This window comes from Bubalus kerabau, chromosome 5 (assembly GCF_029407905.1).
Source record: "Bubalus kerabau isolate K-KA32 ecotype Philippines breed swamp buffalo chromosome 5, PCC_UOA_SB_1v2, whole genome shotgun sequence".
Classification (NCBI taxonomy): domain Eukaryota; kingdom Metazoa; phylum Chordata; class Mammalia; order Artiodactyla; family Bovidae; genus Bubalus; species Bubalus kerabau.
Window position 1 is genome coordinate 8,491,427 of NC_073628.1, and position 102,192 is coordinate 8,593,618.

At 56.3% G+C, this 102,192-nt stretch overlaps 11 protein-coding genes and 1 non-coding gene across 30 annotated transcripts; 3 read left to right on the plus strand and 9 right to left on the minus strand.

Moving 5' to 3' along the window:
* Window positions 1–2,800: 2,800 nt before the first annotated feature.
* GPR137 (G protein-coupled receptor 137) lies at window positions 2,801–7,265 on the minus strand. 2 transcript variants are annotated; one of them, XM_055580937.1, is made up of 8 exons: window positions 6,762–7,265; window positions 5,289–5,667; window positions 5,156–5,205; window positions 4,222–4,447; window positions 3,959–4,108; window positions 3,729–3,833; window positions 3,479–3,594; window positions 2,801–3,181 (listed from the first exon to the last, which is right to left on the minus strand). In XM_055580937.1, the coding sequence occupies exons 2-8, from the start codon at window positions 5,643–5,645 to the stop codon at window positions 3,022–3,024; spliced, it is 1,164 nt and encodes a 387-aa protein (XP_055436912.1). In that variant the 5' UTR covers window positions 5,646–5,667; window positions 6,762–7,265; the 3' UTR covers window positions 2,801–3,021. The 2 variants fall into 2 exon arrangements, with proteins under 2 accessions (XP_055436912.1, XP_055436911.1); XM_055580936.1 differs by having other exon boundaries at window positions 3,705–3,833; window positions 6,762–7,263.
* A 103-nt stretch (window positions 7,266–7,368) lies between these two features.
* BAD (BCL2 associated agonist of cell death) lies at window positions 7,369–19,231 on the plus strand. 2 transcript variants are annotated; one of them, XM_055580940.1, is made up of 4 exons: window positions 7,369–7,471; window positions 7,753–7,947; window positions 17,996–18,189; window positions 18,749–19,231. In XM_055580940.1, the coding sequence occupies exons 2-4, from the start codon at window positions 7,761–7,763 to the stop codon at window positions 18,872–18,874; spliced, it is 507 nt and encodes a 168-aa protein (XP_055436915.1). In that variant the 5' UTR covers window positions 7,369–7,471; window positions 7,753–7,760; the 3' UTR covers window positions 18,875–19,231. The 2 variants fall into 2 exon arrangements, with proteins under 2 accessions (XP_055436915.1, XP_055436916.1); XM_055580941.1 differs by lacking the exon at window positions 7,369–7,471 and adding an exon at window positions 7,497–7,655.
* A 2,093-nt stretch (window positions 19,232–21,324) lies between these two features.
* PLCB3 (phospholipase C beta 3) lies at window positions 21,325–37,598 on the minus strand. 2 transcript variants are annotated; one of them, XM_055580939.1, is made up of 31 exons: window positions 37,349–37,598; window positions 33,983–34,060; window positions 33,646–33,714; window positions 33,417–33,557; window positions 33,116–33,195; window positions 32,959–33,012; window positions 32,791–32,866; window positions 32,588–32,688; window positions 31,885–32,051; window positions 31,664–31,810; window positions 30,514–30,754; window positions 30,229–30,313; window positions 29,967–30,153; window positions 29,035–29,240; window positions 28,123–28,219; window positions 27,959–28,043; window positions 27,552–27,676; window positions 27,056–27,210; window positions 26,814–26,975; window positions 26,044–26,143; window positions 25,853–25,957; window positions 25,550–25,641; window positions 24,077–24,242; window positions 23,952–23,987; window positions 23,648–23,840; window positions 22,943–23,081; window positions 22,760–22,836; window positions 22,537–22,626; window positions 22,388–22,445; window positions 22,014–22,100; window positions 21,325–21,933 (listed from the first exon to the last, which is right to left on the minus strand). In XM_055580939.1, the coding sequence occupies exons 1-31, from the start codon at window positions 37,445–37,447 to the stop codon at window positions 21,730–21,732; spliced, it is 3,702 nt and encodes a 1,233-aa protein (XP_055436914.1). In that variant the 5' UTR covers window positions 37,448–37,598; the 3' UTR covers window positions 21,325–21,729. The 2 variants fall into 2 exon arrangements, with proteins under 2 accessions (XP_055436914.1, XP_055436913.1); XM_055580938.1 differs by having other exon boundaries at window positions 22,943–23,084.
* On the minus strand, window positions 24,378–24,450 carry TRNAA-UGC (transfer RNA alanine (anticodon UGC)). The gene has a single exon. It is a non-coding gene; the product is annotated as a tRNA-Ala (tRNA).
* A 5,022-nt stretch (window positions 37,599–42,620) lies between the features above and the next one.
* Window positions 42,621–44,916, plus strand: PPP1R14B (protein phosphatase 1 regulatory inhibitor subunit 14B). The gene is given in 6 exon segments (XM_055580945.1): window positions 42,621–42,654; window positions 42,657–42,763; window positions 42,765–43,046; window positions 44,078–44,161; window positions 44,462–44,494; window positions 44,583–44,916. Coding segments are annotated over 6 exon segments (609 nt in total). The 3' UTR covers window positions 44,652–44,916.
* Window positions 44,917–45,315: 399 nt separating this feature from the next.
* Window positions 45,316–48,335, minus strand: FKBP2 (FKBP prolyl isomerase 2). Of its 9 annotated transcripts, none has more exons than XM_055580946.1 (6): window positions 48,164–48,334; window positions 46,745–46,913; window positions 46,313–46,425; window positions 46,145–46,191; window positions 45,558–45,593; window positions 45,316–45,463 (listed from the first exon to the last, which is right to left on the minus strand). In XM_055580946.1, the coding sequence occupies exons 1-6, from the start codon at window positions 48,223–48,225 to the stop codon at window positions 45,402–45,404; spliced, it is 489 nt and encodes a 162-aa protein (XP_055436921.1). In that variant the 5' UTR covers window positions 48,226–48,334; the 3' UTR covers window positions 45,316–45,401. The 9 variants fall into 9 exon arrangements, with proteins under 9 accessions (XP_055436921.1, XP_055436925.1, XP_055436924.1 ...); XM_055580950.1 differs by lacking the exon at window positions 48,164–48,334 and adding an exon at window positions 47,759–47,779; XM_055580949.1 differs by lacking the exon at window positions 48,164–48,334 and adding an exon at window positions 47,632–47,652.
* A 1,997-nt stretch (window positions 48,336–50,332) lies between these two features.
* VEGFB (vascular endothelial growth factor B) lies at window positions 50,333–53,746 on the minus strand. Of its 4 annotated transcripts, none has more exons than XR_008714538.1 (8): window positions 53,422–53,746; window positions 52,852–52,894; window positions 52,313–52,509; window positions 52,074–52,147; window positions 51,843–51,878; window positions 51,360–51,494; window positions 50,672–50,765; window positions 50,333–50,572 (listed from the first exon to the last, which is right to left on the minus strand). XR_008714538.1 is itself a non-coding variant. In XM_055580944.1 (7 exons), exons 1-7 carry the CDS (start codon window positions 53,479–53,481, stop codon window positions 50,744–50,746), a joined length of 567 nt encoding a protein of 188 aa, XP_055436919.1. In that variant the 5' UTR covers window positions 53,482–53,746; the 3' UTR covers window positions 50,333–50,743. The 4 variants fall into 4 exon arrangements, 2 of the variants coding, with proteins under 2 accessions (XP_055436919.1, XP_055436918.1); XR_008714537.1 differs by having other exon boundaries at window positions 51,360–51,595; XM_055580944.1 differs by having other exon boundaries at window positions 50,333–50,765.
* A 351-nt stretch (window positions 53,747–54,097) lies between these two features.
* Window positions 54,098–57,544, minus strand: DNAJC4 (DnaJ heat shock protein family (Hsp40) member C4). Its single transcript, XM_055580964.1, has 7 exons — window positions 57,452–57,544; window positions 57,030–57,122; window positions 56,148–56,241; window positions 55,470–55,654; window positions 55,151–55,312; window positions 54,391–54,477; window positions 54,098–54,299 (listed from the first exon to the last, which is right to left on the minus strand). Exons 2-7 carry the CDS (start codon window positions 57,104–57,106, stop codon window positions 54,197–54,199), a joined length of 708 nt encoding a protein of 235 aa, XP_055436939.1. The 5' UTR covers window positions 57,107–57,122; window positions 57,452–57,544; the 3' UTR covers window positions 54,098–54,196.
* Window positions 57,545–58,157: 613 nt separating this feature from the next.
* On the minus strand, window positions 58,158–60,988 carry NUDT22 (nudix hydrolase 22). Of its 3 annotated transcripts, none has more exons than XM_055580957.1 (6): window positions 60,841–60,988; window positions 59,950–60,447; window positions 59,523–59,621; window positions 58,841–58,938; window positions 58,610–58,703; window positions 58,158–58,323 (listed from the first exon to the last, which is right to left on the minus strand). In XM_055580957.1, the coding sequence occupies exons 1-6, from the start codon at window positions 60,913–60,915 to the stop codon at window positions 58,222–58,224; spliced, it is 966 nt and encodes a 321-aa protein (XP_055436932.1). In that variant the 5' UTR covers window positions 60,916–60,988; the 3' UTR covers window positions 58,158–58,221. The 3 variants fall into 3 exon arrangements, with proteins under 3 accessions (XP_055436932.1, XP_055436934.1, XP_055436933.1); XM_055580959.1 differs by having other exon boundaries at window positions 60,734–60,841; XM_055580958.1 differs by lacking the exon at window positions 60,841–60,988 and adding an exon at window positions 60,781–60,800.
* TRPT1 (tRNA phosphotransferase 1) lies at window positions 60,902–63,582 on the plus strand. Of its 3 annotated transcripts, none has more exons than XM_055580961.1 (8): window positions 60,902–60,971; window positions 61,315–61,401; window positions 61,648–61,729; window positions 62,272–62,441; window positions 62,534–62,708; window positions 62,921–62,977; window positions 63,053–63,163; window positions 63,299–63,582. In XM_055580961.1, the coding sequence occupies exons 2-8, from the start codon at window positions 61,324–61,326 to the stop codon at window positions 63,388–63,390; spliced, it is 765 nt and encodes a 254-aa protein (XP_055436936.1). In that variant the 5' UTR covers window positions 60,902–60,971; window positions 61,315–61,323; the 3' UTR covers window positions 63,391–63,582. The 3 variants fall into 3 exon arrangements, with proteins under 3 accessions (XP_055436936.1, XP_055436937.1, XP_055436938.1); XM_055580962.1 differs by having other exon boundaries at window positions 60,927–61,092; XM_055580963.1 differs by lacking the exon at window positions 61,315–61,401 and having other exon boundaries at window positions 60,929–61,092; window positions 63,299–63,579.
* FERMT3 (FERM domain containing kindlin 3) lies at window positions 63,377–81,462 on the minus strand. Its single transcript, XM_055580956.1, has 15 exons — window positions 81,339–81,462; window positions 80,600–80,772; window positions 77,002–77,235; window positions 76,664–76,783; window positions 76,388–76,556; window positions 76,091–76,193; window positions 66,597–66,704; window positions 66,317–66,451; window positions 66,185–66,234; window positions 65,953–66,077; window positions 65,620–65,726; window positions 65,227–65,466; window positions 64,758–64,882; window positions 64,031–64,172; window positions 63,377–63,938 (listed from the first exon to the last, which is right to left on the minus strand). The coding sequence occupies exons 2-15, from the start codon at window positions 80,757–80,759 to the stop codon at window positions 63,759–63,761; spliced, it is 1,998 nt and encodes a 665-aa protein (XP_055436931.1). The 5' UTR covers window positions 80,760–80,772; window positions 81,339–81,462; the 3' UTR covers window positions 63,377–63,758.
* Window positions 81,463–83,640: 2,178 nt separating this feature from the next.
* Window positions 83,641–96,268, minus strand: STIP1 (stress induced phosphoprotein 1). The gene is made up of 13 exons (XM_055580965.1): window positions 96,113–96,268; window positions 92,454–92,663; window positions 91,861–92,002; window positions 91,566–91,707; window positions 90,624–90,792; window positions 89,498–89,624; window positions 89,306–89,408; window positions 88,965–89,085; window positions 87,632–87,853; window positions 85,187–85,223; window positions 84,880–84,983; window positions 84,548–84,720; window positions 83,641–84,109 (listed from the first exon to the last, which is right to left on the minus strand). The coding sequence occupies exons 1-13, from the start codon at window positions 96,119–96,121 to the stop codon at window positions 84,037–84,039; spliced, it is 1,632 nt and encodes a 543-aa protein (XP_055436940.1). The 5' UTR covers window positions 96,122–96,268; the 3' UTR covers window positions 83,641–84,036.
* Window positions 96,269–102,192: the final 5,924 nt, after the last annotated feature.

Consider the following 102,192-nt stretch of genomic DNA (forward strand, 5'->3'; position numbering starts at 1 on the left):
GAGAGGGACCCCGCCTTCCAGCTGGGGGCTGAGGGGGAGCAGAGGACCACGCCGGGCGGGGACGGGGATGGCGGTCCGGCTCGTCCGCCGAGGTTGCAGCAGCATCTTCGCGGCTTCTCCCTCCCCTCCTGCCTCTCCTTGCCCGGCTTCTAGAGGCGATAGGCCGGGCTGGGAGCCCCCAGGGTCCCCAGCGCCCCGCTGGGCTTTCGAGGAACCCAGGGGCGGGTCCCAGTCGCTGCGCAGAGGCGAGGCAGGGTGGAGGGGAAGGGAGGGTACCGGGTTCCGGGAAGGAGCGGGATGGGAGCGACCAGGGCCGGACCAGCGCGGCATCCCCCAGGACAGCTGCCGGCTCCCCCGGGACAGAGCGCGGCGACGCCCACGCGCACACACGCGGGCACAAAGACCCGCGCGCCCACGCTCCGCCCTGCGGCTCTAGGCGGCCTCGCTGCCCCGGTTGCATGCACACCGTCCACCTGCACACACCCCGGACTCCCGGGCACACCGGACCTTCAGGGCCGTGCGCGCCGGGCCAAGGCCCCCAGAGGCCCACACACATGTGTGCACAGACTCACGTCCACGCACACCCAGATCGCGGGGCCACCGCGCAGCGCCCGCCGCCCAGACACCGCACACCCGCCACTCGCTCCCACCGCCTCCCCGCGTCTTCACGCCGACGCCTCGGAGCGTGACGGGCGGCGGGCGGGACGCATGGCCGCAGGACTCCCGGAGGTGGGCCCCCTCCCGGCCGGTATCCCCCTGCGCGCCCCAGCCCGGGAGCTCGGCCTGAGGCCCCCGCCATCCCGCACGCCCTCCCAGCGCCCGCGCGCCCGCCCGCTCCGCCCCGCACTCACTGTTGGCCCCGCTGCGGCTGCGGCTGCGGCCCGGGCTCCCGTGCGGCCTCGCCGGTGCCGGCGGGGCCGCGGAGGCGGCGGCAGGGGCGGAGCGGGCGGGCGCTGGTGCTGAGACCCCCCTCCTGCCGCCAGAAGCCCCCCTCCTCCCGCGTTTAACCCCTCCGGCACCGCGCTTCCCTCCGTGCCTCGCCCTCGCCTCCGGCTCGGCTCTCCGCAGCCCCTTACCTGAGGTTGCCCAGCCCCCCAAACCCAGCCCTTCCCGGGAGGTGAGTGGCAGAGGAGCCCGAGAGGGGTCGCCGCTGGGTCAGGCCTGGAATCTCAGACTGGGGCCCTGGTACCGGCCCTGTGGGCTAGCCAGTGTGGCCAGCGGCACGGCCCCAACTTGGACATCAGCCGGCTCAGTTCTCCGGGCCGGCGCCACTCTAATTTCCCAGTATCTTCCAGGCCCACTACCAGTTCAGAAGGGCCCTCAACTCCCCTCCCCGAGGGACAGTCTGGCCCTTGGGGTCTGCACTCCTGAGGGAGAGACCCCAGGGGACAAAGGGGTGCGGGATCCACGGAGGAAACCTGGAATTGGCCGAGGTAGGGTTAGGACCAAGCTCTGAGAAATCAAGCTGGGCACCGCCTGCCTCTACTCCTGTATCCCCATCCCTCACTCCTTAGTTCCATGCCCATCCCAGCCTGGAAGGGGTAGCAGCACTCCCTCCCCCACTGTCTGAACAGCAGGGCTCTGAACTTATCTCCCCCCTTCTCTTGCTTGCTTCTTAGCAACTCTCATCTTGCCAAAGACCCTTCCCTCCTCTGGGGTCCTCAGCCTTCATTTGGGTGGTTTTAACTATGGGCTCTAGGGCTGACCACCTCATAACAGTAGGGGGCCTAGACTGGTGACCAGACTATCCAGGCCTCCCAGTCCCCACTTACAGAAAAGGGATGACTAATTATCACCTCAGGATGCTGTGCTGAGCATTAATGAGGTCGGTATTTGTAAATGCTCGAAACACAGCCTGGCACTCACAATTGAGTGCCCTACAAATGTCAGCAATTTCCCTTTCAACTGAAAGTGATTGTTCAGCTTTGAGCTGCTTCTCTTGAGTCTCAGAGGCCCATCTCTGGAGGTACTGAGGCCTGGGGCTCAGGACAGTCCCAGGTGAAGGGTTTCAAGGCAGGCTCAGTGCTAGGCCCCAGGAGCTCCAAGGAGCTGGACCAAATGGCCAGATACATGGGCGAGATAAATGACTCTCTGATAAATGACTCCCAGCCATAGGACAGAGGATATATCTGTAAGGCCTGTGATTACAGAGGGCAGAGACTGCACTATCAGGGACAGTCAGGGAAGGGGCTCCCCAGGCAGACTCTGTAGGGGCAGCCTGGCCAAATCCACACAGGCTAGGGCGATGGGGGCTGCTTTTCCTCCACCAGTCCTGGACTAACTCCTGGACCTGAAGGCCAGGTTGGGCATAATGACAGGGAAACAGGGTCCCTAGGAATCCCGATCCACTGAGGGTAAGATGCATGGCAGCCATGCAGTCACAGTGCCAAGGGACCTGGGGTGGGGTGGGGAGGGACATAGTTCCCTGACCTGGAAATGGCAGGGTTCATAGAGGTGACATTTGAAGCAGTTCCCGAAGAAAGAGTAGAAATTGTTCAAGCAGGGAAGGGACTGGAGTGGGGGCTGGATTCTTCTGGTCTCTCTTTTTTCTTTGGACTCCAGGCTCGTCCCTCTCCTTACCCACCAGCCTTGGGGGAGGTAAATGGCCCCAGCCCAGTCCAGTAGCCCCCTTCGAGGGCCAGTGTCCAATCAGCCTTAGACCGAACAGATGATGGTGTGAGAAACACAAGCGGACAACTGACGGACAGCGAATGGACTTGGGGCACAGACACTGTTTATTGAGTGGCAGACGCGGGAGAGGTAGCTGGCTCCGGAGTGGAAGAGGAGGCGGTGGGGTGGGTCATGCCAGGGCGCCGTGAGCATCTGGCAGCCAGGGCCATGCCCCCCCCATCCTAGGGGACAGCACAAGCTCACTGCATCAGGAGTAGCAAGGAGCCGGCCTGGGGAAGAGGCAGCCACAGCCCCCGGGATCCTGGGCAAGAAGCAGCAGATGAACTTGGCACAAGGGTCTGGGGTGGGAGGGGCTGGGGTCTGGGTGTTCTGCGGGGAGATGAAGGGGGATCACGTCTGTGGGGTGGAGTAGAGACTGTGGTGGTGGCCGCCTGGTCCCAGAACCTGGGAGAAGAGCAGGGGCGTGGTCCGAGTCTGGCTGCCTCCACACCAGCCTGGTTCCCGCCCGATGGTGCCATACCAGCTGCTGGAGCCTAGGCTGCCTGACATGCTGCAGGCAGAGAAACAGAGTCAGTCCCCAGCAGTCACTAGGACCACAGTCACCAGAGTTGGGGGAGGAGAGAGACTTACCGAGAACAGAGCTCAGTGACCCAGACTTCTCTGACTATGGCAAATTGCATCTTGGGGGGTGAGGTAGGGGCTTTAGCAAGAACAAACCAGAGGGGACCTCACCTAGTATAGACCATGGCATGGGCAGAGGTGGGTGGCAAGACCTGCTCTAGGACCCCATGGCTTGGTGGAGCAACCTGGGAGCCCAGGGGTCCTCGGGTGGGGCCGGGACTCCTACCTGGTGCTCTCACCCCGGCTATGCTCCCAAGAGCAGGCCTCATCCTCGCAGTGTGCCCGGTCGAAGAAGTAGGAACGGGAGCCAAAGACCTGCCCGTTGAGGATGCGGCTGGTGCTCTAGGGAAGGGAGCCACAATTGATGCTTCCTTCTGCCCCCCACTGGCCTCCCACACCCCCAGAACCCAGCCCAGGGACCGCCAGTGCCGCCCCTCTCCACTGGCCCTCACCAGGTCCTGTGGGGGCCGATGTACCCGGAAGAAGCCCACCAGCAGGGTGGTGGGCAGCAGCTCCCACACGAAGAGGATGAGGCCAAACACCAGGTAGCCTTTGTTCCCCAGGTCGTTCACCAGGTCCGCCTGTGAGGAGGCAGAGGCTGTGCCAATCTGCAGTCGTGCCAATGGGGCCCCCAGACAGGACCCAGGCCAGCTGGGGGCCAGAAGCCACAGCTACTGGGGAGGCGGCAGATGTGTTTAATGCCCACCTGATCAGAGACGTTGTACCAGTCGTAATCGAAGGCGTCCAGCCGGCTCCGGGGGGCCAAGGCGAGGGCCGCCAGGTTGTAGCAGGCCCGGCTGGCATAGAGCAGGACCATGGCACCACCCATTGCAGCTGCCTGGCACACACTGGTCCCCTGGCACAGATGACAACAGGGGACCCTTAGGGAGGGGAGGTTCCAGCTTTCTCTCTACTCTGAAGACCCCAAACGCCCCAAAGACACCCAGGCATCAGCGCTTGTGGCCCTACCTTGGCCTCCAGGTAGATGCTGGTGGAGGGGGCCCGCCGGGCCACAAGGCAGAGGCAGGCGGCAAGAGAGAGTGCGCAGATAACAAACAGGGAGTCGCTCACCAGGACACGCACCAGCAGGAGGGCCCAGGGCTGTGCCCTGCGCCGGCGGGACAGCATGGCGCACAGCACATTCACCAGCAGAAAGAGCAGCGAGGCCCCCACGAAGGCCCCTCGGACAGCCAGCCTGCGGCCCACAGCACAGTCAGCCCCAGGCGACCACCCTTGCCACTCCCCAACCACCCAACCCTTCCCAGGAGACCTGGGTGTCAGTCAGAACCTCAGGCCACACAGTCTGAACCCCAGTCCTCCAGTTTTACAGATGAGGAAACTGAGGCTAAAGAGGTCAGAATATGACTGACAGCTGTGGTACAGCAGAAAGAGCACTGGATTGGGAGTCAGAAATCTGGGTTTAAGCCCTGGCTCTACCTCCTGCCAGGTGTGCGACCTTGAACATGTTGCTTAGCCTTGCTGGGCCTCAGTGTCTTCATCTCTCAAATGGGGATACATTAGCTTCGAAGGTAATTTGTAAATATTAAAGATGTCTGTGAAAGCTCTTAATAAACTGTGAGATGTTGTACAAAGGACAGGAGTTACCACTGCCCAAGGTCACCCAGAAGTGCCCTTTGGAGCTTCCGAGGGCCGGAGCCTCCAGCTCTTCCTCCATCATGGATGACATTGGCACCCTCTCCCTTCACCATATTTCAGTGGTTTTTATTACAGTTGAGCTTCACATATGTAGCACTTCTGCAGACCATATGCACCAGGTGCCTAATGTTCCCAAGCCTTCCCCAAGCATCCTGGGCTGTACTCCCCTCAGCTCTACCAGGGGGAAGGAATGGACACTGGGCTTCTCCCTGCCCCTGATCTGGGGACTGAACCCACCAGTACTTACAAGCCTCGGCTCATCTCTGGCCGACGCTTTGCCTTGGCTTTGAACACCACCTGGGGGCAGAGAGGCCCATTATTCTTTGGGGCCCTGGGGCTTGCTACCCCACGGGCCTACCCCCACCCATCACCATGGTTACCTGAGCAAAGTAGAGGTTCATGAGCGTCAGTGTGAAGAACTGCAGGCAGACAGGACAGCAGTAGAGAAGCCAAAAGGGCAGGGGCCCCAGGTGGTTGGCTCGGGGTGTGTCTCGAAAGTAGAAAGAGAAGAGGGTGGTACGCAGGGCAGCCCAAAGCAGACAGAGCGCCAGGAACACCGTCTGATAGCTGAGACGCTTGTGCCCATACAGGAGCACCAGCCAGAGCTGGGCATAGACGGAGAAGAAGAGCAGGGCGTACAGGGTGGTGTAGGCCGCAGTCAGCCCCAGGGTCACGGCGGGCGGCAGCGCAGGTACCAGACCAGCAGCAGGCACCAAGCCAGACAGGTTACTCTCCATGTCAGGGAGGGAGGCCTGAACCCTGAAGACAGAGATGGAGGGGCCGGCAGGGGGCCAGGGAAATAAATACGGAGGGGTGGGAGCTGTAGGGTGCTCAGGCGGAAAGAAGTGGTGGTTGGCCGGGCCCTCCCGCCCTCGACAGAGGGCCCCTTGCCTTTGCGGGGCACAGGCAACCTGGGTCCCTCACTACGGGGTGTGGAAAGACAGCCCTTCCTCTCCAGGGCAGAGGCGGGTAGGGAAGTGGGGAGTACTCCTCTCCAGGCCAGGCTCAAAGCCGGGGATGGGGGGAAGGGGGTGCAGAAGCCGAAGGAAAGGGGGTCCCTGGCCTCGGTCGCTGGAGTCGTCCCGGCAGGAGGGGGACAGCCGGCCAACGCCAATCTGTTCAGAGCAGCGGCCGCTGCTGGGGACGCTCAACGTCTGGCTCTCCCCCTCCCCAAACTGGAGGGCTCTCTCCCCTCCAACAATCCGGATGGGGAGGGCCTCTGCCTTCCGTCCTCTGGATTCCGGACGCTGGCCCACCCCACCCCCCACTGCGTCCACTCTCCAGCCGCGGGGGGGCGGGAGGAGGCCGACGCCCGGTCCTCAGGCCGCGGCTGCGGGAGCCGGCTCCGGTCTCTGGGACCTGGGGCTCCAGCTCCCCGGCTCCCGCTGCTCCGCCCCCTCCTGCGCCTGCGCGGCCGCCGTTCGCTACGCAAATTGCTCAGGGTCTGGTCCTGGCTACGCAGGCCCGCGCCGCACCCGGCGCGGAGCTGTTCGAGAATTGGCGCAACTTGAGCCACCGCCGGGCGCCAGGGGTTACTAGAGGCGGCGAGCGGCCTTGACGTTCCGGCTGCGCTGCATCCGGCCTGCGCCCGGGTGGGCATTGCCCGGAGCTACCGGCCCTCGCTTCCATAGAAAGCTGGCGATTCCCATGCTTCTCTTCCCCATCCCCAAATCAAGATTGTGCCGCCCGATCCGGGGCGGTAACGACTGCCCTTCACTAGGTCTCAGAGGGAAACTTCCGCCCTCAGCCAAGATGGCCTCCGGGCCCCGCCCCCGGGCCTTAACCCGCGGGGCCCCCCACGTCCCGCGCGAGCCCGCCCGCCCATTCCCTGGGGGGCGGCGTTTCCCGCTCACCTGGCCTGCCGTCTGCCAGGCGCGAGGCCTCCGCAAGTCCTATTGTCACTCTCCCAGGGGCCCCTTTCCCTTCTGCGCCGGGACAGTCATCCTGCCCCGGGTGGAGGCTCCCTCGCTTATCTCTAGTGCCCCCGAGTTGGCGCGGGGAGTGGCGCCCCTGACGCGGGCAGTGCGAGGTTTCCACCGCGAGGAGAAGGGAGGGGCGCTTCCCGAGCCGGTCACCCGGTTCGGATGGAGCAGTGACAACAGCAACAACAGTTGCCTCCGACGGCTGAGCTTCGATTACTGCTTTGCAAAGTGCTTTCACCCACAGTAATCACCGCCCAGTTTACAAGGATCACTGACTCCTGAAAGAGGTGTCATTATCTCCATTTTACAGGAGTGGGAATTAAGTCCCAGAGGGCCTGAAGGACTTGTCAGCAGGAGCTGGCTTCCAAATGGGGACCCCGGAGAATCCCTCAGCGGCTCCCAGAACGCCCAAGGCATAAGGAAGTCGAGAGCTGAGCATCCGGAGACGTAGAAGAGAATCAGGAGGAAGGCAGTGGGCGGGGCCCCAAGGAGTGGCCCCGCCTGCTGGCCAGCTGACATTTCAAGAGCTGATTGGGCCGGGCCCGTGACAGTTTCCGTTACCCAGGCAACTAGGGCCGGGCTCTCTTTTTGCTAAAGGGACGCGGCGGGCCCGGGTCAGGGGCCTCATTATCGGGCTTGGGGTGAGATCTGTGTGCCGTTACCGCGGGCGGGTCTGGCTGAAGCCTGGGCAGGGGCCTGAGGCTTCTCTCCAGCCCTAGGGCTCTGAGAGTTTTAGATCCTGGGCGGATAAGTCGAGCTTCCTGCCGGCCCAGACTCAACGGACAGATCTGCGCTGGGGAAGCAGGGTGGACCTGGGGTGCTGAGGTGGGAGAGGGAGCCAGGGACACCTGCGCCCCCAACCCTGCCAGCCACCCTTAGCTCCCGCTGTTCTCTAATTACTTGTCATCTTGCCCCCCTGCAGCCCAGAGCATGTTCCAGATCCCAGAGTTTGAGCAGAGTGAGCAGGAAGACTCCAGCCCTGCAGATAGGGGCCTGGGCCCCAGCCCCACAGGGGACAGGCCCCCAGGTCTCAGCAAGCACTGGCTAACAGCCCCAGGCCTCCTGGGGGAAGCTGGTCACCAGCAGGGGCAGCCGGCCGGCAGCAGCCACCATGGAGGTAGGCAACCCCCGCCCCCCAACCAACAACCACCTGCCTGTCCAGCTTGCCTCCAGCCCAGTAGCTCTCTTCACCCCAGCCACATCCACACTCTGGAGGGCTCTGAGTAAGTCCCTCAGCACTCTGCACCTCAGTTTCCTCTTCTGTAAAACAGCAATTCATCACCACCCTGGTAATGCTGTGGGGAAGATTAACAGGCATACCTTAGAAGCACTTAATTATAGAGCTGGTGTTTAGTAAATGCTCTAAGTATGTAGTTCTTAGCACAGGACCAGGACAGAATCACGGAGAGGCCAGAAAGGGGAAATGACTTGCCTAAGGTCACACTCGGCATTTCCTTTGGGCTAGAAGACTCTGTGGTGCCTTGCCCCAGGCTAGTGCTTTCCTTGAGATCCTGGATCCAGTCCCCAGCTCTGTTCTTTCCCGCCCTGTGGCTCACATCCACACGGCGCTGTCCTTAACATTGCCAGGGCCAGGTAATCCCAAGAGGCAGATGGCCCTACCAGGCAGCGGGTCTGTGTGGGACTGGGAAAGCATCAGCTGTCCTCCATATCTACTGAGGGAGACCCAGCTGAGATGGAAGGATGGGCCCTGGAGGGCAGCAGCCATGTCTTAGTAGTCCCTACCACCCGGGTGCCCAGCCCAAGCCTTGGCACCTGGAACGACCACAGACATCTTCTGAAAACAAAACTCACGTCCCTTAACTGCTGCCCATGTGACACCCTTCCATTTTCAGGAGCAGGAAGGCTTATTAATGCCCCCACCTCAGGGAGTTCCCTGGTGGTCCAGTGGTTAACGCTCAGTGCTTTCACTGCCAAGGACCCCGGGGTTCAATGCCTGGTCAGGGAACTAGGATTACAGTCAAAAAAGAAAGCAAGAAAAAAGGTTGATATTCAGTTATTAGGGATACAATCTCTAAAAAAAAAAAAAATTAAAAGAAAAAAAAAAAGACCCCACCCCCACCAGCCAGCCTGCTGTATGTCACACTGAACTCCACAGGCTTTCTTTAACTTTGAGATTTTTGCACTTAAGAATTTCTCTGCTTGAAACTGCTTCCCATCCTGTATCTGGCTGTCTCCATCTTCTGTGTCAAGTGCTGAATGTGTGTACCAGTGCCAGGGGTTCATCAGGGACTAGAAGAGAAGCTCTTACGCTTGTGGTTGCCTACATTCTAGAAGATAGGGGGAGACAAGTCATAAACCAAGAAACAAACAAACCAGTCAGTGATATGGTGCCTTAGCAGGTGATGCCTTAGGTGGCATACACTTGACTTTCTCTTTGGAATCCGGAGTGCTGGGGGCTCAAGGGAGTGATTTAAACTGAGGTGGTCAGGGTGGGCCTTGGTGGTGGTGGTTTAGTTGCTAAGTCATGTCTGACTCTTGCGACGCCATGGACTGTAGCCCTCCAGGCTCCTCTGTCCATGGATTTTCCAGGCAAGAATGCTGGAGTGGGTTGCCATTTCCTTCTCCAGGGGATCTTCCTGACCCAGGGATCGAACTCAGGTCTCCTGCACTGCAGGTGATTCTTTACCAGCTGAGCTACTAGGGCCTTGGTAAGAAGCAACATTTGAGCCAAGGCTAGAATCTGATGAGGAGTGAGCCAGACAGAGATCTGTGGGAAGACAGATGCTGGCAGGGATGCCCGCAGACAGAGGGCAGTGTTAGTCACTCAGTCAAGTCCAGCTCTTTGTGACCCCATGGACTGTAGCCCACCAGGGTCCTCTGTCCATGGAATTTTCCAGGCAAGAATACTGGAGTGGGTTGCCATTTCCTTCACCTAGGCGGAGGGCAAGGCAAATGCAAAGACCCTGAGGGCAGTGAGAGGAGGGGCTTAGAGACTCCTCCAGAGATCAGGGAAGGGGAGGGGCTGAAGGGCAGGGCCTTGAAGGCCCAGGTCAGGGCTCTGGCTTTCAGGTTGAGTGAAAACCTGGAGGACTGTCATCTGATTTGGACCTCAAGAGAATCACCAGGGCCCCTGGGTGGAGACGGGTCTCCAATGGGCAAAGGTAGGGGTGGTGCCATGGGGGAGGATGGTAGCTGGTGCGAGCGTTGTGGTGGTGGAAGTGTAAGTATTAGAGCTGGGCTCTGGGTTTCTTTTGAAGGTCAAGCTGGTGGGATTTGCTGATAGACAGATGTGTGAGGCCCAAAGAGGATGGCTTGGGCGCCTGGAAGGATGGAGTTGCTCTTAACTGAGGTGGAACTGAGACTGTGTGGGGCGAGATCAGGAGCCCTGCTTGGGCCAGGTCAGGTTAGAGGTGCCTTTTGGGCATCCAGTTGGAGATTTCTAGTAGGGATAGATACATGTGGGAGTTGGCCATTGCTGATGAAGTGTTTGGTGGGCCCTGGGAGACAGTGTAGACAGGGTAGGGCTTGGGCTGAGTCTGGAGCTCCAGGCTGCAGAGGGCAGCAGAAGCGGAGGAGCCCACACTGGGGTCTGAGAAGGAGGGAGCCATGTGGTAGGGAGGGGAGTGTTGAACTGGGTGATGCTCCTTTGAGCGCTGCTGGAGGAGGGCTGGGAGTGGAGCGCTGGACTGGACTTAGGGTTGGGGAAGCTTGGGTGGAGAGTGGGGAGGGATGATGGGAAGAGAATTGGAGGTAGAAAGGAGAGCCCGCTCTTGGCAGCTGAGCTCTGGCAAAGAGGAACAGAGGAGCCAGCGGCACCTGAAGGCCCAAGGAGATTCAAGGAAGGATTGTTTTATTACTTAAGATAAAAAGAAAAAAGAGGTTCTTTTTTTTTGGCTGTACCATGTGGCTTGTGCAGTCTTAATTCCCTGACCAGGACTCAAACCCATGCTCCCTGCAATGGAAGTGTGGAGTCTTAACCACCAAGGAACTCCCAAAAGAGCATGTTTATAAGTTGATGGAGTAATCCAGTTAGGAAAATACTGGAGGATGCAGGGGAGAAAGGAAGCTTACTTGAGTAGGAGAGAGTGGTCTGGTGTTCAGGGGAGGGGCAGCTCAGCTGAGTGCAGTGGAGGGGTGGAGGAGGGCAAGGAGACACCTCACGGGAACTAGTAGATGTTTCTCTCGTGGATGCTTCCAATTTCTTGGTGAAAGGAAGCCAGGTCTTGAGCCAGGAGTGAAGATGGAGAGAGGGGTGGAGGTTGAGGTCGAGAGAGGGAAGAACAGGTTTGAAGTAGTTGTCTGGCCCAGAGTATGGAGTTGGAAGGTGTGCTGGGCAACTCGGGGGGCCACTGGGTCTTATGGCTGTGAATTTGAACAGAGGTGGCACGGCTGTGCTTTTCTCCAGCCATGCTGGCCGCCCAGGTGCCTGTGGGAACTGGCAGGGAGTTGGCCTTAACCAGAGCTGTGTTGGTATCAGCCCAGTGAGGGAGGCGGTGCGGGGCTTGGCTCGTATGCAGTGTAAGCTGGCCAAGTGTGAGGAGCCTGGCATCATCAGAGCTGGGGTGCCAAGGCAGGGAGCTGGAAAGGACCATTTCTGTGCTATGAATGAATGAAATAGGAGTGGCAAAACCTCCTGCACTCACTAGGGGCCCATCCCGCGGGTGGGGGCACCTGAGGCCCCAAGGGGGAAAGGTGGCCCAGCTCCAGGCCCAGCCATGACAAGGCTTGCAAGGGATGTAAGAGACCTGCCCTGGATTCCTTTTGACTTAGTTTCAAGTGGTTTTCCATGAAAGACCCGCAGGTGCCGATAACCTGCCAGAGCCACCGGGCCACTGCCCCCCTCCGCATGGGCAGGGTGCTGCCACTCTTCACATTCCCTGCCTCCAAGCCCCTGCCTGGTGAACTGTGCGTGTCTCCAGGGCGGGCCTGCGGCCACCTTGTGTGCTGTGACAGCTCCCGTGCGTAGCGGGTGCCTGGAGCGGCTGGTGCGTGAATGGTAGAGAGGGGAAGGGCGACACACGGTGAGTAAAGCAGCCCAGTGCCAGGCCCCGGGCCAGACTGCAGGCTTCAAACCCGGCTTTTTTTTTTAAATTGAAGTATAGCTGATTTATGTGCTCACTCGTGTCCAACTCTTTGTGGCCCCATGGACTATAGTCTGCCAGGCTCCTCTGCTCATGGAATTTTCCAGGCAGGAATACTGGAGCCAATTGCCATTCCCTTCTCCAGGGGATCTTCCCGACCCAGGGATCGAACCCAGGTCTCTTGCGTTGCAGGCAGATTCTTTACCACTAGTGCCCAGTGGTAACTATGGGAAGCCCATAGTTGATTCGTGAAAGTGAAAATGTTAGTCGCTCAGTCGTGTCTGACTCTTTGTGACCCTATGGACTGTAGCCTACCAGAATCCTCTGTCCATGGGATTCTCCAGGCAAGAATACTAGAGGGGGTTGCCATGACCTTCTCCAGGTTGATTTATAATGATATGTTAGTTTCAGGTGTACAGCAAAGTGAGTCAGTTATATATATATATATATATATATATATATATATATATATATATATATATTCCTTTTCAGATTCTTTTCCATAATAGGTTATTACAAGATATTCAATATAGTTCCCAGTGCTACACAGTAAATCCTTGTTGTTTATCTACTTTATATATAGTTCAGTTCAGTCGTTCAGTCATGTCCGACTCTGCAACCCCATGAACCACAGAACACCAGACCTCCCTGTCCAACACCATCTCCCGGAGTCCACCCAAACCCATGTCCATTGAGTTGGTGATGCCATCCAACCATCTCATGCTCTGTCATTCCCCTCTCCTCCTGCCCTCAATCTTTCCCAGCATCAGGGTCTTTTCCAGTGAGTCAGTCTTTGCATCAGGTGGCCAAAGTATTGGAGTTTCAGCTTCAACATCAGTCCTACCAGTGAACACCCAGGACTGATCTCCTTTAGGATGGACTGGTTGGATCTCGGACTGTCAAGAGTCTTCTCTAATACCACAGTTCAAAAGCATCATTTCTTTGGCACTCAGCCTTCTTTATAGTCCAACTCTCACATCCATACGTGACCACTGGAAAAACCATAGCCTTGACTAGACAGACCTTTGTTGACAAAGTAATGTCTCTGCTTTTCAATATGCTGTCTAGGTTGGTCATAACTTTCCTTCCAAGGAGTAAGCATCTTTTAATTTCATGGCTGCAGTCACCATTTTCAGTGATTTTGGAGCCCAGAAAAATAAAGTCAGCTAGTTTCCACTGTTTCCCCATCTATTTCCCATGAAGTGATGGGACCAGATGCTATGATCTTAGTTTTCTGAATATTGAGCTTTAAGCCAACTTTCTCACTCTCCTCTTTCACTTTCATCAAGAGGCTCTTTAGTTCTTCTTCACTTTCTGCCATAAGGGTGGTGTCATCTGCATGTACCTATGAATCCCAAAGTCCAGAATTCCCTGGTTGCCCAGTGGTTAGGACACAGCACTTTCACTGACATGGCCTAGGTTCGATTCCTGGTTGGGGAACTGAGATCTCGTAAGCCGTGCACAAAAAAAAAAAAAAGAAATCCCAAAGGCTTATTTAATCCTCCCCACCCCCACTCCCCTTTTTCCCCCTGTGGTAATCATAAATTTGTTTTCCATGTCTGTTTCTGTTTTGTAAGTAAACTCATTTGTATCATTTTTTGTTTGTCCTGTCTTGTTTTCAGCAGCACCAGGAGGCAGTTTGTTTTCTGTGTCTGTGAGTCTATTTCTATTTTGTAAATATGTTGATTTGTATCATTTTTTGTTTGTCTTGTTTTGTTTTTGGCCACCCAGGAGGCCTATGGGATCTTAGTTCCCCCACTAAGGATCAAACATATGCCCACTGCATTGAATGCATGGAATTTTAACCACTGGACCACCAGGGAAGTCCCCTGTATCATTTTTTATTTTCCCTGTATCATTTTTTAGATTCCGTATTTTTGTCTGACTTACTTCACTTAGTATGATAATCTCTAGGTCCATCCTTGTTGCTGCAAATGGCATTATTTCACTTTTTTTTTTTAATGGCGGAGTAGTATTTCATTGTTTATATATACATCTTCCTTGTCCATGGAATTCTCCAGACAAGAATACTGGAGTGGGTTGCCATTTCCTTCTCCAAGGAATCTTCCTGACCCAGAGATCGAACCCAGGTCTCCTGTGTTGCCAGGCAGATTCTTTACCAGCTGAGCCACCAAGGAAACTTTCTTTATCCATTCTTCTGTTGGACATTTAGGTTGCTTCCATATCTTGGCTATTGTAAATAGTGCTGCCACAAATGCTGAGTGCCTCAGTTTTTTTATCCCAGTAAAATGGGACTAGAAGTAGTCCCACCTCATTGCGTTGTCATGAGAATCTGATGCATTAATACAGGAAAAATGCTTAGAAACAGTGTCTAGCACAGAGGAGGGTCTGCTATTCTTGCTATTACTGCAGTTGCTGTTGCAGTGAGTTGGCCCAGGCCCTGAGCAGACCTGGGGCTTGCCATTCATTTAGAGGGAATAGAGAGACATGAATAAGCAATGCCCCCCTGATGGCAGACAAGGGAGTGCAAGCTGGAACGTAAGAATGTGAGGGCCCTGAAGGCCATGCCCAGGAGTTGGGAGTTTACCTCATAGGCAACGGGGAGCCACTGAAAGTTCTAGGCAGAGGACAGACATAGTTGGGTTTAGAGCAGAGGTTGGCAAACCACATCCAAAGGCTAAACCCCTCTTTGTTGCATAGCCCATGAGCTAAGAATGATTTTGACACTTTTTTTTTTTTGACACTTTTAAACAGTTGACAAAACGCCAAAGAACAGTATTTTATTTGTGTTCCAAATACAATTTTGGTGGAACGCAGCGGTGCACAAGCACTTGTGTATTGTTTACGGCTGCTTTCAAGCCATGGCCACAATGTTGAGTAGTTGTGACAGACTATGTGGCCTGCGATGCCCCAAATATTTCCTCTCTGACCCTTTACAGAAAACACTTGCCAGCCTCTTCTTTAGCGTGTTTTCTGATTTTCTCAGCTCTGAGCAAGGTGGAGGTATGTTCTCTACAGGACAGTAAGGGGCTTTCGTACTCCAAATGGCTTTAGGGGACCCAGGAAGCCTGGGCTGAGACAGGTCAGGCCGCATGCCTGCTCCCGGGGGGAGCGCCGAGCTGCTCTCCTGCTGAAGTGAGCAACATGTGAACCCCCCACGCGGTAGAGCAGGATCCAAACCGAACCCCACCTGATGGCACAGCCTCACTGCCTCCAGCTGTCTGGAACAGCGCTGTTCTAGTGAAGTGTGCAAGGATGCTCACAGGAGCGGGAATGTGGATGTGTTCAGCCCCACCCACTCTCCCATAAAGCCAGTGAGTAAAGAACTTGAAGCTTGGGGCTCCTGACACCTCCAGCCGTAGGTCCCTCCCACTTTCCCACCCAGCCCCAGGCCTGCACTCTGGCAGGATGGCGAGAGAGCATGCTCACGACCAGAAGCCACGCCTCCTCCCTCCTTTCCTTCCCAAGACTGGGAGAGGACGCCTCTGCAGTATCTAGGGGCATGAAGGAGTGACCGCTGATTGAAGGTTGGATGGATGGAGTGGGTAGGCATGTCTGCTCCCCCAGGGAGTTCACAGAAAAATACTCAGATTTTTTTCCTAGTAAATAGGACACTTAAATGTTCAGTTTACACATTTGAGTGTCATTTTGACAATGGCTGGCTTGGCACTGCTTAATTCATGGCTTCGGTAAAAATCCCCACTCCATGGGTAGGCTCCTGGCAGAGCTGGCAGTCACATTAGGCCTAGGGTTGCCTTTCCAGACCTGAGCCCCCATGGGGAGCCCATGGTGCTGCTGAAGGGAGCCTGGGGCATGAGAGTTAAATACAAAGACCCAGGAGCCAGACTGGTTGGGTTGGAATCTGTCACCTACTAGCTGTGTGACTTTGGGCAAGTTACTTACCTTCTCTGTGCCTTAGTTTTCTTCTCTGTAAAATGGGGACAGTGAGTAACTTTCCCTCCCAAGATGTAGTGAGGACATAAGGAATTAATAGGCATGAGGCACACTGCCAAGCTGACACAGGGAGTGCTGCTGTTCTGCTGGTTCTGATTCCCAGGCAGGAGGCGAGGCCCAGGCCAAGTGCCTGCCTACTAGTCACTTGCCTTCTGACCCCTGGGCCCTGCATCTGTCAAGTGTGGAGGCTGTAGGTTCTTAGTGCTAGTAAAGCAGAAAAACAGCTGAGAGTTCCTGAGCATTTAAGTGACCAAGCAGGGTGTGCCAGCTGTGTGACCCTGGGCAAGTTCCTAACCTCTCTGTGCTTCTATTTCCTCATGTGTAAAATAGGGAGAACTTGGCCTCTCACTGGGAAAATGCGAGGCTTCAGGACATGAAAAAGGCAAAACAGGGTTCTTTCTCTGTGTCGTTTGTCCTCATGGGGGTACTGGGGGCTGCCCCCATTTCACAGAGGACAACACCGAGGCCCCAAGGGATTAAAAAGAAAGGGCCCAAGGTCACAAAGCAGGAATGTGGTGGAGGTGGGGACTTCTGCCCTGATGCCCATGCCCCATGGAACCGGACAGTCCTCTGCAGACAGGCCTGTTCTCATCAGGGCTCTTGCTGCTCTCAGCTCCGTAGCCCCAGCCCCAATCTGGACTGTTGATTTAGCTGCCTGTTCCCCGCTGCCACCTCGTTCCTCAAAGGCTTTATGGTGTCCCTGCCTACCTGAGCCTAGGCTTTGGTGAAGTTTAGGAATTCCAGCCACCCTCTTAGCCTAGGCCTTTCTGGATCCAGCCCCCTCTTCTTTTCTTGGCTTTCCCAGCCCTGTGTTTGGAGCTGGGACCCTTGGAGGCCCCGGCCCTGGAGCTGGCCCACAGGCCTTTGGGAGAGGATGAGACAGTTACCCCTGGCTTCAAGACCTGGCCTAGATCATACTTTCTCCAGAATGCCTCCCTGACAGACATACCTTGCTGTGGATGCTGTTCCCCTGCACTTGTTCCATGCCTGTCATGCAATCCAGCTCTGGATTTATGCTCCTGGGAGTGTTCTAGGTCTTTGTTGGTCTGGGTATGGGGGTGGGGTTGACAGGAATTCGGGGGATGGAACACACGCAAAAGGCAGACAAACTCAGGACACACCTCTTTGAACAATGATCCGTCACACACTTTCAGCTTACAAAGGACTTTCATGCTGTTTATGTGAGGCAAGCCACTGGCATTAAGAATTAGGTTTATCCCCATAAAGAGGTGAAGACACAGGCTCAGGGAGTTGAAGGGTGGTTGGATAAAGGAAGACGTGTAGCTCAATGGATTATCACTGGACTCTGGATTCCAACAAACCTGTAGGGACTTCAAACCTCAGAACTTCCCAACTGTGTCACTGAGGGCAAGTCTAAACCTCTCCAAGCCTGTCTTTTCATGTATACCGTAGAAGCAATATTAGTACTTATCTCCTGGCATGCTTAGGATAATGAGGTAATGCCCAGGACCTAGTGCGTGCTCCTTAAGTGTTACCATAAAAAGTCAACAGAACTTTCTGGACAGTTTGTTCAAAGTGGGTGCTGTGGGAGGTACAGATATGCTGACAGGTTCTTGTTCTCAAAGGGCTTCTAGGTCTCCTGTAGGTCACACCAGTGAAACAAATGGGCCCCTGCAGGTCACCTGCGGAGGTGGGGTTCAACCCTGTCTGGCTTGGTTGGGGTACCTCCTCAACCAGGAGACTGATTTCCTCCGCAGGGGACTGGAGCTGATGAAAGAGTTAACCTCCCAGGGAGTTGCTGGGAAGCCCCTGGATCTTACACTCACAGCTGTAACCACTATTTGTGCCCTTATTCTGTACCAAGCACAGAGGTTAAGTCATTCTATAAACCGAAAGGTCTGGCCCGTTGAAAGTGTTACTCGTTCAATTGTGTCCGACTCTGCAACCCCACAGGACTGTAGCCCCCCAGGCTCCTCTGTCCGTCGGATTCTCCAGGCAAGAATACTGGAGTGGGTAGCCTTTCCCTTATCCAGTGGATCTTCCCCACCCACGGATCGAACCGAGATCTCCTGCATTGCAGGCAGATTCTTTACCATCTGAGCCAAAGGGTCTGGCCCATTGTTGGGGCTCAATTAAGATTTGTGGGACTAATGAGAAATTAGTTCGAAACTACAGTAACACTGCTGCAGGGCTGGGGACGCGAGAGGAGTTGAGATTCAAGTCATCCCCACCGTCTGATCTCTGCAGGCACTGGGGCTGTGGAGACCCGGAGTCGTCACAGCTCCTACCCCGCGGGGCCAGAGGATAATGAAGGGACGGAAGAGGAGGATCTCGGCCCCTTTAGGGGCCGCTCGCGTTCGGCGCCCCCCAACCTCTGGGCTGCACAGCGATATGGCCGCGAGCTCCGGAGGATGAGCGACGAGTTTCACGTCTCCTTCAAGGTGAGGGCCGGCTGAGGTGCCCCGCAGTCCCGGACCACACCGGGACCTGTGCTCCCGGATCTCCTCCCACTGGGCTGTCCCAGTGCACGTCGGGATTTGCAGTTTCGGGACTCCTCGCCTGCAGCCAGACCCTTCCCGAGTCCCAGGGTATTCGGGGACCTGACCCTGCTCCAGCAGGCCAAGGCTCCTGCCTGGGCTCCTCAAATCCCCGGAGCACGAGGCATTTGTGCTCCTGGCCGGCCCATTTCGGATAGCCGGGTTCTTGGCCTCAATTTCCGAACCACTTCTTTGATTTTCAAATTATGGTCCCATCTTCCAGATGCTAAGTCTCCGGCTCTGGCGCTTACAGGACCGTAGGCGTCCTTTCTTTCTGCTCGCAACATGGAGGGACCATGCTTAGTAGTCAGGAGACCTCTTCATACAAGGCCTGTTAGGATCTACGGTCTTTTATCTCCTCCGGGATCTCACTTGGTGGTGGGACTCCGTAAGCGGAGGGGCCTTGATTCGGGCTGCCAGGATAAGCTAATTCATTCTACCTTTTCTTCTTCCCACCCTGAAGGGGCTTCCTCGCCCGAAGAGCGCGGGCACGGCAACGCAAATGCGACAAAGCCCCAGCTGGACGCGCTTCCTCCAGTCCTGGTTGAGCCGGAACTTGGGGAGAGGAGGCTCCGCCCCCTCCCAGTGACCTTCCGCCCCGCAACTTAGGCTCCCAACCGCCGCTGGTGGCCATCTTGGGAGCGGGCGGAAGTCTTTTCTGCAGGCCTTATGCAAAAGGAGGCTCGTATTCGTTCCTTTCGGAAGACTGAGGTCTGACCCAAAGTCCGATCCCCTTCCGGTGTGTGCGAGGACCACGGAGGGGCTCGGCCCCCATCGGAAGTTGGAAGTTTTTCCGCCCTTACCTGCCGGAAGCGGCCCTGTGACCCACGCGCCTGCGCCTGTTGCGAGCCGAGATTAACCCTAACTTCGCCGGAACCCTTTCCTCCGCGGTAACGCTGCGGACCTACGCCCGATACTAAAATGCTAATAAAGCCCACGTCTGTGCCGCGGAGTCTCTTCTGTCTGTCGCCTGGGGCTTCCCGGGCGGAGAGAGCGCTAGCACTGACAAGAATTTCAAAAGATGTCCCCGCTTTACATATGAGGGAAACTGAGGCACTTGGGGCCGACATCAGGGAGGCGTTGAGGCGGCGAGCTGAGATACGGCCGCCTGGACTCCGGGAGACGGAGCGCGATCGGGCTTCGGGGACATCCAGGTCCTTATCTCTAAAATGGTAATTGCGAACTGCATGCCGGCTGGCCGCTGGAATTCCGCGCGCTGCAAACCGTGCCGCCGTCCCCCAGGGAGGGTCATTTGCTCCTATTTGGGTCAGTCCTTTTGAGCAGCTACTGTGTGGCCGGCCTGGGGCCAGCGCTCCTCAGGGAACTGGCAGGACACATTGAGCGGGGGAGGGGACGGAAGGCTCGGCCCAGGGCTGTGAGTAGAGGGATCGCTAGGGAACCAGAGAAGCTTCACTAGGCCCTGGGAGCCGAGCTGAGAGCTCAATTCCAGGAAGGTTTATTGGCGCCCCCTACAGACTAGCCTGCGCTTTATACTAGGTACACAGACCTGGATTGCGCCACAGCCCCTGTTATTCCTAGCTTCCGGGCGAAGGAGAGGCAGCCTCTCAGTGAGGAGTTAACGCCAGCCCAGTGCTCTAACAGGGGCCTGGAACCAGGGTGAAGGCGGCTCCCTCCAGCAGAGGAAAGTCAGAGAGGGCTTCAGGGAGGAGGTGAGCTAGACCTGGGACTTGGGAGACATGAGGGAGGGTGCTCTCATTTCCAGTAGAGGAAATAGCAGACCCATGGAAGGATGGCGGAGCTGCAGAGGCCAGGCTTTTCAAGAGTTAGAATGTCATACCCAGGAGTTTGGAGTTTAGCCTGGTCTTTGAGGACCTGGGGACTGACATGCAGTGTTTTACGTGTGAAGTCAGGAAGATGGGAGTTGCCTGCTGAAGGGCCTAGATGGGGCAGATGTGGAGCTAGGACAAGGCCTGACTGCAGAAACAGGGAAGACCTGGGCACTGGGAGTGGGGCCCAAGGCAGAAGTCCCCGGCTCTGGGAAGGCCTTGCTTTGGAAGCCCTGTTCTCTGGCCTCCCCACCCTATCTGTTTGCCTGAGGCTGCAGCAAAAACAAAGAAAGAAAACACTCAATTGGCAGGAGATAAGCCCAGATAAGAGGCTGCCTTCCTCCGGAGGAGGCAGGCAGTCAGCCCGGGAAGCGCCAGGAAGCTGGGAGAGGCCTTGAAGAAGTGCCAGCCTGACCCTGCTGTAGAACCCAGCCGCACCCTCACTGCAGGGTCTCTGCCACTCCACACTGTCCCAGGGCAGGAGGGGGAGGCGTGGAGCAGGTCCTCCAGGCTGGCCGAAGACAGTCTGCCCTAGAGGGTCCATGCCCCACCTGCCTCCAGGTCAGGATGTCTTAACTTAGATGTGACCTCAGTTTCCTCATCTGCAAAACAGGCATAACATCTCCCTCACAGGGAGGAGGGGGATGCCGCGTCTCCCCTGCACATGCTGTGACCGTCAGCGCCCCTTTTCCCAAGGGTCACTTCCAGGCCCATCTGCTTCCTGCCCATCACTGAGAACCCAGGTGCCCTGAGGTTGGGCAGGGTTTGAGCTGCCCACCTGCACCCCAGCAGGTCTATCCCCTGATAACGGAACCAACTGCCTGTGTGGCCAAGAGCAGCCTCGGCGGAAGATGCTGGGTGCCTGGGTCATATCAGGCTACAGGAAGAGGGGGCAGGGGAGGCTTCCTGAAGCAGAGGCCTGAGCCTCTATGAAGGGAAGACAAGAAGAGCCCAGGAGAGAGAAAAGTAACCAGAGTAAGGGGCGGGGGAAGCAGAGTGAGAACCCAGGGCAGAGGGCAGAGAGGAGGGAGAGCCTGGGGGAGGCCAGAGGGCCTCTGATGTCAGGTCACTGGCAAGACCTCCAGGCAGTTCCTGGGCAAGGAGGTCTCAAAACCCCTTTTTTGGGGGCCTGACCCACAATGCCCACAAGCCCATTTTATAGATGAGAAAACTGAGGCTCCAGAAAAAGCAGAACCAGATCTAGGGCCCAGAATCCTCTCCAGTACTGCCCCAAACCACGCTGCACACAGGGTCCCTGAAATCCACGTTTATTCACATAAAAAAAAAAATCCCCAAAGGAAAGAGAAAGAATGTGACTTCCCGGAGCTCAAAGGCTCCACCCACTGTTCCCTGGGGAAGTGAGGGAGACAACTCCCACTCTAGGGTGTGGGTGTCATGGGGGTGAGGCCCTTCTGGCCCAGTGTGACCCACCCAGCACCTTCCCTAGGACTGAGGGCAGGAAGGAGGGGCTGGGGACTAATGGGGCCCCAGGGGGGTAAAAGAGGGGAGTTAGTGGGGGTGCTTGCCCTGGTTTAAAAAAATAAAATTTCTAAAGATAAAAAGTTTAAAAAAAAAAAAAAGAGCATTTAGTGTCTTAGCCTCCTGCCCTCCTCCCAGCGCCCACCCTGGCCTGGTGGCCACCTCTTGCTCAGCCAGTTCAGAGCTTTGTAGTCTCCTCCTGGCTCTCTGAGTCAGCGCCGGGCAGGTGCCCACTGCTCCCAGGCGCGTGACCGTTGCTGGCACAGGCGACCAGATGCCCGTCCCCCAGTCCCTCCTGTGTCTCGCCCAGCAGGCTCCAGCGGATCTCCTGGGGCAGCCTCTCCCGCTGCTCCTGACACTCCTGGACCAGCTGGGCCAGCAGCTGCAGGAGGAGCAGCGTCAGAGAGGCCACCCAGTGCTCTGCCCACCTGCCACCTGCCTGCCCCTCACCCACGGCCCCACCTTGGGCTCCTCTTCCGCCAGCTGTTGGAGGATCTGCTGCTGTCCGGCCACAAGGCGTTCCTGCCGCTGCTTCTGGGCCTCCTCCAGCTGTGTGTGGGGGACAAGGGCTCACACAAGGGTCTCTAAGGGAGGGGCCTGGGTCCCGGGGCTCTGTGGTGGCTGAGAAGTCAGGCAGACCCTCTTTCTGAGCAAGAAGGTGAAGGTTCCCGGGGCTGTGTGACCAGGGTCCTGAGATGACTCTTACAGCAGACCCACAGAGAAAGGATCTAGAAGTCCCTCTAGGGTGACGGAACATCAAGTTGACACCCAAGATACCGGTTTGGGATGACTGAAGGAACAGGAGTGGGCTAGGGTGGCACCTGAGCTTCACTCACCCGACGGATGGAGTTGACTGACTCAGTGATGTGCCGACGGTTAATCTCTGTTAGTTCCCTGCACGGGAGGCAAGGAGGATGGGCTCAGCGCCCAGGTACCCACCCGGCCTGCCCACCACACAACTGGCTCCCAGCCCCGATGCCCTTACGCCTCCTTCTTATGTTTCTCCCTGGTCTTGGCCTCTGAGATACTGTTGTGGCGTTTCCTGTCCAGGATCTTCTGCAGTTCCTTCTTCTCCCTGGAGGAACCAGTGGGAGAACAGGCAGGGTCAATGGCAGGACAGGGGTGTGTGTGTGTGTGTGCATTTGCCCACCTCGTGGCACCAGGGAGTACCCCCTGACCCCGCTGCCCGCGAGATCCCCGGCCTTCACCTCTCGTTTATCTCCTTCAGTTTCTTCAACTGAGTCATGTGAGCATCCAGGACAACCTCCCTGAGCTTCAGCTGAGCCTACAGACACAGGTGGCCGACAGGTGACCTGGGCTGTGACAGGCCTGTCCCAGAGGTAGGCTCCCCCCGCCCCCCACCACATGCCACCCACCACCCCCCCCCCCACCTGCTGCAGGTGCTCCAGCCTCCGCTCCGCCTCTGTGTCCACCTGGGCCTCCCTCAGCTCCAGCAGACACTGCACCTGTTTCTTCTGGAACTCTTGATACCTGCTAACTTCTTCCTCTTCTGCCCTCTCGTCCTCCCTGCTTCTGTGGGGAGAACCCCTCTGGGTAATACTCAGGTTGTCACATGGACCTGGGCCAGGAAGGCAGGGGGACAGGGCAGATGCCCACAGGCAGTGACAGATACCAACCCGGAGAGGTGGGATTGGTTATGCCAAGGAGGAGGCCTGTCAGCTCTACACAAATGTTAGGAGCCTATCTGGGCAACAGTCCCTGGAAACACGCTTTTATGAGGACTTCAAAAAAGGTATCCCTCCTGGTGGAAAGGGACTTCCCTTGTGGCTCAGCTGGTAAAGAATCCGCCTGCAATGCGGGAGACCTGGGTTTGATCCCTGGGTTGGGAAGATCCCCTGAAGAAGGGAAAGGCTACCCACTCCAGTATTCTGGCCTGGAGAATTCTATGGACTGCATAGTCCACGGGGTCACAAAGAGGGTGAGACCCAGAGTCCTCTGTCTTCCTTGCAGCAAACCTCCTTCCTAGGGGTCAAAAGGGCAGCCCTGGGCCATCTGTCTATGTCCACCTGGTGCAGACACCCTCATATTCACATTCACATCCATGCACAAAGCATATGGGCAGGTGGGACACTCACAGGACACCAGGCCGCTGTCGGCACCTGCTCCCCGCACGGGCCTGGGCCAGGTTGTCGAGCAACCGGCGCGTGAGGGCAACGGCCTTCCGCTGATGTTTCTTGTACAGCTCCCGGAAGTCTCGCTCTTGCCGGCTCCGGAGCTTCACCAGGGCCTTGTGGCCTCGGAGCTCGTCCAGCGGGGCCGGGGCCACCTCTGTGGACAGCAAAGGCGGGCTGGGCTGGGCTGGGCTGGGGCAGACCACCCCTACCGGAGCACCGGTTCCCTCCAGAAGTAGCCCTGCCCCAGGACAGGCCCGCCCCCTACCTGAGAGGATGCTGGCGATGAGATCATCGCGCTGACCTGGAAAGCACAGGCAGGGCTGGCTGTGAGAAGCTGGAGAAGGGCAGAGCTATCCCCCTCTCTCCGCCTACCCCCAGGCCGCCCCTTACCTGGGCTGCTGATGGAGGAGCTGATGGAGGAGCTGGTCGGGGAGGTGGCGGGGCCTGGGGGCCGGCGCGGGGAGGCGTCCAGTGGGCTGGGCGTCGGGTGTGGGTTCAGCTGGTACCCCAGCTGCTGAGTCTGGGTCTCCTGGCTCGTCTCTGGGCCAGACTGAGCCTGCAAGGGTGAGGTGGAGAAAGTAGAATGTTCTATGCTCCTTCCAGAAATGCTACTCTCTCCAGACCCTTCTTTTATTTTTTTTAGATATTTGGGGGGGAGGGAGCCACACCGTGAGGCTTGTGGAGACCTTAGTTCCCCAACCAGGGATCGAACCCAGGCCCTTGGCAGTGCAAGTGCAGAGTCCTAACCACTGGACCACCAGGGAACTCCCCCTCTCTAGACCCTTCCGTCCTTCACAATCTCCTTCAGCCTGAGGCCCTGGACTCCTCTCGTCTGTCATGTGGGGGCTGTGAGAATAACTCCATGAGAACAAGACACGCATTTCTTTCTTTTCTTTTTTTTTTTTTTTTAGACACGCATTTCTAACCCCGTTTTGCACGTGGGGTCTGGGGAAGAGAACGTGAGGTCGTGTCTCTAGGATGTGAGGCCTCACTGCATATGGTTAGGAACTTCTAGATTGTTCTGGAAAGCCCTGGCCCAGTCCCAAGTTCCCTCCTGTCTCTGAGTCCCCTCTCCACCCTTGCCCACAGCTGCTCATCTTCCTCGATGCTTAGCTCCTGATTAAATCAACGAAGGAAGTGACCACAGAGGGGGCACTAGTCTCTCCCGCTAATAACTCCAGGCAGCCAGCTTTCTTCCCTGCTGCCGCAGGCCCCCAGGGGACCGGGCCTAGCTGTGCGGCCAGCCTCTGCTCCTGACCCCTCCCCGCAGAAGCCACGGCCCGTCTCATGGCTCCCAGGACCATGCTTGAAATGCTTTTAGGGCTTCCAACTGCCCTGGTGAAGCGGCTGAACTCTGCACCCTGGCTTTGAGCCTGCCGGCAGCCAGAATTCTAGCCCTGGACAGTCCTGAAGGCCTTTCTTATGCAGAAGGGATTTCCACCTCCTTAAAATGTGGCGAGTAACCCCAGGCAGCTGAGCCTCCTGAACGAGAGAGCCCAGAAGCCCCAGCCGTGCAGCGTGGTGGAAGGGCGCTAGAGGCAGAGCCCAGGGCTGGAGGGACAGTGTGGGTGAACCCATGAAGCTGGCATCAGCAGCAAGCAGGGAACAGGCTCCTCGGGGAAAAGAGTCCTACCTACCGCCAGCTGGGACTGGCATGGGCGGTATAGACAGAGGAGAGTGGAGAAGGCTGCAGGGTGCTTCTCCACCAGGGCTGGGCCCAGGGGTCAGCTCTGACCACTCCCCCACCCTGACCCCCAGGGTCCAGATGAGCCTGAGCCTTGCTGCCCTCCTGCCTGTCAAGAGCACAGGCAGACAGACCCCTCCATGCATCACTGTGCCTGCCCCTGACCTGCCCTGGCTCACCTCGCTCTCCCCAATGAGGGCAGCCAGCTGCTTGGCCCTCTGGTCCATCAGGCTGACATGCTTGATGGGGTTGATCAGGGCCTCTGCATAGTCTGGGGGTGGAGGGGCAGAGGGCAAGGGTCTCAGACAGAACCCCCGGGGCCCACACCCTCCCCAGCTCTGGTCTCACACAGGGACCGCAAAACCACCCTCAGATCTGTTTACCACCCACCTGGAGCCACCAGTCCCAGCCACTCCCAGGCCCTGGCGGTGTCCTTGTCCCCACCCTGCCTGGCCTGCCCTGCCCCAGCCCGTGCGGCTCACCCTGGTGGTCGTCGGGGATGTAGTCGGAGGCCTCGGTGTAGATGAGCAGGGCTGGCAGGCACAGCGGCTGGTTGGCCTCGTTCCGCAGGCAGATGTAATGGTACCCTGGGAGGATGGGAGGGCAAGGGGGCTGAGCACAGGTCCCCACACACTGTGCCCCCCCTAACTGCCCAGAGTCCAGATGGTCTCACCTGAGCGGATGGCAGAGACAGGCAGGATCCGGTGCCCCACGAACTTGCCCCCCTCCTCAAAGGCCGCGATGCGCAGCGAAGCCAGCGTGGGCAGCACCACCTGAGGGCCCAGTCTGGTCTAAGCCGCAGCTGACCACGGCCAGCAAGGCCACCACCCAGAGTGGGCCCCTGGACCACATGACCCAACCACAGACCATCAGTCACCATCGCCACTAAGCCAATGGTGGACCCGCACCTCCACAGCCTGGCCAGAGGTGGCCAGTGTTCCCAGAGCCCTGAGTCCAGAACACTGGCAAACAGACCCCTCCAGGCATTATTATGGCAGGACGGGTCTGGTCACTGCCGGCTTAGCACCTAGACTGAGCCATGCATCTGAGACTGAGGCCGCATCCTCAGCAGGCCCATCCATCTGGGAGGCAGGGAGAAGCTGGGGTGAGCTTGCAGCAAGTCCCTCCTGCCTGGGAGAGGGGATGGGCTATGCCCCCGGGGAGCTACGGGACCTCCTGCCGTTTCAGCTTCCTGTCCCCCAACCCTGACCCCACAGAGGGCAGGGAGCTCCAGCCTGACACGGGGACAGGCAGGACCTGGGGTGACAGGCCTAGCCTCGGCACTGAGGCCTCTGACCCCCGACCATGCAGCGCTCCTGTTCCCCCACCAAGAGAGCCCAGCAGGTCTGGGGTGACACCCCTAGCCTTGGCACCCCCATCTCTGACCCCCAACCACATGGTGCTCCTGTTCCCCCAAGGGAGTCCAGCAGGTCTGGGGCTCACCTTGGGGAAGTCGAATGGCTCCTCATCCCACACAGGGTTGAACGAGTTCCCCTGTGAGGTCCGCGTGCGGTACTTGCGCCGCGTGTCAACAGGAAGCCCGAACATGTCCACCTCCACGTAGATGCCCACCTTCCTGTCGGACAGGAACTGCCCCGAGATCACCTGGGGGGCCAGGAGGGTGAGGAGGCTGCTCAAAAGTCCCACCCCCGGGACACCCTGGCTTGCGCCCTTCCCGGCCCCACCTTGACCCGCACGGCATTGGCCACGATGCCGTCCACTATGACTTCGGTGAAGGGGTCAAAGGACTTGTCCGGCCGCCGCATGAACTCAGGCTTGAGTAGGTAGCCGCTGCGCCCGTTGTACTCAAACACGCCGGCGTTGAGCTGCATCGGCACATCTGGGGGGGCGGTGCGCAACATGGGGAGGGCGAGGGTCAGCAGGTGGAACAGGGTCAGGGGTCAGGAAGGACACTGCTGTGCAGTGCAGTGGGGAAACCAGGGGTCATTCAGGTCAGATCAGATGGCATCTAGGATCCAGACTCCAAGAATACTGGACAAGGGGCCAGGTCTAGCATCAGCCAAGATCAGGGGTTAATGTCAGCTGAGGTCTTGGTTGGATTTGGGGATCTGGTATTAGATACAGTCAGAGGTTCCTGAAGTCAAGATTCACAGGATCAGGGGGCAGAAGTTAGTGAGGCTGGGGGCCAGAGGTCAAAGGTCAAGGCAGGGCAGCGCTCACCTAGAGTCTGAAAGTTGAGTGCAACGAGCTGGCAGCCCACGTTCCAGAAGAGCTGGGGCATGTAGTTGGACGAGTCCACGCGGGTGCCCTTGGGGTAGATGCGGCTGAGCTGCTGCTTGTTGTATCTGAGATTGACAGTCAGGGACCACAGACAGGTACTGGCCCCGCGTACTGCCTCGAGCCCAGTGCTCCAGGCCCATCCTCGGCTCCTGTGAACCCACCTCCCGGCCTTGGCTCAAGCTGTCCCGCAGTCCCCCACTTCTCAGCCTAGGCCCTGGGCAGTCTCCCAGGCCCGCTCCCAACCTAGACAGGGGTGCTTGAGAGTCAGGAGTGGTAGAACCACCCGAGCCTGCCTCCCAGTGAGCAGCCCCACCCTGGCTCGCCAGACCGCCAGCGCGGAAGGATACTCCACAAACTCCATGGGGCTCTTGGTCAGTTGCTCCATGGCCTTGGTCTCCACGAAGGATGACATCTCGAAGCACTTGTTCCTCTCTGGGGGGTGGAGGTGGGAGGGAATCAGGCCTGGCAGAGCCCGACTGCCTCCCCTTCCCCCACCTCTCACCCCACTCACTTCGAGCAGCCTCGAAGGACTTGAACTTGACAGGTTCGATATAGTTGACGAGTGTGGACATTTCCTCGGTGGCGTTGACCTCACTGCTGGCAGTGCCCTGGGGCCCCCAATCGCAGGGTCAGCGGTTCCGTGCCCCCCAGCCGGGAGTTGGAAGCTCCCTCACCTGCCCCCGCACCACAGAGGAGGCGCTGACCCTCTTCCCAGCCCGGCCACAGCCTGTCCATCATGGTCCCATGCGCCCCACAACCTTCTCTCTGGGCCTTGCTGACCGGGCCCTGGACCCCACCTTCCCGGTCTGCCTCCTGCCCCCTGATCCTTGGAAGCTGGAACTCCTCAGCCAACCTCAGGGGTTCAATTATTCACATGAGGGTGAGCCCCCAAATTCCCACCCCCACTCTCATTTCCAGCCACCGCCTTGCCACCTCTTCCTGGGTACCTCACAAGATTCCCCAAGCCTTGTATCCTGAGCTCACTCACCTCTGCCCACACCCGTCCCCACTCTGGGCCCCTCCCAAACCCAGTTTCAGCACTGACCTTTCCTGTCACCTCCCTTCCCCAGAACTCAGTGCCCTCCCTCCTCCACACTCTCTGGCCCTGCCACAGGGCCTTTGCACAGCCCCCCTTCCTCAGTCTGCTCACCCAATATCCTCGCCGAGGTCCGACTCCCCACTCCTCACCCCGGTTCTACACCCTAACTCACCCCCCCCAGCCCATATCCCAAACACAATTTCACACTTGTTTCCACACCTGTTTACCTAAGACCCTCCCCAACTCCACACACACCCCCTCTGTGTGAACTCTGGGAGGGCAGGTGGACCCAGCGCTCAGGGCTGTGCCTGGCACAGTCAGGGCTCAGCCCACTTGGGAAGTGAAGGCATGCCACTGCCCCCTCATCCCACTTGCAGGCCTGACCTCATCCGTGGTCGGCTTTTTGGGGTCCGTTTGTTCCTCCTCTTCCTCGTCCTCTTCCTCATCCTCCCGGTAGGCAGGTCCAAGAGCATCAGGGCCCCGCTGCAAACCTTCCTCCCCCAGAGACTTCCGAGGCTCCAGGCTGGGCTTCTCGAGGCCCACCTCCTCCCCATTGCTCAGGCCTGGGCAGCTGTCAGAGCTGGGGGACCCTGCAGAGGACAAGGCCATGGGGTCAAGGGTCAGGGCACACAGTTGCTCAGGAGCCAGGAAGGGTTGGGCCCGAGGGGTGCAGAACTGCCTCATGGAGTCCAGGGGTACTCTCAGCGCAGTGTTGCTGAGGAGAGGGGGAGGTCAGGAGTTGAACGGGATCAAACCCAGTGGTAGTGTAGAGGAGTCAAAAGTCAAAGGTCAGGGTGCAGATATAACTCTGGGGAGATGTAACTCAGGAAGATAGGTAGGGTGGCTCAGAAGGCTGAGAACTGGGATACAACAGTCCTGACAGTTGGGGGGAAGGATGACAAGGAGGGGTTCCAAGTCAAGGGTCAGTTAGGGCCACACCCCGTGAAGGGGCTTAGGGAGGTAAGCAGTCATGGGTCAGATGGAAGAGGGGCCTCAATAAAGTGAGAGGTCAGGGTGAGCTGAAATAGGACCCGCTGGGAGAGTACACTTATAAGGGGTCTCAGGAGAGAGATGGTTCACTGAGGTCAGAGGTCTGAGTCACAACCTGGTCGAGGGGGAACACGTCTGTGAGGTGCTAGCTGGAGGCTGAGACTGAAGGGTCAGGAGGTGGATGGAACCACATCCCAGGCGGCGAGTGGCTTGGAGAGGGGGGAAGTCAAGTTGGGCGCAGAAGGCGCGTCTCCAGGGAGGGCTGGGCTCAGAGAAGTGGGGGCTTAGGGTCGGGACTGGGGTAGGAGGTCAGGCCAGGATCTCACCAAGCTGGGGCGAGGAGGGCTCGGTGGTGGCGGAGCTCTCGCTCAGGGCCGAGTTGCTCTGCTCGAGTGGCCGCTTGCGCACGGAGCTGTCAGGGACGCCGCTGCCGAGTCGGTGCCGCTTCTTGTTCTTCACCAGGATGCGGCCCATCAGGTCCTGGGGGCTGGGCAGGGGTATGCCTGGGGCCAGCTGGTGGGCACGGACAGGTCAGCGTCTGCTGGGCGCCCTAACCCCCACGCCCCGCCCCGGCTCTGAGCCCCATACCGGGTACTTGTCCAGGGGGTCAATGAGCAGAGCGTCCCCAAAGATGGAGCGGCAGTACTCAGCCATCTTGGCCTGCTGTTTCGCCCTGTGGGGCCAAGGTCAGAGGTCAGAGGTTCCTGGGGTGAAGCTGAAGTCCCCAGAGTGGATCAGAGGCTGGCAAGATTACCAAAAGGGTCACTCACTCCCAGGGTCAAAGGTCATAGGAGCAATCCAACAGTGTCATAGTGAGTGGCTGTCCCTGGGTCAACAGGGACTCCCCCCGGCTGGGATTGGGGTCCCACTCACGAGTCCACGTGGTTCTCAAAGGAGAGGATGACGGGGTAGGGTGAAGTCTTGAAGGCGGTCTCCGCGATGGCCTCGAGCACGTCTCTCAGCGGCACCTCCGTGGTCATGGTGAAGCCGTGCGTGATGAACGGCTCCTCCTCGGGCGGCCGCCCCTTCCACACGTCCAGCTCCACACAGCGGCAGCCCCACAACAGCGCCTGCCGGTACATCTCCACCGACGAGGTTCCGGCCAGCTGCCCCGCTGGGGGCCAGGCTCCATCACCACCAGTGCCCAGCCAGCCTGGCTCCTCACCCTCCTCCCCAGCCCTGTGCTGAGCTGGGTGGGGCCGTGCCGGGGACACAAAGCCCCGGTGGTGGCCTAGCCTGGGCTCGCTTTGTCTGGCCAGCTGCTGATCACTCCTTGATTCACTGTGGAACCAGCATCACCTCTCGCCCCAAAGCCCCAAAGCCAGGCAGAGTCAGCATCCATTGGCACTGGCTGACAGGTGGGGCCCTCCACCTCCAGGTCTCACCCTGTCTCAGATGAACTCCTATCACCCCCATCCCACCAGCCTGAACTGGGAGTTGTCCCCAGAACCTCCACGGCCCCCCGCTTCCCTTTCTTCCCTCCACGGTGGCTGCCCTGGAACAGCCTCTGTCACCTCCTCCTGGGGACAGCAGGCTCCTCCCCGCCTCCCATCCAATCTCTGTGGAGCACCGGGCGTCATCCTTCTAAAAACATACCAGGTCACATCACCTCCCCCTGCTCAACACCTTGCAAGAAACCTTCCCATTCACTCAGGATCAGTACAAATTCCTTCCATTCTTTCTGTGCCTCCAGGGTCCCTCTCGTGGATACCTGCCCCACCACGCCCCACCCCGCCCCACCCACCTCTTGGCCTCCTTTCAGCTTAAGAGCACCAGGTGGCCCCAGTTCCAGCCCCCCCCACCCCCTCAATATACACAGGCTGTCCTTCACAGGGCAGGTGCAGGCCTCAGCCCTTCCCCTGGGGAAGCCTCCTGGACCTCCGGGGAAACCCATGCAGAGAAGCCCGCTCCCTAGGACAGGCTTGCTATTTCTGGCTTGCTTCCCCAGCATGGGCCACCCCAAAGGGAGGGAGGCAGTCTAAGGACCAGAGGGCAGAGGTCACGCTAGGATGGGCACGCTCACCCGTGAGATAGGTGTTGTGTGAGGAATTGATGAAGTAGGCGCTGAGTGGCTGGGTCATGTCTGCGCTCAGATCCAAGGCCTCAAGCGGCAGAATGCCATTCTCCTCACCTCCCAGGTAGCGGCTGAAGCCCTCCATGGACATCTGGTCTGGGGGGCAGGGTAGGGTCAGCAGGGTCAGTGGGGGCCCTCCCACCTTGCCCCCAGCTCCCACGCTGGCTCACCTCGCTCCAGGAACTGCTTGTTGGGCTCGTACTTCTCGATGAGCAGCCGGGCCTGGGAGGGCCGCAGAGGTGGGTACAGCACTTCGTTGAGCCGCGGGTCCCGCTGCTTCTGGTTAATGAAATCCATGAGCTGCTCCAGTGTCAGGTAAGGTTTGCCCTTGGCGCCTCTGGAGGGGGTGAGATGGTGGGTTAGGCTGCAGCCTCACCAGCCCCTGCTTCAAACCCTCACCGGGGGAGGAGTCAGAAGGTCGGTGCCTAGTTCCAGAACCTTCTGATGGGGACGGGGGCCAGTCTCAGCCCCCCTGGGCCTCAGTTTCCCCATCCACTCTCCTGACTACTTGGTGCCAACGCTGGTGTCAGTAAGGGCTTTGGAAGCCACCAAGGGCTTGGCCCACCACACTGTGCCTGCCTGCAGCTCCTGAGTCCAACCTCAGGTCCAGAGTCACCCACAACACATCTGAGCCAATGCATTCTGGTCCCTAGCACGGGGGACCTCCTGCTGTCTCAGGAGCATCGCTGGCCAAGAAGGGTCAGCACAGAACTGTCCACAGCAGAGCCCCAGGCAGCCCTGAGCACAGCTACAGCCCAGCACACAGAGACCCCCAAGAGGTCCGCCTCCCCTCCCAGGACTGGAAGGAACGCCGCTGCCGGCAGAGGCCAGACACAGTACACGGGGGCCGGTGGGCAGGTCGGCCTTGCTCACATCTCCAGCAGGATCTTGTCAATGTCCGGCCGCAGACACAGCTTGTTCAGGAACCGCTCAAAGATTTCCAAGGAAAACTCGTCAGGCCGGATGGACTCGCTCTAGGGGCCAGGAGTGGAGAGTCAGAACCCAGGGTCAGCCGGCCCTGAAAGGGCAGGCACCCGTTGTGATACCCGCCCAACCCCTGTCCCCAGGCCCCTCACTCGGTTGAAATTGAGGCCACAGGATTCCAGTGCAGTTTCTACCCGCTTCTTGTCTGCTGAGAACATCTTCAGGATGCTGAGCAGATGGGAGGGGTTAGGGTCAGTGGGGCAAAGGTCACCAAGGTCAGAACAGCAGAGGAGATGCTGAGGAGGGAGAGGGGTGCTCACTTCTTGACTGGAATCCGTCCATCCTGGTTTACCTGCAGCTTCAGCTTCGTGTATCTGGGGAGACAGGTGGGAGGGTCACGCCCTGGGACAACAGCCTCCTGAACCCCCCACCACGCACTCCTGCCCCGCGCTTCCCCAGGGCAGGCCCAGGGCTCACGCTTTGCGCAAGAAGGTGTTCCGGGAGGCGTTCTGAGCCAGGATGTTCATAGCCAACTTGAAGAGCTCCTCGGACCAGACCTGAGGGGTCAGGATCCAGGGGCAGGGCGTGAGTGGGGGACAGAGGGGCTGGCTCAGCCACTGTCGGATACACAGGAAATGCTTAAAAACAGCTTTGTCAGAGGATGATTAGAAAAAGGGGCAGAGGACAGCCTAGTACACAGCAGGTGCCTACTAAGTGATGGCTGACTCAGCAAGTGAGGCAGTAGCTCCCCCAGGCCCAGCCATCGATCCTGGCCCACCTTGGCTGTATCATCCTGCACGGCCATGAAGTTCAAGAATGTTGTATTCACCGGGTCTGGCCCGGCCACAACTGTCATCAGCTTCTCCTCCAACCGGGCATCAGGGCCCCCAAAGCCCAACACCTCCCGGATCTTGGGGTCCTGAGTAGATGAGAGCCAAGGGTGAAGAGGGCTGTCCCCCTCCCCCATTACCTCACTCCCATCCATAACCTGGGCCCCCATCACTCACCTTGGGCAGGCGGGCATAACGGCCCGTCCTGGTGTCCCTGATGGAGCTGATGTCGAGTGTGTCCACCTCCTGGGGAAACCAGATGCCACGGTGGGTCTGAGAGGCTCCAGGGTGAGAACTGGAAGCCCCCAAGCTCCCCACCCGGGCCAGGGAGTGCTCACCCCCTGCTGTAGCCCCAGTCTTAGCCCCCACCTGTAGCACTTCCTGTCCAGGGAACTGTGGGAGAGGTCAGGCAGCAGCGGGGCCCCACCCCCAAGGGCAGGGGCAGGGAATGGTTTCGGGAGGTCTGGGGTGGGGGGCCCTAGACCCAAGCAAGCTGTGCCAGGGCCGCCCTCACCATGTTGGGTCCTGTCCAGTACAGGAAGAAGCCATTGGAGTCCACTCGCAGGGTTACCAGGTTCCGACTGGAGGCCTCCTGGGGACGAGACGGATGGCAGGGGTCAGGGAGTGAGGGTTGCTGCCCAGGTTTGGGCCCTGGAACCCAGGGCCCATCCACTCCAATCTTTCTGCTAGTGAGCGAAGATGACGGCTCAGCCAGGCCACAGGTCCTTAGTGGCTCCTTTCAGTCCTCAGGACAAAGCTGAGTTCCTAGGCCCCTCCCAGCCCCACCTCCTTCTTGCCCTAAGACTCTGTCACATGGACAACTAACTATCCATTCCCCATCCCCAGGTTTTGCATCATTGTTCCCATGCAGGGATATCTTCCTTTCTTTCTCTTCCCATGAAATCTAATCTGCCTCCTTGGAGAGGCCTCCCCAGACCCCAACCCTGGGCTGTTTCCTCATAAGGTCTGAGAGATCCCTGGTGGCTGAAGCCCCCACAGCCCCCTTGGGAATATTTATGAAATGAAAGAAGAGGGTTTGGAAGCCTGACCCTCATGGTCCTCTGTGTCCCTCAGGTCCCCAGGACAGCCAGCCACCCCTTACATTGGCCTCAAAGTCCATTACCCCCCACTCTGCATCCCACTGGAGTCCCACAGCTTCGAGGCTCACCCCACCCATCTTACAGCACAGACTAAGTCCCCTTGGACAGGTACTCATTCTGTCCTCAGGCCCAGACAGTGAATTCAGCCCTCACTCAAACAGCCTGGTGGAAGGGCAGCAAAAGGGTGCACTGGCTCCATTTCCGAGAAGAGCCACCCTGTGTGACTCAGGACCAGCAGCGGTGGGGACGGGGTGGTGTCATCAGCAGCTCAGACTCAGCCAGGGCCCAAGTGACCAAGTGGCCACAGATAGAACTCTCCTGTGGCTGTTTAGCTGATCAGTGGTGTCCGAGTCTTTGCAACCCCTTGGATTGTAGCCTGTCAGGCTCCTCTGTCCGTGGGATTTTCCAGCCCAGAATGCTGGAGTGGGTTGCCATTTCCTTCTCCAGGAGATCTTCCTGACCCAGGGATCAAACTCGCATCTCCTGCATTAGCAGGCACTGGCAAGCGGATTCTTTACCACTGAGCCGCGAGGGAAGCCCAGAACTCTCTTCCCCCAGGCCAACAGAAGACCCTGCCTCACCCTGGTGCCACTCCCAAGTTACTGCTCATTGGTGGTCAGTACAGTGCCTCACCCTCCCTTCTGCTTGCCAGGTACAGGTCTAAGCACTCGCTATCTAGGAGCTCACTTAGTTCTCTAAACATCCTATGAGGTTTGCGCTACTGTTCTTCCCATTTTACAGTTGAGAAGACTGAGCCACAGAAAGACTATGCAGCTTTCCTAAGGTCAAGAAAAGGAGCCAAGATGTGCACGCAGGCAGTATGGCTCCAGGGCTTCCCTGGTAGCTCAGACTGTAAAGAATCTGCCTTAAATGCAGGAGACCCAGGTGCGATCCCTGGGTCCGGAAGATCTCCTGGAGGAGGAAATAGCAACCCACGCCAGTATTCTTGCCTGGAGAATTCCATGGACAGACGAGCCTGGTGGGCTACAGTCCATGGGCTCACAAAGAGTCGGGCATGACTGAGCGACTAACACTACTAGCTTGGTTCCAGAGGCTTTTCTGGTGGCTTAGCGGTAAAAAATCCACCTGCTAGTGCAGGGAATGCAGGTTCAATCCCTGGATCGGGAATATGCCCTGGAGGAGGAAAGAGCAATGCACTGGAGTATTCCTGCCTCGGAAATCCCTTGCCTGGCAGGCTTCAGTCCATGGAGGGTTCTTGTTGAACTGAGCAATTGAACAACAATAACAAGTATGGCTCTCGAGTCCCAAGGTTTGGGAAGCAGGGAACCAGGACCTCTGCCAGACTCCCAGCTGCTGGCCTCAGCCGCCACCCCACCGTGGGGCCTGGGATCAGTCTGTTCTCCAGACTCAGTTTCCATCTGCAGGAGGACGGGGACTCCACTAGCCCCGCCCATCTCAGGCTTTGCTTAGGAAAGATGGGAGACTGAGCTGGAGGCAGAGGGGACGGCAGCTTGGGAACTTTTGGGGTGCTTGGGCCTCCCCACCTCACTGGGCTGACACCTACCCTCAGCCCTTTTCTGGGATTACCAACCCTGCCCTGGGGCTCAGGGGCCCCCAGTAGTGTGAAGAGGGGCTAGTTCTGTGGGCACTGCCTCCAGGGCCTCCCTCTAACCCTCCTCAGAGGCCCGGTCTTCAAAGGCAGCCGGAACCCCAGCCTCTCAGGCCCCAAGTCCTTGTCAGCAACCCCCACCCCACCCCCAGGGCCCTCTCCCTGTTCCCACTTCCTTATTTGGGTTTATCACACTGGAAGGAAAAGGAGAAACTTTTCCCTTCAAGCTGGCCTGGGGGGAGGGGTCTGCCCTAGTCCCAGGGGCGCCCGGAGACCCTCTAGGGCACACCTGTTACCTCAGGCCACGCCCCCAGCCCCTCCCCTAGCTCTCACGCCTACCCGCCCCACCCAGCCGGAAAGGAGCCGGGAGTCTTCCAGGCCTCCGGCCTGGCTGGGAAGGAGCAGCAAGGAAGCTCAGGCCGGCGAGGAGGGGCCCAGGGGGCAGGGGAAGGGGCGCTGTGGAAACGAGCGTGAGGGGCAGGACCCGTCGCCGAGCCGCAGGTGGGAGCGGGGCCTCGGGGATGCAGCAGGGGCAGGTCAGATAAAGGGGGGCCAGGATTTATTGGGGTTCAAAGTCCCAGTGCTAAGGAGTGGTGAGCAAAGTTCCCCCGAGGTGGAGGAACTTGGGGGGCAAAGTCTCCATGTGGGGTGACTTGGTACCCCCACCAGAGCGAGGAGCTGGGCTGGGATCTAGAAGCAGGGCAAAGGGGTGCCAGCCAGAACAGGGTGAAAAAGTGATGAATGGAGAAGAATGTTCAAAATAGGGTACGAGGAAGAGCAGGGTCCCAGAGGCACCCAGTCAGAATGGGGGTACGCTAAGCCAGAGTGGGGGCCATGGTTCTTGAGCCAGACCGTCCAGTGCTGGGCAGGGGTCTGGTGACCAGGCCAGGGTTGGAGGAACGAGAATTAGACGGGCAGGGAGAGGTGAGAAGGACGAGTAAAAAAGCGGGGGCTAGAATTTATTGGGGTTCGAAATCTCCGAGCCAAGGAATAAATGTCACATTTTCCGCAGATGAGGGGTTGGACTGGCGGGTGGGGGACAGTCTTCCTTACGGGTACGATTGGGGACTCAAGTTTCCGGAGCGCAGCCAGGCTGGGATGGGGGTGGCGCGGTGATCAGGCCAGTCTGGGCCGGGGGTCCCCGGCGTCTGGCGGAGCAGGAGTGACGGAGTCCCCGGATCTGGGCGGAGCAGGGAGCCCCTGCACTCACCTCGTCCCATTTGATGAACTTACTCCCGCGCCGCAGGGTCTCCACGACGGTGGGCGGCTCCAGCTGCAGCGCGTGGACGCCGGGCCTGGCGCCCGCCATAGCCGGGCCGGGGGCGGGTCGGGGACCCGCGGAGCCCCGACGGGGACCCGACGGCGCCGCTGTTCCCTCCGCGCGCTCCCGCACGGCCCGCTCCGGCCCGGCGGCGTCTGCGCCGGCCCGCCAGCCAGTCTGTCCCGGACAGACCAGAGAATCGGCGGGGCCCGGCCGGGGCGGGGCGGGGGCGGGGCCGCAGCGGGACCGCCCCCTCCCACAGCGTCCGGCCGGCCCGCCTCGCGTCGGCTCCCCCTGGCGGCCGGGGTAGCGACTGCAGCCAGAGGAGGGATGGGACCCTGGGCGCGCCTGGACTGAGGCGCTTCGCTGGGGTATCTCAGCTGAACAGGCTCCGGGTGGAGGGAGGGCGCTTAGGGATCGGGGTGCAGCTAGGGGGACTGGGTGTAGAGGGCGCTGCTGAAGACCGGCGCTGGGGTTAGCCCACTGTTTCTGAGGAGCAGGGGCGGGGGTATTACTAGAGAGCAATACTTGAGCCTGGGGGAGAAGAGACCTGCCTTCCACCCCACTCCTACAGCATTTAGCTGAGTGCTGGAAAAGCCACTCCCACCCCCGCCTCTGCCCTCACATCGCCTCACCCCCTCCAGCAGCAGCTCGGCCCCCCTCCCTGAGAGCAATTAGCAAGCTAATGGGCCTCCCGCCGCAGGCGCCCTCCCCCCGTCCCTAGCCCGGGGAGGCCCGGCGCCTGCCGCCTCCTTTGAGGACCCAAGCACCCTGGCTTTGTAGAGCGAGCCCTGGAACAGCGCCCTTCTTGTTCCACAGAACCCACTCCCCGCCCCCCGCCCCCTTCCCCAGCTCAGCCTGGAACCTGTCCCTGTGGGGCTCCCGACTGCAAACTGAGAAGGGGACAGCTGGTCGTTTTGCTTGGAGGGGTCAGAAGCCTCCTGGGTGTCCATGAACTAGGAGGGTTGAGGAGGGGCTCTGCCACGCCTGGCCCACAGCAGGTGCCCTGAAATCTGCAGCGTGCCAGGGACCTGAGCTGGAAGGCGCATGGGCACTGAGATGGGTGGGGGCTGCAGCCCCTCCCGCAGGGCTTGGCTGGGGGGGCTCCTGCCTGGGGGCCCCTGTGGGAGCCCCCCCAATACAGAGGCAGTAGCAGCAGCAGGTTTAAAGTAGAACTCATCCAGAGGGGCCAGCCAAGTCACCTAGAAACCCAGAAAGAGACGGAGCTGTTTCTGGGGGAGGAGGGGTCAGTCAAGGAGGAGGCAGCCCTACAGGCTGCCTTTGCCCCAGGCTCTCAGACCCCCAAGGGGAACCCTGCCTGGCACCTGCCATCCTCAAAATCCCCACCACGTTGGGCACCAACTCTAACCTAACAGATCTCCTAGCCTTTGGCCAAGGCCCTGTGGGTGTGATTATTATCTCTACTTGAGGCCCAGAAAGGGGAAAGGACTCGCCCAAGGTCACTGGTGGCTCAGAGGTTAAAGCATCTGCCTCCAATGCGGGAGACCTGGGTTCAATCCCTGGGTCGGGAAGATCCCCTGGAGAAGGAAATGGTAACCCACTCTGGTATTCTTGCCTGGAGAATCCCATGGACGGAGAAGCCTGATAGGCTACAGTCCACGGGGTCACAGAGTCGGACACGACTGAGCGACTTCACTTTCAAGGTCACACAGCTTGGTAGGAGGATTGCAGCCCTCTGTCTTGTTCTGTCCTGTCTTTACTCCTTGCCCTTGAAGAGACTGGACTTGAAGATCCTTGTCCTTGTCCTCTCTCATCAGAGACTCAGGGACTATGAGGTCTCACTGGGTAGCCATGCAGGGTAGAGATGGGCCTCTGCTCCCCCTAGCTTGGGTGCAGGTCCGTCACCTTGTCCAGAAGTTGGAGGTTGTCAGAGGATGAAATAGGCAAATGGGTATGAGATGACCCCTGGGTATTGGATATCTAAGACAGTTGGATATCTAAGGAAAGGACAGCAGGTTGTGGAGATGCCAGGGAGGAGGGTGGAAAGGACATGGGTCAGCTCTGGGCCAGGAGGCCTGCCAGCCAGTGCCAGGGCCAGCAGGGCCTGGCGCTGTGGCCTGAGTTTAGGGGTAGAAGCTCTAGGCGGCAGCTTCTTGAAAAACAAGATGAGAGCCTGTTTCCTGGGCCTGAGGCCCTCCCCACTCACCGTGTCTCCGGAGGCCAGGGCAACCCCCATTAGAGGGCTCCATCTTCCTTGCACACTTTCTTCCTGCCTTAGTAATGGTAATAGGGTTTCTCGGCAAGCTGTAATGGTAGAAGGAACGCAGTCTTTCCGGCCTCTACCCTTGATTAAGGGAGCGGTCTCAGGACCCTCCCTAGGGCCTCTGCTTTAGGAAGTGCTGAAAGCAGCCTCAGCTGCTCTCTGGGGGAGAGGGGCCAGGACCCCAGGAGAGGTGGGGCTGGGGAGGCTACAGCCTGGGGCTGGAAGGATGAAAAGCAGCACAGGGACAAGTTCAGACGGGAAGCTAAGGGCTGGGCTATGGTCTTGGAGCATGGACCTCAGCTGCAAATAACCAGAAGTCAGCGGAATCAGCCCCTTTGAAGAGGCTCAGGGTAGGTATGTGACTGGCCCAGGGCCTCTCAGCCTAGGGCAGAAGCAGGATTTGGACCCAGTTATTCCACTCCAAGATTTTGTGCTAGGCAGTCAAGCCTCCAAGGCAGCTGCAGGCCATCATGGCCGTCTACGCTAACATAGAGTAGGTGGCCATGGGGAGGGATTGGACAGACAGGGGAGTCAGCCTGAGGAATCTGGGAGTGTCCTGGGGGTGGCACAGAAGATAGAGGGATTCAGGAAGAGTGTCCCTGGCTCTGTCTTCCTGTTCAGCCTAGAGACCCCTCAGGGGACACCATGAAATTTGGAAATGACAGGAGGCCTTCCCACCAGCCTTGAGGGAAAGAGAGACAGGAAGATCACTGCTCAGGGTCATAGCATCTGGAGGGACAGAGCTGGGACTGGTCCCCAAGCCTTCATCACCTATAGGTTTCATTCTCACAGCGAACTATAATATAGCCTCCCTCTTTACTGCAAGCCTCCCCTGCCCCCACTATCCCCAGGCCTGAATCAGTGCTCCAGTTTAAAAAGAGCAAACCCACCCCTGTGGGGTGAGGTGGGGCATGGTGGGGAATTTGGATTTGGTAAATTGCTTCTCCCATCAGGCCAAGCTCAGAGTCAGAAGCCAGGCTGGGGATGGGACTCTCTTAGATAGGGTGGGTGCTGCCTAAACCACAGGAGAAGGGTCAGCCCTTCCCTGGCCCCTGAGGCTGGCCAAAGAGAGACTAAGGCCCGAGGGGGGCTGGGGAGGGAGAAGATATCAGCCCATCACTGAGCCACCTGAGTCATGTGCCCCCTGCTCAGGCCTTGCAGGGAGAAGCCCACCTGGCATGAATCCCACCACCACGATCACCACACACACCATTCTCAGCCACTGCCTCCCCCTTGTCTGTACTCTCCAACCTCAAGGTAAGCCTAAAGTCCTGGGTTTCAGTGTGTGTGCAGCATCACACCAGCTGTATGAACCTGGGCCAGTGTCAACCTCTGTCTGAACCCCATCTGCTGCAGAGGGTGTCTCTGGTATCCAGAGGGGCTGGGACTTAGTGTCTCTAGGACCTGGAGACTCTGCTTGAGACTGCAGAGGGTGAGCCTGTCCTCTGTGGTCTGTGGAAGCATCTGAAGCGGAGTTGCACAACCTTGTGTGCCAGTAGGAGCAGTGACTTTGTGTCAGGGGGCCTGCGTAGACAAGCTGAGCTCCATTGCTATCTGGGCGTGTGACTTAACCTCTGTGGTGCAATCACTGAAACTTCCACGTCCTTTCCTATTTAATCTTTGCCACAACCTTTGGAGGAAATGGAGGCACACAGGAAGCCTTTCATTCGGTCATTTGTTCAACCAATTAAACGCCGACTATGAGTCTGACCTAGGTGCTGAGAGTTCAGCAAGTCAGTTAATTTGCCAGATCCATGTGGTCTGAAGCTGAGCGGGTCCACTCAATCATGGGTATCAGCAGTAAACAAGGGCCAGACAGGTCTCAGCCTCACAGCACTCATAGTTGAGAAATGCGAGACGGAAAATGAACCAGTGACTGAGAGACACTATTTAAAAATATAAAAAATCAAACTGGCTGCGGGAACAAGGCACAGGGTCTGCTTAAGAGAGGTGGGCCCGGTAAGGCCGTTGTGAGATCTGAAGGACAGAGGAAGCCGTAGGGCTGGGAATCTACCGGAGAGCTTGAGGTTCCCTCACGCTGGAACCGACTATGTGGAACTCGTATTAGGGTCAGCAGTTATTATTATCTTTATTATTCTGAGTACTGGCTCCTCCACTTACAGGTTCTTTAAGCCTCAGTTTGCACACACACGAGATTGCGGGGTGCGGAGGACCGCGCCCTGTGGAGACCAGCCCTACGAGGGCGCTCCAGACAAGTTTTCCCCGCCCGGGCTCCGCTGCGGGGGAGGGGCAGCCATGCGGGGCAGGACTCTGTGAACTACATTTCCCACAATCCCATCCTCAACCGCCATCTTGGCCTGTGGGCGGTGGCTGCCTGGGGTCTGGCCCTTCAGGCCGCTCGGCCGTCTCAGCTCACCCCCAAGCTAGGCCTCCATCATGGGGTGCGCGGAACCCCAAGGAGGGGGGCGTCCAGTGACCTGGGCAGCGCCTGTCCGTCTTCTCCATCCCTCCACCCCCGGGAGCCCGGTCCACGTGTCTGTCAGCGCGAAGACGCCTCTTGTCCCCCGCTGGCCGAGGGCTGGAGGACCCAGAAGGGAGGCGGGTGGCGCTCCCAGGTCTCCTCCTCGGACCTCTGTCCTGTATACAGTACCCATTCCCCTCCATTCTCAGGCGGCCCCTATTTTTGCTCCAATGAGGACAGAATACTAGGTTCCCCATTGGAGAGTAAATCCTCGCACCGGACGCTTAGAACGCCTAGGTGTAGAGCAGGAAGGTTAAAAGGGAGAGGGGACAGCTAGGCCCAAACCTCTGGGGACTAGATCCTCCCCTAACCCCTGTCCGGGGGCGGGGTAGGGGTGAGGGGCAAGCTGCAGGACTGGCCCTTTAAGGGGGTGTGGTCGGGGGGCGGGGGAAGCGATCCAGACAGAGAAAGCGGCTTCGGCTGCGGCGGCTCGGGCGGCGGCCGCGGGGGACAAAGGGCGGGCGGATCAGTGGGGAGGGGGCGGGGCGCGGCCAGGCCAGGCCCGGGGGCTCCGCATGCTGCAGCTGCCCCCGGGCACCCCCGCCGCCGCCCTCGCCGCGGAGCCTCGCGGAGCCGAGCTCACGAGCTAACCCGATCCAGCGGCCCGGAGCCAGCCGGCGGGCGTCCGGGAGGCGGCGGCGCAGGGAGGGGCCCGACGCGCGCACGTGGCCCCGGCGGCCGCCATGGCGGACAGCGGCCCCGCGGGGGGCGCGGCGTTGGCGGCCCCGGCCCCCGGACCGGGGAGTGGCGGCCCAGGGCCCCGCGTCTACTTTCAGAGCCCCCCTGGGGCTGCAGGCGAGGGCCCGGGCGGCGCGGACGACGAGGGCCCAGTGAGGCGCCAAGGGAAGGTCACGGTCAAGTACGACCGCAAGGAGCTACGGAAGCGCCTCAACCTGGAGGAGTGGATCCTGGAGCAGCTCACTCGCCTCTACGACTGCCAGGTGTGTCCCCCCACCCTACGCCGACACCCTAAACCGGTTCCGATTCGGGCCTCCTGGAAACCCCACCTTGAGCCCGCCTGTCACCCGGCGTCAGTGGGCATCCCGCTTAAGCGCGCTCCCCTGCTCTCTGTATTCCCCACCCCCAATGTATGCTCTTTCTTGTCTGACCTAAGTCACTTCTTTCTTATTCGCTGCCTTGGACAAGAGACCTGGGGCTAGTCTAGGCTGGCTGGGGAAGGAGAGCTACCTATGGCTTGCTAGCCTATACCAGTTTAAGGCACTAGCCAACCCAGTTGTTGGGGTTTATGTGTCTTGCCTGTTTCTAATGGGCTAATCTGGAGTCCATCTTGGCATGGGGGGCGAGCTAGCCCACTCTCCGGGTTCTGGTTCTCCACCCTGTGACTCCTTCCTTGCTCAAGTGGTGACTCAGGCCCCGGGGGCCAGGGTGGAGGAGTGGGCTTGCCCTGTGCTGCCTACCCTAGCCCAGCCCTGGAATGCAGTTGGCTCCAGACAGGAGAGATGCTTCCTGGGGAAGGAGGGGTGGCAGGCACCCCCTCCCTCAGCAAAGCATGGGCTCTTTGTTTCCCCTTTACCAGGCCTGGGTCCTTCCCACTGACCCCTCACCCTTCACTTCCTCCCCACTCCTGGGAAGCTATGACAGGTGTTTGGGGGAGGGGAAGGGGGCCTGATGAGTTGGGGCAGCTGGCCCTATCTGTGCTCTGGTTGAGATGGGGGGCATGGAAGTTGGGGAGACACATCTGCAGGGTTCCCAGCCTAGGATCCCCAGCCCTGGCCGTCTGGCACCCAGGGTGCCCAACTGGCAGGGACAGGAAGCTCCCCCCCCACATTGGGCAGTTTGCCTTGGCACAGGCCTGATCTGTTTTCTTCCTCAGAGCAGCTGCCGCTGTCTGCTGGGCAAAGAGGGCTGGCTCCCGTCTGCAGTAGGGCAGGGGCCTCAGCCAGAGCCCCTCTCACACCCTCTCTCCCAACTCAGGCCCTTGTCTCTCCCTCCTCCCCCACCCCTACCCCAGGAAGAGGAGATCCCCGAGCTGGAAATCGACGTGGATGAACTCCTGGACATGGAAAGCGATGATACCCGGGCTGCCAGGGTCAAGGTAAGAGGGGCTGGAGGGCAGCAGGGCCAGGTCAGGGGAGCAGGGGCTAAAGGGCTGCAGGGAGGCGGTCTGCCCATTGTTGGGTCGGCAAGCCTCTGGAGGCAGGCCTTCCTTGATCTGCGGCAGTCAGCTCTGTGATCTTCTTGGACTCAGCTTCGGCCTCCACCAAATGGGGCCAGTGGTACTTGCCGAGCTGTTCAGTAGCCGTGGCATCTCCAGTGCCTTGGAAGAGGGTATGGGTGAACTCTAGGTCCGTGTTCTGGAGACTCACAGTTATCCTTTCTCCGCATGCCCCACTAGGAGCTGCTGGTTGACTGTTACAAACCCACTGAGGTAAGGAAGTGGCTTCCCCAGAGGGTGGAGGAGCTTGGGGTCCTGTCCTCCTGGGGTCTTGTCTCCTTAATGTCCTTCCTCCCTCCAGGCCTTCATCTCTGGCCTGCTGGACAAGATCCGGGGCATGCAGAAGCTGAGCACACCCCAGAAGAAGTAAGGGTCCTCGACCCAGCTGAGCGGTGGCTCCACAGGACAATCGCTGCCCCCCGACCTCATAGCAACAGCAATACCAGGGGGCCCTGCGGCCAGGCCTGGTGCCACGAGCAGGGCTCCCCGTGCCCCTGGCCCAGGGGCCTCTTCCCTGCCCCCTCAGTTTCCATTTTTGGGGTTTTTTATTATTATTAAACTGATGGGACTTTTTGTGTTTTTATATTGACTGCGGCGCGGGCCCTTTAATAAAGCTAGGATACGCCTTTGGTGCAGTTCACAGGCTCGTCTGGTCTCTTTTAGGGGGGACACACTGCTCTCCGACTGCTGCCGGCTCAGCTTCTCCCCAGGTGACCGCAGGCCTTCCTGAGGGCCACGTAGCCATGGCGATAGCCCAGTGCTGGCTCCCAGACTAGGAGCTGGAAGTGGCTGGGGAGCTGGGGAGGAGCCATGCTGCTGCCAGCAGGCAGGAATACTCTTCCCTTCTGGACAAGGGCCACCATACCACCCAGGGCTTGGCCATTGTGACCTCCATGCTACTGAGCCTACTAGACCCCAAGGTTCTACAGCCCAGAAAGGAGAGGAAGGGATGGGAGGGGGTCGAGGGAGAGAGGAGGCTGAAGCTGCGGTTTCTAAGTCTCTCAGGGCCCTCAAAGAAACACAGGCTCACTTCATGTGTTTTAAGTTTTTTTGTTTTTTTTTTTTTCTTTAAACAGTCTGGTCCCTGATGGGGCCTCTCCACCACCCCTCTCCAGTTTGGCTACAGTTCTGAACGTCTCTCGATTTTGAGCAGCTCCACCTCAAACACCAAGGTTGCACCACCTGCAGGGGAGAGGTGGGAGCAGAATGAGAACTAGGGCCACCTGGAGATGGTATGGATGCAGCAGATGGGGAGGGGGGCAGAAAGGTCTATTACCTGGAATCTTTGGGGGAGCTCCCCGCTCTCCATACCCTGCCAAGATAACACAAAGAAACAGAATGAGCTGTGGCCAGGCAGAGTGAGGTGTTCCGCAGACATCCAGGCTGAAGCTAAGCCTCTACCCATTCTAGCACTAGGCCAGAAATGGAGATGGGAAAAAAAAACAAGGGGAAGTTAGTCGCTCAGTCATGTCTGACTCTGAGATCCCATGAACCGTACCCTGCCAGGCTCCTCTGTCCATGAAATTCTCCAGGCAAGAATACTGGAGAGGGTTGCCAATTCCTTCTCCAGGGGATCTTCCCAACCCAGGGACTGAACCTGGATCTCCTGCATTGCAGGCATCTTCTTTACCATTTGAGCCACCAGGGAGATGGGAGGGGGCTTGCTAAAAGTCAGAGAGTTGGCACCAGAGCCAAGTGTCCCAATGGTCTTGCCCTGTCCTCATTGCTAGACAAGGCTAGACTTGGAAGTGGCATGGATTGAATGAATGGAGTGGAGATGGATGCAGAGACTAAATCAGCCTTCACCCTTACATGGATAATACACCCTGAACTCCCTATCCCCACTCCGAAAGAGCCTCTTACCCAGCTCTGATGGAATCACCAGCTTCCGCTTTTCCCCCTCACACATCCTGCAGGACAACACATGTTCAGCATGTGGCTACAACCAGGCTTCTTGCTCCCTCCCCCCATCCCTGGGGCTTGCCTCCCACAGTTTACCTCCTGGACCACAGCCATGGCCCCACGACTCACCCTAGCAGCCCCTGGTCCCAGCCCTTGATGACCTGGCCTGTGCCCAAGGAGAAGACAAAGGGCTGGTTCTGGGGCAGGCTGCTGTCAAACTCTGTTCCATCTTCTAGCTTCCCCTGTGAGACCATGGGAAGGCCAGTGAGGAGGGGGGTCTGCTCTGACACCCCCACCCCCAGTGCTCTTCCCATCAAGGTGGCACCCCACAGCATTGGTGGCCATAGTCCCAGCAGGAGACAGAACGTTGGGCAGCTCACAGTACACTGTCACTGCTTGCTGATGCCAACCTGGGAGTAGACAGTGAAGAGCAAGACAGAACCATGCAGAGTAGATGAGAAGACTTGCCCAAGAGATCCACCTTTTGGCAGAGAAACCTGGCTCCCGGTTCCTTTCATGTCCCCAAAAGCCCCGCCCCCAAAGCTCCACCCCTTCACCCACCGTATAGTGCATGTGCAGGACGTCCCCTTTCCGCGATTTGATGGGACAGTGGTCTACCCGTTTCTTGACTCCGATCTGCAGCTTCCGTTTGCCCTCGGTCCCTGTGGCCGTGACCAGGGCGCTCAGGCAGATGGACAGTACTGTCAAGACCCAGCTCAGCCTCATCTCTCTGTGGGAACAGACCCCGACCAACCAACCGGGGGAGAGGAACGGGAGGGCATGGAATACCGGCAGGTACCGGGAGGATTCCACCCCACCGTGGACCTTGCCTGCCCCTGGGGATCCCCTTGTTCGGGATCACCGCCCCCTCCCCCAGGCTCCACGGCCACACTTACCAGTCCAGTGAGAAGGGGGCTTGCCCGAGGACCCCAGCAGCGGGGAGAGGGGGTCAGGGGAGGCCACAGCAGCCAGGGTCCCGCCCCTTTGCTCACCCCCTGCCCTTCCGTCCCTCCCGGTCCCCAGCTCTCCTCTTCAATTCCCACCCGTCCCCTTCCGCAAAGTCCAGACCCTATCTGGCTGCAGAGCGGTTGCCCCGACCGGGCGACCCCATTCACGCCACACCCAGTTGCCTCCCGCCCAGCACACCCACACATCCGCGGCTGCCGCAGGGGGTCGGCCCCGAGGCACCCACACGTCGCCACTGGGTGGCTCCGAGGAGCCCTTGTCCTCCGGGGGTACCCCCCAGGCTGGCCCTGTGCCTCCGCCCGAGGCGCCGCCCCAACTCTGAGCCCTCGGGGGTCTGCGGGGCACCCAGACTGGTCCCGTGTCGGGTGGCCGCCGAGCCCGCTCCACCCACACCACCTCTCCCGGGGGAGTTCTAGGCCTACCGCGTCCCCAGGCACGGCCACCGCGGAGACCGCCCCCGCGTGGACGCCCCGGGCCATTACCTGGGCCTACCCCTTCGCTAGGCTCCTTAACCCCACCTTTTAGTGGGCGTGGTTCCGCCCCCGACCCTGTATCCCCGCCCCCGACAGAATTAGACCCCTTTTCCTGGACCGTAGCCGCGCCACTCACCGGCTGAAGCCCCGCCCCCAGCGCCTGGGTTCCTTCCTCCTCGGCCTCCAAACCCGAGGCTCCTCCTTCCGCCTCTTCTAGCTCCTCCTCCAAGGGCCAGTCTCCACCCCGCAACGGTCCTAGCCCCGCCTCCAGGCCTCGAGCTCCGCCTCCCACCGGCGCCAGTTGAGAAGTTCCACCCGTTGCCGTTCGACTTCCCGCCCCAACTCCCGGAGTCCCGCCCCTTGAGGCGTGAGAACCCTCCCCCTGCGGCATCCCAGGACAGCTCGGACCCCCCAACAGTCAATTTCCTCGTGACCTATCCCTCGTTGACACTCGGAGCCCCAGCCCGCTCCTGCCCCGCCTGATCCAGCCTTCCCTCTTGTACCCCGGCTCCCCCCAGCCCGGGCTGTGGCCCCCGCTCACCTCCTCGCCGCGCCCCCGGAGTCAACCCCAGTCGTGCCGCCGTCTCTGCGCAGGCGCGTCATCGTCGCCACCAGACCTGGCCACGCAGCCCGCCCTCATTGGACCGTGCAAAACCCGCGGCCAGACGCCCACTGGGGTGGTTTCTTCCCTAGCCACGCCCCCGCGGCACCATGTGACCTATACGTCACCTCCGGTGGCTTTGTAGTCCTTAAGGTGAGGTGAAAGTGACTTCCGAAAGGGCCGAAGGCACTTCCGTTTGAGGTGAAATTAAGGTCAGGCGGGCGCGGGTTCTCGGAGGGGGTCTTGAGACGCCATTTTATGTCGCCCCCAGCTTGACGCTCCTGATTGCCCTTGGGCCTCTCTTCTGACCCACAGTCCTCAGTTGCTGTGGAAAGAGCCTAGCTTCAGAGTGAGCCTTGGGTTTGAATCCTGGGTCTGCCACTCATTGACTGTGTGACCTTGAAGAAGTTTCTTGGCCTGGTGACTCTTGAGCTTGATAACATCGACCTCACAGGGTCCCTGTTGGAGTCCCCCAGTAATGTGCACAGCTAGGCCCACAGCAAATGCGCTTAGCTTTTTTCTCTTCCAGCATCCAGGCCTGCTTCTACCCGGGGCACAATAACCCTGAGTCATGACTGTAACGGTCTGGCTGGGTCCGTTCCCCATCCAGACTTATTTCCAGTCACTTCAGCACCCAGGAAGAAACGTGTGTGCTTAGTCGCTCAGTCGTGTCCGACTCTGTGACCCCATGGACTATAGCCCACCAGGCTCCTCTGTCCATGGGATTTCCCAGGCAAGAATAGTGGAGTGGGTTGCCATTTCCTACTTCAGGGGATCAAACCTGCATCTCCTGCATTGGCAGGTGGATTCTTTTTCACTGATACACCTGGAAGGTTCCACCAAAGTAATGAACCTGCAGTTGTGCTTAGTCGCTCAGTCGTGTCCAACTCTTTGACCTCATGGACTGCAGCCCGCCAGGCTCCTCTGTCCATGGGGATTCTCCAGGCAAGAACACTGGAGTGGGTTGCCATGCCCTCCTCCAGGGGATCTTACCAACCCAGGGATTGAACCCAGGTCTCTCACATTGCAGGCAGACTGAGCCTGCAATTGAGAGGCAGCAAAACCTAAGTTTAATGTTAGGGAGATGGATGATCTGAGGCCAAATCCTCAGGTCAATCAGCCTTTCCGAGCTTATCTCCTCAGCTGAAGAAAGAAGATAATCCCAACAATGACCTCAGAATTGAGGGCTAGGTGAGAAGGCGCATACAAAGCACATGCTCATTGGACAAGCTAAATGGGTTTGGGAGGTCTCACTCTAATTGAACTTTCACATTTTTGTCAACAGCATAGCTGAGAAAAGGATTTGAAAGTAGCAATCACTTGTCAGAAACCGTCTCTTCTGGTTTAACGCCACTCTTGGTTTGGGCCTAACAAGATCACTACCCCTTCCTCTATGACTTCAGAGAAGGCCTCCATTAGGTAGCTGCTTTGGGGTAAACCCTGCCCTGAATGTTCTGCCTTGGTGGGGCAAAGTACTTGGTGGCCAAGGTTGCCTTTCAGCTCACCCCCTCCCCTCACCACTGAGCCCCAGGGGCACTAGAGGGTGCAGGGGGAAAGCTGACCACTGAGTTTGGGCTGGGTCACATAAAGGTCAGGAGAGTACCAAGTAGAGCATGGGGAGGGGAGCCCAAGTTGCAAGGGAGGCGAGAGTGAAGACTGCAGTTGAAAAACTATGGAGTTAAGCTACATGAAGCAAAAAGTTGCAAACACAGAGTGTAGCCTGGCAGGGAAGATGAGTGTTCTTTTCTATTACATGACTCTTAGCTTTCTTGGCACCCAAGGGCCCAGACCACAGTGATCATCTGCTCCCTCTGTGTGCACATGTGAGGCTCAGGAAGAGGGGTAGTGACAGCCGAGGGCATTTGGCAGAGGTGAGTCCCGCCTCAAGCTCACTGGCCATCTCCTTCCAGAAAGGAACCCTTGTGATGGACACGGGCAGGACCCATTAGCGCAACATGAAAGTGAAGAATGCACGATTCTGGCACTGTGACTGGTTGTGGGAGGTCTTTGGACCTCATCTCCAAGCTCCGTGTCTAGGAGGCAGTACAACGCAGACGTTGATGTCCAAACCAGCCAGCCTGGACAGTGACAGACAGTGACACAGGCAGGGACAGTTCCTTCCATCTCTTTTATCAGGACTGGGGTTCACAGTTCCTGCGCTGAAGCCCAACTCCCACATTTTTGTAGAGGATCGGGGTCTTCTCAGTGAGGGGACAGAGGAGCCAGCTGTTAGATGCTCACTTGTACAAGGTGGTTAAAATCTGAGTCGGGACCCCATTCTCTTCCAGGTTGGTATGTGACCCCTCTTGGTCTCCTCATCCAACTCTCTCCACGTTGTTGGATGGCAGCCTTGGAGAGACAAGGGGCAGCTGGAAGGCCCTCCGAGAGGCCCAGGTCCCGGAGGAGCTTCTGCCCAGGCCGAGGTCTTGGGGACGGGACGGTTCTCACCAGGCTGCCCCCTGCCCTCTCTGGGGGAGGGCTGTGAGGCTAGGGGCTCCACTGAGTCTGAAAAGCAGTTAGTCACCTTCGCAGCTTCTGGCACCTGAGAAGGGAAGAAGGGGTCTGTTCACGCTGGCCCCGAGGCTCAGCCCCTGTTTCTCTAGACGCACCCACTTATTACCTTCTGTGAACCCCATTCTCCCCTAACACTCCTGGGAAGCCCCAGCTGGCCCGGCCCACACAATGCCACCCCATGACCCCGCTGTGGAAGGGAGGGGTGTTGAGAAGCGCCTTGGACGAGGGTGGACCAGGGTTCCACTACATCTCCTGGCCTGCAGGAGCCCGTAAGGTAGAACATCAACATCTACCATAGGCGTTTCTGAGACGGTTCAGAGCTGGAAGGCTGTCTTTCCATTGCCACTCCTGGTGATGTCACCTCTTCCAGGATGTCTCTAGCCTCTCAAAGATGATGTCAGGTACTGCTTACCGCAGCCCTTGACATCCTCTGTTGGCATCGTGTGTCTGACTCCCACATTAGAACAGGAGCCTTGTTTTTGCTGACCCCAGTGCCAACTAGGTGCTGGGTCAATATTTGTTCAACCCAGTCAAAGCTTCCCTTTCCCTGGCTCTTCTCCCACCGGCTGGCTCACCTGGACCTGCTCCAGGAAGGGCCTGGACACCACTCCCAACTCCTCACCTGCAGGTGTCTGGGTTGAGCTCTAAGCCCCGCCCTTGACAACGGAGGAAGCTGCGGCGTCGGCAGCGGCAGCGGCAGGTCCGGGGGTCAGGGCGCTGGCGGCGCTGGGGGCAGCGTGGGCAGAGGGGCCTGGGGCTGGAGTGGGATGGGTGATGTCAGCTGGGGAGGGTGCTCCAGGGGCAGGGTCCCAGCCCGGAACAGAGCGGGGCTGGGGACGGTGGTGGGGAGTGGAAGCCCTAGGAGGAGAAGCAACATGTCTCGGGTGGGAAGGAAGTCTTCCCAGGGGCTGGGGTCAGGGAAGAGCACAGAGTCTTGGGGAGCAGAGAAAAAGGGGAGGAAGGTGGGGACAGGCCGGGGAGGAGAAGGAGGGGAGGGGACCACAGCTCCCTGACACACCCTAACACCCCCTGCCCCAGCCACATGTGACTTTCTGGGCACTAAGCCTGGGCTCCAACCCCACCCCAGCAAGAGCCCAGGACTCACCTGTCTGGCTTCACAGCACTCGCTCGTTTTTTTGGTCTGAAAAGTAAGAGAGACGGACAGAGACAAGGACAGAGAGGATCAGGAAGCCAAGCATTCTCCACTCTCTTGCCCTCGATCCCAGGCCTGCCCCGCTCTACCCTTGGAAACCTTGTCCCCACTGCGGTGTACCGCCACACCCAGCACCCCCTAAGACTGATCTCTGCGAACTCCGAGGTGGGGCCTCACTGGCACCTGCATTCACACTGGCTGTGTTCTTCCAGGGACATCTCCCCCAGCTGACTGCTTGGGTACTGGATCATGAGGATCTGGGCTCAGGAGAACAGGGAGAGACACAGTGAGAGAGACGGGAAGGGGGTGCTCCAGGGCTGGAGGGATGAGAACACCTTGCCCACTGCCCAGGGCTCTGGCCGCCACCCCCTCAGTCCCCAGAATGCCAGCATCCATCCAGGCACACTCCACCTGCCCCCTACCTGCATTCGGACTTGGTGCTGCCCAGTGGGCACGCACTCCAGGCCATCGTCAGGGCAGCAGCCGCCACAGCGCTGCACTGTCACGCAGCTGGGCACCAGTTGCTTGGCCACAGTGCCCATGAGCTCCATGTTCAGGGGCACCACCACCTCCCGCGGCTGGCAGGTGGCACGAGCATACACGTCTATCCATGACACCACTAGGGGCAGATGCATAAGGGTTAAGTCCCCCCAGAGTTTCCTGCAGCTGCCCCCTGGCTCCTCTATCCCTGCATCCAGAAGCTGTTCTTAGTTCCCCCGTCACAGCCACCCTCCACTAGCCCCCGCTTCTGCCCACCCAATCTGTCTTCCTTGCCCTGTTCATCCAGATGCCAGGCATCCCACTGCCTCAATCTGCTCTTCTGTGAAATGGGCAGAATTAAAGAGTTTGCATCTTACAGAGAGGCTGTGATTACACAAGATGAGAAATACATGGAGTCTGCAATCAGGGCTGGAAGCAAATGTTCTGAGCGCCGGCTGGTGCAAAGTTCTGTTACTATTACCTTTCTTCTGGTGACCAGGGGCATCAGGCTGGGAGACGGGGGCCTGTAGGAGAGAAGAAACCTGGACCAAGATGCACTCCAGGAAGGGTTTGGCAATGTCTTTCTCCCCAGGGCTCTGCCCTTGCAGTCAGGAGGCTTCAACTCCCCCCTGACAGTTTTCCAAACTGCTCTGTTCCTGGGGTCACTCTAGCTTTACCTGTCCTCTCCACGCCACCTGGGACCTGCCCCAGCTACTACCCGCCAGGCCCGCTCTGGCAGCAGCCTCGAATCTCCAAGCCTGGAGTCCGGGCTAGTTCTCCAGGCCCCAGATCAGGAAGGGGCACAGTGGGCGCCGAACCGCGTCCGCCAGGCACCGAGGCGGCCCCGCCCCCGGCTGCGCCCAGGGGACGGGGTGGGGCGGGGGAGTGGCCCGGGAGTCTGGCGGGCGGGAGAGGAGGGACTCCTCCCGGGGGATGCCCGGGCTGGGCTCCCGAGACGCCCCCGTGGATCCCCAAGAACCCGCGCCTTCCCACTTCCGCCAACCTTGAGAGAGGGCACGGCGCGCGGGCGGGATGTCGCGGACGCACGTACCTGGGCGGGGGCCAGCTGCAGGAGCACGGCGAGCAGCAGGCGGCGGAGCAGGGGGCTCATGGTGCCCGCGGGGGCCGCGCGCCGGGGGCGCCCGCATCGCCCTAGCCGGGCGGCGCGGGGGGCGGCGGCAGCCAGAGCCCCATGGCGCGGGCCCGAGCGCGGCGGGCGGGGACCGGGTGCGGGGGGCGGCTCCTCCGCGGCCCCCTCCCAAGCCCTGGGCGCAGGCAGCGCAACGCAACGCAGCGGCGGCGGCGGCAGCCGGAGGAGCCGAGCGGGCGGGCGGCCGGTGGTGGTGGCGGGCGGCGGGGACGGCGGGGACGGCGGGGACGGCGGGGGCGGCGGGGGGCCGGGCCCGGGCTGGCGGGCGGGCGGCTCATGTGACCCAGACACGCGCTCCCCACCGGGCCGCGGGGCGGGGGCGGGGCGGGGGAGGGGGGGCGAGGCCGCCGGCGGGGCCCGCCCCCTCCACACACACACACACACACACGCACGCGCGCGCGCGCGCGCACACACACACACACACACACACACACACACACACACCCCTCCCGCCGCTGCAGGGGAAAGGGGACGCACCGCCCAGGGGGCCGGGCTCCCGGGTTGCCGCCACCAAAGCCCAGAGGGCGGGGCCGGGGCGGGGGGCGCTGGGCCTGTAGGAGGGAGCCAGACGAGAGCTCTGGGAATCACTTTATTGCACGCGTTTTGGGGCGTGGGGCGTCCCAGAACGGGGCACCCTGCAGGCCCCATCCAAGGAAAGCTCTCCAAGGTGAGCCACTCAGGGGCCTGGGCGCACGATCCCGGGGCCTTGGGGCGGCCCGGGTGGTGACTGCAGCTGCTGCCTCTGCCGCTGCTCCTGCAGGAGCCTGGCTCTGTTGGCCCTGCAGGGAGAGCACCTGGGTGGTCGGGACTGGGATCCTGGGAGGTGGTGCCGGCACAGGGAAGGGAGGGCAGGAAAGAGCTGGGACAGACCTGGCCCGGGCCCGAGTGTCGTTGTAAATGGCTGTGATGATCCGATCCTTCTCATCCATGAAGCTACGATGCAACTGCTCCAGCTTCCTGCAAAGGGGTTACAAAGAACACTGGGACCCCCAGTCTCTGCTGTCCCCCAAGTCTCACTTCCCTCCCCTCCACTCCAGGGTCTCACAGCTTTACACGTGTGGGGACCGCAGCCGAACTGCCAGTGCTAGGTGAGGAGACACAGAGTGGTCGGGACTTGTCCAGGGTCTCATGGCGACCCAGGTCCCTGACTGTCATGACAGCAGCTCTGAACGTCAGAGAGGTCCTTGAAGGAGACTAGAAAGGTTTGTTCTAACTCGATCACTGAACTAGGCACGCTGCTAGCAGTGGGCACCGGCCTTTAGGTGTCTCTACTGTTCAAGCTCAGTGGCATGGCATGCGCGAGAGGGTGGCAGGAATGAATGAGGGCAGTTGCTGGTAAGGCCCAGCTTGACCCATTTCCTTCTTGTGCAGGCTTTCTGGTTGGCTCCAGCACTCTGGTGATCAGCACCAAAGATTTAAATTCAAATGATAAAAAACTGAAATGACATGAGCTCTTAGTGCACAGCTGCCTTTGCCAAGTCAGAAGGGGCTCTGGAGGAGACCCATTTCATGCAGTTCTTAGCTTGGGACACACAAGGGTGCAGGTCACAGGGGTGGCGTGGTTAGGTGGCTGACGCTGGGCTTCGCCCACCCTCCTGCCCCCTGCCCATCGCCCTAGGGAGACACGCACCTGAAGGCGACGTAGTGCAGGCCCATGCCGGACAGCATGATCAGAAGGCAGTACCCCAGCACTCGCCGGTTGTGTTTGTGCTGCTGCTGCCTGGACTCTGGCCCCTGAGGCCTCACGTTATGAAACTGGGCCCAGTATTGTTCATTGGGGGGTGCCCCAGAACTGCTTGGAGGAAGAAGAAGGGACAGTGTAAGGATGAGCCCATCCACACAGGCCTCCTGGCTCCTGCTCCCCAGCCTTGTCTCACCCCTCCACTCCCCTCATCTCCCTTTTCACGCCCCTTCCCGGGACCCATGAGCTGGGGGCTGGACTACTGTACCTGTGTGCCTGGTGAGCAGACCTGGGGTGGGCTGTGGTTCCTGGAGACTTTGGGGAAGCTGCCGAGCGGAGCTGGTGGTCATAGCTGCGGCGGCTCTGCTCACGGCTCAGCACTTGGTATGCTTCACTCAGCTCCACAAAGCGACTGTGCAGGGCTGGGTTCCCAGGGTCCCGGTCAGGGTGCAGCTGGGGTGGAGCAAGACTCCCCTCATCTCCCTTTCCATGCCCCTTCCCGGGACCCATCCTGATAATGTCCATCCCCAAGGGCTCATGTCATTCCCAGAGGCCCTTCCTGGGGAGTGACCCTCACTCTCAGGCCTGCGCGTCCCTGTAAACCACCACAGAGTCAGGAAGCACAGACTTCTGCCTCCTCCCCTTGTGTAAGTCCTTCCCACCTGCTGCCTGGCTCTCACTGTAAGTCCTGGATCCAGCTTTCTCAAGAGCAGGCAGGCCAAGAGAACCAAGCCCAGCCCATCAGACAGGCCTCCTGGCTCCTGCCCCTCAGCCTTTCCTCCCACAGGGGCAGATGTCTCCCCATGGGGCACCTCCCCCTCCCTGTGAATGCTGAGGGAATCTGCACCAGCCAGAGTGAGCTTCTCAGCTCCATTTCTGAGAATTTGAAGCATACCCCATCTGGCTCAGACTTCCCTTCCCCCTCTCCACTTAAAACCACTTGTACCTCTTTGGACTTGGAGAAGAAAGCTCGTTTAACTTCTTCAGTGCTGGCACCAGGCTGCACCCCCAAGAGTTCATAGTAGTTACTGGGGCCAGACCTGTGGAGAGAGGCCCAATCCTGCCAGGGCTAAGGAAGACACAGGGATACCCCTTCCCTACCCACTTGGGCCACCCTTTGACTCAGCATCCTGGTGCTCAGGGTTGAGCCAGGTACCAAGGATAGTCTCTGTAAATCATCCCTCCCTTTTTGAGTGTTCCAGGTATGGGGCAGTTCAAAATGTCTCCAAGTGTAGTTTTCAGACTCCTTGCATCAGAAACACCTGAAAATTATATTTTGGTTTTGGTTTTGATCATGTTTTTTAAAATAAATTCTTGGGACTTCCCTGGCGGTCCAGTAGCTAAGACTCAGGGCTTCCACCTCAAGGAGCCTGAGTTCCATCCCTGGTCAGGGGAACTAAGATCCCGTATGCCCTGCAGTGCGCCCAAAAGAAAAAAAAAGAAAATTCTTGAGCCCCACCTCATTCCTGCAAATCAGAATCTCCAAGTAGGGCCCAGGAATCTGCAATTTTGTAAGCACACCCCCCCACCACCACGCCGCCCCCCCGCAGCCCTCCTGCGTTATGCACAGTGATGCTTAACAACCACCTGAGTTGTAGGAAGGGCACTGGTTTTGACTTGGGTTCAAATTTTAGATCTGTATGACCTTGGGGGTTATTCCTTAATCTCTGATACTGTGTCTTCAGCAGTGAAAGTGAGAGTAACCCGACAAATCTGTAAGGCGCCTGACACAGAGCTATCCCAGCACCTAGCTCAGCGCCTAGAATTGGGCAGGCCAGCAACAAGAACCTACTGAACGACCGGGCCCGATCCCGGGGGCTCGACTCACCGCTGCCGGGCGGCCGCTGCGAAGAACCAAAGGGGAGGGTTGAGGGGCCACAGCCGGCATAGGCGCAGGGGCAGCATGGCGGCAGGCAGGCAGCTGGTGAAAAGAGACCACAAAGAGGAGTGGGATGGGACCCCCTGAATCGGAGGAAATGGGGAGCGGGGGGTGCTGGCCCTGTTTAGATGCGAAGGGAAACTGAAGCAGGCCCGGGGGGCTCAGGGGCGTTTGGAGCCTTTTTGCTGAAGACCAGACCTGTGCTCTGGCCCCGTCCCCGCCTCTGCCCTGTGCGTTCAAGACCCCCCCTCCACATTCGTCTCGGTGTCTGGACCACTAGCCCTGGACGCGGAGACCCCCTCCCCACCCTGGGAGTATTGGGGGGCGGGTGCAGGAGGAGCCACACCAAGCCCCGCCCTCGTTGCACTCACGGACTCCGCCGCGGCCGCCGTTTCCTGCTCTTACCCAGGCCCCGCCTCCGCACTCTTATTGGCTTAGACAGCCAGACACGCCCACAGGCCAGAAGGGGCGTCAGTGCGGCGAAGCCCCTCCCCCGAACGCCCTTTGGCCTTTGACGCCTCGCCCAGGCCGGAGGGCTTGCAGAGAGGCGCCGGTGCCCACCCGGGAACCGGCGGGACTGGTCCTGCTCTGAGTGCGGCTTTCAGCTCAACCTCTGTTGTTCACTCCTTCGGACATAGCTGTTACTCCACACTGCACCGAGACGCATTTCACAAAGCAGTTTCCACCCCGTAAAGTGAAGTGTGAAAATTAGTCGCTCGATCGTGTCTGACTCTTTGCGACCCTGCGCGTAGCCCCGCTGCAGGCGCCTCTGTCCATAGGATTTTCCAGGCAAGAATAATGGAGTCAGTAGCCATTTCCTTCTCCAGGGGATCTTCCCGACCCAGGGATCAAACCCGGGTCTCCTGCATTGCAGGCAGATTCGGGAAACCCTTCCACCCCATAGTCAGCCTGGAGCCTCACTGGAACCTGGCAAAGGGGCACGGCCCTCAGCTTGCAGAGGGGAAGACTGAGGCTGGGCCTTTTTTTAACCCAAGTCACTTGTCCTGTCTCTCTCACCCTCCCTGGGCTCTCCCAGTGGCCCCCTCTGTCTCATGCAAACAGCAGATGCCAAAGGAATCCAAGAATAAAGTCCTTTATTGTCTTCAGAGCTGTGGTGATAGGGCTGGGGACTCCAGGAGACTCAGGTGGAACTTCCCTGGACCCGGTTGTAGAGGAAGATGGCGCCTTTGGCTGAGGGGCAGAGCTCAGCCCACATCTCAGTCTCCTGCAACCTTTGCATACTCTGTGGGGAGAGACAGTGAGACCCAGACATCTCAGCGTCAGGTTTCTTGTGGGAGCTGTGCCCACAGTTCCTGAGCCTCAGAACCTCATGTTAAGGGGGCTGAGCAGGTCCCTGGCACTCTCCCTTGAGCTGAAGGCAACCCCGTGAGGACTTGTGGCTCTGGAGAGAAGCTCTGAGATCTGGGAGCCCCGTCCGACCCAGGCCTGGGAGACAGACGTGCATCACCAGGCCTCTGCAAGCCCCAACCCAGCTGCTTATCCAAATGACACACTTTGCCACCTCGAACCTGTTTCTCCACAAAGATGATTCCTGTGGATTCGTGGGCCTCAGGTCCCCCACTCATGTAGTGTCTCCTCACCTGCTCAGAAGTCAGGCTGCACCTGGACAGGATGTGAGAGTGGCCTGGTGAGTGCTTAGCCCCTGGAGGGGCCCTGTGGAGCACCAGCTCCCTCAGCCATGCCCCTCAACCACCCACCTACTCCAGGACCCAGGATTCTGTCCCCCAGAGATCACTCACTGGACGTAGAACTCAGCACTGGCACGGCCGGCACTGGTCTCATTGCAGGCGATGCCCAACAGCAGTGGCTGACTCAGGGTGAGTGGCGGCACATTCACCTGGGGCCAGGGGTACCACCTGTCAGTGCCCAATTCCCACGTCCCTGCCCCCTCAATGAAGAATAGCATGTTACCCTAGTACAGCGTTTTACAGTTTGTAGTTCAAGTGCACAGAGTCACAGAAAGTCAGATCTTGGGCACATTCATTTCATATGGGAAAACTAGAACTGGAGAGATGGAACAGTTTGCCCTGAGTCACCCAAGGGAAGTTGATTTAGTAACTGGGACTCCTCTTTACCCCTCTTTTCAACAAACCTGGTGGGGAAGTAGGCAAGACATTTATCATTATCCCCACTGTAGGGAGGAAAACCCTGAGGCACACAGAGGCAAGGGTTAGAATTCCACTTCAAGTGTGCCTAGCTGCAAAGCCAAGCTCTTTGCTCAATGATGGATGCCTAGGACTTCCCTGACAGTCCAGCAGTTACGAGGAGTCCCGTACTCTCACTGCCAAAGCCCTGGGTTCAATCCCTGGTCAGGAAACTAAGATCCCACAAGCCATGTGCCAGTCTGGACCTGTGGAATTCTGGCTTGTTCTACCTCCTCCCTCCTTGCCCACTACTCTGTTCTGCCTGCCCCTCACTCACCTCATCACAGATCTCCTGGAGGACACTGGAGAAGAGCTCGTGCACCACCAGCTCCCCAGGGAGGTCCTTGTGCAGGGGGCTGTCACCTGGGCACAGGGCCTGTGAGAGGTCAAGCTCAGTCTCTGCTCCCCTCTTTCTGCCCTACTTCCCCCCCACACGCACTGGCCCTGAAGGCCACTTCCTCTGACCCCAGCCCTCTTTTTCCAGATGGGCAACTACTGGTTCAGCTAGGTTCTCCATCCCCACCCCCACCCCCAGTTCCCTAGCTTCCCATGGGTCTGGGACAGGATTCAGCGGAGAGGCTGAGAGGCTACCCCTAAGAAGAGACTTTGGAGAAGCACCAGGCCAACTCCCCTTTTAAGAGATGAGGAAGACAAAGCTGAGCTTTGTGGGTCTTTGTGCCTCTGTGCCCAGCCTGGCATCTCACCTGAGGCTCAGGATGCCCACCGGGCACGTCCACCAGCCCAGGTGCCTCAGCCACCTGGCCAGAGCGGCGCAGGAAGACAAGGAAGTTGTCAGCAGTGGCCAGTGCAGCGCCCACGCCCAGGGGGTCTGCCAGATAGGCTTGCTTGTCACCCCAGTTGGTGGCCCCCTGCTGTCGCAGCCAGGCAGCTGAGCTGGCCCAGTTGGTCCCCAGGAAGTCTTGATAGGAAGTAAGACCCAGGCGCAGGAGCAGCTGTGGCCCTGGCGAGCCAGTGGGCGCCAGTGTGGCGGAGTGCAGGCGGAACTTGGGGGCATTAAAGAGCCAGGGCTGGGCCTGAAGCCGGCTCTCCCAGATGGCGATGATGGCCTTGTCCCCTCCTGGCAGTGGGCGACGATCATAGACTGGGCTCAGCTCTGCCCGAACCTGCTTCTCAGGCAGCCCCCCGGGGGGGCACTGCAGCAGCAGGGACACCTCAGGGTCCATGGCCTGGAGAGGGCAGTTCTGGGGACGACACAGCCAAGCCTGTCACCTCGGGGGACCCACAGCCTCCCTTGGGCGCGGCAGCTGGCCCCCTCTGTCACAGACTTCCTGAGGGTACCCACCCCCGCGCAGCCCTTCTACACCCCCCTGACCACTCCCTGGGCAGTAAACTGTCTTATCATCCCAGCAAGAGCTCCTAGGCTCCTGCTACCAGACATCCCTTAGACTCCCCGGCATCCCTACAACCCAGAGGTCCTGGGTCCTGTCTCCCCCCAGTGCCCCTGTCTCCCCAAACCAAAGGTCTTGCCTCCCCCAGTGCCCCTGTCTCCGCAAACCAAAGGTCCTGGCTCCAACCCTAGACATGCCGGGACCCCTCCCACCATCCGGAAGCTCCGGCCTCCAGCCGGCACTCACCGGCCCACTCTCCCGCAGGCTCCGCCCCTTTCCTCCGAGCGGAAATGCCTGCCCCCTTCTTTCTCGGCTTCTCATTGGCCGGTCCCGGAGCTCAGGGCCCCGCCGGATCAGCTGCCCGGCACCCGGAGTCGGTGAGCCTTCCTGTCTGTCCCTGCTCCGTCTGTCTGGCCGGCCCAAACAATTCCGCACTTTAGCCTGGATGGCGGCCGCGCCTCCCGAGGCGCGCCTTGCGGAGCAGACCAACGAGCCTGGGTCAGGGGGGTTCAGCTTCCCTGGGACCCGTGTGACCTTGGGCAAGTCTTGCCTGCTGTGCCTCAGTTTCCCTATCGGCTCCAGGGAGTTGGGGGTGGAAAGTGAATTTAGTGATCTGAATATCCCCCTCCCAGCTCTCAAATCCTGAGGCTCTGTGACACCGGGCAGCATGGGGAGATGGGAGGGGTCCTTAACAGTCTCCCATGTCACTGCTCCCCACAGGTCTTGGCCATGAACTCCTCTGGAGGAAGGAGGCGGGAAGCAGCTGGGCCCAAGGGTAGAAGGGCTCACAGACCCCCCCGGGACCAGGTGCTCTCCTCTCCACCCTCACCCCTGCTCCCAATGTGGGAGGGCGGGGAGGGCAGCTCTGAGCCCTGCTCCCTGGGAAATGCTGATGGCATGGGAGCAGGAGCTGCTGGGTCATACTGTTCCCAGGAGCACAGGGACTGCTGTCCCTCTGGTCTCCTTCTGCGGCAGGTCACTCAGATTTCAGGGTGAGCAGCTGGGCAGGCAGGGTCACCACTGGGACTAAGGGTCAGCTCTGGGCTCTTTCAGGACCGAGATGTCCAGCTGTCCAAGGCTCTGTCCTACGCCCTGCGCCATGGGGCCCTGAAGCTGGGCCTTCCCATGGGGTCCGGTAAGTGAGCGTCTTAGGGGCTGGGCCCAGGAGTGCTTGGAGCCCAGGGAGTAGAGTGAGCCAGTTGGTAATCGCCTTCCCCCATGGCTCCTACCACAGTCCTGTGGGGACAGCACAGAAGGTACATCCCTGCCATGTAAGGGAAGGCTGAGGCCCAGAGCCCGGGATCATGTCCAGGGCGGACTGGGAGAGGAGCCTGTGTCTGGCCAGGCCTGGTGATACCTCCAGCCCAGTGGCCCAATAAACACTTACGCCAAGATTGGGCACTAGGGGTGTTGGGGCAACTGTTGTTTATTGAGTGTCCACTCTGGGCTGGGTTCTGTCCTCAAAAGGGTCCCTTGATCTTTGTGACCCTCTGTGAGACAGGGGGTCCTGTCTCCATGAGACAGAGCCTATTTCATGTAAGGTGAGGGACTGAGGCCCAGAAAGGGGGGACTTTCTAAAGGTCACATGGGCTCTGGTCTTGCAGTCTGAGGCTCCCCCTGTGAACTCTGGCCAGGGCCAGAGCAAGGTCATTTCCTTACCACCCTGCCTTCCCACAGATGGTTTCGTGCCCCTGGACGCCCTCCTGCAGCTGCCCCAGTTCCGCAGCTTCTCAGCTGAAGATGTTCAACGCGTGGTGGACACCAATGTGAAGCAGCGCTTTGCCCTGCAGCCAGGGGACCCCAGCACCGGCCCCCTCATCCGGGCCAATCAGGGTCACTCCCTGCAGGTGGGTAATAAGGGGGCAAGTGGCAGAGCCATGTGAGACCCCTGCCTGTGAGGGGAGGGTCACTGCCGCCCTTCCCCCCGCATCCATCCCAGGTGCCTGAGTTAGAGCTGGAGCCCCTGGAGACCCCGCAGGCCCTGCCCCTGATGCTCGTCCATGGCACATTCCGGCAGCACTGGCCGTCCATCCTGCTCAAGGGCCTATCCTGCCAGGGAAGGACACACATCCACCTGGCCCCAGGACTGCCTGGGGACCCTGGTGTCATCAGTGGTCAGTGCCCCTCCCCCAAGCTACTCCTACGCAATCTGTCCTTCCAGGTCCCCCTCCGAGGGTCATAGCCTCTTGTCCAGGGCCAGTTCATACCCTGCATGCAGGAACAAATCCCCTCCCCACCCCTTGAAATGAGCCCAGGATCCCAGCCCACCCAGGTTTGATAACTACAGTCCAGACGCCCCAGGCCCCAGCTCCAATTGTCCACTCAGGTATGCGGCCAAATTGTGAAGTGGCTGTGTTCATCAATGGGCCCCTGGCCCTGGCAGGTGAGTCTGGACACAGGAGGGACCACCCCAGGCCTTCTGAGAGGGCTTGAGTCACAGGTCTGGCTCTGTCTGCAGATGGAATCCCCTTCTTTCGCTCTGCCAATGGGGTGATCCTGACTCCAGGGAATGCTGACGGTGTCCTGCCTCCCAAGTATTTCAAGGAGGCCCTGCAGCTGCGCCCTACCCGTAAGAACCACCACCCCAGCCAGCCCTGTTCTTTGTGCCTGAAGCCTGTGCCCTCTGCCCTCACCTCTTTCCCAGCTTGCAACCTCAGACTGACTTAGTTCTCCTTTCTCTAACCAACTCTCCTCTCTATCTCAGGAAAGGCCCTCTCCTTGGCTGGCAATGAAGAGACAGAGCATCAGAGAGACTCCAAGCATGGCTCCAGAGGAAGACGGATGACCCAACAATAAAATATTTATTTTTTTAAAAATGTAAAAAGGTAAAAAAGAAACTGATTTGAAACTATGAGTCATCATCCCGTGGCTGCAGCCAGTCTTCCTCGTGTGCTCAGGGACTTCAGCTGGGCCAGAGGTGTTGGTCCTGGCCACTCAGACAAGGGAAGGGCGGGTGCTGTGCAAATGAGGGCCTACCCTCCCAGAGGGATGGCAGGGTCTGACCCAGCCGGGACTCTGGTCTACACAGAGCCAGTGACAGTGAGTGAATGGATCCAGCTCGGTCGTTGCATGTCTGGACAGTGTGTGGACAGTGAGTCCCAGTGGATGTGGACTTAGGAGTGGTCATGGCAGGTGGTGAGCGGGCGGGGGCAGTGAGACAGGCTTCAGAAGGCCTCGTGGCCTCCGGTGAGCTGCAGGAAGAGGTCCTCGTCCAGCTCCTCCCCCCGGGCCCTCTCCCGCGTGGACAGGAAGATGTAGCCCCCGATGTACTCATGCACAATGCGGCAGCTGGCGGACACGCAGCTGAAAGCCACGTTGATGTGCTCGTCAAACTCGATGGCCACCTGTGGGGCGGGTGGTCAGAGGGCTGGTGCCTTGCCCCTGGCTGGGTCCAGCCCAGTCCCAGGTCCCTCCCCCACCTTCACTCCAGGCCCACCTGCCGGATGTCCCAGTTGACATTCCACTGGCGCATGTTGCTGAAGCGCCAGGTCTTAACCACGTCACCCACGGACAAGTCAATGCGGATCAGTCGGTTGTTGGCAATGCCCAGGATCTCGTCTTTCCTGCTGCCCTTGAACCTGGTGCCCAAGTGGAAAGTGTGAGGGGGGACCTCCACCCCCACTCTGCATGGCCCCGGAGCCCACCCAGAGAGCTTGGTGTGGCACTCAGGAGCAAGCTGGCAAGTTAATCCCTTAGTTTCTCTGGGTCTCAAGTTCCTCATGTGGAAAAAGGGGCTTCACTGATGTAATCCCTATGGTAGCATTTAGCAGCATCAGCCAAATAGTCCATGCCTTTCCATAGGAACATTTTTTTTTTTTTTTTAGCATCATCCTCAGCTTGTTCCTGTCTACAGGCTCGGAAAGTGGGCAGTCAAAGGGGGTGCTCCCTTCACAGCAGCCACCCAACCTTGTCCTATAGACCAGCTGCCCAAGGCCCAGGGAGAACGGTGTGTGGCAGGGCTGGGATGGGTACAGGGGGCAACCGGCTCTCTCGGCCTGATCGCTCTCTAGTGTGTGCTGCACAGGTGCAGGATGGAGGGGGTGCACACAGGCTGCCCTCAGTAAGGTCTCCCCTCCGAGGACAGGAAGGAAGGCTTCACACACTGCTCCCAGGCAGCAGGGGAGGGCTGTGCCTAATTGAGCAGGCTGGGGTGGGGCTCCTACCTGACCACAACATAGGAGATGCCGAAGTCGGGGAGGGACTGCCAGGCCTGGATGAAACGCAGCTGGGCTTCAGACAGCGAGAGCTGGGCCACGTTCTGGTGGGCTTCCAGGATCCGTGGAGTGAGCTGCAGGACCAAGCTGGTGAGGGGCTGCCAAGGTCCCTGAGACCCCCTGCCTGTCCCCATCAAGGAGACAGGATGTGGAGCCTGGGGTGGGGACAGTGCCCAGTGTGGGGCCACTGGAGTGCACCCTGTCTGCATTCAGCGGCATGAGCTGAGCCAGGCCCTGTGGAGGACGGGGCGGCTGGACTGTGACCCCTCCCAGAGGGTTACACCCAGTCCCAGGACCCGGGAGGGAGAATGAGCGAGTGAGCGCGTGCATTTCCAGGGGAAGGCTCTGTGGAGATCCAGGGGCCGAGGTTGGCCAGGTAAACCCTCTGGTCAGTCCCACCACCCACTCTCCCTGGCACCTGCTTGGCCTTGAACTTTCTCTGGAAGCGTGGGGCCACAAGGCCATAAGGGTTGAGGCCCTCGGCGGAGGCATCGGGACCCTGGGGATGGTTGCCGGAGCCCCCGCCGCCGCCGCCTGCCCGCTGTAGGCTGAGGAAAGCCAGGATGGCCTGCACCTCGCTGGAGTAGCTGCTGTCCGCCATGGTGCGGCCCTTGGAGGCCAGTCGGCAGCCAGCCATCCAGCGGGCATACTGCTGCTCCTGGGGTGGGAGGGGCGGGGAGAGAGGTGAGGGCCCTGGTCTGGCCCCGCCCCTTGCCCCTGGCCTGGCCCCGCCCCGTGCCCCTGGCCTGGCCCCGCCCAGCGCCCATTTAGCTCCAGCCTCCAGGGGTCCTGGTCCCAGCCCTTCACGCACATCCTGGCACCGCAGGTAGATCTCACTCATGCCCTCAGGGGAGGGCACCAGGAGTTTGATGCAGAACTTCTGGCCTGAGACGTTGACATCAGGGACCACTTCACAGCCTGGAGGAAGAAGGGATGGGCTAGGGGGCTGGGGAGAGGAGCCAGGGTGCGAGGGCCCTGGGTGAATGCCAGCCCTGCACAGCGGCCTCGGGTCAGAGGGCATCTTCCGGCCCCTAGTTGGAGACAGGTGAGAGCATTCACCTGGCCAGTCCCAGGTGGGTCAGGTGAGGCCCCTGCACACGCCTGGCCCGGCCCTGCCCTTGTCCCGCAGACCGCCATCACTCACCCTTGAGGTTGAGCTGCTGGATGGGTTCCCCGGGGGCCTCGTCCTGGCTCTTGTAGTAGGACAGGGTGGTCTCCTTGAACACCACCCAGTGCTGGCGGTACCCCTTCAGAGTCAGTTTCCGGGGCCTGAGGGTGTGGTGGGAGGTTCAGGACAGGCCACCTCCCTCCTCCCCATCCTCTCTCCGCACTGGGCCCCCCTCCAGCAGGGCTGCCAAGGCTGGACCCAGGCTCACCGGAAGATCCGGAGATGGTCCTTGAGTTCTGGGATGGTGGTGAGGCTGTCCTGGGGAGAAGAGGAGTCAGGGCGGGCGCCCAGCCCCTGCGCTCAGCCCTGACCCCAGCCCCTAACTGGAGCCCCTCCTCACCAGCATGTCCGTGGGCGCCGACCCCTCCAGCTTCACCTCCAGGTTGCTCAGGGCTGCATCCAGGTCGTCCAGCCCTGAATCTGTGCCCGCTGGTTCGTCCACCTCCCCGCTCTGGGACAGCTTGTTGATGTGGTACTGGAGGGGGCACGTGGCCAGGGATGGCTGAGCCAGCAGCCCATTTGCCCAACAGGGCTTCCCCGGATACAGAGTTTCCCCTGGAAGACCCTGCCCTGGGCCTGGCCTGCACCCAGCCCCCAGGGGCCCCCGGCCTGCCCAGCACCTGTAGGGCTGCAAACACCATCATCTCCTCCTCGGTGCAGTCAATCTCTTCCAGCAGCAGGTCCCACCGAGCCTGCTCATACAACTGGGTCAGCCGCACTGGGTCTGTCTGGAGGGAGGGGGAGGCTGGGTTGGTTGGGTGACATCTGTCCTGAGCACCCCATGCACCCAGGTCCCCGCAAGCCTCCGGCCTCAGCCCGGCCTGTGCTGTGCAAGCTCATGGAGTGGTTCCACATGGGCAGCAGACCCCAACCGCAGCCTGCCAACCCCATCTGCCCAGGCAGGCGGCGGTTTCTTCCCTCTAAACCTTTCTGTGCAGATATCGACTATTTGTCTACTGTGTGCCCTGTGTGAAAGAACAAGGCGGGGGCTGAGTAGATCTCTCAATAAATAAGTGATTCAAAGCGATTAAGGAAGTAACTTCCAAAGCAGGGGCTCACTTGTGGGGCTTAGGCAAGAAGCCCACGAGTTTGATGGTGATGAGAAAGAATGGAACTAGGGTGTTGGGGGTGGGGAGGGCTGCTACTCCCCAGATGGAAGCATTCCGGGAAGGCTTCCCTGGGGAGGTGGCTTGCTGTGCTGACACCTGGGAATGACAAGGAGTAACTGATGAGAAGAGTGGTAGGAAGAACATTCCAGAGAGAAGGAGCAGGGAGCTCAAAGGGGCAACCCCAGTTACCCATAGAAGTAAGACTAAGCCCACACTCCCTCTGAAACCCACCAACATCAATAGCAAAGCCATAACAGGGATAAAGGCAAAAGAACTAAGAAGAGAGAGGGGACTAAAGCAGGTTGAGAGATACTAACAAAATTTTGGAAGATGAAAAGCAGAAACATGGACAGGGACTGAGTTGCAGGGAAGAAGAGCTGGGTTCTCACACTCTTTTCCCTCTCTTGTTCTATGGCAAAGGCACTAATGAGTTTGGGAAAATCAGAAAGCAAACAGCAAAAAGAACTAAGATCTGAACAAAGGCATCCCAGTTCATGTCATAGACAGGCTCAGGTCTGGGAGGTGAAGGTGTTAGTCGCTCAGTGTCCTACTCTTTGCAACCCCATGGACTGTAGCCCGCCAGACGCCTCTGTCCATGGAATTCTCCAGGCAAGAATACTGGAGTGGGTTGCCACACCCTTCTCCAGGGGATCTTCCCAACCCAAGGATTGAACCCTCATCTCCTACATTGCAGGTGGATTCTTTACTGTCTGAGCCACCAGGGAAGCCTTTCTGCGAGGCGAGGGTGGGCTCAAATGAAGACCATAGAAAGTCTGTAAATGGAACAGTCCCTCCCTACTCCCTGCAGCCGAGTGACTCCCTGCTCCCAGCTGGCACCTGGTAGAAACCAGAGATTTACTCTCAAGATGCTGAGCCAGTGCATCTGGCACTCCCGGCACAGCTGGGTGGGAGTACGTTGTACTGAAAACAGCTGAATGAGGAGAAAGTTGGCATTTTGAAAGATGAGACACCCTCAGCCCTTCTCCATTTGCCATCAAAGACATTGGCAATGAGCTTTCTATTCCCCAGTCAGGAGATCAGAGCTTTCACTGCTGGGAAGCCAAAAAGAAACCCCCTACAATGAGGGGCATTCCTGCCCCATATTCCCCAGGAGACCCTCCCAAATGCCAAGCCCTGTTTATCCACTCGGGTTTCTAATTGGCTTCTTAGAGCCTTACTAAGTATGAAAGGGCAGGCAGGGATTATCCACATTTAACAAAAACTGCTGGCATGAACTACAGTCAGGGGGAAAAAGAACTTGGAGGAAATAAAGACAATGTAGAGAGCAGAAAAAAACTTCAAACACTAGGTGAAATCCTTACAGAGACAAAATTCTGCACTCATAAAACAAGAACAGGAAGCTATTTTGAAAAGGAATGTAATCATAAAGTTATAGTAATTAAGACAACATGGTAGTGACAGAGACAAATTGATCAATGGAATCAAAGAGAGTTAGAGAGAGGGACTCCGCTGGTGGTCCAGTGGCTGAAACCCTGTGCTCCCAGTGCTGGGGGCCCAGGTTCCATCCCTGGTCGGGAGCTAGATCCCACATGCTGCAACTAAGAGTTAACATGCTGCAAATAAAGATCTCGCATGATGCAGTGAAGATCAAAGGTCCTGCATGCTGCAAACTAAGACCTGGCACTCCCAAATAATTTTTAAAAAATATTTAAAAAGAGAGTCAGAGACAGACTCATGTATGTTCACCTTGGGACAAGGGAAATCTTGCCATCACTGGGGAAAGGATGTTCTTTTCAATAAATGGACCTGGGTCAATTGGATACCCATATGGTAAAAAAAAAAAAAAATTTTTTTTAATGAAAAAAAATGTTAAAGTATTTGTATCTCTGCCTCTTACCACATACAAATATCAATTCCAGTTGAGTTGCAGATCTGAATATCAAAGTGAAAACAGTAAAACATTTAGAGAAAAATAGGACTACATCTGTGCAATTTTAGAATAAAAGATTTCTTAAACAGGATGCAAAATATATTAATCATAAAACAAAACTATGACTCAGATTATATTAAAATTAGGAGTGCGTGTTCCTCAAAATAAACTACTAAGAGAATGAAAAGGCAAAGTATTCTGTGCTTTGTGAAAATATATTCACAATATATTTATCTGTCAAAGTACTCTGCACAGAATATATGAAGAACTCCTACAAAGCTATACGAAAAAGATAAGTACCTCAGTGTAGAAACTGGTAAAACATTGGACAGAAACTTCACAAAAGAGGATATCCAAAGGGCTAACAGTCATGTGAAAAAGTTCTCAACTTGATTAGTCATCAGGGAAATGTACATTAAAGCCACACAGAAAAGCAAATCAGTGGTTGCCTGGGTGTGGAAGAAGGAATGACTGCAAATGGGCACTAGAGAACTTTCTGGGGTGATGGAAATGTTCTAAAATTGGACTGTGGTGATGGCGGCATAGCTGTATCTTACTAAAAATAAACTGCTTACAGTGGGTGGTTTTTATGGTATAGAAGTTATATCTCAGTAAAACTGCTCGAATAAACAAACAAAATACCATATGAGATACTATTACACACCCACCTGAAGAGCTAAGATGGGAAAGGCAGGAAATATCAGGTACTGGTGAATTTGTGGAATGGTTGAAACTCTCATCACTGCTGGTGTACGGGGCTGTAGTTATCTACTACAGCTAAACCAGTGCCTGCCCCATAACCCCTGGTGGCTCAGATGGTAAAGAATCTGCCTGCAATGCAGGGGACCCAGGTTCACTCCCTGGGTTGGGAAGATCCCCTGGAGAAGGAAATGGCTACCCTCTCCAGTATTCTTGCCTGGAGAATCCCATGAACATAGGAGCCTGGTGGGCTACAGTTCATGGTGTCACAAAGAATAGGACACACTTTCACTTTTCAAACTAGTGCGTGCCCTACAACCCAGCAATTCCACCTCTTGGTGTATACCTTACAGATAATATGGTATATGTTCACCAAAAGACATATGCTGGAATGTTCATAGTGTTTCTATTCATAATAGCCCAATCTAAACATTGTACAATGCCCATCAACAATAGAATGGAGGACTTGCCTGGTGTACTGGATAAGAGACCTCCTGCCAATGCAGGGGACACGAATTCAATCCCCGGTCTGGGAAGATTTCATATGTCATGGAGCAACTAAACTCATGCACCGCAACTACTGAGCCCACGCTCTAGAGCCCACAAGCCTGCACACGGCCGTGAAGAGCCGGTGCAGCCAAAAATTAGTAATAACAAAACAATAGAATGGAGAATTAAAATCAATTGTGGTATATTGACAGCCTGAAATAGTACACACCAATGAGAAATATGCTACCCTATATGCAACATGGATGAATCATACAAGCATAATGCTGAGTGAAAAAAAATAGACACAAAAGAGTATATAGAATGTGTGATTTCCTTTATGTAAATTTCAAATATGGGCAAAACTAATCTATGGTGTTAGCAGTAACAGTAATGGTTCCCCCCGCGGGAGATACTGCTTGGCTTCTGAATGCTGGTAGAGTTCTATTGCTTGATGTGTTGGTGACATTTGTGAGTATTTCTAAATATATATTACACTAAAAAATAAAATAAAAAACACTAAAAAGGGACAGTCAGAAAATAAGAGCTCTTACAATTTAAAAAGACAGTTGCAGAAATTATAAAGTCAATAGATCATTTGGAAGATCAGTCAAGAAACTTTCCAGAAAGTAGAACAAAAAGACAAAAAACATGAAAAAGGAAAGAAAAGATAAATATCCAACTTTTTATTGTAAAAATAAATCCAGGAGGTGTAATATCTACCAAGTTCCAGGAGGAAAAAAAAAAAAAACAACAGAAAAATGGAAGGCAGTAAATTATTAAAGAGATTGTATAGACCATATTTCCAGAACTCAAGGACCCAGGCTTCTGGTCTGAAAGGGCTCAGCAAGTGTGTGGGACAATCAAAGAAGAAAGACTCATATGAGGACATACTATTGAGAGATTTTTTTAAACATCAAGAGATAAGGAAAAGATTCTTCTGTGTTTTGTTTTGGCTGTGCCATGTGGCTTGCAAGATCTCAGTTTCCTGATGTGGAATTGAACCCAGGTTATAGCAGTGAAATTGCTGAATCCCAACCACTAGACCACCAGGCAACTCCCAAGAAGATTCTTAAGTTTCTGGGGCTCTCCTACTCCTCCAAGAAAAATTGAAAGGGTCACATATGGAAGGGTTGAAAATTGAATGGAGTTAGATTCTTCAACAGAAACACTAGAAACTAGAGGACAATGGGAGGTTGTTTCAAAATTTGGCAGGAAAATGTTTCAAACCAAGAATTATGCAAACTTTCATGTGAGGGCAGACCAGTGACCTTTTCACACAGGATTTCAAACCACTTAGGGAAAGCTATTACCATTTTGCCATTTTAGGGGAAGTCATTGAAATATACGCTCCATTGAAATGAGGGAGTCAGGAATCAAGAAGTCAACTATAGGAATTACCAGGAAATAGTGAAGGGAAGTTCAAGGACAACAGTCAGTGGGTCTAGATTGCCACCATTCCACGGTTCTTACCAAGATATAACACTGATTGATATCCTAAAGTAAACAATCATTTTGAAAAGGGCATTGTGCTTCAGCTGCAGTGTTGGAGGGACTGGGTTATGGAACATCCCACCTCATCACTCTGAAGAGCTCCCACGGCAGGCCACAGATTCACGGAGAGTGTCCAGAGAGCCTTTTGGCGTCTCACTTCTAATTGTGCACAGATAGGCAATTAACAGATGGTAAAGAATCTGCCTGCAATGTGGGAAACCTGGGTTGGGAAGATCCTCTGGAGGAGGGCATGGAAACCCACTCCAGTATTCTTGCCTGGAGAATCTCCACAGACAGAGGATCCTGGTGACAGTCTATGGGGTTGCAAAAAGTCGGACACGACTGAGCAACTAAGCACAGCACAGACAATTAACAGAAAATAAATAAACCAAGAAAGGAAGTATAGTCACTCTGTGGCTTAGCTCAGAACACTATTTATATGTGTTACTATTTACAACCGTGCTCATGTTGTTTTAACCAAAAACTACAACACAGCTCAGTTGGGAAGATGCAAAAGAGGTGTATGTTGTAGGGGAAGGAGGGAGGAAATAAGACAGGTAAATTTTCATCTTTCATACAAAGTGAATAGATAATGCATGGAGTGAAAAAAAAATCAAGGGAATAGACATATCTAAGCTTGTTATATAGAGGTAAACACTAGAATAAAAAGCTAAAGACTTAAAACCTACAGTCTCTAGGGATCAGAAATCTGGGATAAGGAGGGGTAGAAAGGAAGTGTTTTTCTGTTGTTGTTATCACTATTGGGATATTCAACTCCTTAAGCTGTTACTTCGATTAAAAATAAAATTTAAGGGATTTTCCTGGTGGTACAGTGGTTAAGACTGCTTCCACTGCACAGGGCACAGATTTGATCCCTGCTCAGGGAGCGAAGATCCCCCATACCACAGGTGCAGCAAAAAAAACCATTTAATTTACAAAACAAAAAAACAAGAAAACCAAATGAATTTTAGATAGTGGAGAACACCACCCTGAACAGCAACCACTAATCGCTATGAAACAAGTGAATGAATGGTGAGATTTCCCCAGCTTGCTGCCTGGAGCAAGTGTGAATACTGCAGGCAAGAGGAGGACCCCAAATGGAGCCCAGCATATTCCCTAAGGTGAGAGGTGAGCAGGTGCAGCTGAGAATTTGGCGAGTCCAAGGCAGCTAGAATTCACAGCGCAGAGTGCTGCAGAGCAGAGAACTGCACAAAGAGAAAGTTCTGCATGGAATCTGCAGAGGGCCCCTTTCGAGTCTTTAGCTGATTAATGAGCGTACATGTGTGTGTAAGGAAACAAGCCAAGGCTGATGGAAGAAAACACTGAAAGACACACGTGCACATTTGCCAGAGCTCACACCAGGGTGGGAAGACTTCATATTCCCAACAGAGATTAGAGAAACCTCATCATATGTATATAACATCAGAAGACTCAGGAGGCTCTTGCCTCAGTAATAGGGTAAACTTTTGTCCGGTCTAATTAATAACTGCCTTTGCCTTTGTGCATGCTCAGTTGTGTCCAACTCTTTATGACCCCATGGACTACAGTCCACCAGGTTCCCCTGCCCATGGAATTTTCCAGGCAAGAATACTAGAGTGGGTTGCCATTTCCTACTCCAGGGGATCTTCCTGACCCAGGGTTTGAACCTACATCTCGCGCGTCTCCTACATTGGGAGGCAGATTCTTTACCAACTGGCCACCTGGGAAGTCCCAATTAATTATCATAAATTATAATTATTAATGTTCAAGGCAAACCTTAGAAGGATCAAACTGTTTCCAAGTGTCTTTTTTTTTTTTTCCAAGTGTCTTAACTGTATCCTCAAATAAGATTTTAAAGTATTTTAAAAATCCAGCAAGTAAGAGTATAAGATTTGTAGTGTCTGGTATCAAATTAAAAATTATCAGGCATGAAAAGAAGCAGAAAAATACAACTCATAATTAGGAGATAGTCAATAGAAGTAGATCCAGAAATGACACAGATAATAGAATTAGTAGACAAAAACACCAAAAAGTTTTAATTTTTTTGGCCTTGCTGCATGCACGATCTTACTTCCCCACCCCTGGATGGTTTAGTCTTAACCACTGGACTGCTAGGAAAGTTCCTAAAATGTTATTTTAAATATATCTTGTATGTTCAAGAAGATAGAGGAAAGCATGAGCACGTTAAGGAGAGATGGAAAATGTTAAAAAGGTCAAAACTGAACTTCTAGGCAGGGTATTAATGGCAGATTAGACAAGCGAGAAGAAAAGATTCGTAAACTTGAAGATAGAGCAATAGGATTATCCAAAATGAAACATAGGAAAATAAGACTGGGGGAAAGAAAAAACTGAACAGAACATCTGTGAACTGTGGGACGATTTTCAGTGTTTAATAGTCACGTCATCAGACTCCCATAAAACGGAGGAGCAGAAAAGATACATGAAGAAACAAAGGTCAAAGATTTTCCAAATTTGATGAAAACTACGAACTCGGATTCCAGAGGCTCAGTGGACCCCAAGCATGAGAAACCTGAAGCAAACCAAGGCGCATGATAGTCAAATTGTTTAAAGCCAGTGGTAAAGAGAAAACCATAAAAGCAGTCAGAAAAAGACACATCACCTACAAAGGAGCGAGCCACAAGACTGTGGGGCAGTATTTTTAAGGGAAAAAAAAAAACATTGACCGAGAACGCTGCATCAAAGAACAGTATTTTTCAAAATCAAAGGCAAAATAATGACTTACAGAGATGAACAAAGACTGAAAGAATCCATCACCAGTAGATCAGCTTGAAAAGAAATGTTAAAGGAAGTCCTTCAGGCAGACAGAAAATGATACCAGCTGGAAATCCGAATCTACACACTGGGATAAAGAGCGTAGGAAATGGAGTGTGTGTAGGCAGAGAGAAAAGACTGCTTTTTATATTTAAAAAATGGATCTGCGGGACAATTGACTGAGGGAAGTGTCTTGTGTCTTGACTGTATCAGGTCAAGGTCCTGATCGTGATACTGGCTGGGGGTACCCAGTTCCAGGTGTCTGGGATCTCATGTATTAGTTCTTATAACTGTCCGTGAGTCTACACTTACCTCAAAACCAAAAGTTTAATAAAAAAAAAATGGACTGGTTATTAAAGTTTAAATAATTACAATGGGACTTCCCTGGTGGCGCAGTGGATAAGAATCTGCTTGTTGATGCTGGAGACATGGGTTCGATCCCTGGTCCAGAAAGATTCTACATGGTGCAACTAAGCTTGAACACCACAACTACTGAGCCTGCACTCTAGAGCCTGGGAGCCACAAGAGGAGTGTAAGTGCAGGGTCTTTGCCATGAGTCCGTGGTAGGAGGAAGCGCTGGGCAGACAGGGAATCAAGAGTTTTGTTTCAAACAGAAAGTTGAGATGCCTGTTAGGTGCTAGAGCAGAGATGGCCGGTTGGACATGAGAGTCTAGGGCTTGGACATGAGAGTTTAGAGCTCAAGGAGGAAGGTCTGGGCTGGAGGTGGTAAAACTGAGAGCTTTAAGAGCCCAGAGATGATCCTTAAACCCAGGAGGCTGGAGCTTCCTGGGAGAGAGGGTGGAGAGAGGAGGCTGGAGAGGGAGCCCTGGAGCCCGCAACTCCCAGAGGCTGTTGGAGACGGAAGGGCAGAGAGGGGCAGGGCAGCTGCAGACTCCTGAGCAGCACCTGGGGATCCTAAGCAGTCAAGTAAGAAGTGGACTGGGGCACTTCCCTGGCGGTCCAGTGTTTAAGACTCCATGCTTCCACTGCAGGGGCCACAAGTTCCATCGGGGAACTAAGATCCCGCATGCCCTCCGTGCGGTACAGCCCAAAACAAAACAGCATGGAGGGCTTGGTCACCTCAACAGCATGGGGAAGGAAGACTCCAGGATGGAGTTGGCTGAGGAGAGAGAGGGCATCAAGGAGTACCCACTGGAAAGGCTTCTGGGGAGCAAAGACACTGCACCCCAGGGTTCTGTGGACAACAATGTTTACAAGCTTGGCAAGGAAGTAGGGACAGAGAAGCGGGGCTTTTGAGCCTGGATTCATGGAGCCTGTTTGTTGCCATGCCGAAGGCAGGCAGGGAGGGAGCTGTACACACAGGCGTCTGCCTGCAAAGCTTCACCCCTCACCTGCCCTGGTTCCTGCCGGTCCCAGTGCCGCTGCCTCCAGAAAGCCTTCCCTGAGCCCAGGTGTCCCAGGCGTCTTTCACCTGAGCAGGCTTCCCAGCACCTACCACGGTCTACACTGAGCTGCCTCTCCCTGACAACCCTTGAGGAACAGGCCTTGGCATCCATGGGGGCCCAGCACCATGTTGGTGGAGCTAACCAACGGGGTTGTGGACTGACAAACGGACAGCTGGGCAGACTCCCACAAGTGTCTAACCTTCGCGGAGCCCAGAGCTCCGACGTGAGGTCCCCCGTGTCCCACTGACCCAGCCTCCCTTCTCCCTGACCCGGCCCACCTTGGGATCCAGGTCGAAGAAGCTGTAGTACTTGAAGCGCAGCCAGAGCGTGTCCCCGGCCTTGATGCCCTGCTGCATGAGGCACCGCGACGAATCCAGCCACCTGGACCAGAGCACGGGCAGGGGGTCAGGGCCGAGTCAGGGGCAGCGGGGCGGTGGAGGGGGCCGGGCTGGCTCGGGGGCAAGCACACACATACAGGAAGAGACCGAGCAGGCCATGGGGCAGGGGGTGGGCTCTGGGAGCAGGACACATGGCATGGGGCGCCAGGGCGCCTGCAGACCTGGCAGGCCGCGCACCTGCTGTGGAGCTGGGTCTTGTCCAAGAGGGAGCTGGGCCTAGGCAGGCGCTGCAGCAGGAGGGGGTCCGGCGGGGGCTGCGGCCGGCTCAGCATGTGGTAGCAGGCCTCTGTCTGGGCGCTGTCTGAGAAGTGGGCTGGCATCCCCCGGAACGACGCGGGGGCCACGCCTGGAGTGCGGGTGGGGGTCAGCAAGGCCCGGTACCCCTCATCCACCCAGGCCTCTCCCAGGCGCCCCCCTGGTGGCATCCTCTGGGCTGCCGCAGCCTGCGCTCACCCCCAACCAGGACGACCTTGGTCAGGTCATACACCTCCTCCTCCGGCTCCTTTTCTTTCTTCTTCTTCTTCTCCTTCTCGGGAGCCCGGAGCAGAGACATCTCCTCAGGGTGCCGGATACCTGAGGGGAGCCGGGGCCTCAAGGGGAGGCCAGGGTCCTGCCCTGTGACCTCCTGCCCCACCCATGGGCAGTTTGGGGAGGGTCCCAGCCCCCCAAGCTGGAGGGGGAACAACAGCTCGGCAAAGATGATGTGACAGTGGCTGGGCCTGGCAAGGGAGAGGACCTTCCCCCTGGCTGGACCCTGGCAGGGACAGCATGGGGGCCACCCGGGGACTCACTGAGGAGCCGGCAGATGGCCACCATGGCCTGGAAGAGGGGCTGGGAGAAGCTGGCGCGGAGGCGCAGGGCACGGCGGTTGGGCAGCCTCAGGATGACGGGCCGGTGCTGGGGCCCAAAGAAGAGGCGGGCGTCAGCCAGGATCCCGTATTTGTCTAGCGTCCAGTGGGTCTGCAGCAGCCACTGTCTTTTCTGTTCCCACCAAATGGCGTGGTCTGACCAGTCCTGCTTGCGTTCTGCGGGGCCACAGGCAAGGGCGACCATGTCAGCCTAGGTGGGCCCTGCCCTGAGCGCTGAGCACAAGCCTGGGATCCAGAGGTGCTGAACACCCCCTCCCCGGCCCAGGCCAGGAGCAGGGCCAGGCTGGGGGCCCAGGACTGAGGTCGTGGCAGGATGGCTGTTTGCTGGCTAACCTGCTTGTCCCCTGGCCTCAGCTGCCACGGAGCGGAGTCACTTCCCGGAGGAGCCCCCAGCCCAGAACCTAGTGCCCCTGCCTCTCACACTCCAGGGCACTTGGCTTCCCCATGCAGCACCTCCTGTGTCCTCTTGCAAGTCCCGACTTCATGGCTTCTCTCCGGCATTTCTGGGAGCTCGGGAGGCAGAGGCGACAGCAGGGCCTGGGGCTTATGCTGAGCACACAGCAGCAGGCGCCCCGTAAAGAGCTAGTGGTTCCTAGGTCTGTGACCTTGGCCAAGACCTGAGCCTCCCTGGGCCTCAGTTTTCTAGTTCCTGAGATGTGAGCAGCCATGGACACCGAGCGGGGCCTGCCACCCTGCGGCGAGTGGAAGGTGTCTGTGACACAGGCACGTGGCCGCGCCAGTACAGAGCGTGGGCTTTCGGTTAGAGATGCGAGCGCCTCGAGGTCTCATGCGGCCAGTGACAGAAGACGCGCACGCCCCTCTTGATCCTCCCCCCAGGAGCCTGAACTGGTGCCAGGTGAGACAAAGGAAGCGCTGTGTCCCCTAGTGTCAGAGCCCTTCCTGGGCAGTGGTCCTGTCCCCTGCCCCAATCCCACCTCCTTCCAGCCTTCTCCTGCCCAGAAACCCCCCCGCTGCGCCTTCACTGTTCCTGGTTTTGTGGCACACACTCCCGTTTCCTCGTGGTCCTCTGCCCTTGTTCTCTCTCACTGGCCCCTCTCCAGGCCAGCCCCTGCCCATCCCCATTGGTTCAGGAAGAGGACCCTCTTCTCCCTCCTTGGTCATGCCTTTTCCCAGGGTGAGGGGGAGCCGGTCTCATCTAGTCTATGGCTTCATCTTTCTGCTGTGAGCTCCAGGCCAGAAACCCACTGGCTAAGGGGCACATCCATTGGCTTCGATCATTCCAGAAACCTTTGTTCACCTGCCTATGTGGCTGGCTCTGGGACTATGAATGCAACAATCCTGAGTCCCAGCCCCCCAGGGGGTCCTCTTAACTTTGCTCTGCCTGACTCTGTGGGGGCTTCCCAGGTAGCGCTAGTGGTAAAGAATCCACCTGTAGTTCAGGAGACATAAAGAGACACAGGTTCAATCCCTGGGTCTGCCCCTGGAAAAGGAAACGGCAACCACTCCAGTATTCTTGCCTGGAGAATCTCTTGGACAATGGAACCTTGCAGGCTACAGTCCATGGGGTTGCAAAGAGTTGGACATGATTTAGTGGACAGAGGCTCCCCCTCCCCTCATCAGCTCCCCGCAGATCCTGGGGACGGGATGACAACGGCCCTCCCGCTAGGCTGCTTCCCTTTCGCCTTCAGCCGCATTTCATCCACGGCAGTCCCGCCTCCACACTCCACCTCCTGTCCATCCTTACTGCCTCCAGCCTGACCTGTTGGGAGGGGCCTGCCTTAGCCCGATAGCCTCCGCTGGGAACCCTTCCTGCTGCTCTCCACCTCCAGGATGGAATCCCAAACACCGGACAGAAGAGCAGTCTCCCAGCCTTGTTCCTTGTCACACTCCGGGAGTCCTCCCTGGCCTAGAGCCCCCAGACTTCACCCTGTTCAGAACTCGCCCCATGCCCCAGTGTCTTGCCTAGCTCCTCCCTGTTTGCAGCCCCCCTCTTGGGATTCATGGGCTTCCCTTGTGGCTCAGCTGGTAAGAATCCGCCTGCAACATGGGAGACCTGGGTTTGATCCCTGGTTTGGGACGATCCCCTGGAGAAAGGAAAGGCTTCCCACTCCAGTATTCTGGCCTGGAGAATTCCATGGACTCTATATATAGTCCATGGGGTCGCAGAGTCGGACACAACTGAGCGACTTTCACTTCACTTCACTCGGGATTCATATTGTCCTGGGTTGGGTGCGACCTCCATGCTGGCTTACCCTGTGCAGCAGCCCACCCTGGCCCTGAGCCGGCCCCTAAAGGTTGGGTCTCACCTGCCCAGCTGTGCTCCAGGCCCCAGGTTGGCACTGCTGGCTTGGCTGGGCATCAGTGACTCTGATGCCCTAAGGAAAGAGTGGGAGTTGGTGGAGTGGGGACAGTATTTGCTGGGTGGGGGACAGGAGAAGCTGGAGGAACTCGACCCTGGGGGCCCAGCAGCCTGTGGAGGAGTGGCAACCACTCCAGTATTCTTGCCCGGAGAATCCCTTGGACAGAGGAACCTGGCAGGCTACAGTCCATGGGGTTGCAAAGAGTTGGACACGACTTAGCACGCACGCAGGCCTGACTCTGGACCCAACAAGGAGCACGCAGGCTCCTTGTTGAGGCCTCTTGCTTTGCTGTGGACCGTCCCCCGGGGCCAGCTGGGCCTTCTGTTGGGGCACCTGGTCTTCACCCTCTCTGCCTTGCTCGGCCAGGCCTGCCTGAGTCTTGTCACCCAGTCTCCTGAGGGATCCTCTGCTCCCCACTTCTGCTTTCACAACCTCCTGGGTCCCTGCCTTCTGGAGGCTCCCCTCACTACCTCAGCCTTGTGGCTGGGCTGTCCGGGGGGGCCCCACGCTCTCCACAAGCCACTGACCTCCCTCTGGGCCGCACGTGGCGGGGCGGGGGCTGGACGGGCCTGAGGCAGCCCGCCCCCGCCCCACACCCGCAGGGGCCCAGGTCGTGGGCTGGATGGGCCTATCGTGGGCCTGCCTTCCGGCTCTGGCTATCAGAACCAGCCCGCCACCCTCCCAGGAAGGGGCAGCCCCCACCCCAGCAGGGAGAGGCGATGAGAAGCCCCCTGTCGCTGGCCTTGCTCCCCTCCAGGGTTGACACCACAGGAGGCTCTGCTGTAACTTCCTGTGGGGGCAGGGCCGTCCCACCCAGGCTGGGGCCTGTCACCAGCATGCTGAGGGCTTCCGCCCAGGGACAGGGCGTGGGAGCAGGTCCCCGAGTCACCAGGAGCCCCCTCTGGCCTCCCCTTGACCCCCAGAATGGACCTCAGCCTCAGCCCAGGCAAGGCCTCTCCTGACCCAGAGGACTGTGGCTGGGTCTGGTCCTTGGGGGTCTTAGCAGAACCAGCTGGCATGGAGGAAGGGCGGATGACAGTGGGAGGGAGGGGAAGTTGAGTTGGGGAAATGTCTTTTTTGGAACAAAATGATTAAGCTGGTGCCTGAGTCACTGTGACTCCATTATCGAGGGCCGCGCAGCAGAGCCGGCCCGGAAGCCCTGGGGGACCCGGTGGGCGGCGGGGGTTGTGGACACTCACTGATCTCCTCCACAATCTTCAGGAGCACCCCACCGATGTGTGATTCCCCCGTGACGCGGAGGGTGAGCGACTCGGCCTCCGGGTCCTCCTCTCCTATAAACACCCGCAGCTCCCAGGACGAGTCGATGTAGTCCCCGGTGGCTGTCTTCATGCCCGCCATGGCTCCGGCGGCGCTGAGGAGAGGGTGGGAAGGAGGCGAGTGGGCAGCTGGGAGGTGGCCTGTGGTGCCCGGGACAGGCAAGGGGCCAGAGGGCAAGCCCGCAGGCCAGAGTGCCGCGGCAGCAGCAAGACCCGGGGAGGTGGGTTGTCCCAGGTGAGAAACTCAGACTCCTCTCTCCATCACAATGGTTGAGCTTTGCAAGGGCTCCTAGAGACCACATTGCCCAGCCCTTTCCCTTTGTGCAGACAGGAAGACAAGGCCCCTAAGAGTAGGAAGGGGCTCCCCCAACACCCTCCAGCTCAGTGCCAGAGCTGGGCCCAACGTCCACTTGCTTGCCCAGCCGACAGCCCAGCCCAAGCCCGCCCTGGCAGCTGCCCACCCTAGAAATGGTGAACCCAGGTCAGAAAACAGTCCCCATCAGGCCCAAAGCTCAGCACCACCACCCCAAAGTTGCTGACGCCTCTCAAGGGCTGTGGAAAGTCTAGGTTGCCGCCCGGAGAGAGGCGTTCTGGGCAGAGAGGGCTGCCAGAGGGCGAGGGCGAGGAGGGTCCTTGGGCCTCCAGCTGCCCGCTGGCTTACCTTGCCTGCGAGGGGCTGGGGCTGCAGGTGTGTGTGGGGGGTCGGCGCGTCAGCCACTCCTGGCCACGGCCCACACACCTGCAGAATGCTGCGTGCTTCCTCCCCCTCCGCTTTCTCTTTGGAGTTTCCTTCAGAGGGCAACCCTCCCTCGCTTATCACCAGCAGGGCGGGCTTGGCCCCTCCCCAGGGCGGGGGGGCGGGGGGGGCGCTGGGTTCAGGAAGCAACTGCCAACACAGCCCTGCCTCTGCTACCAGTAAGCACAGGAAGCAAGTGGGGCTTGTGGACCCAACACCCCACAAAGGATCCCCTCATTTGGAGGGAGGCTCAATTCAAACTAGAAAAGCCACCAGTTCGGGTTCCCTTGTAGGAAGCCATCTTCCTTCTCTGGCCTGTTATGAGGTGGGGTCTTCCGGCTGCCAAGAGCAAGAGCGGTGGCATTGTAAGGATGAGATCTGGGTTATTTAGGGACCTGGCAGGTCAAGCCAGAGGTTTCCCAGGTGGTGCAGCAGCAAAGAATCTACCTGCAATGCAAGAGATGTGGGTTCAATCCCTGGGTTGGGAAGTTCCCCTGGAGAAGGAAATGGCAACTCACTCCAGGATTCTTGCCTGGAAAATTCCATGGAGAGAGCCAGGGGGACACAGTCCATGGGGGTCGCAGAGTCGGATACAATTGAGCACACACGCAGGTCAAGTCGGCTCAAGCCCAAGAATGCCTTTTATCATCACAAAGTAGATCCTTAAAGGCCCCAAGGGAAACAATTTTCTTAAGTCTTTCCTGTTCCCAGTAAGGGCCTATTTTCCTGCTAACCTCAGAGCTGCCCAGGGGAATAGCTGAACAGAAAGTGAAAGTCAAGTTGCTTAGTCGTGTCCGACTCTGCAACCCCATGGACTGTAGCCTACCAGGCTTCTCCGTCCACGGGATTTTCCAGGCAAGAGTACAGGAGCGGGTTGCCATTTCCTTCTCCAGGTTATCTTCACAACCCAGGGATCGAGCCCGGGTCTCCAGCATTGCAGGCAGACGCTTTACCCTCTGAGCCAGTGGGCCCCTAATGTTTCATGGCCTGACTGCCCGCACGCCTTGAAGTCTCGTCTTCAGACTTGCTACCGCCCTCTGTCCTTCTACTTGCATCATGCCCATCTGGGGCCAGTGCCCATGAGGCTCACTCCTGTTCTGCCCCTATGCAAACATGACTTGGAGGGCTCCTGGTGGCCCGTCTTCCTGGTGCATCAGGATGTAAGGTTCAGGAGAGCAGGGCCTTATATTCACCCCTGGCTCCCGCAGAAATTCAGCCTTTCTAGGCAATCAATTTGGGGATGGAAATTGACCAGAACCTGAAGAGATCGTAGTACCAAAGGTGCTGCAGAATCCCCAAGGAGGGTTGTGCCACTCAGACAGGGGAGGGAGGCCACCAGCAGGGGTGGGAGGGGGGCGGGGGCAATTCCTGGGGAAGGCCAGCTTCAGATTATGCAAAGTCAAGGCAGCAGGAAGTACAGCCAGCTGCTGGCCTCAGCGGGTTGCTAGCCCCAAAGCTTCACTCTTGGAGCAAATGAGGAAGTTTTAGTCCAGGCTCAGAAGCCACCCCAGTCCAAGATGAGGGTTTTTAGAATATTTCCTGCAGCTGTGGAAGTGTAATTAAAACCTACTTTAAGCTCAGTTGAGAGCAGAACACACACAGCAGCTGAGGGCTTTCGAGCCCTCCAGTAGGGAAGTCTGAAGCATCTCCTGCAATGGAAATTGGTTTTGGTTCTTGGATGGGACCCACTGTTCTCTGGTCAAACTGGCTTCTGGCTTTGAGTGTGGAGAACTGACAGCATTGGAATCACCTGGAAGTTCATGGGACCCTCTGGAGCTGGAGCCACTCTGGGTCAGGTCATCTCCTTCCAAGTTGTCCACGGGGCGACAGCACCGCCTAGTGGCCATGTCGAGAGGCAGTGAGTCACTCAGGCGTGTCTGACTGCCACACCATGGACTGTACAGGCTCCTCCGTCCATCAGATTCTCCATGCAAGAATACCGGAGTGGGTTGCCATTCACTTCTCTAGGGGATCCTCCAGACCCAGGGATGAAACCTGGGTTTCCCTCACTGCAGGCAGATTTTTTACTGTCTGAGCCACCAGGCAAGGTGGTGGAACCGAGAAAAGCTCACACCCACCCCACCATTTAGGAAGAGAAGACAGAGCACGCCTGGTTCCTAGTAGTCAGCTGGAACTCACACCTCTTCCAACCCAGGTTGTGACTCCCGCAGGAGAGCTGCTTCAGTCTTTTGGTAAAAAAAAAAAAAATCGCTCAGAGACATAACAATGTATAACCACGCCTGACTGGCTTGTTTTATTGGAGAAGAGGACGTGGAGTTAACAATGTGAATGAAGACAGTTGGGACCTGAGGTTGGGAAGAACACCCTCCCCTCCCCATACAAGCCCACTGCCCCAAATAAAAAATAACCAACTATGGGAGAGCAGCCGAGACAGCGACTGGGGGGCAGGGGAAGGACCATGCGTGTGCTGGGAGGGCCCAGAGGCAGCAGCTGCACGAATGCGCGAGTGTAAGTCTCTGAATCTTCCACGTAGGTCTGTATAAATATATAGATACGCTGTTCGCTTGTCGCCCCTTCTCTTCCTTCTGTTCCGTGCTGCGTGCCGCGGTCCCAGCTCCTCTTTCCACATAAGGGCGAAGGGAAGGGGATGATGCGCAAGTCATCACCGGATGGCTATCAGACCCACATCCATCAGCTTCTGGATCTTCTGTGCTATCACAGGGTTCTTTAAGTGTCTGACAAAGAGGCAAAGTTATCTGAAATGAGACTTAACCCCTAAAAATTTTTACCTGCTCGCAGAGCAAGCCCCAGTGCAACCTGCCCTGGACACAACCAGCAAGAGGTGGTAAGGGGAGTCCTGGTGGAAACTGCCCTGTGGGAGAACCACACGGGCCTCCTCTGCCAGTGGCCGGAACCTGACCACTCTCACTGGAGATGAGCCCATGGACACAGTAAACTGAGACCTTTTCCCAGCAACACTGGTCTTTCTAACTAACCACTTAAGCCATTATTGCCAACAAAGCCCTTCCAGCTCACCACCACCTGCCAACCTTTTAACCGCGATTTAGACTATACACACGCCACTTAAGCAGATCACACTGCTGCCAAAGTTGTGCATTCTGTTTTTGTCCACCTTTTCCCTCCAAGGCCGTTACCCCCCCAGCTCGACTCACTCGCTGAGCGCCTGCGGGTCCTTCTGCATCTGCTCCAGGATGAGCCGCATGGCCGGGTCACTCATTATTTGCTGCACCTCCGGGTCGGCCATGGCCCGCCGCTTCACATCCTCGGGGCTGTCGTGTCGGTTGTACTGGGCCATCATGCAGCGCTGGTAACCATCTGCGGCCTCCTGCATTCAGGCAGGGCCAGAAGGGGAAAGCGTTAGCACTACCTGGCTCATTGCTGCAGCAGGTCCAAGGTAACAGGAGTCATTGAGGGGGAGGGCGAGAGGGAAGAATCAGAGAAAGGGAAGCAGGACAGAGATCCCTGAAGGCCAGGGCAGCCCCACCTTGCAGTTGGAGTCCAGGTCGAGTGCTTTCTGGTAGACATCCATGGCTTTCGTGTAGTCCTTCATCGCCTCCAGGGCAGCTGCTTTCCGAGTATAACCCTTGACTGGAGATGGAAAAGGACAGAGGTGAGGCATCACCCAGAACACACTTCCGCCTGCTTTCACCTCCTCTGAACACCATCACTCCTCAGCCTGACACTAGCTTCAAAACGTTATAACCTCCAAAGACACAAAGGCAGAGTATGCTCTCTCTTCTCAACCCTCTGGCCAGACAGGGGGCAGTGGAGCAGCACAGGAAGACACTTACTGAAGGTTGGCTCCAGCTGGATGCACTCCTCACAGTCCTAGGAAGGAAAAGCAGAAACGAATCAGGCTCATTCCTTTAGAGGAGTACCCCACAGCTGACTCATCACCTGGGATCACAAACCTAACTGTTCACCCAGGGCCATTACAGGACATGCGACTTTCGTTCTAGTGCCTTGTTTACTTATTTTTGGCTGCATGGGGTTTTCATTGCTGTGGCTTCTCTTCTTACAGAGCACAGGCTCTAAGGCATGTGGGCTCAGTAGCTGTGGTTTCTGGGCTCTAGAACACAGGCTCAATAATTGTGGTGCACTGGGTTAGGCGCTCTGCAGCATGTGGGACCTTCGTGGACCAGGGACTGAATCCATATCTCCTGCTTTGGCAAGTGGTTTCTTTACCACTAAGCCACCAGGGAAGCCCCTTATTTTTAAAACTTTATTAAAGTACAGTTGATTTACAGTGTTGGATTAGTTTCAGGTATACAGCAAAGTGAATTAGTTACACATATACAAATAATCGCTGTTTTTAAGATTCTTTCCCCATATAGGCCATTATAGAGTATGGAGTAGAGTTTCCTGTGTTACACAGAAGGTCTTTATTAGTTATCTTATATATAATAGTGTGTATATGCCAGTCCCAATCTTCCAATTTACTCCCCACCCCAGTACTTCTGTTAACTCTGGCCTCATGGTGATTCAACAGAAGGCCCAGATAAAGGAGAAAAGGAGAGCAGAGAAGCAAAATAAGGAGAACTTCAAGACACAAGAAACCAGATCCTGAACCATCTCACAAGGGAAGGGGTCTAGACTCCTTAGAAGGCTGATGTTAATGAGGGAAAAAACCCCGAAATGTAGGCAAACTTCTACTTCAAAAAATTAAAGAGGACAATGATCACCAGAGGAAATAAAAGGACCCTGATACTGACAAACTCCATAACTTTATTTTTAGACCAGTGAGGAAATCTGAATATGGCCTTAGCTTTGCTATTATTAGGTGTTAATAATGTTGTGAATGGATAAGGAGAGTCATTTTAGGAGATGTATGCTCAAAAACCTATGAGATCAGGTGTCAAAATGTATCATTTCCTTTCACAAACAGTTTTAGCAAGCGTCAGTGCTTATTGTTGAAAAATGAAGGAAAACACAGGTATTTTGTATACTTGTTTGATGTGTCTTCAAAACGTAAAATCACAGGACAAAGAACGCTATGAAGTGTGCCGTGCGCACTGTGGCCCAACCAACGGCTACTGAGGAGCCCGAAGACCAGAAGCGATCCTGCTGATTCTTTCCTCCCATTTTCAGTTTGGGAAAAGTCCTATGCCACCTCTCAGGTGATTAACAATGTTATTCTTTGCTTTGCAAACCAACTTGCTTTTGACATGGCCCTTGTGCAGTCCTTCCAGCAGCAGTGATGTCTCTAGGCTGGACAGACCCAAAAGATCTGGGTCATCAAACAAAAACCATCATGGACTCAGGTACTGGGGTCTCTAGATAGATCCAATTGCCAAGATGCACAGATTAGCTCGTGTTCAAGGGCGTGATGGAGAGGAACTCCTCCAGTGCTGAATACTGGCATACCTGACCATGTGCGATGTGACTTACAGCAGCAGACCCATATTACTGAGTACCGAAGAAAGGAGTGATGGTAAAGTTCCTACAGAAAGCGAGGCAGTTCACCCCCTCTCCCAAATTAAACACAGAACTGCAATACCTCCACTGCTGCACAACACCCGGAAGGACCGACACGAGGGGCAGACAGCTGTCTGTGCACCCACGCTCACAGCAGTGCCGCTGCGCACTGCCCGAAGCGGGGACAACCCAACCTCCACCGACGGGTGAACCGACGAACACACAGTGTGGGCTATCCACGCAACAGAACACCACTCGGCCACGAAAAGGAAACGCTGACACGCTACAACATGAACCCTGAAGATGCTATGCGAAGTGACACGAGCCAGGCACAAAAGGCCCAGTACTGTATGATCCCACTTACAGGAGGTCCCCAGAGTGATCAAAGTCAAAGACAGAAAATAGAGCAGTGGTTGCTAGGGGCTGGAGGAGAGGAATGGGGAGTTTAGTGTTTAGAAGATGCAGTTTCCACTTGGGAAGATGGAAAAGCTCTGCAGCAGAGGGTGGTGACGGCTGCACAACAGTGTGCACAGACTCCACGCCGCTCAACTGCACGTTTAAAACGTCAAAAAGGCAAAACAATTAACACATGAAGAAAGGCAACGGGAAGGAAAAAGGATCGACTTTCCCCAATACTTCCTACATGCGAAATAACACTACATGGGCCAGGACAGGGCACACACAGGCCCTGGACTTCCACAGTCTCATACACGTACCACCACCTCGAATCTATCATCAAAGCAAGAACGTCAAGCTGATGTTGACGAACACATGAAAAGAGGAAGAACACATTCCTCATGGACAGGTTACCCTGCCTTCACCTTGAGCGCCAGCTGGAACTCCAGGAGCTTGGTGTAGCAGGCAGCTCGGTTGCTGTACAGCTTGGCATCTTTGGGGTTCCGTTTGATGGCTTCCGTGTAGTGCTTCATGGCCTGGGGGTAGTCCCCTTTCTGAAAACACTCATTGCCTTTGTTCTTCTCCTCCAAGGCCAGGTCAGGGTTTATGTAGGCCAGCCGCTCTTGCTCCTTCAAGATTTTCTCTGCCTAAAAAAATTCTTGAAATAGTCATTTAAACTCATTCATAACACTGGGCTAATAAAAAGTCTGATTAGAATTTCAATTTTCAGAAAGTACTGCTTGGTGGTGATGGTTTAGTCACTCAGTCGTGTCCGACTCTTGTGACCCCACGGACTGTAGCCTGCCAGGCTCTTCTGTCCATGGAATTCTCCAGGCAAGAATCCCAGAGTGGGTTGTCATTTCCTTCTCCAGGGGATGTTCCTAATCAAGCAACTGAACCTGGGTTTCCTGCACTGCAGGTAGATAATTTACCGACTGAGCTATGAGGTACTGCTGGTGAGATTTAATTTTGGGATTAATAATTTTATATTCCTTACACTATGTACAAACTACAAAGATATATTGTACAGCACAGAGAATAAAGCCAATATTTTATAACTTTAAATATACACTATAGTTAATAAGTTTTGAGTTGTTATACCACTGAAATGTTGTAAATCAACCTTACCTCAATTAAAGAAAAGAATTTTATATTTCTCATTATCAAGATATATATACTATGAAACAGAACAAATGGTATTGACATACACTTGGTACAAAGATATGCCTTATGTGAAAATGATGAATTAACAGCTCTTATTTTTCTGACCAATCTTTCTGTGAATAAAATCACCCCCCTACATAACTTGGTTGTACAAAGTAAGAAAAAAATTTCATTTCAGTTCAGTCGCTCAGTTGTGTCCGACTCTTTATGACCCCATGGACTGCAGCACGCCAGGCCTCCCTGTCCATCGTCAACTCCTGGAGTCTACCCAAACTCATGTCCATCTAGTCGGTGATGCCATCCAACCATCTCATCCTGTCGTCCCCTTCTCCTCCTGCCTTCAATCTTTCCCAGCATCAGGGTCTTAATTTACAATAAAAACTACAACACTGTCAGTGCGCCGACCCTCAACAAATTTAAGGTCAAAACCCTGGCCGACTAAAAAAGACAGCAGAAAAACTGGGTTATTTCTATGTGTTGTCATCATTAACAGGGGACATGTCATATAAAATAACCAAAGACAACAAATTCATTACTAAATAAAAATGACTACAATAAATCGAGTTAAGAAAACATCCCTCATTCCCTACCCACCTGTTGGCATTTCTTGAGCACATCTGGGGTTCGGTGCTCTGCCAGAGACTTGTTGTAGAAATGGATGGCATCCTTGTACTTTTCTTCTTTGAAGTAAGAGTTGCCAATTCGTGCATAAGCTCTGACAAAGACACAAGGAAAAAGAATTTGCTAAGGGCAGAGCACAGACAAGGTCAGCCTCCGCAGAGGCAAAACATCTAGACACAAGGCCCACATCGTGCCCCCAGCACCACACCCTTCTAACGCCTTCTGTCTCAGCCCCTGCAGCCTCCTTTCCAGCCCCCTCCACATGCAGACACGGGACCCTCCCCATTACTCAAGGCACTCCAGGTCAAGCGTACTTGGCAATCTGTCGGTAGTCTTCTCGGTTTTCTCGCCCCACTTCAATGGCCTTCTCACAAAGCTCCCGGCATTGACCATAGTCACCCTTTTCGAAGTACACGGCTGCCAAGCAGAGGGTCAAGAAGGAAAAGTCAGCCCGTGCCTCTTCCGCAGGACCTTGGGAGCACTCCCACGCGCGTGCTGGGCCTAACCTGCTTGGTTGGTTATGTATGTCATGTTGGTGGGATCCAGGTCCTTGGCTTTGTCGTAGTGCTTCAAGGCCGTGTCAAAGTCCTTCTTCTTGTAGGCTTCATTCCCCAGCTCTTTTTCTCTCAGCGCCTAGAGGAGGTGCGGAAGGAGGAGGGCTGAGCACATCTAACCCAGACGGCAAAGGGAGCCAGCGCCTGGGATGTCACAGGTACGCGCAGTACACACCCCCAACGAGGCTATGGGAAGCAGTTTTTCCACACCCAGAGGGGAGTATGGAAAACTGGTTTCCTCTCTTCCTCTGAGACACCCCCTTATCCCACCTACTCTCCTGGATTTTTGTCCGAAAGTGAGGGTTTCCTCAGAGAAGAAGAAATCCCCTCAGCTTGAAACAACCTGAGAGCGGACAACACAGCTCTGTGCTGGGTTTAACCCAAGAGGCTGAGCAAGTTCGGTCTCTCTCACGCGCAGTCTCTGGGTCCAAGCCACCAGGGAACGACGGCAGAGGGGTGAGGAGGAGCGGGAGGGACTGTCCTGGTGACAGGAGTCTGCAGCAGACTCACGACCACCCACACCATAGGGCCTTTTTCCAGCTTTGAGACACCATGAGCAACCAACGCTTACCCATTTAACGGTACTAAATTTGGCAACAATCTGCTGTTCCCATTTATAAGAAGGGAAATAAAACCGTTCAGCACAGGCCTGCTGCTCTGAGAGACTGAAAGTTGTCCGCTAAGCCAGGAAACAGAAACATATGAGCTGACAGACAACATTCTTCTGGATCACAAGAACAAGGGCCACACACAGTTTTCAGGCTGACCCTGGCTGATGTCCACACTGCCAGAACCATGAGCCAGAACCACGAGCCAGAACCACAGTGGCCGTGGGACCCTGTGGCAGACTCTGAGACACACAATTTCTATGGAACTGCTTGGTACACGCACCTTTTAACATACGAAACATTTTAATTATTAATAACAGTAATTTGACCACACACTGAGCACTCAAAAAACCAGCACAGCCATCCGAAGTCTAAAGATGGTCCTACCTGACATGTATTTCCAGCTACTAGGCAGTTTCTAAATGCATGATAGTAAAGTGTTCTAGAGAGACAGATACACACACACCAACCTGCTTCTTATTCTCTGGAAGATCTTCTTCCATTGGCTCTGGTTTTGTCTCCTTTTTGGGAGGAGGTGGTGGCGGAGGTGTTGCAACTTCCTCCTCTTCATCCATACTGCCCAGATCAACTCCGAGCAGGACGCTAAGAGTAGTCATGATCCGGGGATCTTGCAGTTTCCTAGTATTGGTTAAAAAAATGAAGAACAGCACTTAGTCTTCTCCACAACTGATCTTAAACCCCACTTACTGCTAAAGCTCAGATTACTGAATAGAAAAGATTCTTACCCATGGGAAGGTTGCTAGGTTCTGTACTACCCATGAGTTACAACTGTGGAATGCTCAACCCCTCAAAATTCCATATAAAATATGAGGTAACGCAGATGGGGTTTGTTTCTCGAGGCCAGCAGACACACAGGGGAGTGAGTTACAGGTACACTCTGTCTGATCTCAGGTCAGAGGCACCCAGGCAGTCACAGACACCAGCACAAGATTTAGAGCTGATCTTTAGATTTGATGTGCTTTCAACCTTGAGTTTCCACTCCAACACACCAATAGAGAGGGCTATGTTGGGTTCTCACTATCAAGGCACATGTACCATGAAGCAGAATCAATGGTATTGACATACACTCGGCATAAAAACACGCCTCATGTGAAAATGTATGCCTGTGTATACAGAAAGGACAGAGCTGATGCCAGGTCAGCACTGCCAAGAGTGCAGTGAAGGTGGGGAGGGGCAGAACAAGCCCCCCAGATTACTCTAATACGTGATCCCCCCGACCCTTTCTAGAAATACAAATAAGCAATAAAGCAGTAAACTCTGACTCCTCTTTGGAGGGAAAAAACAAAGGCAGAAACCCCAGTCTGGTCTAGGGAACCCCTGCACAGGGTCCTAGGAAGAAACCACAACAGTTGTGTTTGTTTCTAGAGACAAACCTGCCGCCTTGAACTTACGTGCCCAGGTCGGACGGCTTGTTCCGCAGCTGCTCGATCAGTTCCCGGTAGGTAGGGTCTGCGAGCAGAGTCTTGGTCCTGGGATCACTCTCCAACTTCTGGTACAGATTAGGCATGTTGAAAGGGTTCATGAATTTCCTTTCTGTTTTGAATAAAGAAAAGCGCACCACCAGGAAGTCGGTTACTGTGCCCCTGTAGCCTACTAAACCAACACTGGGGGTGGGGGGAGCCTCAACACTACTCAAGCATAAAACAGCAGTCAACAACAGGGGCAGGGCAGTGTTCTGGGGTCTACCTGCCAGCCGGGCCTCCATATTCTGTAAACCTTCTTTGAGCTGAGGATTGTTTGCTTCATGTTTTAAACCCTCCTCATAGGTTTGCTTGGCTTCTTCAAATCGGTTTAAAAATTCAAGAGCCGCTGCTTTTCGTGAATAGCCCTTAAACCAGCAAAGAAAGATAAAAAATAAAAGACACCCAGAGGTAAATTCCAAAGATGAAGTCAAAACAATCTACTTTACAACTCATAGAACAAAACGGGTATTCACGAGAAGGCCACAAAACAAACCAACAAACAGGAAGAGGACCAGGACACAACGGTAGTATCTGTCGACCCTGCAGAACACGGCCGCTTCAGCCCAGTTCATCTCACGACGCCAAGTGCTGTGAGCTTCTAGAGCAGTTTTCTCTTAGTACAGAAAGTAAAACATGTCTTAACTAACAGTACCTCAGATCTGACAAAACATGTCACCACTCTGAGGAACATTCTAACAGGCAGGAAGACCGGGGAGAGGGCAGTAACCAACTCCTGAGTCTCTCAGGACAGGTGGCCAGGCAGGCCAGAGCTACCCCAGAGGAGCTTCCGGGCTCCTGAAAAGCCCCGCGGCTTACCTTGCCCCAGTCAGGCTTCAGGTCAACGGTCTTGCAGCCATCCTCGTAAGCCTTCTGGTAGTCTCCCTTCTTGGCATAGGCCGCGGAGCGATTGCTGTAGAGCACATGGTTCTGGGGGTCTAGCTTAATGGCTTCGGAGTAGCACTGCAGCGCATCGTCAATGTTGCCGGCACTCAGGGCCTTGTTGCCCTTCTCTTTGAGCTCATTTACCTGAGAAGAGAGGAACAATACAGTTTCTCCCCATGAAATTCTTCTTTAGTCCCTATTTCTTAAGTGACACTCATTCCTTTCTGTAGTTGTTGACTAACTGGTTACTTTACACATCAGAAAAAACAAATCACAGATTAACTAATTTACAGTTCTCACGCCTGTGTGAAACAGCAAGGAAAAAATAAAGTAACAAGGAAGAAGCGGCCTGTCGCTGCTCTTTGCTGGCTCCCCTGGGGATTAACAACTCCAGCCACTCTTCCAAAAGTCTCAACTCTGAGCTGAAGAAGCCACTCTAGGACATATGCATGAATGCCTTTTGTAGAAAAAGAAATTTCCTTCCTTTGGATTTCCAGAGTTCAAATGATGAACTGAACACAGGCCTAGTTGAAGAGGGAGCTTCCTCACTGAAGAGGGAGCCAGGAACACAGAGGACTGAGCACGCACTGGTACACGCTCCAGCAACCTGCGGGCGCCAGGATGGCCTTCAGGAGCATCAGGACGCTCACCAAGCACCAGAGAACAATCTGTTTCCATTGGTAGATGTCACAACACGGCAGACTGTGGCTGTTTCTTAACAGGTAAAAATGCAGCTAGGATAAAAATCAGTTTTTGTCATGTTTAAATATTAAACACACTTAAACAAGTGAAGGGGCTGCCCTGGTGACTCAGTGGTAAAGAATCCACCTGCAGTGCAGGAGAGGAGGATTCGACCCCTGGGTTGGGAAGATCCCCTGGAGAAAGAAACCGCAACCCAGTCTTGCCTGGAGAATCCTATGGACAGAAGAGCCTGGCCGGCTACAGTCCATGGGGTGGCAAGAGAGTCGGACACGATTTAGTGACTAAACAGCAACAAAACCGATGGAAGGAGGATAAAGCAGCACTGCTGCAGTTCCATTCCCTCCTCTCTCAAATACCCAGAACCGAAACAGCAGGAGCACACTGAGAGGTTTAACTGGTGTGAAATGGACCTTGGCCGTATCAGAACAGGCTTCTAATTAAAAGGCTTCTCCAAATTGGACTTCCCTGGTGGCTCAGATGGTAAAGCGTCTGTCTACAACGCGGGAGACCTGGGTTCAATCCCTGGGTCGGGAAGATTCCCTGGAGAAGGAAATGGCAACCCACTCCAGTACTCTTGCCTAGAAAATCCCATGGACGGAGGAGCCTGGTGCAGCTACTGTCCACGGGGTCACAAAGAGTCGGACACGATTGAGAGACTTCACTTTCACTTTCTCCAAATCAGGGAGCCCAACAAGAGGGGAGGACCACCCCTCAAACGCCCACACATTGGTCAGAACAGCCGTGTCACTCAGGACACAATCCATTCTTTCCTGGTATGCCCATCCAGTGTACGGATGCAAGAAAGAATTCTGTGAGAAATGACTTCGGAACCCTGAGGTACACCAAATGGGACCCTCCACTAGCCAGAAAAATCTTAAGACAACCTCCAAGAGGAAAAAGGAGAGACCACCAAATTTAACCAGCAAGGAAAAAAATCTTAGAATATAGAATGCAGGCCGGAAGGTGAGAAGTTAAAAAACTCAGATAGTTTCACGAGGCAGCTGACAATACCTTGGTGACATTCTTGCCTATCCTACAGAACATTTTCCAAACTGAGCACACCTTTCCTGTAAGCAGGAAATCAGCATCAAGTGGATGGAGAAGGAAATGGCAACTCCACTCCAGTGTTTTTACCTGAAAAACCCCATGGACAAAGGAGCCTGGCAGGCAACAATCCATGGGGTTGCAAAGAGTCCAGCGTGACTTAGCGACTAAACAAGATGATTGTGTGCTAAAAATGTGAAGTGCGTGCATTTGAACTGATAAATTTATATCAACTGACACATAATGCATACAGTTGTATGCCTGTATGTGGTCAAATTTTAAGTTTTATCACTGTGAGATTTTATTTGAAAGGTAGTTTAAAAAAACCACAATTTTACACACTCAAAATTTCTCCAATTTGAGTATTTCCTAGAACTGAAACATGCATCTAAGAGGAAAAAAAAGGTTACATACTGAATGGATGCAGGACAGCGGGTTGTAACACACCTGGCCGCCCTGTACAATGGGCCTGTAAACTGCAGTCCCTGAGTTCACTCACTCAGTCTACCTGCATGCACACTTCTACTATGGGCAAGTGCGATAAAGCAATATTTTTTCCCCGTATTTTGATAACTTCGGGATGAGCGCTCTTCTTGAATTTAAAATCAGTTTCTTGTCTGTATCACAGTCTATTCAATCCCAGACACAATTTAGTTATCTTGAGGGTGCGAAATGTTTAAACTCTGTTTCCACTCTAATTTTTTAAAAATTTAGCAAAGAAGCTCCAGATTTAGCTAAAGGGAGCAATAGGTATACCAGGGTAAAAGATTCAGTTTTGTAGATCACACCAATAAAAACACCGAGCTGTTCCTCCTCCTCCCCTCAATCAACCATTACAGCCCAATAACAGGTTCCAATTCAATAAAACCTCTCTAGGAGTCTCACAAGCCTCAGGCCACAGAGGACACAATTAACTCACAGAGAGTAACCCACAACAGCCTCAAACTCAGCCTCCCAATAACGCTGAACGAAGTCAAACAACTTACTTCTCTCTGCTTAACTATATACTTTAAATTTCCTTCAGCAACCAAATTCCTCCTCGCGCAATTAAAACCCCACGTTTTAGAAGAACCAGTCGTCGGTCAACTCTTGAATCACACACACACAAAGAAAAAACGGAGAGGGAGGTGCTGCACATATGATTTGTAAAACCCTGGCAGAGATGAAATTCATTCCAAGGACTTCTGTTGCACCCTCTCCTTTCCCGAATCAGGCTAAGAAGTCGGCCTGCTGCTCATCATACCTTCACTCAACACTCTTCCACCCCGGCCGTCCATGCAGAGAAGTAGGGTTTCCCCGCAACTGGCCACCGAGTCCATCAGCTACTTGCAGTGTATTCCCGTCCCCGCGTTCCTCCAAGTTAACTGGGGCCAAGTCCTGGGTAACCTCTTTGCAATCTCAGATCTCTCTCCCAGAAGACGAATTCCCAGAGGTTGACCTGATCCCTCTCGCCTTTCGCAAGGCCCCTCGCCCACCTCCAGCCCTCCAAACACCGCGGGCGCCATCCCCTGCTCAGCCTGGACCCAAGTCCTGGGAGGCCTCAGGGGCCCAGCCGCGGCTCTTCTTCCCGCCGCGGGCCGGACTTAAACCGAACTGGTGCGTCCCCCGGCCCATCTCGCCGAGTCGACTGGCGACGGGCACTGAGGCGACCCCGCGCTCCCCGCCGCCAGGCCTCACTCCCCGTCCGCCCGCCGCGGCCCTCACGCCCTCGCCTTCCCAGCGGCTCCGCCGACCCCGGCCCCCGCCCGGCCACAACAATCGGGCGCCCGCCCCGCCCCTCCACCCGGGGCCCAGCCTTGGCGGGTGCCAGAGCGACCACGGGCCTCAGCCTGCCCCTCCCCCTTCACCTGCTCCATAGCCCAGTCCGGAACCCCGTTGAATAGACTCCGTCGGCTCCGCGTTCCCAACCGCACGCGCCGCCTTCTGGAACCTACTAGAAGCTGCCGGGACCCCCAGATCCCGCCTCTTCCTCGCCGGCTCACTGGTCGCTTTCCTCTAGGGGGCTTTCTATGGTTTCCTCCCATTGGCTTGAAGTCTAGCCCATCATCTTTGCTTCTTTGTCATTGGACAGTGGGGAGAGTCCTGCCTCCCCCGCGTTTCGAGACTGGACGTTGCTCTGAAAGCCCCACCCATCATATACTCTATGATTGGAGGGAGGGGCGGACCTCTGCGGCACCTATTGGTCACTTAGCCCGCCAATCATGGCCGCGCTGGCCGCGCCCATTGGTCCTATTCTTTCTGGAAATTTCCACCTCTCCCATTGGGCTGACAGACTCCGTGACAGAACCGCCTTCAGATTTAAAAAATTTCAATTGGTCGGTGAGTTGCAGACACTTTACTCTGATAGGTTTCAATTGCTGCCCTTCAAAGAGCAGGGTAGGGTTTTTACAGCCGCGGTGGGTTATGGGAGTCTGAGGCCACAGACACGCTCTGCAGTGGTCGTTTCTGAGGGTGCGGGTTTGGTGGGTCCGCTCGGGCCACTTCTTCCGTCGGTCTGCGGCGAGTCAGTCTGAAGCAGTTCGCGTCTATCCGGCGGCATTGAGTCTTGGTCCTTGGCTGGAGTGTCAGGCTTAGGAGTCCCAGCCAGTGGGGGTGACCGTTTGGATCGGCCTCGGGAGCGCACCCTGGCCCGTCCCTGAATCCCAATATTGGGTTCTGGGTGTCCCGAAATCCCGCGTGATGGTGAAGGCGCTGGGGCTTAGGTAGGACAGGCTCGGAATTTCATCTTGGCCGATCTCCTCGGTGGAGACGTACACCCTCGCTGAACCTCTCGGGTAGAGGGGCCGTGGTGTGGGATCGTTCACATTCGTGCAGTAGAGTTTTTAGCCGTTAATGAAGGGTCTCTGCCTCCGTTATTCGCAGGTAAAGGGATGAAGGAAACAAAAGACCTCACTGAGGTGCTTGATCACCTACTGGCGGCGTCCTGGGCGGTTCTTAAAATCGTTGCCCTCTTGCGAAAGGCAGGACAGGTACCTGCAGAGAAACAGAAAAGGCTAGAGCGTCAGAGAGACATGATTTCGCTCTGGGCCAGTGTGGTTCACGGAACAAAGGCCGTGTATGTCTGGGGTCTAGAGGGAGCTTGGGTGAGGGTCTTAGGCATTGCTGCGCCCGCCCCACCTCCCCACCCCCAGCTGGGTAATGCCATCCCTTCCCTGTGTTTTAGCTGCCCTTTATGCCAATAGGTTGTCACAGGGTCCTCTTCCATCCCAGCTCTGTGACCCCCTTCTCAGACATTGCAACCTAGGTCGCTGCAGATCGCATGCCTCCCTTGATAACCCCCTCCCTTGCTTGGACCTTTGGAAGCTTTTAGACTGGGGATCAGGGCCTACGTGACAGGCCTACTTTTCCCATCTGTTCTTTGCCTGTCCCCCACCTTCAGCACCAAACTCCAGGCACACTCTTCGTCTGTTCCTTGAGCTGGGTGGGCTCCTTTATTTTGGGCCTGCCTGCAAGATGTTTCCTCTGCTGGCATCCCCCTTCCACCAACTCTGCCAGGTCTCGCAGGCTAATAAGAGCTGTCAAGGTTCTCTGGCGACCTGCTTGCAAGCAGCTCACTCATTTCTGTCCGCCAGTTTATTTGCTTTCACTACTCCATGGGCCACACGTGTCCTACAGCAGCAACTTTGGTATCCATCCATGGCATATTTTGTAGGGCCTACAAGGGCCTTGTGTCTATTTTCGTTTATATTCTTGTCTTCCATGTAGGTTATACAGTGTCTTGCACCTAGCTTAATTAATCAAATATGCCCTGTAGTGTTTTAGGTATAATTGTGGGCACTGGGGAAGTGCAGTGAGGAATTAAAAAATCACTGTTTTGTAGTGCTCATTTTAGTGAGAGAGATAAGCTAAAAAAAAAAGTTTGCACGTAGAACCTGCAGTAGAGACAGAGCACTGGGCAAGTGGGCAAGTGGGCAGTGTTGCATTTTCAGCAGGGGGACCAGATCAGACCCCAGTGAGAAGCTAATACTTGAGAAAAAACCTGAGGAAGTGAAAGAGTGAGATTCATGGAACTCCTAGGGAAGAAATTTGCCGGTCAGAGGGAACGTCAAATGCAAAGGCCTTGGGGTAGCCAGAATGGCAGGGGTAGGAAGGAGGGGCGACTAGAGGAACTAGGGGTGGGCAGGAGACCCTGCAGTATGAGATGGCGTTGTGTTCACTTTGGAACATGCCAGCGGATTTTGAGCAGGAAAGTGATGTGATCTGACAGGTTTATCAGGATCCCCCTGACTGCTGTGTCAGTGACGAGGCTGAAAGCCCAGGGGACCTCCTAGTTGGCCGTGGCAGGATTCCAGGAAAGCTGTGATGGTGCCGTGGGCCAGGTGGGAGCAGAATTTGGGTGAGAAAAGTGGGATTAGGAATGCATTTTGGAGGTGCTGACAGGGTCTGTTCATGTAATGGATGCAGGGCATAAAGGAAGGCGGTTAACTCCAAGGCGTTTGCCCGCCTACCTGCTAAGTTAAATCTGTCAACAAGAGCCTGCCTTTCTTGGCACAGTGCCCAGACCACCACACTCCTGCCGGTCCCAATGCTGCCCCCCAGCCCGGCTCGTCCTCCAGCGCTTGAGGCCCTTCGAGGCCTTCCATCATCTCCCCCACAGCCTCTCTCCAGGCTTCTCTCCCGTCCCTCCTTCTCTCTGGCCTGGCCTTTGCTGTCTCATATCCTGTTTGTACGATTGTGTGTGTGGCACACTGCTCTGGGTACAGGGGCTCTAGAGTGAGCAGGGCAGGCCTCAGCTGCAGGCTCTGCACAGGTGAACCTTGTCTTCCAGTGGGGGAGACAGGTGGTACTGTAACTCACCAGCTGTGTGACTTTTGGCAGTCTGCTTAACTTCTCCATGCTTCAGTTGCTTTCATTTTAAAGTGTGGATGGACAAGTTTCAGTGTCAGAGTAGTGAGGACTGAATGATTTCATATTTATAAAGCTGACAACAGTGCCTGATGGCAGAATACGTACCATAAGCATTTGTTAAAAAAGTAGATGCACAAATGAAGATAATTCTGGAGTGGTGAATGCTACATAAAGAAAACAAAAAGATAAAGAGTAGTTACCAGGGAGGCAGGGAAGGAGGGCCCAGCAGTTGCTGCTTAGTAAAAGCCCCAAACCAGGGACAGAGTTCAAGACAGGGCAGTAGGACCTGCAAAGGCCCTGAGGCTGAAACAAACCTGGAATTTTCCAGGAACCCAAGGAAGGCTTTTCTCTGCTCTCGTATCCTTTGTCTGTAAATAGAGAAGCCAATGGTTTCCCAAGGTCACAATGAGAATTAAACAAAATTAACCCATGCTTGTTTTCTCAGACCTGAAACATAAAACTTTGAGAGCCCTCTTTCAGAAAAGAAAACTAAAATACAGTAAAAAAAAAAAAAGTATAGAACTTTAGAAGGGGTGCAAATGAGGGATCCTGAGGTCCTTATGCAGTGTCATGGTAAAGCCATTCTGAACATTAACATTTCCACCAGTTCAGGCTTCAAATTTCTTAGTGAACTCAGCTCTCCCCCAGGGTCCAGGAGGCAGTGATGGGGGCCATCTGGCCAGGGTTCCCTTCCCCAGGTCCCTGGAACTCAAGCAGAAGCTCCACCGCAGCAGGCGTCCTGGCCCTTGACGACGATGCCCGATGCTTCAGTGACTCATGCTGCTATTTTTGGTGCTGCTGCTCTCAAGGTGGGGAGCAAGACGGCAAGGGCTGAATCTGGAGTCAACGCTGAGGCTGTAAATCCTGCAGCGAACGAGAGACAAAAGGAGTCACCATGTACAACCAAATTCTCTGCAGAGCAAATTCTTAGTTTTAAAGTTCTCCCAGAGGACTTGCCTGGTGGTGCTGGGGTTAAGACACCACACTTTCACCGCAGCTCAAGTTGGTTTCATCCCTGGTTGCAAACCTAAGATACCACATACCATGAGGCGCAGCCAACAAAAAAGCTCTCCCAATATCAGGAAAAGCAGCTGGAGGACAGGAAGCTAGGCCTGGGAGCAAGGAGAGGGGCGGGGGCAGGGCTTGGCTCAGAACTCTGGGGTCTGTAGAGCGTGGGAGTTTCGTTTTTATAAGCACTTTCACTGTTGGAGTGGAAACTTAAGACAACTTTGAGTTTCCTTCTCCACAGGAGAATCAAGTTCCATTCTGGGTTCTGAGAAATTCCTAAAGAATATTTTCATTTCCCATTTAACTGAGTGATTGCTACTTTCAGCTACCCACTAACACAAGTCCTGAATAGCAGGAAAAGCGTGGGGAGAATAAAGTGCTATAGAGTTCTGCTCAATTCAGTGAACTCACAGAGCCAGGAATTGTGCCAGACACTTCAAGGAATAAAATGATGGTAATTATTATCTAATAAGTATTCATCAGAGAGCCCCAGAGCCCAGTCCTGGACCTTGCTGTCCACGGGCCATCCCAGGGTGAGCTCCGCCAGCCTCGTGGCTATAAATACCATCTTGGATGACTCCCACGATTCTATCTTCAGATCAGATCTGTTCCCAGTTCCACACTTGTCTACCCAGCTGCCTCCTCGACGTCTCCGCTTGGATGGCAAATGGACTTTGCAATGTGTTCAAATCAGAGCTCCAAACATGCTCCCCTGAAGCTGTTCTTCCCTTGACTTCCCTCTTGTCAGTGGCCTCACTATTCTTGGGCTGGTTCACGCTGAAAACGTTGGAGGTGTCCTTGACTCCCGTCTTTTACAGCCACGTCCATTTCAGCAAAGTTTGTCAGGGTTCGACAGGGACCCTTCTGCAAGTTCCCATCCGTCTCCTGGCTTTGGGAAGGGGAAGGGCGGGTTGGCTTCCTGAGCAGGTAGGTGGCCAGAGGCAAAAGGGACCGCTGGCTGGGGCTCCCAGGTCATATCCAGGCCTCCCACATGAGATGCTGCTTCCAGTGGGTGGGGCCTATGATTGGTTGCTGCCGTGGGCACTCAGGCCTAGGACCTAGTCCATGCGTGTTAAGTTTGGTGAGTGAGTAAACGGAGCTGATCATCTGTCTACTCCCTCATGGGGCCCTCCGCCTCTCCCAGGGAGGCTCTCTGACCTTGCCCCCTCTAGGCTTCCTTGCTCCCGATTCTCTCACCCTTCTCTAGGTCTGAACAGTGGGTCTGTTCAGATTCAAACGTGCCAGTGCCACTATCTTCTTTCCAACATCTGTTTCTTGAGAAATAACAAGTGGTGCAGAGTGTGAGCATGGGGAAAGCAGCCCTCTCATATCCTACTGATGGGAAGTAACACTGAGTAGCATCTATTTAAAGTACAGAAAGCAGCTTCAGGCTTACAGATTTCTCCCGCCTGGGCCTAGCCTGGTGGCACAAGGAAGTATTTTGTTGTTCAGTCACCAAGTCCTGTCCAACTCTTTGCTACCCCCTGGACTGCAGCCCCGCACACTGGAAACAGGAAGAATTCCCTGGTGGCTCAGACGGTAAAGCGTCTGCCCACAATCCGGGAGACCCAGGTTCATTCCCCGGGTCGGGAAGATCCCCTGGAGAAGGAAATGGCAACCCACTACAGTATTCTTGCCTAGAAAATCCCACGGATGGGGGAGCCTGGTGGGCTACAGTCCATGGGGTCGCAAAGAGTCAGACACGACTGAGCGACTTCATGGACTGCAGCACACCAGGCTTCCCTGTCCCCCACCATCTCCCAAGGATTGCCCAAGTTCATGTCCATTGAATCAGTGATGCCATCCAACCATCTCATCCTCTGTCACCCCCTTCTCCTCCTGCCCTCAGTCTTTCCCAGCATCAGGGTATTTGCCAACAAGTCAGCTGTTCACATCAGTTGGCCAAAGTATTGGAGCTTCAGCTTCACCATCAGTCCTTCCAGTGAGTATTCAGGGTTGATTTCCTTTAGAATGGGCTTCCCCAGTAGCTCAGCTGGTAAAAAATTCACTTGCAATGCAGGAGACCCTGGTTTGATTCCTAGGTTGGAAAGATCCATTGGAGAAGGGATAG

Bases quoted from the DNA above. Each gene is read 5' to 3' on its own strand.
- GPR137 (XM_055580936.1), bottom strand. From the start codon at position 5,645: ATGGAGAGTAACCTGTCTGGCTTGGTGCCTGCTGCTGGTCTGGTACCT. The intron at 5,206-5,288 runs GTAACCATGGTG...CTCTGCCCCCAG, and splicing joins TGAACCTCTACTTTGCTCAG to GTGGTGTTCAAAGCCAAGGC. The intron at 3,595-3,704 runs GTGAGGGCCAGT...TCCCTTCCCTAG, and splicing joins ATCGGCCCCCACAGGACCTG to AGCACCAGCCGCATCCTCAA.
- BAD (XM_055580940.1), top strand. From the start codon at position 7,761: ATGTTCCAGATCCCAGAGTTTGAGCAGAGTGAGCAGGAAGACTCCAGC. The intron at 7,948-17,995 runs GTAGGCAACCCC...TGATCTCTGCAG, and splicing joins CGGCAGCAGCCACCATGGAG to GCACTGGGGCTGTGGAGACC. The intron at 18,190-18,748 runs GTGAGGGCCGGC...CCCACCCTGAAG, and splicing joins AGTTTCACGTCTCCTTCAAG to GGGCTTCCTCGCCCGAAGAG.
- PLCB3 (XM_055580938.1), bottom strand. From the start codon at position 37,447: ATGGCGGGCGCCAGGCCCGGCGTCCACGCGCTGCAGCTGGAGCCGCCC. The intron at 27,211-27,551 runs GTGAGCGCTGCC...CCGCCCCCCCAG, and splicing joins ACTCAACTTTCAGACTCTAG to ATGTGCCGATGCAGCTCAAC. The intron at 25,958-26,043 runs GTGAGACCATCT...CCATCCTCCCAG, and splicing joins TGTCTCTGCCATCCGCTCAG to GGTACCATTACATCTGCCTG.
- FKBP2 (XM_055580955.1), bottom strand. From the start codon at position 47,628: ATGGCCCGGGGCGTCCACGCGGGGGCGGTCTCCGCGGTGGCCGTGCCT. The intron at 46,914-47,545 runs GTGGTGTGGGTG...CTGTTCCCACAG, and splicing joins CTAGAACTCCCCCGGGAGAG to AGAGATGAGGCTGAGCTGGG. The intron at 46,426-46,744 runs GTGGGTGAAGGG...ATGGTCTCACAG, and splicing joins TCCTGCACATGCACTATACG to GGGAAGCTAGAAGATGGAAC.
- VEGFB (XM_055580943.1), bottom strand. From the start codon at position 53,481: ATGAGCCCCCTGCTCCGCCGCCTGCTGCTCGCCGTGCTCCTGCAGCTG. The intron at 52,148-52,312 runs GTAGGGGGCAGG...TCCTGAGCCCAG, and splicing joins AGCACCAAGTCCGAATGCAG to ATCCTCATGATCCAGTACCC. The intron at 51,879-52,073 runs GTGCCAGTGAGG...CTTACTTTTCAG, and splicing joins CACAGCCAGTGTGAATGCAG to ACCAAAAAAACGAGCGAGTG.
- DNAJC4 (XM_055580964.1), bottom strand. From the start codon at position 57,106: ATGCTGCCCCTGCGCCTATGCCGGCTGTGGCCCCTCAACCCTCCCCTT. The intron at 55,655-56,147 runs GTACAAGTGGTT...GCTCCACCCCAG, and splicing joins TCTTCTCCAAGTCCAAAGAG to CTGCACCCTGACCGGGACCC. The intron at 55,313-55,469 runs GTACAGTAGTCC...TCCTCCAAGCAG, and splicing joins TCTGCTCACCAGGCACACAG to TTCTGGGGCACCCCCCAATG.
- NUDT22 (XM_055580957.1), bottom strand. From the start codon at position 60,915: ATGAGAAGCCGAGAAAGAAGGGGGCAGGCATTTCCGCTCGGAGGAAAG. The intron at 60,448-60,840 runs GTGAGTGCCGGC...TGTCGTCCCCAG, and splicing joins GCCTGCGGGAGAGTGGGCCG to AACTGCCCTCTCCAGGCCAT. The intron at 58,324-58,609 runs GTTCGAGGTGGC...CTCTCCCCACAG, and splicing joins TCATCTTTGTGGAGAAACAG to AGTATGCAAAGGTTGCAGGA.
- TRPT1 (XM_055580961.1), top strand. From the start codon at position 61,324: ATGAACTCCTCTGGAGGAAGGAGGCGGGAAGCAGCTGGGCCCAAGGGT. The intron at 61,730-62,271 runs GTAAGTGAGCGT...GCCTTCCCACAG, and splicing joins GGGCCTTCCCATGGGGTCCG to ATGGTTTCGTGCCCCTGGAC. The intron at 63,164-63,298 runs GTAAGAACCACC...TCTCTATCTCAG, and splicing joins CCTGCAGCTGCGCCCTACCC to GAAAGGCCCTCTCCTTGGCT.
- FERMT3 (XM_055580956.1), bottom strand. From the start codon at position 80,759: ATGGCGGGCATGAAGACAGCCACCGGGGACTACATCGACTCGTCCTGG. The intron at 77,236-80,599 runs GTGAGTGTCCAC...GTGGCCCCGCAG, and splicing joins GAAGATTGTGGAGGAGATCA to AACGCAAGCAGGACTGGTCA. The intron at 65,727-65,952 runs GTGAGTGATGGC...TTCTTCCTCCAG, and splicing joins CCAGCAGCTCAACCTCAAGG to GCTGTGAAGTGGTCCCTGAT.
- STIP1 (XM_055580965.1), bottom strand. The intron at 90,793-91,565 runs GTAAGTTCAAGG...AACCAATACTAG, and splicing joins AAGCCGTCCGACCTGGGCAC to GAAACTGCAAGATCCCCGGA. The intron at 84,721-84,879 runs GTGGGGCTGCCC...GCCTGAATGCAG, and splicing joins ACCTGGACTCCAACTGCAAG to GAGGCCGCAGATGGTTACCA.